Here is a 144,179-nt window from a genome sequence, read left to right as displayed (position 1 = left end):
GAAATTGTTTCTAACACAGTATCAAGCTCCTCTTCATCCCTCAGAGGATTTGTGAAGCAAGAGAATTAATGTTCAATTAGGCCGTATGAAGTAAGGGAGCACTGTCTAGATTTAAAGGGTCATTTCTCCATGCTGCCAGAGTGAGATCATTGAGCAGAATGAATAAAAAGCACAATGCTGTGCATCCTTTAAGGTTTTCAATACTGACTTAAATGCTCTCAATAAATACTTAAAGGAATTTCCACATACAATTCCTTAAAAATAGCAGTGTTAGTTAATAGCACATCCAGAGCTGACACAAACAAAAGATGAAAAGTCCATTAAAATCCCTGAATAGTGTAATAATTATTCTATAAAGCATATACACTGCTATTTGCTCTGTAAATTCAGCTGCTATAGCAACTTACATTGCCAGACAGTTTCTCCATGAAAAAAGTATGTGTAACTAGTGGTTAAAGGTAATGCAATTACCCTAAGTCTCTTCTGACTACAAGGCTTTTGAAAGACTTTTCAGGCTGAATTTCCTATAAAACTCAGGCAGTTTGATGCATGATTCACTTAAATCCTCCATGAGAACATTTGTCCAATTAAGGGTTCTAGAAACAGCGGACTCAGAAGGTCACAAAAGTTTCATGGAAACACACAGAAAATTTAATTTTATGTAAAATGCTCAGATAATTAAGCTATACATCCTGCAGCACAAACCACATCAGACAAGTTTTTCTAACACTGGAGGAATAGCTTTATGAAATTCAAGAACAAAACTTTGCCTCCTCCTGGGTAGATTATCTCTAAGATAATGGCAAGAGATAGAGAAATTCTTCCCACTCCTGTCTTTCAACAGCATTTCAACTCCAAAGCTGCAAGAACACAGTCAGCCAGAGCTCAACAGGGCATCTGTAACACACCACTAGGCAAACACAAGGGAGGATACAAGGACACAGCGGAACAGTGAAGGTGCTGTGGGGAGCTGCCAGAGCACACACATCACAGCTGAGGAAGACAAAGCCAGCCAGGGAGTCTACATCAAGTCACACAGAACAGCCTTCAGGGAATTCAAAGCACCAGGCAAGGGTGGACAAGCACAATGCGCCTTTTTATCTTTTTCCTTTGTTTCCACAGCAGCTCCCTGAAACATGGCTGGCAAAGGGCTGTAGAGGAGGGAGACATAAGTGGTGTGTGTTTGGTCAGGTGCCTTGAGCACTGCACTGAACTTTGGGCACCTGAACCCGAGGGTGTGAGCAGGATCACAGCACTCCAGTGCTGTAAACAGCACTTGCTTTGTACTGAAAACCCTCACACTAAAGTGCCCTGCTATGTAACAGCAGCCCATAGGAAAATGATTGGGATGAGACACAAACCTCACATCAGGCCATCAATGGTTATATTTCAAAATAAAAAGATAAGCAACACCTGAACGTCCAAAAAATCCCATCTATATTGGCTAAAATATTTATTTTATTTTGATGTGGAACTCAGTACCAAATATATAGGAAGTTGTTACTTCCAGTCTGGATTATTGCTAGATACAGCACAGGATGGCAATGTAATTAGTACGGCCAGAGTGAATTGCTTCAGAATGTGCCAGTTCAGCACCCATTTGCCTTGTGGGGCCCTTTGCAAAGAGAAAAGCATGGTTTTAAAATGTGTTTGCTACCAGTTTGTTTTCAAGCATGACTCAACATCAGATTCAGCTTATAAATCCCACGTACTCTTAAATCCTTACTACTGACAGACTTTTTTCCCTCAAAGCCCTATAGATAGGAGGGTACTCACAGAGAATTTGTCCCTAGTCTTGCTCTCCCTGCTGATCCATCAGATCCATGTCTGGACACATGGCAGGGCCTCTCTTGTCAGACTAAGCTGGCATCAAAATGCTGTGATTCTTTAACTGAACAGACATAGCTTGGCAGCTTTTTGCACTCATTTGCAACAGCTCTGCAAACTGATTAATCACCAAGTATGTGCTAAAGATTGTTTCCCGTAGTTTCTCTCATTAATTAAAATAAAAAGTTCCTTTGTACCTGAATGACATAATCAGTCATTTCATCACACCAACATTCTAAGATGATTTAAGGTGTGTGTGCAAAAAAAAATCTTAAATTCTTCTTGGCAGCTGTCTTACAGACACGTGAGGGCTATTAAAAAGCAGCACTTCCCTTTTAGTGTTGGATGGTGACTTGGCCTGACACTTTCCTTCCCATCTCAGCACTAACAGCAACAACAACTCTCCTCCCTTGCACTTCCAAAGCACCAATCATGCCCCATCTCTCTCACCCATCACAAGTTTGCAGTGGGAGTGAGCTCTGCTCTTCCCTTGGCTCCATTTCTCCAGGGGCTCTTGCTTGTGCAAAACAGCCTTTGCTTGGAAGGGTTCCAGGCTTGCAGCCCCATGGGGAGCTGCCACTTTTCAGCATTCCATGTGGGGAACACAAGCACCAGGCAGGCACAGGAGTGCTTTTCATGCATCCCTGGCCAAGAAACTCAGGGGTGGAACAAGTTTAGGAAGGCAAAAAAGGTGTGTTTGTCATTGAGATGTGTCACACATTTGAAAAAACCACACAATTCTTTTGCATGTGACTATTACTGATCCTTATTCTTGTTATTCAGGAAGCAGGCAGTGCTTGGCCTGAATTCATGCTACCACATTACTTGAGTATTTGCATCCAAAGTGACACATGACATTGTTGTTGTTCTATTGTCATGGTTATTGTGCTTTTTAAAAACCATAATAATTTTAAAACAGAGAAAAAAATTATAAACTGGGTGTGAGGATGTCTGGGGTTTGGGTTTTTAAAAGCCAAAATGCAAATTCAGCCAGAAAAACAATTCATTATTAAATAAAGAGTGAAAATCACATACTTAAAACTTCTGAGTTGATTTTTCCTAGAAAGAGCCTTCTTTGTGTGTCAGTCAGTTATCTACTTTCCTGTGTCTGGTAAAGCTTAATATTTTAGATAATTTTTAGGGTGTTTTTACAATATCAGTAACATATTTTCAAGACAGCTTGACATCTGAGTGTCTGGGTCTCTGATTTGAAGGAAACTGGGTTTACCTGGCACCACTTCTTTTGGCTCCAGGCAGTTCCATTGTTTGGAACAATGTAATTCTATATGGTAGGGTTCAGGAAGGATGTGTGGTCAAAACAAACACATCCTATGAAGAACTGATGTTTAGAGACCAGCACATTAATTTTCTGCAGAGCCTAGGTGAAAGACACTCACCAGGAGGATAAACAGCCCATAATTCAGAATATTCCATGAAACTCTATGGGCAAACTTGCCTGGAGAGGTGGAGATCATACAGCTGTGTTGGATACAAACTGTGCCATTAACTCCTTGCCACAAGAGACATGTGAGTGAGACAGAAATCTGTTCTCCCCACACCGGCCCATCAGCAAATGGCTCTCCACAAGATGTAGGAGATTTGCAATGTTCTGTAGCTTTCCTTTGCCAGACTTCAAGTGATGGTTTTCAAGCTAAACTGAAGATTGCATGAACCTGCTCCTGGCTACACCTGCACATTGTGATAATGCTTGTGAACATCTGTTCTGAAAGAGTCAGAAAAATAAAATCCTGTTTCCAGTATATCTCTTATGTTACATGTTTTTAAAAGTGTTTTCAAAGCTAAAAAAATCCCTGGCATTTCAGGCCAATAACAGTCTGGTTGTTATTTGACTCATCATGAGTGCAGAACAGAACAGAGTATTCAGCTGAAAGGGACAGAAAATCTTATCCAACTGCCAGACCACTTCAGGGCTGACCAAAAGATTAAGTATGGCATTAGGGACAATGCCCAAATGCCTCTTGAACAGGCTTGGGGCATCAACCCCTTCTCAAAGAAAACTCTTCCATGGTTCAATCGCACTTGGTAAAGAAACATTTCTTCCTGTCAGTCTGAACCTGCCCTGATGGATGCAGCTTTCAGCCATTCCCACATGCCCTGGTACTGGGCACTACTGAGAAGAGGTCAGCAACTTCCCTCTCCATCTCACCACCTCAGAGCGCTGCAAAGAACAGTGTGGTCACCCCTCAGCCTCCTTCTCTCCAAACCAGGTTAACCCTGGGTCTTCAGCTGCTTCTCACAGGGCATTACTTCTAGCTCTTCAACCAAGTTCAGTGTCCTCCTTTTACACACATTTAAGGACCTTCACATCCCTTTTAAATTTTGGGGCCCAGAAATGCACAAAGTACTCAAAATGAAGTTGCAGCAGTGCTAAATAGAGTGGGATGATCACTCCTTTTGACCAGCTGGTTGTGGTGCATTTGATGGTTTGCCACTGCTGACTTTGAGCCTGCTGTCTGTCAGCCAGCGTCCCCAGACCCATTTCTGTGGTGCTGCTCCCCAGCCACTCTTGAAATTTGTACTTGTGGAAGGTATGCTCTATCCCAGGTGCAGAGTCTGGTATTTGTTTTTGTTCAGTTTCATGCTACTGATGATTGTTCAGCACTCCAATCCACCCACGTCCCTCTGCAAGGCCTCTTGTCCCTTGAGAGTGTGAACAGCACCTCCCACTTGAGCACCATCAGCAAACTTGCTGACAGTGCATTTGACTCCTGCCTCCAGATCACTGATAAAAACTGTGAACAGAACAGGGAGAGAGCCCAGAGGAGCCCCACTCTCTACAACCCTTTGAGCCCTGCCCTTCAGCCAGCTCTTCCAGCAACCACCTACCTGCTCACTTCACATTCAGACTTGTCCAGAAGGATGTTGGGAGGTACAGTATCAAACACCTTAATAAAACCCGGGAAAACTATATTCACCACCTTTCCTTCATCTACTAGGCAGGTGAAATGACAGAATCTACAAGCTTACTCAAGTGTAAAAACATTTAAGAGGGAAATAAAACTTCTGAAATAGGAATCCAAATTAGTATATTTGTGATATGCCTTCTTCAAAAAATGTAAGATTTTAATGAGGCTTTTTTCTTTTCTTCATAACTACATATATTCACTCAACTGCTAGTAAAATATTTAGATAAGTAAGTTTTCTATGCTGACCTATTCAAAGTCATAGCAGCATATTTTTCCTGGAAAGAAAGCCTCCAAGGTTTGTATCTATTTAAATTAAAGGTGTGTTTTGCCTTTTTTTTTTAAACACTTAATCATTATGCCCTTAAGTTTCCAAACAGATAATTAAATTCTCAAACTTTCTAGTGAAATACAGATTTTACACTTATTTATAGTTTTAACTAGCATAATAAAGGAATCAAGCTTAGGACTGCAGTCCTTCCCTGCTCTCAAAGTCTACTAAAGACTTCAGCAATACATGGCGAGAGCTTGCCCATGATTTCAAGCTACATTTACAATTAACATCATTATTTTCATTCATACTGACAGAAGCAGATGGCACACACTGCATGTGTCAATTTTACACATATCTTAGGGATGGAACATCAGAATGCTGCTTCTCTTTTCTATCATTATTCTACCCCTATTCTTCCAGTTTATTGTCCTTGGTTTAAATTATTTTTGTTTATTATATTACTGTAGCATACATGAGCAACAGCACTATATATGATTTGTTTTTCTTTCCAAGAAGAAAACCACACAGCAAAATTTAACAGAGAAGAGATAAAAGAAGTGATTAAAAATGAAAAAAATAAAAAGGATTACTTAAAGGCTATCAGCAGCTCTGCAAAATCAAAACTGAAAGTGCCACACTGTCGCAGACATTTCTTCACAGAAATCCTTTCTTTCAGATTTCTGTGTCTTCTGGAAAGCTGGGGCCTCAGAAGAGAACATAATTATTATCAGCTGCTGGGGAATGCAACAGGGGCACCTATTTTGATTAGTGATTGGTTCATGTTCCCATGTTTATAATTAAGGGCCAATCACAAGGAACAAGCTAGGGACAGAGTCCTTGAACACAACTTTGTTATAGATTCTTTCTATCGATTCTTAGACTAGCCTAGCTGCTCTGCAAACCTCTCTCTATATTCTATTTAGTATAGTAATAATGTATTCTATATAATATCTTAATAAATCAAGCCTTCTGATTCAAGAAACAAGATTCACCATCTCTCTCTCACCAGCTGCGACCCACTCAGGCGCGGTAATACCACACGGAGGCAATTTGGAAAAGGCAATGCTAACTTACTTTAAAATATCAGAGAAGTCACCTTTGCATAAAGTAACAAGGCACACAAGGTAACATTGTGTCATAACTGCTGTTGAAACATACTGAACACCTGGAATACTTAGTAAATGTGTCCTGACAACACTACATATGGCCCAAACATTCGCACCATAAACAGCTTTTCTGTGAATGTTAAAAAAAATAATCTGAAAGTATTTCTTCTTCCCAATGAGTAAAATAGGATGACATGGCCAATATAGTGGGCAAGATGCTCAAGTACTGTGAAAACTACAGGGTAGTTTTTTACTGAAAAGCTGACACCAAAAGAGCAGCAATTTTCACTTGTAAGAAAAAAACCCAAAAAACAAAAAACCAACAAACAACCCAAAACAAAACAAAAAATCCCACCAAAAATAAACAAAAAAAGCAATTCCTTGCTAAAAACTTTCCTCCTAAGGAGGCAAATAAAACATGCCAGTTCTTGATCAAAGGACTGATATATTTTCTGATCAAAGGGCTGACATTGCTGCTTACACTACCTGCTACACAACATGGATAAAACCCAAAATTTCTCACAAGAACAGAGCTTAATACAGTAATTGGTATTGTAACACTAACATTCTAATATTTAAGTTATCCTTAAAGACAGTTTCAGACAATTTTAACATACCTAAAGGAAAATGGTCTCAAACCATTGTTTGCTCTGGCACCATCATGAAGCTCAACTTCATTCTCTATCTAGGCACAGACACAAATTGCTCTAGCCAACACCATGGACAGAATATACAATTAACGGTAAAGACTCTACATTGGAAGTCAAATAAACTGAGAGTTTCTGGTATGAAGCTGTATTAACCTGGAGGAGTATTAGCAGAAGGCTCTCAGTGTGTTTTCTGACAGTCTCAGCACACACCCTGATTAAGAGCCAAGACAGATAAAACCAATACCTATGAAGTAATGCCGACTATAAATCAGGGGAAGGAAAGAAAAAACCCCAAGAGCTGGAGACTGTCTCCAGAGCTTACCTGTCTCGGGAGGTTGCCGTTTCCTGCAGCCCCGAGACACGTGCAAAAACTCTGTTTCGGCCCGCGCGTTCGAAGAACGAGTCGGAGTTCTTCAGTTCTCGGTCTCAGAGTTGTTTGTTGTACCTCATCTATAAAAATTTTTCTCCTGTCCAGCCGAGGTCCGCTCAGCAGGACAGCCAGCGGCACTCTGACTGCCCCCAGGGCGGTGTTATCTCTTTATACTACAAACTACGTATAACATGTTTACAATTGCTTTCCAATACCTATCACCTATGTTAGACAGTCAGCTTCTACTCTAAACCAATCCCAAAGTGCCAGCATCACAGCAGAAGATGGAGGTAGAGAAGAAGAAGAAAGGCTGTACACGCCCAAGTCCCTCCATCTTGTCCCCCAGATCCCTATTCTAAAAATCCCACAATCTACTTTTTCACCTAGTGATAATTTTATTATTATACTACTTAAACTTCTGTGCTTTCAGGTCTTCATACAAAGCTGGCAATTTGCTCCACGGGTCATAATCAAACCCACAGGTGTTCTGGGCTGTGTGCCAGTGTCCCTGAGCCCCCCAGCAGCTCTGGACACCCAAAGGGATGCACTGAGTTCCAACATACCTGGACACATTTTTATGGTTTTCCATTACAAATGAATGAAACCCACTCTGCTGACATACGCTGTCCCTTTTGTTTACATAACTGCAAGAACTAATTTTCCTGAAATCCACTTGCAGCAGATACATTACTAGTGACCTCCTGATAGCTACTGCTCCTGTTCCTGAACAGCACTTAAATCCCTTCCAAGCTGCACTCATTCTGTCCCTAACTGTAACACATCATTGCCTCAGAAATATTTTAATGCTTCAATGCCTTTAAAAACACCGTTTGAAGCACTGTTCTGTCCAAAACAAATATTTCTTAGTGAACATGAAGGGATATTTAAAAAAAACAAACAAAACACCACCAACAAAAAAAACCCAAACCTGGGGCCAGACACTTGATTAAAGTCAGACTGAAAAAATCAAACTGATGCACACCCACAAAATTCCCCCAACATAAGCAGAAGATACTGTAGAGTGCTTTGGCAATACTCTAGCTTTTCAATTAGGCAACACAGCAGGAATTACAAGTTACAAATATGTAACACATTTAAAGACTGGGAAGGTTTCCCACTGGAGGAGCAGGGCAAGATTTACCAGCATACAGGAGAGAGCTCCTTACAAAGACTTTGGCTTTATCTGAGTGTTCAGAACTAGACCAGCTCTGATTTATCCTGAAATAGCAGCTCTTACCATAAGTGACTTGTCCCTGTAAAAACAAAACCAAAACAACAAACCACCAGTTTCCTTGAGAAAAATGTTTCCCCAATTTCCTATGCCCCCATGGTGACCTAGCAAAAGTAACAGGGCAATTGCACACATTTGTACTGAGCAGTATTTTTATCAGACCACTGAAAGAAGGTGAAAAAGAAAAAGAAAAAAAAAGGAAATACATTTTCAGGTTAGTAGAGCATCTGAAGAAACAGCAGTGTCACCTTTTCCATCCCAAGAGTGAAACTCCTAGATTCAGAAAGTCAAATCAAAGTGCTCCAACCTTGGACTAGTTTTCCCTGCAGCAAAAGAATCCCTGTGACTGAGCCATGTCCTGCAAAACACTATTGTCCTTTTCCAAACACTTCATTTCTTATTTTACAAGAACTGAGAAAAATGGCAGAGTAAACAACTTGTAAACTTGGCATCAGCATTATCTTTCCTCCCTTTCATCTCCATAGCCTCTTCCTCTCTGGACTCCTTCTTAAGAGCATATCCCAGAGTTTTACTTTTAAAATGAGCTCAAACCAGAATGAATGGCCCATACAGGGCTCAAACCTGCACCATGCCATTATTAGAACTGTGCTAATATGCAACTATATCCTATGTTAGGAAAATACTAAAAACTAACAAAAAGGATGCACCATAACATGTTCCAAAGGTCTGCCTCAGATCTCAGCTGCACTGAAGATGCTTCAGCATTGCAAACTACAAAACTGAATCCTGTGCATGTTATCACTGTGAGGTCCTTAGAACACAGAGAGAGAAAGTATTCTAGGTATAGAACTGGCAACATATCATCCCATCTACAGCCTATACATTCCAACTGACAGTACTCCATCGAATCAGAGAATGCTATGGATTGGAATGGACCTTGAAAATGATCCAGCTCCAACTCTTACTTAATTAATTATCAAAGCAAAACTATAGTTTTTTTAAAAATAACATAATCCTTTCTTTTGGTTTAAATCTTATGGACTAATCTTGTCAAAGACCTGAAACTACATCAGGATTTTAAAGTTTTATACAGTCAGCTGCCCACAGTTGTATCAACCCATGTATACAGTATTTTTGTATGTTGTATGTATGCATACACATTCCAGTCACAAGAAATAGCTACAGAAAAGGGAAAAGAAAAAGGAAAAGGAAAAGAAAAAGAAAAAGAAAAAGAAAAAGGAAAAGGAAAAGGAAAAGGAAAAGGAAAAGGAAAAGGAGCTAATTATTTCTTGCAAGAGCAGGGAGGGAGAGGTGGGCATAAAGGGGAACTGGTACAAAAATAAGGGAAAGACAGTTAAAAAACCTCCAATGAATCTGGTACTAACTCTCCTTCACATCTGTTATTGTGCTCTCTGGAGCTGATATTGCAGCCTACCCAACACCAGCTCACAGAAATGAAGATTTCATGGCAAACTTTCTCCATTAAACACTAAATAAGCAATTGGGCCTAAAATCCATTCAGTTTCTCAGAGTTCTTTGTGGGCCAAAGAAACCATTTAGATAGCAAAACCACATCTATTTTATCACATCTGCATTCCTCTAAGTACAAAACACAATTTTTCAGACACCAAACTCCTCACTGAGTGCCTCAATCATCAAGCACGACACTGGTTTATAACACTGACTACTCCTACTTGTTTGTTTAGTTTTTTCCCAAATCAATAACAAAAATATGCCCCAGGGCTGCTAGCCAGATACTACTTGGACAAGAAAAGCTATTCTTTTCCTAGCACAGAACTGTGGGACTCTTCCTGAAATAGCTCAGGCATTTTATGTATTAGTGAGAAACACTCAGGATTCTGTCACTCCCTCAAGAACTATTCCACAAAATGGTGCAAAAGTTTATTCCAGGCAAACAACCCCTGAAAATTCCTGAGTCTTAAAGAAAACAGCATTTCAAGAAACTGACATACATTTCAGAATGGGATAAACTTATGTAAGATTTTTTTTTTCACTCTTAATTCCTCTTTTACAGCTCTTGAAGGTGCTTCAAAACAAAAGGAGGTTTCAGGTTTTACATTTTAGCTCTACTTTTCTTCTTAAAGGACATTATAAAGAAACAATTAGCTACTCCAAGCAGCAGTTCCAAGTTCCAGCAAAGACCTACATCTGAACTGCAAGGAGAAAATACTTATTTTAGCACACCCCTGTATAATTTATCTAATTTTTCTGTCAGTGCAAGATGGAAATTAACTCCTGATGTCTGAAGTGACGCTATTTTAGGCTGATAACTGAGTAGCTGAACTTAATATGGGGAGCATAACATCATTAGAAGATATTCAGTTGTGGTTTTTTGGTTCTAAGACTACTTTTTTCAATTTTTCATTTCTAATTCTACTCTCAGCTGAATTTAAGACAGCAAGGCAGAGAGGTAATGTACAAGCTGTCTTTTAACACAGTTGCTAATGATTCCAAATTAAGAACAGATGTTTAGCACATACAGTTGAATTAGAGAATGTTTAACAAGCAACAAATCTGTGATCCTTCAAAATGACTCATCTGAGTTGCTGGATGAGAAATCACAGTCCCTGCTGTGATTTCGATCACAAGTGTGATTTACCATTATCATGTCATCAATACCTTCTGCAAAATCGCTGGCAATATTGTTCATGCTGACTTAATTCACTGAGTGAAATCCTTTAGTTGTGCTTATTAGAAACTAAATAACTGTAAAACATTTCAAGAAATATATTTTAATAACTGTATGTTTAGCTAGGATGCTCTGACAAAGTTTAAGATGGTAAAGTCTAAATACATTCCTTCTCATGAATGAAGGCCTAGAACAATTGTGCTAAACTCATTTTGAAAAAATCATGGCTTGAGAATTTATGAAAATTAGACCTCATTACATCAAGACAACCACATTTAAGCCCAAATGCACCAAAACAAATTCCTAATCCATCTGAGCTTAGTATTTCATCAATTCCAGCACTGTTAAAAGGTCACATATATCTTTCTCAACGTGCCAAGTCTATAGAAAGCAACATTCACCCTGAAAAGGTCTAACACATGAATAACAAAAAAATACTCAAAATTATGGATTTGTGCCACAACAAGAGGATCATGGGTGCGTTTTATGCAAAGTAACTGGCGCTGAACACCATCAACAAACAAACAAACAAAACCCAAATCACTCTGCATCTGGCCTACTTAAAACTGCAAAGCTGATGAAAAACATCTACTAAAAATAGTAGCGCCACTACGGACTTATAAATAGAAATGAGTCTTCTCACAATGCTGAATTCACTAACAATACCCCAAAACACTATGATTTCCAGCACAAAATGACAATTTTCACAGCAATTAATATTCAACACAATATATATAATATGCAGATATTATATAAACCAAGATGACAAATTTGCACAGTAAAAAGTATTGACAACGTCGTGCAAAAACACAGTGATGGTCCTTTAAGCGGACTAAGACAATTTAAAAACAAACAACCTCTTCAAGCAAGTTTAGTATTTGTGGCGAATATTTCCCAGGTTAAAGCCGACCACTGTGTCTGCTGCCACCTGACCACAGTGAATTGGGAGCTGCCGAGTGTCAGCGCTCCATCAATGGGTAACTTGAGCTGCTGCAGGAGCCCCAAGGCTGCGGCTTTAACCCGCTCTCTCTGCAGACGCACCAGCGTCACCCTCGACACGGATTACAAACGCTGCACTTCAGCACTGTATGACCCACTTTAAATTCGGATGCTGAACGCAGGCAGTGCCTCTCCGAACCTGCCTAAATTAACCAGAATTAACCCTCAGCACGACATTTTCCCGCGATGGAAGCCGGGGGGCTCGCAGGGCCCGGCTCGCTCACAGCGTTACCAGCAGGACAAACAGGTCGCCGTACCTCCCTGAGGATGGAATTGCTGGGCTGGAATCGCAAGGAGAGAGGGAAAGCAAATCTGCTGCGGGTCCGCCGGCAGGAGAGGCGCTGGGCATACGGGAGAGGCGGCCCTGCCCGCAGAGCATCCCCGAGCGCCGCACGCACCCCCTTCCGGACAGGGATCCCCTTGCCGGACAGGGATCCCCTTCCCAGGAACGGCCCCCCGCCCCGCTCAGCCCGCCTCCCGCACGTGATCGCCTTCCTCCTCCTTCCTCCTCTTCCTCTTCCCCTCCCTGCCCCCCCTCGCCCCAGCAGGGCAGCGGGCTGCGAACCGAGGGGAACAAACCCGCGCCCTCCCCGGAGAAAGCGGCGGCTCCGGCACCGGAGGAACTGGGGAAAAAGGAGGGAAGGGAAAGGAAGGAAGGAAGGGAGGGAGGGAGGGAGGGAGGGCCGACCCGGGCCGCACCGGCGGCCCCGCCGCCCCTCTGGCTGCAGCACGCCCCGCATCCCTCCCGGCCCGTTCCCCGCCGCGATCCCCTCTGCCCCCGCTCCGGGCGAGGGTCAGCGAGCTCACCCGGCGCGCCGCTCCGGCCCGCAGAGACGGCCCCGCCGCACCGGGCAGCGCCGCAGGCCGCGGGGACGGGCGGGGCGGGGCCCGGCGGCAGGGGCGGGCCCGGCCCGGCCTCCCGCTCCCTCACGGAGCGCAGGATGCGGCGGGACCGGCGGCAGGGGCGGGCTCGGTTCGGCCCGGCCCGGCCCGGCCCGGCCTGGCTCGGCCCGGCTCGGCCCGGCTCGGCTCGGCTCGGCTCGGCTCGACCTCCTGCTCTCTCACGGAGCGCGGGATGCGGCGGCACTGCCACCCGCCCCCCCCCTCGGGGAGCCGGCGGCAAGGGGGGCAGAGCCACGGCCGAGGCAGCGGGAGCGATCAAAGATAAGGCTCTTATCTTTGACCGTCAGCACCCCCAAGTTGTAGTGCAGCCGTCGGGACGAGCAGAGGGACAGGTTAGCTGTCGTTCGCCCGGATTCCACTTGTGTCTTTTCATAGCATAGTCCTTATCTTTGCAGGGATTCGCACCTGAAAATCAGAATTGCAGAGTTGGAAGAGACCCTCAAGGACCATCGAATCCCAACTCCCAACCCCAATTCCCTGCACAGAATACCCCAAGAGTGACACAATGTGCCCAAGAGCATTGTCCAAATGTTTCTTGAGCCCTGACAGGCTTGACGCTGTAACCACTTCCCTGGAGAGCCTGTTCCAGTGCCCAAATCCCACACTCTGGACAAAGAACCTTTTTCTTATATCCAACCTAAACCATCCCTGACAGCTTGAGGTCATTCCCTTGGGTCTTGCCACTGGTCACCACGGAGAAGGGATCTAGGCATGATTGCTGTCACTGAAAATACACCAGAAAATCAATCACCAGCTGCTGTAGGAAACTATCCATTCCTTTGGGAAGCACCGTCTCCAACCTTATTGAAGCCCAGGGCTTGTCAGATGCTTACATATATCATAAGGTTTGTCTGCAGTTCAGTGCTGCAGGCTAGATCCACCTCTTTTAACAAGAAATGGGTGTAGCAGGGAAACAGAGGAAGAAAGGTGAAAATATAGCTCCAGGAAATCTCAAGATAAAGGTCACTTGCTCTACCCTGCCTTGCCCACTCCAGCCCAGCATCCTCAGGGATATCTGTGCAGAGCAGCTGCAGCAAGGTGATGCTGGGCCGTTCAACCTGGAATTAGAACACTGCTGGAAACAAACTACTCTAAGAATTTATTATTTAAAAAGACATTATGGTAAATGATAGCTGAAGTGAATTGCTTAATCTTTGTCCCACAAACCAAGAACTCACAATAAAATGTCCTCTTCAGTATTACCTCTGATTAATGGGAAGAGGAATTTACTGGAGGTGTGAGGAACACCTTGCAAGATGCAAGATCCTTTTCTTTTGTCTAATCAATTTTTCTTAATCTAACTTTGTAAATGCAATCTTTGTAAATACTTTGTAAGTACAATCTATCTAAATAAATACTTTATGCGATTTTGTGCTTTTTACTCATGTTGGTTTATTTTGATTATCTATGTTTGGTTTCTTTTGTTGTGCTTTTTGCAGTTATTGTACCAAAGATCACCTCAGGCTTTCAGGGAGGTAACTGTTTTTACTTATTACTGTTGTTTTTCATGCAAGTAGAAAGAGAAATACGTGGTTCTCACTTGCCAGTCTATGTTTGAATTACCTGTCACCAAATAGACTTATACAATATGCTTAACACATTGCAAACCAAAGGCAGCAATCCTCTGCCACAGCGTGTTTTGAAGTAAACATAGTTTGGGATAAAACGTGGTTGAAATTTAGCTGAACAGATTAGGAGTATAATTTGTGATAACATATGAACAGCCACTGTTATTGAGGCCTCATCTGTAGTTGAAATTATATGAAAAGATAAGTGTTGTGTCTTAAAAATATAGCCAGTAAATAGAGACTAGATTTCAGAAAACTAAAGCCTGTGCAGGTTGTGTGTAACCACTAACATCACGAGGAAAGCAAAACCCTCAGTATTCCTTCATATTCCTGACTGAATGACTTGTTATAATCCAATTAAAAAATATGATATATTTGATAGCTATAACTAGCTGAGACTCAGATCTCAATAAAATGCTGCTATCAGATCTGATAGCCATACATGCTCACAGAACCAGCCAGCTTGCTGGTTAGTAGGGAAAGAGAGATCTCACTGCAAGAAAAGGCAATTAGATTGTAGCTCTTCCATTTTGGAGTTATGCTACAATAGACAGAGGATTAGAGGAGCAAAAAAATCCCCAAACCTAATTTCCTTAAACCCTAGGTGTTAAAGAAATTTTTCCCACTGGGTTCTCATCTCCATTAGATAGGTTTTATTGGCACCAATCAATTATGATACCTGATAGCTCCAGCCAAGCTCCTGATAAGAGGGACCATGGAAAAAGAAATTCCTGGGCAAATACACCCTTACAATGTAATCTCCCCATCCATCATGTGACAGTCTGGAGCAGCAGCTGTATTGGGGCTGTGGTATTGTTTTTTGTTGTTTTTTAACTGAGTGATTGCTCTGTGATCATTTTTACATCCCCTTAGGTTGGTTTCAGTGGGGGTTTCAGCCAGTTTTGTTGTCTGTGTTGTAATAATGTTGTTACAGTTCATGTGCCACAATTTAGAGGCTGTCCATTCTGGAAAAGGAACGATCAGCTTTAAGGGAAAGGCATGACAAAAAGATGGAAGGAAGGGGGGAAAGGGATCCTGGGTAAAATCTAGCAGAAATGAGAAATATCTGTCTTCAGATAAAGAACTAATATTTTAAGACATGTCAGATTAATGCCTCCTCTGCCTCCTTCTGGGTGGCCTATCTCCTCTCCTCTGCTAGCTTTGTCAAAATACTGTCTTACAGAATCTCACTGGGGAGAAAAAAGTGTTCTGCTTTTGCTGTTCTACAGGGTGTATGGAGAGGATCCTGATGGGTAAAGAACTGTTTCAGTTCCTACTGTGACAGCATCACATCTTGCTTTAATCAAGGAAATTCAAGTAGGGTTTGCTGAGGAGGCTTCATTAAGCTGTACTAAACCCAGTCAGTAATTAAAGTGCTTAGCACAGTATGCTTAGGCTATGTTTTCTAATCTACTGAGAACGTTGTGAGTCAAAATATATCATTGTATATCACACAGAGTATTATTGCTAGGTGCCCTAATTTCAGATCATACTAGTGAGCTAAACAGCAACTTAATTTTGGGAGCTGATAATCTTCTGCTTTTGGATAGGGAATGGAGAGATTTGGGGATTTACATTCAGTAACCACTCAGGACATGACTTCAGATAGATTAAATTATGTAAAAGTTGGCTTTGAAAGTCTTTCTGAAGAAATTTGCACAGGTAATCTTGTGTTTGTGATGCTGTCCAAAGAGAGGACATTTAGCAGTGCAGACTTGAAAAAAATGAGTTGAGCATGGACTAATGGACTATCCTTTTCCAGATTGTGTAGAGGTATTTTCCTAACTGTCAGTGGATCTGAACACAGGGAAGGACCGACAAGGTTAGGTCATGGAAGGAAGGACTCTGAAATTTCTTCAATATTGCTGTCATGGTTTAGGTCCAGTTGGCAACTATGTACCACACAGCTGCTTCTTCACTAGACCCTCCAAACCAGTGGGATGGAGAGGAGAACTGGAAAAATATAAAACTCATGGTCTGAGACAAGGACAGTTAAATAATAGGAAAAGGGAAAAGGATAAATAAAAAACTAGAGAAAAAACTGATGCTCAATTCAATTGCTCACCACCTGCTGACCAATGCCCAGCCCATCATCAAGCAGCAATTGGCAGCTCCCAGCCAATTCCCTGAGTTTAAATATGGAATATCCCTTTGGCTAGTTCAAGTCATCTGTCCTGGCCATGCTTCCCCCCTTAGCTTCTTGTGCACCTAAGATAATGAGAAGTCCTTGACTCAGGGTGAGCACTGCTTGGCAACAACCAAAACATCAGCCTGTTGTCAATATTATTCTCATACTGAATCCAAACCACAGCTACTAAGAAAAAAATTAACTCTATCCCAGCCAAAACCAACACAACTGTTTTCCTAACAGAGGCATATCTCTCTGTCCTGATGTTTGAATGTGAGCAACTGAGTTTCATGTCCAGGTAATGGAGTGCCTGCTCCACCTTCTAAAGGAGTGGAGCAGGTTGTGCCTAGGTTTCAGACAACATTCCACTTAAATTGTTACCTTGGACTCTGTTCACGTGTTCCTATTACAGGGCATTACGGAAAGACTGCCTGTAATCTTCTGGAGCAAGAAAAATGGAAAGAGAAGTACAGTAACAGTACTCATAATTTACATCCTAAAGCCTTTGTCATTTGGTTTTCCTCTGCTTATATTTAAGTTAGTATTTTTCAGTCTTTAGCTCTGTTGCCTCTGTAATAATGTGTGTCAATAATAGGTTCTTTGGCAGAATAAGTAGCTAGCAACCAGCACAGGTTAATATTTTGGTGTTGTTCTGAATGTTCTTATTCTCAGGTTTATATTCTTTCTTTCTGGAGAAAGACCATCAGGGTTCATTTTGAAGATGAGGCTGAAGGAAATGTAATTTCTTATTCAAAAATGCTATTGATAGATCATAAGTAAAACCTTATAAAGCCACATAATGTAAATTACTTTCTAAAGACTCCTCAGCCTCCTCCTGTGGCAGGACTAGGGGAAGAGGGTTGTCAAATGGAGTCAAATGTGCCAGAGAGCTTATTAATGCTGTTCTTTGGGAAGAGGATGTGTCAGTGTGCAATACATGTGGAGGAGAGTTTTGGAATGAGCAAGAAGGCTTTCCTATCACTTGGCTTTTCCAGCAGATGAGTTGTGACACAGAGCTTCTTAAACTGTGCTAGTGCTGAAATTTGGGTGGTTGTTTCAGTGTGATCCCTTACCCAGGCAGTGAGGAGGTCTAAGGGCAGAGTGTCTCACTCGAGGCTGGTCACAGGTCTCTGATGCTCATGCTGGCCTTAGGACACCAGCTAATTGTTCTCACAGCAGCTGCTGCTCTAAGGTGAAGTGTGGGCACTGCAACAGTTATCTCTAGCATGAGTCATTGCATCAAGTAGCTGGATGTAAGGTGAGCCACTTTCTGATGCAAGTGTCCCAAGTGTTTATTCCTGTCCTTTCATGCTGTGGTAAACAGTGGAAATGAGTATGTTGGTTCCTGCAACAGAATATAGACACACATTCCAGTAGTTACATGCAGTGCCTAAAGATAGACACTAAGATGTGCAAAGTCATTAGACCCCCAGGTCCCCTTTGAAATCAAAGGAACTGCTTAAATACATGTCAGGATGTGATGGAGGTTCATATTCCTGTGCATGAGTCGTTCTCAAACCTCAAACTGCAAAAACAAGGCCCAAAGACATCCCTGGCTAGCTGAGCTAATACCTCAGCTTCTCTGGTTCATCAGCTCTTAATGTCTGCCTCTCCTTCAAGAAGAATGAAGTAGGTTGCACTGCAGGTGATTTGATTGCTTCCCAAATAGATAATATGGATAGGATGTGATTAAGTATTTCAGCAATAGGACAGGAAGAAAAGAAATCACTTGACTAAGAAATTACAAGGCAAGTATACAATTAGGTTGTCACATAACTTGGCTGCCCCACTCCAGTGTTAAGGCTGTTGGTAATTACTTCTCCCATGACACAGTTCAGTTTAAGAAAATGAACCCCTTGTTCAGGAAATTTAAGCTCACCCTGCAGCAAGAAAATGGCAAAGTAAAACCAGCAGCCAATCTCCAAACATTTGTCAGTTATAGAAATAAAACACATTCTTTTTAAAGTTGGCTTTTTTTTTTTCCAGATAATGTAAAGTTAGTGCAAGCAGTAATTGCTGTTTAATATTCACTGCAGCAGCTGAACAGCTCTGTTCAGCATATTTCATAACAACCATAGTAACCATATTAACAGCCTGACATGCTGCTTTTGAAGGCATTATTTTTGTTCCATGAAATTAGCTAACTCCCTCCTACACATTTTTTATCAAATGATAAAATTCTCCAATTTTCTAACAGGCACATGAATCATTATTTTATGATCCTATGCTATAAAGAAAACTTCTCCTTCCCTGAAAAAGAAACAGTCCAAAAATCCTGCTGTCTCTGATGTTAATGGGAACTTTATCAGACTGTAACCCATAGCAGTTCACTACTCAGCTCAGTGACAGAAATCTTCTTCTCTGAGCTCTTGCCTGTCATCAGCACAAGACAAATTCTATCTTAAAGATAAGAGCTTATTCACTTGGGAAGAAGAAAGAAATGCTTGTACTTTACTTTTAAACAAAAGACCGTTTTGAATTGCTGTTGGCTTTTGGAAGTGCTTTGAGCACACAGAATGCTTCTGGGCTATTTATGAGCCAATTTCTTACTTTTTGGCCATTCACACTCACATTGATCTCTGCAAACTCTCTCGCTTTTCCACATTTACTGCCTTATCTTTCTAATGAATATTATTATTTTTTATTAATTTCCTCTCATCAAGTCCTCTCTGTTCCATCTACAGATGACCTGTTTGACATAAGAAGAAATGACCTTTTCAGATTGTCCTTTTTTTTTTTCGTTTCATGACAAGTTTCTCTCTCTGAGGAAAAGTGCTTTCACTCAGTTACAGATTATGAGTTTAATGAAAATAAAAAATAAGGAATTTCAAACATTCCGTGATGGTTTTTACAGTTTATTTTTGCTAGAAATTGATGATAAACCCTCTATGTGTAGCTAAAACTGTCTTTCCTGAAAAACCTCTATTTGCAATCCTTATATACATCTCTAATTGCCCCATTTTTAGCTACATTTTTGTGTATAAATGACTGTACATGCTTTATTTTCTTTCATCTGTTTTTATGTATTTCTGTGTTTAACTGTCCATGGTTTCCACCTAAACAAATTTCTTCATGAGTGGAAATATATCTACAAATGTTAACTTTAGAAATATGTTTATATGCTTGCAGGAACAAATAAACATCTGGTAGTTTCATGAAGCTTTAAAAGGGAGACATTATTTTTGCCATTCACGTGACAGGATCCATTGAAACTAAAATGTTTAAGTGAAAAATGAGAAGTAAAAAGTAGGAAAAGAAAAAAAGCCACTAGCAACCTTGACTGGAGATTTTAAGTGTGACCCTTTGTTACATTTTATTCTACTAGAAGAGGTAATATGCCCAGATTATTGTAAGACGACATTTTCACCAAACTGGGCTTTACCCAGGGAGTATTTATAATGCTCATTCTGCAAAGCCTGAGACAGCAGACTGACAAAGTATCACTGTAACCTTCAATAAACAGATTTGCAGTTATGGTATCACCAGTACAACTATTATCACCTCAGTCAATGCCTCTCAGATTTTAGATTTATGTGGTTAATGATGTAGTACTAACAAAACCCCAACTGTTCAATAGATAAATTGCCTGTGTGCAAAGTTCTCAGCCTCCAGTGATGTCCAAAAACATTTTCTGAACATAAATATACTGAAGGAAGAAAATAAGGTGTAAAGCAGTGTCAGGTATAAAAAGGTGGAAAATTCTGACATGTTGCTTCTACCAAAGGTATAAATTTGAAGGGTGTGTTGGCAAATAGACATTCAAAACCATTTAAGGTGGTGCTGAAGTATCTGCTTGAGGACATGACTTCAGACAGATTAAATTATGTAGAAGCTGTCCAGTCTTTTCATCTTCAATTGTTTTAGAATGAGTAGCCCTTGTTTCCTCTCCCCTCTTCTCCTCCTCTCTGTTTTGCTTTAAAGATGACCTAACAGGAACACCACTAGTATAAAATACATTGTTCCTGTCTGAATGATGTTTTTCTGAAAAAAACATGGATGGGGAATTCTGAGTGGATGAAAAAAATACTAAATCAAACAAATAAAAAGTGAGACTAAAAGAATTATGCAAGTGGCAAGAAAACTGAAAACTTGAAATCACTAAAAACCATGTTCTCTACTTTTAGGGTTTTTTTCATGCTTTAGTACATGGTCACATAGATTGGTATCAGATTTTAAAACATCTTCAGGATTTCTGCTAAAACAATATGCAGAAAACCATCAGAATAAATTGCAAAACACATCTTTTGATTTTCTGTAATCAAATTTTTGGAAGGTTGTATATTCTGTTCTTTAAACTCACTCCTATCTAAAAGATGTCATGTAGCTTTCCACCTCCTTTATTGTTCTTACAATGGCATTTTCTTGTGCAAATCCCATGCAGTTTAGGTCTGTTTTTTAATATAATATACATGGACTTCTGTAGCCATATTTTCTGAAAAATCCTTTCCTTAGGATTTTTCCTCCTGAGAAGCTGAGAGGCCTCAGGAACAAAATGTAAACAATGATTATCTGCTGCTGTGGAGCACAACAGGTGGAGCTGTGATTGGTCCATGCAGTTGTTTCTAATTAATGGCCAGTCCCAGTCCAGCTGTCTCGGACTCTCTGTCCGAGACACAAGCCTTTGTTATTCATTCCTTCTTTTTCTATTCTTAGCTAGCCTTCTGATGAAATAGTTTCTTCTGTTCTTTTAGTGTAGTTTTAATATAATATATATCATAAAATAATAAATCAAGTCTTCTGAAACATGGAGTCAACATTCTCGTCTCTTCCCTCATCCTCGGACCCCTGTGAACACTGTCACAGACTTCATTGATATATCAGATGCATCTGTTGCATCTTTTTATGTGACCCACTCCAAAATGAGATGCTCCTTTCAGAGCTACCATTCAGGACCTGGTACAGCACCAATTTCTTCAGATTAGTTCCTTGCAGATTAGTTCTTCAGATTAGTTCCAAGGCAAGTTTCTGCCTTGAGTGGGATATAAAGCACATGAGCTGGTTTTGGCGGGGATAGAGTTAATTTTCTCAGTGACTGGCGCAGCGCTGCGGTTTGGATTCAGCGTGAGAGCAATGCTGATAGCACGCTGATGTTTTAGGTGTTGCTGAGCTGAGCTTACGCTGAGCCCAGGACCTCTCGGCTGTGCCAGGAGCAGGTGCAGGAGGAGCTGGGAGGGAGCAGCGCCAAAGGGACATTCCACAGCGCACAGCGTCACGCCCGGGAGCCTGGTGAGGGACAGCTGAGGCTTGCAGGCGCTCCGCCTCTCCCGGGAAAGGCTCGGGAAGGCGGCGGGCCGGGCAGCCAGCCCCCTCTCCTGGGCAGCCCGGCGTGCTGCACGGCCGCTCCCGCATCCCGGGAGGCACGGCGGGATTCGGGCCAGCGGCGGAGCCTGCGCTGCCCCGGAGCATCCGAGCCGGACGCGGAGACACGCAGCACCGTCGAATGAAATGACGAAAATGAACTCTATCCCAGCCAAAACTAGGCTATGTGCTTTATAAGCACATATAATGCAAGAAAAAGGTATCCTGGAAAGGATGGAAGTCAGAAATTCATTTACGCAGAAGCTGGGTGCTGGAGGTGAGATGACGACGTGTAGGAACAGCACGGGCAGACATAAAGCAAGGATGCAAGGATGAAAGTCAGATGAAAGGATGAAAAGTCAGAAATTCATTTATGCAGAAGCTGGATACTGGAGGTGAGATGTGTAAGAACAGTATGTGCAGACAAAAGGCCTTCAGATGTGTGAAATATCTTGTCAGCATTTGTTGGGTTGTCATTCCAGATGAAACACCGCACCATTCTTGTTCTTGGAGTTCAGTCTAGCAATCCTGACACATTGAGCTATAAAGAGAAGGAAAAAGAAATCTACGAAAATTTAAAAAATATTGTCTGACCCACAGACAATGGGTCTGTGGGGAGTATTTTTTGGAGTACTCCCATTTGAGGAAGGAAATAAGGTGTAAAGCAGTGTCAGGTATAGAAAGGTTGAAAATGCTGTATTTGAGCAAAAACTTCTTGTAGAGGCTTTAAAAAGGAAAATATTATTTCCAGGTTTTTGTCCAGGAAATAACACACTGCAAGGGAGACTTCCAGTGTTATGCAGCCATCTTTTTGCTAGAGGAGGCATTTTCATAATTTGTGCCACAGTGGACTGCAATTTTCAGAAAAGAGGGCTGTATGGAATAGGTGAAATTCACATGCATTACAGATATTAAAGAATTCTTAGGTTAGTGAAAACATATTGAATTCCACAATAATTTGTACCCATGTAGATTAATTTGGATAAATAAATTAACTAAACAGTAATTGAGAGCATAATATTTCTTCACATATGTTTTAGAGAAAGATGCTTTGTATGTAATAGTAGAGACCACATTTTACTCCCTTTTATGTTAAGGTTACATTCCACTGTATTTTCTTTGTAATTGATGGTTCTGCAATTTTAAAATCATTGTGATTCTCATAGTGATGTATTTCGTATAATCTTTTGCTGGCACATATTGATAGTAATACAAGTGAGAGAACACTATTTATATAGCCACTACATAGATGGAAGAATGCAAATGAAAGAAGTAACAAAATCATCAGCTTCAAAAATCTAACCTTAGCTTTACATAATGAAGCTTTTCTATAGCTTTAGAAAATCTTGATAATAATTTTTAGCAAAGAATTCTTTAACCTGATGAATGAAATTTCTAGAAGAAATTACTTTCACTTTAAAGAGAGTAAACATAAAGTGTTGACAGCTTGAGAAGTAATATGTTAAAGCTAATTATTTCAGTTGCAAAGTCATATGCTTGGTAGAGCTACCTAAAAAGGAAGAGAGGCTGCTCTTCTATGCTGTATTGAACTCTGCTCTGTACTACAGAAATAGGGAAGGAAATGCTTATTTTTTCAGTCTGTTATGGAAACCTAAAACTGTCCTCATTACAGTGGAAAATCCCATCCATTAGGTAAAGGGCATAGAGCAGTGTAGGCAGCTGTGGGCTGCAACCTTGGTCATTGATTTTGGGAGCTGGATTTGATTTCTGAAGTGTGTTTTGACTTGTAGTTAATTCAGGAAACATAGCTGATTCCCTTTCTAGCACACAGGAGAAACTCTTGAATTGTCATCTCACAGTGTTGAGCCCACAAACTGCATCTCTTTTGTGGGGACAGGATTTGATTTTGCACTTGTACCTTATTAATGATTGGACCTCTTGCTGGGTTTGTGGCTTTATTCACAACAGCCTCTTCTGCTCAGGAACATCTCATCAAACTTCTCTGGAAACCCTCCTGTCTCGGGCAGGGTTACATCCTGCCACACACCTGTAGGCCAGGGAAGGTGTGATGGGCACAGCACTCACAGAGAAAGGGCTGGTGGAAAAGATCTCTTCATCCTGGGTTCAGTGACTTCTTTCTTCTTGTTTACATTGGGATCATGCTGCAATTATGCATTTCCCAAGTGTGTTCACATTTACTTCATTGCTGGGAATTAGTTTTGTTCTCTTTCTGTGATTGTCCTTGAGGAGAAGAAACAGGCAGGCAATTAATGGGTGGTTATTCACTCCAAGCTGGCACCTGCCACAGCACAATGGCTTTGACAACTTAAACTTTTCCCACACCAGGCAGCAGCTCTGCCAAAAGCTGGGCTCTGACCACATGTGGCAGCAGATATTGCCTGTAAGGGTGGTGGGCACCTGGTGCATTACTACCAAGGCCAAAGTGTCCTGCAGATGCAGTCATCCATCCTTGGCTCATTTCAGGTCCTGGGGAGCTTTGGAAAACATCCTCTCCTCTGTTTTTTTAATCACTGTGTTGGTAGAAAACATTACTAGGACCTTTTTCAAAGATACAAGATTTAAAAACCACTATGCTGAGCTGCTTAAGATGAAGACAAAGTTACTTGTGTTTGAGGGTGGTAGCTAGATTTTAGGAGGGCTGGAATAGGGACTCTTGAGGGTGGATTTTTCTTGGAAGAACAATTTAACAGGTGAGGCATTAGTTGAAGAGAAGAATACTTGGCAGTCTCTTGTACCACATAAAAAGAATAAATTTGAAAGCTACATATGAAGACTGAAAAGTTAATAGGCCACACTTTATGCAGCTTCTTGGACAGAGACCAAGAAGCAGGGGCAGAAAGACAGTTCGAGGTGATTAATGCAAAAAGGTGTTTAGACAAATGATTAGAAAACAGCTCCATATATGCATAGAAAATAAGTAATACTTAGATACTGTCTTTTATTCCTTTTTATTCAGAAGTTCCATTCAGCTGTACTTAATTTTTAAGAATATTAAACTATCTTACTGCATTTTATAGCAAGAATATGTAAGGGTCTATGAATGGAGAGCTGCAGAAATGTGCATACATTTCCTCTGGTAAATGCTTTGGTAAATATTCATAGACGAATTCCCATCAGGAGGAGGTAAAGAGCTCAAATCTGCAGGCAGCAGCAGTAGACCATATTCTGAGCACCACGTTTCAGCCTTCAAAGAGATTTCAGCTTCCAAAGGAGAAATTCTCAGACAAAGTTTGTTTTAAAAGTACTATCTGCCTGACTCTCTACGTAGAAGAACTGGAGCTGATTTGTTTATTTTCTTCCCAGCCCTTGGGATATAAGCCTAGATGATTTTTTTTTTTTTTTTTTTTTTTTTTTTTTTTTTTTTTTTTTTGGCATGATACAAGGAATGGGTGCAGCTCTGCTCTGGTTAAAACTACTGTTTGTCCTTAGAAAGAGATTTCAGATGAATCAAACAGTAGCAAACACTACAACGTGAATGTGTCAGGGCCAAAGTAAGCTTACTTAATGTTCCTTCAACCTCAGCCATAAATGTAACCCAAACTTTTCTTCTTATTATTTTGAAGACAAATTATGATACATTTAGGGTTAATTAAAGAAACATTTTTATTTATTGAACTAATGGTGAAGTATGAACCAATTCCCTTGTATTTTTAATTATGTTAGTTAATTCTGAAAATCAGTGAGAACAGTTCACTTGGCACGGACACGGCGGTGCTGTTGCTTTTTGTAGGGGAACCAGACTGCCTCAGGTGTGCCAATTATTCTGATATAAGAATGAAAGCATCACAGCAGTGCAGTAAATTTGTTATCTGTGCCCTAAATTCACAAGGCTAACAGATGCAGCTGAGGTACTGTTTAAGGATGGCAAGGTTGCCAGAAATACAAATAATAAAGCAACAAAAGAGTAGCGAAAAAATGATAGTATGGGTAATTGGAAATGTATCAGCAACTTTTCCATTTAGTCGGTACCTTAATAAAGAGGAGTTCAGCTCAGTGTGTTTCATCAGACTGACACCATACAGAAAGATAATCAGGAAAGAAAGTTTTGAAAGAGACGGGCAAGCCATAAAATGAGGTTCTATTGAATTATGGCAGTGTTTTTGTAGACTTTTCTGCTTGAGGAAAAAAAACTCCAAAACAGTAAGAACTTGAAAATTTCTGGTTTTATTGCTTGAAATCCTGTGTATTGGGCACTAGGAAAGAGTTACGGTAAGCCTGAACTTTTCACATCTCATTCACAAGTGATGGGACAGGATAGAAAGCTAATGTTTCAGTTGTGGCTTGGTTCTACTCTATTGTGTTTTATTATAATTACCCTGGTTTGAGAGTGAAATTACTGATGAAGTGGTGCATGATTCCCATGTCAACATAAAACCTCTACAAACAAGGATTTGGTTGCTAAAATACACACATCACAACATACCATCCTATCATTTACATCTGACAAGACATATCCAGTATTTTGCTTGGCTATCAAGTAAAAAAGAATAGCCAAGTTTCCAACAACTTCACTTTCCAAAGTTTAAATGGGACTTCAAAAGCTGTAGAAATGCAATACAGGATTAAGAAGTCCTATACATACAATATCAAATCTTTCAAAAAGGAAGAACTGTGTGTTCAATTGCTTATTATACTGACTGACTTAGTTTCTGGAAATTGCTGGGGATTTGTTATGAAGACTTTAAAAATCTTTTCCATCTGTTCTTTCTCTGGGTTATTTTAGAGTGAATTTAGAGGACTACATCTACGGTATACCATGGCCACAATACATAGTTCATATTTGGAATAGGCATTTTTACTATAAAGCTATGGTTAAAGTCACAGGAACATTGATTTCCCTAAAAAGGCATCCAAAATAATGCTAGAACTCAGAGTGACTGAAGAATCACATGGATAATCCTGGCTAAATAATAGTCTGAGGAAAGAAACATTCACTTGGTCAATAGTTAAAGAAGACTGAACGTTGTCTTCCATTTCAATGCAGATCTCAAGCCTCGGAAAGGACTGAGTTTTTCTTCACAGAGACATACTTTAGCAAAACAGGATCCCATCTACGGAAATACCCATCCTGCGAAAACTGATCATCTATCCCGCAAAAATTAGGAGGCTGCACATCCTGTGGTAAGAACAGGATAGTTATTACAGGTAGTTATTAGCTAGCCAAGACGATGACACTATGCAAAACACTCTCACTACAGTAAGTGAGATTAGTTAAGTAGGGCTGTGGATTAGTTAAGTACATGTTTTCCTCATGCTGACTTGATTACCCAAGAGATGAGGGACACCAGACCTTTCCTTAAGCTTCTTTTCAGGGTAGAAATGCAATAGAGGTAGGATGTCAAGAGACTACCTGCATTCCCTCAAGAAATGTCCAGAGTAGAAGTGACAGGTTGGCACAAATCTTCCTTAGTTCCTGGAGAATGAACTTTACTCCACCTGTCTGGAGTACTTCTAAAAGCAAAGTGACAAAAAAAAATAATGTAATGGGTGATATCTTGAAAAAAAATTTAACTAGTCTACTAGGTTTGTCTAGTCAAACTAGGTTTGTTTTTACAAGGATATGTATACAAGAAAAGTGTTGTATTCCCTGGCTCCTGCTCTTAGGCCCGGGACCATCATCTTCAAGCTATGGTGTGTAGCTGCTTAGTTCCATGACAAACTTGCTCAGCCTCAGCTTCTTCTTGTCCTCTGTCATCTCCAAATATAGTGTAGAAGCAAATTGTTATTTTTCTTTTTAGACACCAGATGCAGATCCAGGCATGCAGCCAACTTCATGTATTCTTGAACAGAAATAATAAGAGAGACTTTCTGGGAAGACTAAGTGCCGAGTCCAAAGGGCAGATGTGCTTCCAGCTCCATTTATGTTATACTCACACAAGCCTCAGCACAGACTAAAAAACTTGAAAAAAGATAAAACTGGAACATAAGATTAAGGTTGTTGGAGTATTAGCAGAGAGAAGAAAATGGTTATCAATACATTATTTTCCAAATAAATGGAACCATCATCTTTAGCTAGTCATGCTTATCGCAGCATTAAGAGCATCATCATGTAGAGTGGAGGGTAGCATCTCTTCCCCACGAGGAGCATCCAGGCCCAGCAAAAGGCCCTTGGGCTGCCGAGTTCACTCCACCCCATTGCATGGTGAATAAATAGCAGACATGGAGGGGAGGGAAAGAAGAGCTTTATTTGCTCATGTGTGGGCTGTTAGGAAAAGTAGACATCTTCCTCTGTAAGAGAAGCCCCATGGGACAGATGAGAACTAGACACTGCTGTTACAAGTCTCTCTGAAGAAATGAAGTGCTTGAAGTGTTCTTAATAAATTTCTGCTGGTTTGAACTGCTTATTGCTGAAAAGTGATAAAACTGCCCTCACTGAAGAATGTAGCAATCAAAGTAAGGCCTTTCATCTTTTTGTGCCAGCCTGGAACTTGCTAGTGGAATTTTCTAATGCATTTCCCAACCATCATTTATTTGTCCTTCTGTCACATGCATCATGGTGGTTGTTAGAATTTAGGGACATGGAGATATCTGTGGGTGTGGAGGGTTGAAACTGATGTTTCTTGCTGTGCCTGTGACTGCTAAAAAAAGAAATGTTTGGAACAGAAGGCAAGAAAACAAATTTTATCTACAAAACTCTAGCACTGACAGTTCTCAGTTTTGCCTGTTGCCAAAACTGGAGTTGTGCTCCAATCTAAGTCTGGATGAGAGGGGGGACAAACAAAGAACATGAATCTGCAGATGAATAAATTGGTGACCAGGTGGTGGTGGAGTACTGGGTAAAAATGGGATAGTGACCATGTCTGCATGGTCAGTGACAGGCTGAAAAGGCAGCGGGTATTGCAGTCATGTGAGGGTTTGGTGGGCACCACTGTTGTTCGTAGTAATTATTAGAGAGGTGCAGAGGTTAAAAAGTCCCTGTTTGTAACAGCAGAACTTGTTTTGATAATGATTTGGAAAAGATTTTTTGTTCCCTACATTGCTGACCCCTCTCACTACACCAAAAGGTTTAGTTCTGAGGTTCTCCTGGCCCACATGTTTGCCAGCACTTTACTGCCTGATTTATTCAGTTGGGCCTGAGAAGAGAAATGTGAATGGAGAACCACAAGGAAATATAATTCATGATATAATCTATGAATTCACTTAGGAGGAAGAGAAATACTGATCAGTTTACTGATGCACACAATTCAAATGACCAGAAGAGAACCCAATAACAATCTATAGACACTTGCATCCTTCAGCGTTGTTGTGTTCTATTCTAGAAGTAAATGGAGTATGACTAGTGAGGCAATTGGCATGGCCCCCATAAAAAAAAAAAAAAAGAAATTACATTTTTGAGGAAGTCAACTAGGCTGTTCAAACTTGTTGCACCTTGGTTTCTACCGTGACATGATCTCCATGGTCACAAACTTATGTCTTGAAGGATCCTGAACCAAAGATTATTACCATCATTGCAATAACTCTCAAAAAGCAAGGTGTTTGGGGTTTTTTCCATCCTGAAGACCTACTGACACATGCAGCTGAACCAACCAGACAAAAAAGCACAACCCCCTGAGCAGCGCATATTCCACATTAGATGTACTCCAAGTGATTAGAGTAACACTGAATGCAATACTTGCTTTGATTTTGTATCATGAGCACTAGGCAAGCATATTTGGCAGGGTCTGTTGCTGTATTTGAGCTTGGATACAATTGTGATGAATGATTAAATTAACTGAAGAGACACTTGTCGGACTATTTGCTATTCCTCACTTCCAAAGCTTTGGCTGATGTATTGAACTCCTGATAAATATTGTATGTACAGATCAGTGAATCTGGGGAAGGTCTAGTCAGTCTGGAGTGGTTTTATGTTCGCAAACATGGTTAAGATACTCTGGTGCTGACCATAGCAAGAGGACAGACCTCCAAGAACAATTTTGTGCTTCCCCAAGTCCTGAGGTCTCCCAGATCTGTCTGAGGTCTGGCAACTCCAGTATGAAAGGATAAAGGGGAAGAACAAGGTTTAGGACTCTAAAAGGAGATCGAGGATGTCAGCAACTATATTTCAACAGTCAGGGTCAGTAGCATCAGTTGTCCTTGAATGAGGACAATGTTGTATTATTCAGAAGGTTTCAGAGGCCCTCCAGTGACTGATCGAAGCAAGCCTATGACCAGTTTTAGGCTCAGTGAGTTTATTTTGTCCCTTAAGGTCCAATGTGAGAATGTTTGTTCCTAAGCAACTCAATCAAAGAGTGCCTATGATAAATACTGAGGAATTAAATCCTTCCAAGTATTTTTCATGTTACATCTCTGGTGCTGAAGAATCTGAATTATTTATCTCTGTCAGCCACTTCTGACTAGACTTTAGAAACACCTCTATTCAGATTTGTCAGTATTTTCATGGCATGGCTGTATTTAGGAAGTTCTCCTGGTACCTTTGATAAAAGTTGATCAAACCATGTATTTTTTTTCTCAGGGTCTCCTGTGCTTCATTCATATGCCTAAATAATTTTTGGCAGAATGCAGGTATGAGATCTGCATTCGGATGTGGAGTTTCACTTTTGTCACTAAATCCTGCCCAACTGCTGAAGGTTTTAAGCCAGTTCTACAGATGTTGGTTTCTTTGCCCTTCCAGGCCAAAGGTGCTGAAGTTGTCCACTGCCTCCACAATTCGTTTGCTTTCTTGAATGTCTTACATCTTTGTGGTTTGGGCAAGGAAACTGAGTGTTCCTCTTTGCTCAAGAAACCCTTGGGGTAAGCACTGCTGACACACCTGAAGTTTGATGGAATACATTTGAGATTTTTCCTAGCCTAAAAGGACTTAATCTGTTTTGTATATGAAACTATTTTAAATTCAAATTTGTTCTTTGTCTCTTTTTAAAAGGCATATGCTACAGAACCTCAAATCCTTTCATTCAGATAAATGTAATTCAAAAATTTATGCGAATATGTGCTAAAGTCAGGGACTATAAATATGGGAAATATTAGACTGAGAGCAACAGAGTTTCACCTCTGGGCTTTTGAATAAGGGTTTTGGCATTATGTATCTGGACAATATGCTTGTAACTTCCATGAAGTGCAATTAACCAGCCACCTCATCTGTAAACTTTAACTGTTTCTAGATTAACTGTGCTTCATCCAATTGTTTGCTATGGAGAAAATGAGAACAAAATATCACAATGTGGACATAGGGTCTTGTTACAACGATTAGGCATAAAATAAATCTATTTGTTTTCCAGTGGTCAAAGTGGGGTTGGAAACTTTGTATTGGCTGTGGCCAAAAAATATTTCTGAGAGGACTTTTGGTCACAAAGGGAGACTGTGTACTCACGTGGTTGGTATGGCCCGTGAATACAGCACAGTGGGCAATAGAAGCTCTCCCTAAGCTTATTACAAATTCTCATCCTTAAAATGCATTAATATTTTTCAGTTTCATAAAGTTTAGTAATTGAATGTAACTGAGGATTTTGAAGCCATTTTTTCTTGTTAAATGGAATATAATGAATTTATAGTACTTTTGTTCTACAAAAAATCTACACCAGCAATGAAATACAATATTATGTGATAATGTAAAAAGGTTCTTTAATATTACAAAACCAGTAAGAATTATCCTGGTATTTTGTTAAACCTTTTACAACAGAAATTTTACATAATCATATGCAGAAATAAGTAAAGTGTTAAATGGGTTCATAGATGATACCTGTGCAATTGACTCATTAAAATAAGTGCTATGTTTGACAGACAGCAGCAGCCCAGGCAGCTGCTGCCTTAATTAGACATAAATCAGTACACCAGACAATTGCTGGGGAATTTTCTGAAATGACTCACTGGGAGAGCAGAGTGTTAAAGGATGAGGTTGGAAGAGAGACAGCAGAGTCATCACTAAATTTGAAGCAAAAGGCAGATAAAATCCATGAAATTGCTGGTCTTCAAAAATAATTGTTAACCCAGACTGGAGAATAATTTGTTTTAATTAGAATAAGCAGCTCCATTTTCCCTGGAGTCAGCAACATGAATTGTCAGGCCAGGATTTTAGACCATATACTGGCATAAACTAAAGGGAGACTTGAAACTCATTCAAGTGAAAATTAAAATCCTAAAAAAGGAAAGCATTAATGTTGCTGATAAATGATAATGATTTTTAAAAAATATCTGTATTAAATATCTTCATGAGGTACATTTTGTGGACTGCCTTTTGGGCTTTGACATCCTTTATCAGTCTTTACTAAGGAAGTGAATGCTCAGAGAGATTCCATGAAATTAGATGCCAAAGTCAGTGGTCTGACAACACTGCTTTTCTAACAAAATGTTTTAAAAGGGTGTTCAGGACCTTGTTTGGATAGTCTTGTAATCAGTGGCATGATACACAGTGTTTGTTTCATGCACTGAACTTGCCGTGTTTGCTTCTGGACAACACTTTTATTCAAGTGTTCTCATAATAACAAAACACTTATAATTTGAGAAAATAAGTACTGCTACTGCAAAGAATCAGGGATAACAAGGAAGAAAGAGATTCAGATTTGAAGAATACCAGCACTGTTAGGAAAGGAACTAACAATTAAGAAGTTGAAAGAACAGACAAATTCAGATGCTTGTAGCCTGTAACTGTGAGAAGTTGAAAGACCAAACAGCACAATATATGGATGGACATGGATTTGCTTTCCTTATGATCATCACAGGAACAGCCCATATCAAGTTCTTGGTGCAGAAAATTAAGAGATGTATCAACTGAGTGTGCAAGGCTTATCCAGCCTGCACAGAGGGAGATCATGAAGGTGATGGACTGTGCCAGGCAGTGCTGCTGTGCTAGGAGTGGGAAATGAGGGGAGCAGGCACAGAGGAGAGCAGTGATTCCTTTTCCTTGGAGCTCAAATAGAGCTGGAGGAGCAGATGATGCTGAGCCAAGTCTTGCCATGAAGACACAGGACTTGTGTTAATGGCAAGCACCATAAACCATGGAAAGGAGCATGAGAAGCAGAACACAAGCCCTTCCAAAGCCACCAGAGAAATGTCAATAAATGACCCAACAATAATGCTTTGTTGCATGTGCTTACCTCCCTTGGTGACAACTAATCTACCCAGCGACTCTTCTCCAGAAAAATGCATCCTGCACCATATGTCATCCTACCCAGTGAAGACCGGTTGTGAAGGATATATGGCTGTAAAATTTTAATTTTTAACCCCTTGGGTACTGTGGTGGGAAAGAAGTTTGTCACAGGCCATAGAGACCTGCTGTTACTGAGCTTTACTGCACCAAGGTTCCCCGCTGGTTGTGCTTTTCACCATGAAAGCCCATTTCCTCTGTTGAGCATCCTTGCAGCTGTCTGGCTTGCTTGCTCTGCTTATTGCTAGTGTTTCCTCTAGTCACAGTGGTTGGGGTGGACCTTGTAGCAGTCTGTGTCAGTCAGTGATTTCCTTAAAGAGGGTGCAGCGGCATGTGGGATCCACACAGAGTCCTTGCCACATAAAAACCTAAGGTTTCCTGAAAGGAGTCTTTCCCTTTCTTAAAAAACCCTCTTTGCCCAATGTTTTGCTGATCTATGGCTTTAGCCTCTAATTAGGGTGGCCATTCACTCTGGGTATGCTGTGCACAGTGGATTTGCCTATGGTTTTCCCCACAGGGCAGTAAATACCCGAGTTTCCCCACCTTTAGGAACCCAATGATTTTCAAGTGAAGTATCCCAAAATATGGTAACTAGGGACATGAATTAGGTCTATATAGGACCATCCACTGGTCCATGTGCATCAGCTCTCCAAAGATTCCTCTGTGAGCTGTCCAGGCTCAGAGACAGTGGGCAGACACCCTGAACTCTCAGAGGGCAGCTGCCCTTGCCCCAGGCCATCAGCCAGGCCTCTGCAAGGCAAAGGACAATTGCTTAAGCTGGCAGTTCTGAGAAATATATGCTTGTGATGGATGCAAGAGTTTAAAAATATATATTTATGTCTTTATTTTTTTCAAAATTTACAACAGCCATCACCAAGCTAAATTTCAGGTGGTAGAGGTAACAGCTCATGTCACTGCACATTAATGGAACAGGAATTTCACCTTTTATAATAGTAGGGGAAATTTTCAGAGAACACTGTCCCATGTTATCTGAAGTCCAGCTGCTTTTAGTCTTCTGATACCCAACCATAGTCTTTCACAAGCTGTCTTTCTTTATTGAGTATTATCATGGCACATTCAGTGGATATTTTTACTGTATGAACTTGCACAGTGCTTTTAAATTCTCCCCAGAATCTCGGGGCTGCTTTTAAGCATACTCATAGGTTATGAAAGAAAGTTTTTCTAGTCTCCTGTTATTACATTTTGGCCCTGATGTCCACACATAGGACTCTTAGATACACATCTGCCAACACATTAACTTGTTTCTTAAGAAAATAACACATATGTCACCTTTATCTCACCCTGCTAAATATGCAGTCACACAAAATAGGCCACATAGGTCATTGTATTGGGAGTAAAGAAGAGCAAAACCATTCCTTCTGCACAGTAGAAGGAAAAGTAAACTCTTTAGCCTTAAATCTAAACCTTTGTGTTATGGTCTTTAGTCATAAATGCAGACATCCTAATGGTTACTATGATTTTTTTGGGGGGAGGTGGGGGAGGGGTGCATGTATTTACAGAATTTCAAGACTAATCTTAGAAATGCTTGTTGTCTTAGTGACCAGTGTGGCTGCTTTTTTGCTGTGTTTTTTGTTTTTGTAGAAGCTAAAAATAATTTAATTGGTTTGTGTTAGCAAGAAATGCTTGGGTTTTCTTCTGTGCTGCCATGTGGCGTAGTCTGGGATGTGGGTTTTTAATGGCCTGAGTAGTTTGTGCTTTGTCCCCACAGTATCATCAACACCACATGCTCCAATGTACCCTCATGTTTGTACAAGGAAATGAAACCTCCAGGCACTGCAGCCTTTCTGTTATTAAAATAACTGTTCCACCTGCCAGACCTGAGTCAAAGTTAGGCTATACAGCTTTCTAGTGTTGTATAGTGCTTGGGCAGAAAGCAGAGTTTAAAAATAACTAGGGCTGTTCACATGTGCATTGGGTACTTGCCATAACCTTTGTTTTTTATTAATATTCCAAGAGTCCTCACACTGAACCTCAGAGATATTACCTTCACATGTTAAAAACAAATAATTAAAAGACATTCAGGTGGGGAACAAGGCTCTCAATGTCTGTTTAAACAGGTTTATGGACAAAAGGAACTGTGTGACCATGGTGCTGAGTTAGAATTCACTGCAAATAATGATCCTGAGAAACTGAACTGTAGTTGCTTGCTTACACTGTTTTTTGGAAAACCTTTTAAACGTATTGCAGCAGTAATGGAAATTATATAATCAATGCTACAGGTCCCTAAATCAGCCAGCGTCTAGGACCTGGGAAGGAGGAAAGGCAAGGATGGGAAGGAAAGAGGAAAGATCACTCACCCAGTAGTCATAAATTACCTGGCATTTTTATTCTGTTTAGTGTGAATCATCCTGTAGTCCTACGTCAAAGTCTGGAGGATAAGGCTGCTTGTGTCTTACCCCAGAATATGGGAAGACTTTATGCTATGCTACTGGCTCATGTTTCTTTTGATCAAGCCAGACAGTGCTTCATGTTTTAGTCTGTAAAATTCTGGCTTGCAGACTTGCTCAAGGAGCAGATTTCAGTTCAGGAAGGAAAGTGGGCAGTGTGACAGAGCCAGTTGTGTTACTCAGCTCACTTAGTGTGCCAGGGCACCATAGAAATGTTATCTCTTGCAGATAATTATATATTGACAAAAACTCATCTCTTCAGCTGCATTGTCTTTATATATTATAGATGATTTGGATCCACAGTTTCTAAGCAGGAGCTGTTTATTAAGATGAGAGTAACCTTCTGCTTTCATTTGCTTGAACCTTCCTTCCCCATCTAGATCACAGTAAAAGTTCCCCTACACTAAAGGGTTTGCTGCTGTCTGGCACTCTTAAAAGCCTGTGACTCACGCAATTAAAGTTTTGTGTCAAGATTCATGCACTTACAGGCTTCCATTACACTCCAAATGAAAAGACAGCAAGGCTTTTATTCTGGTTAGTTCAACTGTGCTAAGTTTTCTCACTCTGATATCAAGTTCCTTTCATGTTTTACACCTACAACTGGCAGAGCTCAGGTCTTTTCAAGGGGCATTTTAAATCATGTTCCACTGATTTTATTGGCTCATTTAATAAGTATTACTAATTTAATTATTTAGTATTATTTAAGAAATAAAAATCAATATTTCATTTCTGTGTGGGTTGGTAAATGATTTTAAATGTTTTTTTACCATGAGATTGTCCATTGATCAAAACTTAATTATCCCCACTAAAAAAATCTCAAGTCATTACTTCTTAAATGAAAATGGTAATTATATCAAATGAATTATAGAAAAAGTAACCCAATCTCTATCTCCTTTGAACCTGTCTCCTTACTCTGTAGTAAAGCACAGATTTATGTGTAAGTGCTCAGGAGTGCAAGGAAGATTTTACTTTCCTCTTTGTGTGTCACTATCATCTATTCCCAGAGAAGAGGCACAGCTATGGAGCTCCACTACTATCTCCATGGCCAGATCATTTCTGCTAAGAAGAAAATAATAGAATCATTAAGCTTGGAAAAGACCTCCAAGATAAGTGAGCCTAACCTTTGACTGAATAACTCCAACTAAACCAAAGCACTAAGTGCCATGTCCAGTCATTTCTTGAGCACTTCCAAGGGTAGTGACTCCACCATCTCCCTGGGTAGCCTGTTCCAATGCTTGACCACCCTTTCTGTGAATTCCTTCTGATGTCCAACCTGAACTTACCCTGATGCAGCTTCAGACTGTCCCTTTGTCCTGACACTGGTTGCCTGGGAGAAGAGGCTGATCCTCATTGTGCTACAACCTCTTTTCAGGCAGTTGTAGAGTGATAAGGTCTCTCCTGAGCCTCCTCTTCTCCTGAAAAGACTTACACTCTAGACCCTTCCCAAGGCTTGTTGCCCTTCTCCGGACACATTCCAGCACCACAATGTTCTTCTTGTAGAACCCAAAAATAAACACAGGATTTGAGGGAATGCCTCACCAATCCCAAGTATGGTGGGACAGTCACTGCCCTGGTCCTGCTGGCCACACTATGTTTTGTACCGGCCAGGATGTTCCTGACCTTCTTGACCAGCTTGGGAAAAACTGGCTCATGTTCAGTCATTGACCAGCAACCCCAAGTCCTTTTCTGCTGGACCCCCTCCCAGTCAGTGAATGTGGATATTTAACAATCTCTCCACTTAACCTTCTGCGATTTCCCTGCAAAACGATTGCTTTGTTGTACTCCACCCAACACCTTAAAAGCTCATCTAATAACAGTCTTAATCAAAGCACATATATCTTCTGAATCAGTCATTCAGCAGTATTCATGCTGAGTTTTCTCTGTGCTTACCCTCAGTTTTGTTTAGGGGATTTTTTTGGGTATGTATACAGTAACTGCAAGCAGACACGGGGTTGGCAAGGTACAGAAGAGCTAAAGGAAACATTACCACGATAAGACATGAACTATGGATCTGACTCAGGGACCAAACTTATGAGTGAATGTTAGAATGTGGCTAGGAACTGGAGTACAAAAGCCACCATAACCAGCCAGTTAATGCCACTGGATGATGAAAACCATGCTAATTGCATGCTTGTATTTGCCTTTACAGCCATAGGAAATTTGTGGTAAAGAATAAACTGAAAAGCCAGCACAAAAACAACATCACTATCTCCAAATGTGTGTCAGATTTTTACAAAAGCATAAATAACTCATTTTTCAAAATCCTTTTATTTTTTTCAAATACACTTTGCTGTCCTAAAGAAGAAGAAGCTCAAAAGCTGTGGCTGACAAGTCTGTGAGCAGCCCTTAACATGCAATCCCTATTGTCCTGCCCTAAGGGGAGATGGGGCAGACTCTGCTGTCAAAGCTGCTAATAGGGACCAAATGGAGCAGCCAGGGGCACCTTCTTCAAGCCCTGCTGAGACCTGAAGAGCAACAGTATCCCACGATACTTCAGCAGTAGCAGAAGGAGAGGGCAGCTATGCATGTCCTGGAGCCAGCCCTGGAAGCAGGAGCTCACCTGCTCAGCCCATCAATGCAGAGTGCTAAGGCATGGCCTGGGATTTTGTGTTGTCCTGAAATCTTGATTAATCCTCCAAAGTTTCTAAAGCCAGACCATCTTGCAGGATTAGGCAGCAAAAAGAAGGGTTATATATTGCTTCTTGAATTCTTTATAACTTTCCAGTTATAGTCTCAGCTACATAATGGTTTCTAGGGAAGAAACAGAAGAAGAGAGTGTGTAAATTTTGCTACATATCCTGGGCTTTGTCTGCAGCTTATTTTAGAGGTACTTTTTGGCCATTTGCCTAGAGTAGAGTCCTCTTCAACAAATCAGGCAAGGCTTGGGACATATTTATAACTTTTCCTGAGATCCCCAGCTTGATGAGAGCTCTGTTGTTTCAGATGTCCCTTGGGAAAATGGTGCAGCCAGAGTGGGAGGTGGTGAAGGTTGTCCTGCACTTGCTCTACTCCCTGTCAGCCCTGTCTTTATGGATCCAAAGGAGTTGTTGTAGTGAGCAGGAAAGCTCCCTAAAATACCAGTGGTTTTTGCAGACAGACTGTTACCTTTACAGCAGGCTGGGATCCTTCCCATAACATATCAGGATGCTTTTACAGGACCGGTCTCCCTTCAGCTCTCTGGGCTGGAAGTTGTTTTGTTACTGTGAGTTTGAAGCTTGGGTGTGAAGGCTGTGACCAGTGGCCCAAGGGATTCCCTGGGCTGCAGCCACAGCAGCCACCATTTGTTTTCTTTTGACAGCTTGTGGAGGCCCTGCAGGCAGCTCAAATCCACCAGCTGACTATGAGCTGCAAACCACAACCCCTCTCCACTGTTTTAGAGCATATACCTGACAGGAATATAAGCCCTGGAGGGCCTAGCTGCGCTTTTCCAACTGTTCTCTAGCATTTCATTGGCTTTTTATTTACCTAGGACTTGCCTGAAGGAGTTTGCTTGTGTTTTAGCATCCCTAGAGCCCCAGCTGCAGACTTCCCCTTGGGGGATACTTAAAAGGTGAGGTTTTTTCAGAGGGGTGGGAAGTCTTTTGTAATTGTTTAAAGTAAATTGGTTAGCATAAGAGGTCTGCAGAAAATATGTTGTCCCTCTCTAAAACTGTCAAGAAAGTGTGCATGAACCAGGTTAGGAAATCACAGAAAGGATGTTTCATCCCTAAAGTTGTCTATGAGGGTACTGTTTTCATGTCCAAAAGCACTTCCCAAAAAGTCTGGCTGGAAGGAATTTTAGATAAAACTGAGATGGAAGAAGGAAATTTCTTCACTTTTTTCTGTGTAAAAAATAAGACCCCAATGTTTGGCTCTGTCATCCCAGTACCTTCAGGCAGTGAAAGACTGATCAGGTTGCTAACACAGAGCTCATCATCACACCACTGCCAAACCCTTATTTTTCCAAAACATGCAGGAAAATCTTGAAGCTCCTAGAAAAGGCAGATAACTACTGTGGAGATATGTCCTTGGACAGATGCTGTAAACAAAGAAATCCCTCTTCCCATTTCCCAGTTTTGAGTAGATTCAAAATTTATTGAAGACGAAGAAACAATAACCAAAACCCCCAACCATATGCGTCATATATAAAGATGGTCTGTAAAGCCCCAAACTTATTTATAGGTATGGTCAGACATCATGGATCCTGCCACATCTGATGTCTAGCCTCTTACTCTTTGAAGATTGAGGGTTTTCCATAGGCTGCCTGTTAGCAATCTCCAAATGCAGCAGTCCAAAGCCTGGCTCAGCAACTGTTTGCCTGCTCTACTTAGCCTAAACAACCAGGCTGGAAGGAGAGTTATTATTGCCCTGTGGTGTCTAGTAGGATGTGTAGGATGTCCTTTCAATCTGCCCTGTGATAAATTTACATAGAGGACCTCAGTTATGATGAACGTCAACTTTCCCTCTCAAACTCTTACAAAACTTCTGAAGAGATCTCAACAGACCTGAGTATCTTAAATAAATGGTGGCTGTCCCATGCTCAGTCTGCTGCTGTGTGCTAAAGTTAAGCCCTACCAAGGTCAGCAGAACATGCATCCTGCAGGGATGTGACCTAGGCCTCACTGAGGGGTTAAGCATGCCGATTTCAGCCGGAAAAGAGAAAAAAAGAGGGCTGCTTATTGCCTGGGGCTTTGTTATAAACAGGTACGCCTGAAAACCATTTTCTAGCAATGCACAGCTACAAACACAATATTATTTCTAGAAACCACCCATGGCCTCAGTGCTGAAAGATGCAGAGAGGCCTCAGCATTAGGAACGTCAAGTTCCCTTGTTCCAGACTGCGGTTTCCTTACACCTTTCCATTTTGGCAAAAGTTTGCAAAGCCACTCTCCATTTTTAATATTTAAAGGTTAGCTGACGCACCAAGCATATTCTTGGGGAATGGTGTAGCTGCAGTTCCAATAGGCATAGCTGAAAGCGGGAAAAGTAACGTGGCTGCGTATCTCAAACAAATGGGGAGACAAGTTGCATGAGCCAGGAAATAAATTTTTGCATTGCCTAGGGAGTAAGTCTTACTTTCTGCTTCAAACTATAAAGACGATGGCTAAAATTAGAGGATTCATGTTGATTCACTACAGGTATAAAAACAAAAAGTCTCTCTGACCAAATTCTTTAGTGGGCAGGAGAGTCTTTTTTGTTAGAAACAGAAAAAAATCCCAAAGGCAAAAAGCACAACACACATACACATTCACACACGCTTAAAAGTTACTGTTTTTTACCCTGGAAAATGTGGTTTCTGTAATTGAGGGTTGTAAAAAAGAAAAAAACCTTTTAAAGCATCCCACTCGATTAGTCATTCCAGGGTGGGTCAGCCTTATCATATCACGTGATGTCCAGTAATGGTGATGCAATAAAACAGATGCTGTCCGAATTTCGGGCCACCAGTCTACAGCAAAACTATGCAAATCAAACCACTGTCCTTTTCTAGAAATTCCAAAACATCCCATCTCTTCCAGGCCCCGTGCTTAGTAGCCTCTGCCTTCCCAAACAAACTAAATACATGATCATTTCTTCTTCAGTAGCACATGACACGAATGAGTTCCAGACTACTGGAAATACAACTCAGTGGAAATTCTTGTTGTGTGCAGAAGGATACTGTACCTTCTTGGAGAAAGAGGTGGAAAAAAATAGTATTTCCATAAATTGATTACAGTCTGGTATTCTGTATACTTTTATACTACAAATGTTTATATATTGATATTGTCTGGCAAGAAGTACTGTACATAAAATCTCATACTGAGACAGGATCAACCCACTTAAATCTTTCAAGACACTGTATCACCCCTGAAAGTTTTTACCCAACAAAAAAGGATGATGACAAAATGGTACCAATTCTGTTTCTATTTCTTATATTTCTCATTGAGCAAATATGTAGATACGGAAAAAGGAAAGATAAAGTGCTGCACTGTCAAAATTAATGGCTAATTTATTTAAACAAATTTCTCTCAAGTAGAGGATGTGGCTTTGAGTGACTAGCTATAATCAACTTCTACCCAAAAAATGAGGGAAAGCCCAATAAAAGTGCTACACACAAGATTTTATTGGCACAAAGTGAGATAGTGTTAGGAATACACAGAGAAGTACTAGGATGCAGTGAGAATGAATAGCAGCAAGTACAGCAGTGCCTATAAATCAGATTGTCTGAATAAATGATAAGGTATGATTTTTACATTGAATCTGGTTTTACTTGAAAAAATTGTGATATTTCTACTAGATCATGTAGCCTGGAAGTTATTTATGGCTGAACCTTTCTTAATTCTGTAGATGAAAACAACAAATACACAGCAACACTGTCATCCCCCTTGAAACTTTTAATTTCATTTAGGTACGTGTCCTGCCAAGTTTTGGATGAATTTTCTACCGTAAAAGTAAAGTTCTATAAAAATCTCTGAAGCTACTTTGGGTATATAAGTAAACCCTAGAGGGAATTTCCCCAGTGGGAAAATGCATTCCATTTCCAATTACACTTCTAAAATTTGTAGACACGACTTGTATAGATAAAAAAGAGGTAGCAGAGATTAATTTGATCATGTAATAAATTCCTGAAGAATGAAAAGCAGAGCTTTCAAAATATGAACCCAGCTGGAGTGAAAAGATGGGACGTGATGGCAGTGACCACGTGGCAAGCGCAATTGGGCAAAGAGCCCATTACCATTGGCTTGCTACAGATCAGAACTGACCAGTGTACCCAAAGAAGACACAACCAGGGTCAATAGCTGCCTTCCTAAATTAACCTCCAGAAAGGTATATTGCTATTGGCACCAGAAGTTTGCTCAGCCACCGTGGTATGTATATGTCAGAGAAGTCAACTGAGCTGAACCAAATTGTCCCAGGACTTACCTGTTGTGCTTGAGTAGCTCCATGTTCTCTCTGCAATGGTGGCCCTGTGAGGCTGAGGCATCAGAAGCTTGCTGTGAGACAGAGGTGTCCACTCCAGCATCCAATGAAGCCAGAATGTTTCTTGTGGGAAACAATTCAGGCATTTTGAGAGGTCTCCAAGTGCTGGCCCAGGACTGGGGCTTGGGACTTACCCTGGAAAAAACCTGGGGTAAAGTTCAGCAGTGGCTGAGGAAATAAAGTGTTTGGCCTCAGTAAGAGGAATAGGGATACCTCTGGCAGGTTTTAAATGGAGTAATGGTTGAAGAAGCCTGATTTGCAACAGAATGGCAACAAAGCAAGGACTAAGGGCTGGTGAAGGACACTGCAACAAAACCATTGCTTGTCACAGGACAACAACTCTTTTAGCCTTTACGTTTTCCCAGATGGAGCACTCAAAAAGCTTCAGCAAGGCTTGCAAAAGACCCACAATGCCACCAGTTGTATCCTGCCTTGGGTTTTCATGCTCAATCCTTTCTCCACCAGCACAACAATGATGTGTGAAGGCTGAGTCTGAGCTAGTTACAGCCTTGAGGTGTTTAGGGAGTCATGTATAGACAGGATACCCAGGAAAGGGCTGCCAATATTGGGTCTTCTTGGCCAATAACTCAACCCAAAATATTTCCTTCCATGTCTGCAATCATCCAGCCCCAGATCCCACATACAATTGACTCCCCATCCCCATGCTGTCTGATGCATGATGTCCTAGCACGGCAACTTGGAGCAACTGAGTAGAAACCACCAGTTTTCTGAGCTAGAATAGAGGGATGCAAATGGCATTTGGAAGTGGAAGAGCAGGAACTGACACCTATCAAATGATAACAGAAAGAGAATTGAAATATAAAGAAAATTTCCCTCAAAACATGAACTTTGTATTGAATATTTCAATACAGCCTATGCAACAAATTGAGATACCATTGCAGTCAGAAATGGATTTACAATCTTTCTGCATTCACAGGAATGTGAAAGGCTTAAAAGTGCTGCAGTGTTATAGTCTGTGACCTTTATTGGAGGCAGACAAGACATGCAATGGTATGATGTTTAATTTGGGAAGGGAACACATTTTCTGGTTCTTTTGTACTTGTTAACTTAGGTTTTGTTTGGGAGAAATAGTCTAGTTACATTAAACATTTGTGCCTTGTGAATTTACTCAAGTGAATTGTATGAAACCAATACAGAACAGGGGATCACCCATTCTGCTTGGAACAGGCATTAGCATGAGAGTTCTGGAACAAACTGAAGGAGTGTGGCAAATGTACTGTGCTACAGCAACATGCTTTGTCTTTTTACTAGCTGTGTATTTAAGCAAGGGCTAACTTACACAAACTCTTAGGTTTTGCTTTCTGACTGCAAGACTGAATACAATGAAGGAATAATTATGGATAAAATTATTTTATTGCCATCATATTAAAATGCTTAAAGAATTTATCAGCTTCTGAACTGACTATATAACAAGTGGAGTCAGCAATGGAAACACTGGTCTTAGTAACTCTCCTGCCTGCAGCATTGCCGGTGCAAAGAACTTTCTGGAGAAGTTGTGAAATCTAGAAACATTCAGTTGGGCAATTTGACAGAAAACAATAGTATTGCATGGAAATAAAATGCTTTTCTAGTCTTAAAAGTAGCCAACATTAAACAGGTGATACTGCACAGGTCTGTCACTTGGACAATGTAGTCATAGAATTTATTACCCAACACTTGTATTCTGATGTTTCCATTTTCTAATAATTCAAATTGCTTGCCAAACATAAGGAAACTTAAATTCCAAAGATGATCTGGTGCTGTGTCAAAGAGGAATCAATCATTTTCCTGTCGTATACATTTTTCAATAGATGATATCCAGGAAATATGCTTGCCAGAACCTCAGTGTGAGGAATGAAGTCTCTGTAACTGAAAGCAGAGGCCAAGAGATTTTACACAGCTCCTCAGCATGATTCAGTTTTCCAATACCCAGTATCTACTCTGAAGTACCCATGACTGTTTCGTCTTGAACATTAATTATTGTTTCTGAATTCCCAGTGTTGGAATATTTACCTTCCTTCATTTCCAGCTCTCAGCTGAAGAGCTTGTTAGTGGCTGACATTTGGGCATTTATATGCATGAAGGATGTTAGCCATGAGCTGATCATGGGTTAGATTACCCATCTGCACCTTCTGTGTGCACAGGCTCACAGAGTCCCCCAGGCAGGGAGGGATCCCAGGAAGTCTCTTCTCAAAGAAAGAACTCGGAGGTGAGTTCAGACCACATTGCACAAGCCTGTGTCCTTTTGGGCCTTGCCCTCTTCTTGGTATCCTCCTCCTGCACCCCAGGAGGCTACACTGAGGTCCTGCCAGGTTATTTTGGCCTGAGGAGCCTGGCTGAGCACTGCTGTACACCTGAATGCTCAGGCAGCTTTAGAACACAGACATGCATAGACTTCCTCTCCTTTTGGGTCATGCCTTCCCCATGTCTGATATCATTGTTCCTGCTTAATGCCCTGGGGAAAGGCATCTCATGGAGGGCTAGCAGAGACCTATGGAGTCTCCCTGTTGACCTAAAGAATTGTATTTAAGATTGGAATGTCTCTGGGGAGTGTGTTAGCTATGATCATAATAGTAGTACAGCACATGTGAACCCTATGTGTGAGAAGAAAAGATTTCAAGGAGCCAGAAATAAAGACAAGTTCCATTAGCCATTTGTTAGAAGTGACTCGTCCTTGTTTTCCACTCTAAGAGCTGTGGACTTGGACAGGCAACAGAGGAAACCTTTCCTTCCCAGAAATTTTAACCAAGCTGAATGAAATTCTGTGAGAGAGCTGAAGTGGCTGACAGTGATGGGAAAGATAATCAATGCTAGGGTGAGTGCTTTGCTTCACTGACTCAGACATTGCTCAGTTAATGTTACATTCAGTACTTGCAAGATTCCAGCACAACCCTTGTGGCTTTCCCCACTGGTTTTCTTCACTGAATATCCATTCCGGGTAGGGCTGAAGCAGGGGAAGAGAGGCATGCACCATCAGATGCAAGTAAGATGGACCCCCACAACTGAGCTTGTGTCCCTTGATAAAGTAACAGCAAAAGATTATAAACTAGGCATGAATAAATTCAAGCTGGAAAGTAGGAGCTGTCTAGCTGTTAGAGTAAGGGGATCTTGCAACATCCTATTCATAGGAGCAGCAGGAGGCAAAACAACATGATTATTTTTAAGATGGAGCAACCCTGCTCTTGTGAAAGGGAAGTGTAGTAATACAAAGACCCGACCTCTGTGGTCCAAGAAATCCTAGTGCTCTCTTGATTGGTAGGAAAGGTGAATTAAAGAAAGCTGATTATTCATACAGAGAATAACAAATTAATTTCCCTTCATTTTGTAGATTATTATAATGGATTCATGTAATGTGAATGAATGAGGAAACACTTGTAGCTTCAAATGTGGAGTACTCCCACAAAATAAGGAATGCAGCTACTCCATTTTTAAAATTTGACTTGTGTTTAGTGAAGCTGTGGGAATATTTTCTCTGCCCAATTAAGCATTCTTTATAACCAAATGTTTGATGAGAAGTGTCATGTTTCTAGGCTCTTTGTTTTTTACAAAAAAATCTCAGCAACAAAACCTTTCAAAAGCAGATGTGTTACACTTATCTACTATTGGGTAAATAAGTCTTGGATTTTGGGGTTTGGGATTTCGTGACCTGATACCAGTGTCTAAGACATGTCATGGGGTTTCAGTTTGGCTCATACACACATATAAAATCCACAAATGTTAAAAATGTGACTGCCAGAGCACTTACCCTTGTCTCTTATACTGCCAGCCCCGGCCCAATTTAAGAAGGGTGCCAACGACCTCCCCACATTTCTGTGTGAGTGTCCAACCAAACGTCTTTCGTGTCTGGTGGGCCTTCTCCTGAGGGGGGTCTGCAGCTGCTGGGCTGAAAACTGGTGATATGCTACTTATTGTCAGGGTGCATTTCTGGAAATTCAATTAATTTCCAATATGAAATACCAGTTAAAGGTATATATAAGAAATACCAGTGAAATACCAGGCCCTTCTTCAGAAGGTCTAACTGGCTGCTGTTAACCACAGCAATTAATTGCCTTCCTCTGAAATTTAATTTCCCATTGTTGTAGATTTTGTGGGAGAAGCAAAAGCAGTAGGTATCATACATCTTAGATATAACACTCATAAATAAGCTGGAGAAGCACGGTCAAGACAAACAGGATTCTGGGGCGGGGAAAAGCTTCTAGAAAAACACATAATCTGTGGACTCAAAGGGATGCAGTGAGCAGAGTTTCACAGGGATTTAATCTGAGTCTGATACTATGCAGTATTTCCAGTAGTGACCTAAAGATGGAATAAGGTATTGTACTAAATGTGCAAACAACACCCAGCTGGGGAGAAGTGCAAGGCTAGACCTCAAAGAAATCTTGCCATATTGGAAGGGCATAATGGAAACAAAATGAAACAAAACAATTTTCAGTGGGGACAAATGTGGGGGGTGCAGACACTGAGTGGAAACCAGGCAGCACACCAGTAGGAAATGGCCTACGAGCTGAACATGAGTCAACAGAATTGTAAAGCTACAAGGAAAACAACAAAAACTGGGCTCCATGGAGGATGGCCAATAAGACACATGGATGGAAAAGCCCAAGCATTGTGCTACAGCACAACCACAGCTGAAACTGTGTCTAGCTGGGGGGCTTGCACATTAAGAAGGACATAAGTAGTTACTTGAGTACAGAGAAGAGTAATGACAAAGAGCACGAGCCTGGAAAATAAAGTCTTGGAAGAAAGATTGGATTTAGTTGTGTTTTTCCTGAAGAAGGAATGGCTAATCACAGGTTTCCAAACCAAGAAAAGCTGCTGATAACATGATGAGAACAATAAATTTTCATACTCATAGGGTAAGAAAAATGTCTATGGGTTGAACATCAGTTAGGACACTCCTAGGAGCATGGGAAGCAAAGAATGAGGTAAATGACCAGAGGAAAAATATTTTGGAGACTGCTAGGAGCAGTTTGGTTAAATGCTGATCAGGAATGATGCAGCTAGAACTCACCCAGTCATGGGACAGCAGAGATGAGTTAAACAGCCCACTGAGGTGGAAATCACTGACCTGGTAAAACAACAGTTGGAAATATGGGTGACAGCTCAAAGCTATTTCAAAAATGAGCTCATGCCACTTCAAAGAAACTACAGCTTCACAGCTCTTTTTCATGGCTGCCTGGAAATTCTGGGCAGTTATACTCTGGGGAGATGGGGCTGTATGATGCCACTTGAGAGCAATTGACAGAAATCATGCTTTAATACTTGGCAATAAAGCATTTTATTGTCTGGTTTAGTCACTCTCTTCTCACCATTGCAACACCACCAGGACAGCATTAATCTCACAAGCCTTAGCTTGCAGTATTTCACCTTAAGATAGAGAGAAGCAGTGAAAAAGAGATACGAGTTTAATTTGGATTGGTGTGCATTGCAGAGTACATGCAAATTAAGGTACATATGCAAAAAAGGGCACTGAACTGCACAGAAATATACCTCTTTAGTATATTTCAGAGTAACTTCAGAGGCTGCCATCGAGCATTACCACCACGTTCGGTATATTCAGTATGCTGGAGTTCCTTTCAGATACCATTCCATTTTTGCATAAGAATTGCAAGACTTTGGGGGTTACAGGGAAAAAAGGTTCAGGATCAAGATCCTGTGCTCCACTGAGCCAGGTAATCAAAACTAGAGCTGCTCACAGCAACTCTTTGTGAGCTACTGGTCCCAAAGATTTTGTTAGACAGGGCTCTCTCATATTCTGAAAGGACCAAGAGGGGGGCATTTTCTTAAGTCCCTGAAACACATCTTTTGGCCCATGTTTATGTGAAAAATTGTATGTGACATGTAGTGAAACAGTGTCCCATAAAGAGCAGATGTGTGCAATGATGTAACAGGGCAAGTTCTTTCTATCAAACAGCTTTTGATAATGGCTTGGGACAAAAAAAAACAGTGTCAAAAATCTGTGAGGAGTTGCTGTGAAAAATAACACATCCATAATTTTTGGTTAAAAATACTCTGATGCTACATATACCCACTATTCTTTTATTCTATTTTGATGGTTTTACACATGAGATGCTTTTCTGAGGACTGGAATTGCTCCTTTATTGAAAATTTATTATGACTATTTACTCATCAACGTTTTACAAGGAGCAATAAAACAACAAAACAACAAAAGTTGCACAAAGTTACAGCAACATGGAAGGATTTTGGTTAATCACAGAATTACATAGCCTTGTGGTCTTCCTCATCCATCATACCAGAGCAGGCTGCTACAACAGAGATGAAAGAGATTTCCTGAGTGGTATTAGCTTCAGTGTCAGCAAAATCATCAAATTACATCCTGCAGGGGAAGGTACTGCTGAATGGTCAAGATATTAAAGATCTAACAGATTTACAGAGCTGCATAAGCAGGTTTTTACATAAGATTTCTAGACTGAGATGTGCAAATCCCTGGAATGCTTTCATTGCAACCAGATGGTACACAAGACGGGAAATATCAAGTGTGAAACCATTAAGAGAAAGAGGTCAAATATCAGCCATCGAGATGGTAACATCTGGATGTTCACTAAGCCCATGTGGGAAGAAATTCAGAAGTCTGTTTGAGGCAGTATTTAATTTTCAGTTTAAAGAAGTTCATTGATGATGGAAAAAACCCATTCACTTCTTGCACTAGCAAAATCAAGCAAGTTTTTTTGTATTCTGAACAACAGTTTCTTTAATGAATAGCACCTTCTATATTCGAGTGTTGAAATTTTCCATCTCTTTGATGATTAACAGAATGAGGCTGATAAATCTGTCTTTCAGCTCCATAATGCACTCTGTCTGCTAAACCTTAGCATGGTGGCCTCTTTTTCCCTCAGATCTTTCAGAACAGTGAAACCATAAAATAATGCTCACTGTCATGTCAGCACCAAGTTAAAACTGCTAATGGAAAGAAACCTTATTTCACAGGGTTCTGTAAGAAGAAGTTTGAGGTGATGTGAGTAATTTTGCTTGGGCATTTATGCCAGTTTACGTTGCTGCTAACAGTAATAATCCCTTGACTGCCCTCACTCAATGCTTGCAACTTGAGAACATTTTCATGTATTACACGACGATTTCTGCTGACTTTATTCTCCAAACATCAAGGCATGATGAAAATTGTTTCATCAGCTTGAAATCTGACAGTCATTAGTCTGAGTTTCAGACCAACAAAAACTGGAAAAGTGATGATCAGAAGTGCATGGTCTTCCAGGCACATCTGGCACACTTGTATTTCATGTAACTTTTTGAACTTGCGATGCAGTTCCTTTGGGGAGCTCCTTATGTATGAAAGGGTTATTTTCTCTTTCTTTTCTTTTATTTTGGAATAATAACAAAAAAATATTTGCAGGGAGTATTGTCTGGTTTACAAATGGGATGCTAAAACAGCAATCATTCATGTAATCTGCCACTGTAGATTTGGGAAGCCAAAAAAGAGACTGAGTCAGCCAGGTCTCTGAGGTCCCAAATTGCATTTATTTTCCTAAAGTCATGCTGAGCTCAAAAGGAGTTTAGCTGCCTAAATAATGTTTCTTAGTTTTATTGGTAAAATCTCCAGACTTTTTAAAACTCCTGTTCTAGATAATAAAAGAACTATAAACCCATATTTTTATATTAGTACATAAACTGATCTGCAGATAACATGCTAGTAATTGTTTGGATAGCGGCAACACTATCAAACAATAAATCCTTCGTCGCAATTTCAGTTAAAATAATCCCGTTCTCCTAACCAATGCAAATGGAATTTTAAAAATAAATAAAATTCTCTGAGGGAGAGTTTTAATGCTTTGCTAGGATATGCCACGTTTCTCAATAGGAATAGGAAAGTGAAGCCCTTCCCTGTAATGGATGGAAACAGACACAATGAACAGAACGACAGAAAGAGACAAACTTGTCTGACCAACTGGGAAGAAAAGGGTGCAGGGAGGAAATATTTTGTTGTCTTAAAGTCGGTTTGAAGCAGTTTTTGAAAACGTTTTATGCTTTAATAATATGGCTGGGGGAGTGGGGAGTTTTTGCCTAGAATAAAACTGGAAGAATGATTCACCACATGTCTGCAACTGTTCCTTGATCCCAGTTAAGTTTGACACCACTAACACCTATGAGTCAGCGGAGGCTCTTTGGGATGTGCTTTGCCTGCCCTGTTTTGAGACTGTTGCAGTAGGATCTTACCCAAGGCTGGAAACTGGCTCCCAGCATTGCCTGTGTCAGTTTTTCCTACCCACTATCAAATACCACCAGCCTCCACCAAGAGAAGGGATCTATTACTACATCCCGTGATCTCTGCACTGCAGCTGTACTGGTCTATACTTTACTGTCTATGTCCAGGACCTCAATATTGTTTATCATCTCTCTGTAGTCAAGATAACACATGTTCCCATAGGGACTTTGGGGCACAATGTTGAAGATGAACATCTGGAGCGGTCAACATAGCCTAAAAAAGGACAGCTGGCATAACCAGCAGTCATGCCATGGGAAGGTTTTGTGTGTCATGCTTGGAGGCTCCTTTATTCTCCTTGAGTATTCATATGCTCTATGCTTAAGTTCAAAAAACTGTTCTGCTTCTAAAATTATATTATGTAATTTGGGGATTTGACAAAGTAGAAAATAAGGGAGGTCTTCCATGTATGATGCCATGTTATAACCCTATCTTATATATCTTTGTCTTGTTTGGTTCCAAGATTGCTCAATCTCTGAGCTGCTTCAGCTTTCTGTCTGGACTTGGCCTACAACTCCTTAGACAACTGTTACCACATTTAAATTTTTGGCTAATGGACAGGCATCTATTTTCTAGAGCCATTTTCAAAAAAATGTCATGAACAAATGGTAATGGGAGTATTTGGAAGCACATTGGATTGTTGTGCTGGCTACATTTATGCAGAATTATAATATTTTACAGTAGTTCTCATGACTTCCTTCAGCTGTATACCTACACCTAGTTGCTTGTTGATTTTGGGCTTTTTTGGGTGGGTGAGACAAAGTTCTTACCTATCTTACCAGTCTTATCTATACTGCAGAGAATGTACTAGTGGCTGCTCTGCAAAAAACAAAAAATCAAAATAATATCTCAGAGCCATTTTTCTCCAGCCACCACCTACAATCAAAATTATTTCTTACATATGCCACATGATCTTCTTCTTGGAAGAGAGATGTTAGAGAATATTACCAAATAATTCGATATATGTAGAAGCACGATTTACCAACAGGAACAGAAAGTCAGCAACAGATCTGGAACAGAGGACATGGTTTTTATGAGAAAGCAAGTATGGATTCATCTTCCAGATTTCTCTTCAAAGTACTAATTTTAATGTGAACTGATGGACAGTGTTAATGAGTACTCCAAATAGGAAAGTTTTCAAATAAATCCTCATGTCTGTAGTGCTTGCTGGGTAGGTATTGATTGTAAGAAGTTGACACTTAAAGTAAGACCAGCTGTGGAAAATATAGAGTAAGCTGTTTAGGAGACATTTGGCAGATGCTTAAAGAACTCACCAAAACTCTTCAAAGGAAAGATTATCTCCTAAAATTTTCACTTTGCAAAATCTTGTGAGAAGTTTTTCCATGCCAGTTGGTCTGAGTAAGCAATATCTGGCAGTGATATCACCTGCAAAAGCAACGGTTGAGGGGTTAGTTAACATCCATGTCAATCACATAAAACCATTGCTGTTGGTGATCACAAGTTTCTAGTGCAGAGGAATGGTTTTGTTTCTCAGCTGTTTACTTTGGACTGATTTTCTGTGATGCATCTCCTCCACACCTGATGCTTTTCCTAAGTGGGAGACAGCACAGGATTCAGGGTACAGAAGGCAGCATCTTTCCATGGTACATCACATGCATCTGCTGGGAACCAAAACACTAATCTGCTGAAAGTTCTGTACAGTTTTGTCCCATTGGGCTTTGTTTGTGAAGCCTGCAGCAGGGCTGTAATTATTTATCTTGGTCTCTGGCTCTTCCTGTGGCTCTTCATTTTATAGTCATGGTCAGAACTGCGTTCCTGTTCACTGATAGAGGATACAGTTTTCTTGTGGAGACAGGGAAAAAATCCACTGGCGTTTGGCTTTCTGGCTTTCCTGAATGTACAGAGTAACTGTTGCATCTGACTCCAGGCTATACTGAAATGCTTTAGCTGCTGTTTCTTTGAGTCATTATTGACTGAACAAAAACCGTGTCTCGAGAACAGATTATTTATTTTTAAAAAATCAGCACAAAACCCCCATGTTTTTGAAAAGCTTATGTAAAGAATTTTTCTTTTTCTTTTTTGTTTTTAATTGACTTCAAAATTTACAATCTTGAAGGCTGACATTGAGCACATCCTGCCCTGCCTGAGTTTACATTGCCCTTGAACTTCCATCATGTCTTAAAAAATGAGGGAAAGGTACATCAGTTCCTACAGTCATGCTCTCTTTCAGTCACCAACTCAAAAAAATTTCTAAAAATGACACATGCATTGTTATTTAAAAAATAGGTATAAGAATGAATTCCATTTTGTCTGCTCACCACTTGCAGATTTAACACTCTTGACTTAAATTTTCTTTATAATCTCCTGGAATTCTTACTTTAAAAGGTTAAATCTTTACCAAAGCATGGTCTTACAAGAAAAATTGAGGTCAATAAAAAAAAAAAAAAAATTGTTCCTGTACTGCAGTCTGGGATTCTTGTACTTCTTCAAGCCCACCCTCCCATTTCTCTACTCTTCTAGAGCTTTGAGAGAAAAAGATTGGAGCACACTAAGCTAGAACTATGGGAAAAGTTATTTTAACCTTTAAGGTAGCTTTGTCAGTGTTGTAATTGCTGTTCTCTCAGGTTTTACTATGTGATAATTAAATTGCAGGAAATTTTGGATGTCTCAGTGTTAAAATATTGGTTTTGTTAAAGCAGATCTCATATGATTGCTAAATTTGCAGAACAAAAAGATTCAACAAATTGGTTTGTTTTCAAAGAGTATGTAAAAATAAAGTTTAAATATTATCAAAAGGTTATTTGAGAGGAATTTAAAAATACTCCTGCCAAAAAAAATACATTTAGAAGCTGATGGCAAGGTCAATATTTAAAGTTCTTATTCTTTAACTTTCTTAGCAGAGTCTTTTCAGTACTACAAACAAAGATACCCTATAATTAGCCATCCCCTTAGACTGTCCTGTTGGATTTTCCCTCTTGTAATTCTTAAGAATGACCATAAGCCTTCATAAAGGAAGGCAATATTTTAATATGCCAAAAATTATATAAGAATGATGAAGGTAAAACACTTATTCCATTAGAGGGTCTTATATTATAAAAATAAATGGCCTTTTAAATGACACACAAGAATTTCCTTTCAGACTGGTCTTGTGAAATGTAGTGGCTTTGTCTCTGTCGTGGTTTTGGTTGGAGGCCTTTTGGTAAATAATAAGTTTTTTTAGTTCTTGTCCAATTATTCCTTCAAATGCAGTCTAATCTAGGGCACCTTCTGGGGCAACAATAATATTGCAGTAAATGCTCTGTCTTCAGTGCAGAAGGAAATGGATTTTAGGAAAAGACATTCAGCTACACCTAACTTTTGCTGTCAGCTGACCTGCAGCTATTTTTCCATCCAAGTGGGCCATTAAAAGAACTTCTAATTCAGTATTTTATCAGTCCATAAATCTCCTTATAATCCTGCTGACAGGTGCCGTGCTTGGAGGCATCCCCAGCCATGGGGACACGCATGTCATCGCCAGCCCTTTGTGGCCAGGTTACAGACCATCAGAGGAGAAAGAAAAGCAGCCCTTCACAGGGTCATTGGAAAGTGCATATTTGTCAGGGATGCTCAGCACCTAACTTTTATTTTAAAGGTGTATTAGTGGTGGTGCTGACACTGGAGACACTTCCTGCAAGGACCTGTATCATTCTTCCCATCTGGTACAGGCTTTCTGAATCTGGGATGATAAACACCAAAAGGCTTCTTTGCAATTCTTTTTATTGCTGTCTGCAACCAATGTTAGAAATGTGTGTTAGAAAATGTGTCTGTTTTGTACACAGGGACAAGAATTAACAGACATGAGACTAAAGTTGCTCTTGGTTTCTTGCCTGCCTGAGGATGACTGATCTACCCTGGCCAGAAAAGTTAGGGCTAGAGGTTATTGCCTTGTATTGTACAGTATGGCAACTTGCACATGGAAACTTCTTAGGTTGTTGGAGGAAATGTAAATTAAATCTGAAGAGAATTCTTGATTTACCTAATTATATATCCAGGTGCTTTATTTAGTTCAGAGGTAGGTGAATGCTTTACTTCAGGTAGAGGAAAACATTTCCATTATAATTATTAGTTATGAATTCAGAATGGGAATTCACATCAGCCACTGAGGTTATGTTTGGAAAAGCCAAAACTAAGGTTTAAAACTTTAGGTTTAGGTTTAAAATTAGCCAAACCTAAACTTAAAACTTTAAGTTTAGGCTTAAAACTTTAGGTTTAAAATTAAAATTTGCCTGACTTTTCCATGCTTCTGTTCTCTATACTTCCAAGATTTATACCACTTTTTTTTCTTTTTAAAGTTATCCATCAATTTTGAGTATTTTAATAAAAAACTAATTGCAGCTTTTACAGCTTTGACTTAGCCAGCACTCTCAGGTGATTGAGGAAAATCTGTAGAGACATTGAGAAGTGAAGCAGCTCACACCTGTATACCAACCTTGGTGTTGTGTTTCTGTGTCTGTCACTTTAGAAGCAAAAGCCTAAACCACAAACTTTTCTGCCTTGCTGCATCCAGAAGTGGAGTATTTGCTGCAGAAAGTTGAAATTTCAGTTCCAGAGGATGTTGCTCAGTCCAAATGACGGTGAAAACAAGTGAAGTAAATTGAAATTATTTCCTATGTTTTCTGGAGGTGATCAACTCTGATGACTGCATTTGTGTTTTGTGATATTTTGAAAATGTCATTTGAATTTAAAAGACCTGACTTTTTACCAATGTTTCTAAAAATGTAGCTGGTGCTGTTTAAGTTGTTTCCAGGATAGAATTATTCATAAAGATCCTCCAATAAGACACCATAAATTACTCCTCATTTCACAAAGTCTGTCTACTGGTTTACCACACTATGTCTGGGGACTTCATCTATTGCAGATGCCTCTTCATTCTTTTATGTGACAAAATAAGGTTCCCTTCTGTAATAGGTCAACATTTCATTCCCAAATTCGCTTGAAAATTAGACAGCTTTGTTTCAAAGGGAAATGACAAATATTGTAAAATTCTGATGAAAACACAAAAAAGTCTTCAAACCTTCAGGTTATTTGGTAATTAATTTGCCATATTCTCCATTCTTTCTACTACTTCTTTGAACATATTTGAGGGACACTTAGAAAGGGACTAAGGTGTAGGAGTCAATAGCCCAGACTTTGTAAACATCTGCAGGTGAGACAGCAGGAGTGGCAGAGACTAACATTTTGATATCCAAATACCCTTGAAGTCAGGAGGAGGAAGGTGCTTCCCAGGATTTTGAGCTGTAGGAGCACACCAGAACCAGGAGTCTCCTTGAGTGTCTGAGACTGAGGGCAACTGGCATCACTGACCCACCAAAGTGGTGATATACTGTCTGAGCTGGCACACACACAGGCAAAGAAGCATGGTGGCTGTCCTTCACTCCCTGAAGTCTGGTTATAGATCACATTTCAGCCAGGATCTCCACAGCGCTCAGGGAAAAGTCAGAAAGCAACAGCTGAGATTTGCAGCAAGGTAGATGCTAGCTGGATGTAAGGGGGGAAAAAATCCACTGGGTGAGTGGTGCAGCCCTGAGAGAGAGAAAACTTCATCCTTGGAGATGCTTTCTTTGGAGAAGCTCAAGACACAGCTGGACATGGCCCAGGGCACCTTGCATTCCTTTTGGAGTTAGCCCTGAACTGAGCAAAGCTTGACTTGGGGGGCACCAGCAGTCACTTCTAGCCTCAGCTATCCCTGGGAAAATGGCTTTCATGTAAGACACCCAGGGAGGGTAGGTGTGCAAAGACTGAAAAAACATTCTCACACTTCAGAGAGATAAGGTGAAAGAAGAGAAATGGCTTCAGAAGAATGGTTTAGAGTAGAAATCTTGTTAAGATACTCCAGTTATAGAAAACAGTCTGTAAAGTTCTCTCAAGAATACACATTTTCCAACATACAATGAAAAACCGGTTGTCTTCTGAAAGGATTTAATTCAAATCCTTAAGTCAGCAGCTAACTAACAACATTTAGTACTGAGCAGCTGAAAACTGTTGGCTATTCTGGAAGGTTATCCTCTTCCAGTTCATTATTATTTTGTGGATTTCATTTTCATTTAAGAGAATAGTTCTTGTTAGAAAACATTCACTGTGTCTGTAACAATGATACTATAATAAGTTCAAATGAGTGCCATTTTTTTAAATCCTCAAAAATGTACTACCTTTTTTTCTCTGAAATTCTTTTTCCAAAAGTAGGTTTGTTGTTACTTTTACTTTGCATGTTGTCTCACAGAGAAAAAAAAGTCATTGCAGTTAAATAGGAAGACATAAATCTATTTTTAACTCCAGTGATTAACATTTTAAGGCTGAAAATATTTTGAAAAGACAGGCAATCCTCTACCAAACTATAGTATAAACAAGGCTGCCACAGTCTTCAAATCTAACACAAGGCTAGGCTTTATGAATATCAGTGGAAGTTTTCTAGTCCTCTACTAGATCTGGAAACATAAATTATCAGTTTTATCAGTTTTCTGAATTTAAAGTCCCTCCTAGAAAGAAAGAAAATGTTTGGTAAAATCATGGCTTAAATGCAAACTAAAAACTTGACTCTATTTAAGTGTCCATGAGTAATGATTTTTTATACTGCTTAGGTTTAAAATTCCTCAGAAACAGTGGTTAAAATGTTTTAAGTGCTAAATTACAAGTTAGCTTTCCAAACTAAATCAACTGGATGGTACAGGAGATTGCAAATCAAAGTTTGCATCTTTTCCTTGAGACACTGATCCAAAGCCTGCTGAAGTTAACTGGAATCTTTCAAGTGAATCCACTTTGGGCCTTGGAAGAGAAACATTATGTAAACACTTTTGCCTTTATAATCACCTTCTGCTCCCATGCAGGATATGCAAACAAAATGGGAAACTAAGAATTGGATAAAAGCTTCTGAGTGCTGTGTCTGAGAGGCAGTGGTAAATATTCCATTTCAAGGCTCTGGCAAGCAAAGTTCACAAAATCAGCAGACAAGCATGGCCAGCCACCTCTGCTGCTGTATGCACAGCCCACCCTTTCAGGCTGGAGATCTTACAGGGCCATTGGGTCATCCTTTGCAAGGGCAAAGCCCTTCCTTGGGTCTGCCCCAACCCTCCTGCAGCCCCCTCACTCCCACAATTAACATACCTGTAGGAGATACCTGTGATGTGGCCAGGGTTAACTTTGTCTTACTGATACCTCTAGGTATCTGTGTGCTGAGTTTCACCCCTTTGCTTGGCATATTTGCACTGCTAAGCCTGATCCAAACATTTCCAAGTCATTGAAGTATAGTCTTATATCTTACCATGGAGCATAATAGTTTTAGCTCCATCTCATTCAGCCATCTGCAATGTGCTTTGAAGTCAAAAGGCTACATGAAATTAAGAATTTTGGTGCTCACCAGTCTTGTACGTACTGGTGTCACATGACTATGAGCCAGATTTCCAATTCTTTTCTTTTTGCATCAACACAGATCAGTTTTACTTAGGCAAAATCCCAAAGCATAAAGCCAGATGCTGCTGCTGGGAGCAGGAAAGACAGGCAGGAGTGGGGTTCATTGCTCCTGGGGAATGTCCTCTCCATCCACAGCCCAGGCACTGCAACCCTCACCTCTCGGTCAGCACTTTGCCTTTCCATAGCATTTCACATCAGTGTGGAGCAGGGTTGAGTGTACTTTGGGTGGCAGGGTCAGAACTTGGTGAAGAATTTGCATCAAGTCCTGCCAAAACTTCCACATTTTCTGATCACTAGAACTTCATAGTGTTGAAAAGTGCATTAAATTGTTAAATATTTTTGCAGGACTGGAGGCTACCAGACCCCATGCCAGGCATCTGAGTCCTTTAATAGCAAAACTGAAAGTTTAAAACTGTGCTCCTGTCTGCTCCTTTAACAGTGACAGTTTCCCTATAGATTTCTGAGGATTTTGATCAAATTTAGTGGCAGCCTTTGTAATAGATGCTGTAATGAAGTTCAATGATTTTTGAAAACCTCTGCTGTGAACTGACTAGCTAAGGCACTGAAACACACTCCTGATCTGCTTCTTTCACAAGAAACACTCGTGCAGCAAGGCCTGAGCCCTCCCTGCCACCTGCTGCTGAGCTAGCTGCTTCTTGGCCCCTCTGAAAAACTTCTCCCCTCTTTCTTAATACAAAATTGATGGTTTGGCTTCTTTCATCAACTTTGTTCTGAAGTTTAAACCAAGGGTCCCTCAGAGCAAATTTTTGGTATAATACCATTTGATTGTTATGCATGATCTCTAAATATTGAATACAATTCTTAGCTCAATCTAAGGTTTATTGTTTTGTTATGGTAGTTAACATTTCACTGTAGGAAACCTGAGCTTGGTACCTCAGCTGCAATGAAAGGATGTTTATGGTAAACTTCCCTTCCCCAGTTTCCTAATTTACCCACTCCTAAAAAGCCCAGACCCCTACAGACTAATGCTTTTGTGCAGACCTGGACAAAAACTATCAGTGTAAAGCAACCTATACAATGAAAAATACGTAATTTACAGCCTGAAACAAAATTTATGTTGCTTAAAACAATTATTTTCTGTTGGAGAGGTGGAAGTGCTAAAACTAATTACTGCCTAGTTTTGCCCCTTGTAAGAGGTCAAGACATGAGACAGACGCAAGACTTATGTGGAAAAGTGGGGCTGTAACTTTACTGGAACCAAAAAGCTGGCCATAGTCAAGATGCTCCCTGGGCTATACCTCATATGAGTTTCCTATCCTTGGATAAAACACCAAATCTAGATTAAAAGCTCCCCCTTGCTTCAGGAAGACAGCCAGAGAGATTAGGCTGGGTGTCAGGACCTACGCCCAGCCGCTCACTTTACTCAAGGGAGCCACGTGGCAAAGGCTCTTCTGCTGCAGGGCAGGATTCAGACCTCTCTGTGTACAGATCAGCCCTTGGCACTGAGTCCTGGATTAAATATTAGCTTCAGTTTTAGCTACCTGCCAGTCATCCTCTTAGAAGCTGGCTTTTCAGGAAGATAAAAGCACCCAAAGCACCGAAGAAAAATCTACACTCATTGACAGTGGGCACATGGTCAGAGGAATGCTGTCTGGGCAAAATACAAAAGGCAGCAATAAATGTCCTGCTGCTGTGAAGCTTTCCCATCCAGCCTCATGGAAAGCAGCCTAAAGCCAGAGAACCTTGTCTGTGAGGGAGGTGGAAAATTTCACAAAGTGAGAAAAACTTGAACCTTTGAGAAGGATCTGGGTTCACCCTCCCAAGTTCTGCAGTAGGTGATAGCCCTGAGCATGGCATGGGACCTCGTCTCCTCCCACTGGTGTGACCATGGGGTGTCTTGAAGCACCTTCACCACCCCACTTCCCTAGGCAAGCCTAAGGAAAGGAAAGTCCCTTTGGGAAACTTGTCCTCTTGGGCATGCAGGAGTGTCTGACCATGAGTTGCAAAGAAACAACTGTACATCTACTGACAGTCTAACACACTAATTTTAGGGCTTTAACCCACTCTAATTATATTTGGGAGCATTTTTCTTGACATTTGGATGCTTGGGGCTGGCGAACCAGCCTCAGTGGATGATATTTGGTGCTTCTTGGATTTTCCAGACAAGGTAAGCCAACAAGCCTGAAGCAGCTGGGGCTGGCCAACTCCTCTTCCCTGTTGTGCAGATTCATGATGTGCCAAGGAAGCTCCACAAGCGGAGGCTCAAAGGTGAGAAGACAGTGGGGGGAGACGAAACTTTGGTTACCCATTATTTCACTTCACTTCAAATGACTCTGAACATCCAGAAGGAGAAAATACAGTGAAAATCTCTCCCTGAATGTGCAGGACAGTAAACATGAGACATTTCTGCTGAAGCCCCAACACATGGTGGTCCTTTATTTGGATGAAACTTGTCTCCCACACCCTCACCGCTGGTGATGAATACCCCCAGATTTGTCCCAGAAGTGTTGTACCTGGCCATGTGGAAAAGGACAACTGTCTGCTGTGGAAAGAGCAGCAGATTGGGTTGTGGTTACCGATCCTGTCTGCGGCTGAGGGCTCGCTGATGGAGGAGCCTACATCCAGCCCTTAGCGATGCTCCTGCCTTCCAGAGGCGGCTGGCAGAAGTTGCTGATGTCTTTGGCTGCCCTGAGTGCCCCTCATTCAAGGTCCTGCATGGAATTCCTTTCTCTGCCAAGTGGTTTAAAAAAAAAAAAAAGGGAAAAAAGAAGGAAAAAAAATAATTAGACTTACACTTAAAAAAACAGTTTGGAAAATATGTTGCTTAAAATCAACCCCCATTTAAAAAAAATTAGTTCAAGATGTTGTCACTTCCCGAGCCAGGAGACATTGGGAGCACAATGCAGGGAGCCTGTCCAGCCCCTGCACTGCTGTCCGACAGGGACAAGTTATTATAGTGTGGGTGAGATTAAAAAAGGTTCTGAGCACCCAGACAAAATTTTCCTTTGTCTCTGTGCAGTGTGCGTGTAACCCAGTCTGTGACCTGCACTGACCAGGGGATGGAAAAGAGGTTCAAGAGTTTTACCTCTATGAAGTCATTTGTTTCAGACAAATTGCAAACAGCAACACAGATCCATCTGTGGTAAAGACTATTTCTGCCATGTTGTCAGTGGGATGTTGCTAAACAGGGCTGCCACAGACTCTCTTCACCCCACAGGCCACCCTCAGGACATCAAACTGTCAGGGAGAGATGCAGTAGGATGCTGATGCCAAGCAATCACAGAATCATAGAATGATTTTAGGTAGGAGGGGACATAAAAGATCATCTCATTCCAACCCCCCTACCTTGGGTGGGGACACCTTCCATTAGACCAGGTTGCTCAAAGTCCCATCCAACCTGGCCTTCAACACTTCCAGTGTCCACAGGTTCTCTGGCAACAGGTTCCAGTGTCCCACCACCCTCACAGAAAATAATTTCTTCCAAATATCTGATCTAAGTCTATCCTTACCCTAATGCAGGAGGACGATGAGTCAGCTATGAGAGACATAGGAATAATGAAATCATTTAAGTGAGCAAGAACTGTGCTCTGTGTGTCTGTGTTTGTTAGGGTACGATACACACACCAAAGGCACTGAGGCATAAAGATGCCTGCTATCTGTTATTCTGTTATCACAATATCTGTGTTCCAGCATGACCATGCAATCACATTCACAATTTATTTTAGAATTGGGAAAGGAGAGGAAGAATAGCTTTTTTCTCTTTAGCACTTCAGGACCAGATCCAAATCTCTTGAAAATCAATGGGCACCTTTCCAATGCTTTCATTAGGTTTCAGCACATAACCTAGCTGCAGTAGAACAAGTGGGGATCATTATTTAGGCAGATAAACCTTCCATCACCTTAGACTAGCAATAAGTTTCAGTGTGACAGAGACATAACTCATATTTGGGAGTCAAAACATCGCTTGCTAGCTCTCTAACAACACTGGGAGATAACGTGGTTTTGGAACATTTCAAGGAGATACGAATTGAAATCTGCAGTGCATAAGCTGTTGCTTTCAGGAGCCCCTACATTTTCTTCTTTCTTTATTTGTTGCTCATTTCCTTAGTTTCAGCTTCCCCTTTCTTTGATTTATCCTACAGTCTTCACTTTAGTGAGGCAATACTCAGTGTACAGAACATGAACTCCAAGCTGAGTTTCTTCTTTTTAAGGCACCTCTAATTTGACCTTTCTCCATTTTTTAGCTTTGCAGCTCTTTTCAGCATCTTATAAGTTAAAATATATGGTACTGTAGTATGAAAAAAAGGACACAATAAAAATTGAAAATTGAAAATTTCATTTTCAAGGTATATTATAGTAGACAAAACCACTGATGGTGGTATGCTAATGGCTGGATGCAATAATCGAAAAGGTTTTTCCAGCCTAAAAATTTCTCTGAATCTATTAAGAAGTTTAGTAAGTGTATCCTTTAACATGATTTTTTAATTGTTTATATCTGCAATTACAACTTAGAGATTTTTTTTCTCTGTATTATCTGTATACATTTCTGAAGAATAACAAAAATGAGGGTCCAAAACATACTCTACAGTGACTTTCACATACAGAAAGCATATATATCATTGAATCTGGATCTCCCCAGATTATCTGTAGAAAGCAATTTATTTCCTTTAATTAATGTTATCAAAGTCTTGACTTTAATTTTTGAAAGTGAATGTCAGAAGTTATGTTTGAAGAGAATTTACAGGCAATTGAAATATTTACTATTTTGGATTTTTTTCCAGGTGTTGAACCAGTTGAATAAACCAGTCCTTAATAATATCTTTAAAGTGCTTAAATGTGAATTTAAGAAACTGAATTATGAAAGCTGAGTTGCTTTCATTCACCAATTTTTTAAAAAGATTGTTTCCTGTACATTGACAAGGTTCAATTTCATAAAGTGGTTTGAACAAACAGAGCCATTTTTCTCCTCTCACTTAAAGACAATACACTGCAGAGATTAGCAGAACATGTTATTTGTTTCCTCAGATTTTGGAAGAAGAGAAAATATTTGTTTTCTCATCAAAGCAATAGATGTCCCATTTTATCATCTGCTGTGGGAGTAATTGATCCATATTTAAGTAAATGAAAAGCATGGCTACAGACTTACAGGTCTGAATTTCAGATCAGTTGATAACAATAATAATACTCCAAGAAATCAGTTATGTGATAAAGGAGGATTAAAAAATCCAGGAAATTAATCACTTCATGATATTTCTATCTACAGGAAAATTCATAGCAACTTTTGTTAAAATTTGCAGTATAAGGCTATAATACTTGCAACAACAACAACAAAACTTTACAAACCTGAATCTATGACTTTGGGGTTTTTTTTTTGTTTTACAGATACTGAGCTTAAAAATTCCTGATAAACCGAAGTATTTTGTTTATTTCCATTAGAGAGATATGAAATGAGTCACTAAGTCTTTGACCTAAATGCCTGTTTGTTTGCGTATGTTATCTCCAAAAGACAGAAAAAAATGTTATTGGGCTATAGGTTATTTTTCAATCTGTGGGTTACTTTCAAAATTAAATAAAAAACATTTCTGCTTGGTTATATATGCTCATTACCTAGTGCCACTTTGCCCTCTTTCATATGTCCATTTTTCACATCAAAATAAGATTCACGCCTGTCCAAAGTTTCTTCCTAAATTCAAAATATAAGAAAAGAAGGTCAGAAAATAAGAGGTTAACCATAACTTCTAACACTATAAATCCACCCAAGCATAAACAGCAAGGTGAATTGGTTTCTTAATGTTTACTGTGACTTTAAAATGAGTAGTAAGGAATCTCCAGTGCTGGAAAATTGAAGATTATTAAGGGTAATGAGTATCAAACAGAACTTAGAAATTGGGGCATAAAGCAGGCCAAAGCTGTGCTGGCTCTGAAGAAGTAAGGGTTAGGAGCAAGACTCATTGAGCTTATGCCAGAGAAATTCTCATTTGAACAAAACATTCCACAAAATCCACTGTACCTTGTCTGTGTTCCAGCAGCTTTCACAAAGGCCAGGCATCGCAGTGGGACATTTTTCTGCTCACTCATGCAGTCTGGTGCTGAGCATTTCAGACTGAGATGTTGGATGTTGGGTGCCACAATGGCAAAAAAATGGACAGTCACTGCCTCGGAAGGTAAAGCTTGATAAGGAGTTACCTTGATGGCCTTGGGTTAACCTTTGGGCATGACTTTGAAAATGCCCATTTGCAATCATCCAGTGACAGTTTGGGTCTTGTTTTGAGTTCATTTGCCTTGAATAGATGAGGAACTTGGTGTCATAATGTCCTAGAGTTAGCACAGCATTAAAATCCAGAATTTCAAGTAGATTATTTCAGTTTTGCCCAGCTGTGTTCACATCTCCTCTTGGAATCCTTGGAAAACTCTGTGTGGCCTAAATTTGAGTCCTCTCAAGGTATTTCATCCAAATGGAACTGGCTTATCCAGATTATTAGCAGAGGATGCCACCATCTACACTGTATGGAAACCTCAAGCAACAGGGACCTTTTGGAGTTTCACACATGCCTGTACATGCATTACAGCTTGGGAGGCCAAAGCTTTTCTGTTCACCATGTCCGGATGACCTTTTGTGGCGCTCCAGGTGCACTGAGGTTTGACCCACGGGCCCTGTGCACCAAACAGGACACCCAGGCAACATCACAGAGCCCGTGAGCAATGCTGACAAACACTGAGCAGAGCAGGAGTGAAGAAAATCCAATTTGCACTGAGCACCAACACTGAGCCTTGGCCTTACGAAATGCACTTACTGGCAGAAGGCTGCTGTTTGCTTCCGCTTTCTTTTTCGCTGGGGCCAAGTCTTTAATCTCAGCCAGTGCCACCCCTGAGCAGTCTGGCCTGTGCTCTTTGGGGGCTGCTGAGATCCCAGCAGCCTCCTGCCAGGAGTTCATTAATTACAAGAGCAGGAGCGCTGCCTGTGCGCCGTGCCAGCGTGTGACTTCCAGGCCTTTGACGGTGTGTGTTTATGCAAGCGCAGACCGCGCTGGCTGGCGTCCGCTGCGCCTCGCAGGGTGACAGGGAAATGACAGTCAATTCAGGGGTGTGCTCGTGAGTCGCTGACGTGAAAATATCCTGCCTTCATCATGCCAGAGAGGAGCCAGTGTCACACTCAGAACCGTGAGGTCACTTCCCTCATATCATGTCACCTGTCTCCTGGGGGACTTGCACGGACAGAGCAGCAAAGCTGACGGATTCATATTTTGTTTCACAGGTAGTTCACCATCACTCTGCTGCTGAGGTCAGTGGAAATGGAAACAAGACTGAGCCAGGCTGAGCCATGGAGTTCTCTGATACGGCCCTTGGAGCTGCCCAGCTCCAGGAGGGTTGCTTTCCTGGATTTCACATACAGAAAGTAGCATGCAAGAGTCACTGACTTGCTTGATGCCAGCCAGAGTAGCTCCACTGGACGCTGTAGGCTGACACAGTTTTGCACTGCACAAAGATCTGGAGCAAGGTCTTTTGAGCCTCCTGATTGCAATGAGCCACCCAGATTCCAATTCAAACGTAAACCTATTCTAAGACAGTTTAAAAATATAAAATTAGTGCTTAGTTTCTTGACTGCTAGCATCAAATCTGGCCAAGACAGCTATCTGTAATTTTAGAATATGTTGAGAAGATTTATAGATCTCATGAAAGCACTCTTTTCCATCTCCCTGGAGATTTAGCCTTCCACTTGCTTTTTAACTTCAGCCCATCTTTAGATCCTGTGGAAATAACACTAAAGCTAAATGCAGAACAAAAATGAGCTCACACCATCTGGAAAAGCTTCTTTCTTGGAGAGGCCATGTTTAACTTAGGAAGGCCCCTACCAGGATAGCAGGAGTTCAAATGAAAAGCTTTTTGTAATAAATGGATTTTAACGGTTTATGCAGTGGTAAAGAGCATCACACTTTCAGATAAACTTGTCAGGGTTTGCCACAAAGGAACATCAAAATATCAATGAGTTTCATGAGTAGACATCAACCTTTTTTAATGTTAGACTGAAACAAAGGGTTTGAGGTATAGGAACAGGGGAAGAATAATAAGACTGAAAAAGCTTAATATGATGATTATAGAAGTGATGGAAAGTTCCAAAGATGGTGTTATAACCATTGCGTGTAAAATGAAGAATAAATAACCACAGCAACAGTAACCAGTGTTTTTATGACTTGGCAATTTTATATGTTATCCTTCTATTATACATAAATACATGACATAAAACTGAATATAATATGCCATTAAGAGTGAGGGCTGAAGTGTTCTCAATTTACATCTGAAAAGAGATCAAGCATCTTAGTACCAAAGAGGAAATATTTATAATATATCAGTAAGTTCAAAAAATGGAAGCATCATGATGAAGTAATTGGAAAAACAAAGTGGCGTGAGAGAGCTTGGAGCAGAGGCCAGCCATAGGGTGGATAGAGGAGGAAAGACTTTTGGCAGAAAAGTATAAGCTTAAACTTCACTGAGTGGCAGCTGAGCCCTGCAGCTACTGCAGATAACTTGAAATAAAATACTAGGAGCAATAGAGTGAACTGGCCTCTGCTCTTCCGAGAGCTGAATCAATTACAGACACTAATTTTCCTTTATCGAGTTTTCCAGTCTTTCATTAAAAAATTTCACAAGAAGGATTAAAAAAATGCAATGAACAATGAACAAATATGGAGTCCAAATCATTGTCATACCAGACTGGAACCAAAGATATTTGTTAGACTCTGTCATGATGCTCCCTCATGCCCAGCTGCAGATTACAGAGCTGTTGATATCCGTGCTACAGAACATTGCAATATCAATCTTGAACTGTGCACTGGGATGTCTGCTTTCCTGTCATACTTGCCAGAATAATGTGGCTGAAAGTCTGATCTGAAGCTGAATGCTTTATTTCTGTTATCTGACACTGTGCAAAGGGTGAGACTAATCTTTCATTGTCTGTCAGCAAACAAAGAAGTGGACTCTCTGAGTTTATCTCCCACTGATCTTGACTACATACTTGCATAAACTCACAGAAAGTTTAGGCTTTCAGCTTTCTAAAAGATTAGATGATGCAGTGTCCTTCACAGAAGGCTGTAGGTCAGTCACCAGCATTGTTCCTCAGGGCTCAATTCTAGGGACAGTTCTGTTCAATATATTTACCAGTGATCTGGAGACTGGAGTTGGAAGTTTGCTGATGGTGCTAAACTGGAATGTGCTGTTGACTCTCTTAAGGGACAAGAGGCCTTGCACAGGGATCTGGATAGATTGGAGCACTGAGCAATCATCAGTGGCAGGAAACAACAAGAACAAATGATGGCATGAAGAAATACTTTCCACAAGTATGAACTGGGAGTGTCATGGCTGGAGAGCAGCCCCACAGGAAAGGATCTTGGCCTGCAGGCTGACAGCAGGCTCAATACAAGTCAGCAGTGGCAAACCCATCTTGGGATGCACCAAATACACCACAACCAGCTGGTCAAAAGGGATGATTGCCCTGCTGTATTTAGCACTGGTGCAGAGTCATCTTGACTACTGTGAGTCCCAAAATTTAACAAGGATGTGAAGGTCATGTGTGGGAATGGCTAAAAAGCTGCTTCCAACAGAAAGGATATAAAGAATTTTAAGTTAAGTTTCTGACTCTCTTTCAGGGCAGATGTTCACAAGCATTATCACAATGTGCAGGTGTAGCCAGAAGCAGGTTAATGCAATCCTCAGTTTAGCTTGAAAAAATATCACTTGAAGTCTGGCAAAACTGAAGACAGAATTTTGTAAATCCACTACATCTTGTGGAGAGCCATTTGATGGTGTGACTGTGTGGAGAGAACAGATTTCTGTCTCACTCACTTGTCTCTCGTGGCAAGGAGTTAATGGCACAGTTTGTATCCAACACAGTTGCTATGATCTCCACCTCTCCAGGCAAATTTGCCCACAGAGTTTCTTGGAATATTCTGAATTATGGGCTGTTTATCTTCCTGGTGAGTGCCCTTCACCCAAGCTCTCTCTGGAGAGAGTGAACAAGACGGTCTATACACACCATTCCGTCACAGGACATATTTTGTTTGACCACACATCCTTCCTGAACCCTGCCATATAAAATAACCCAAACAATGGAACTGCCTGGAACCAAAAGAAGTGGTGCCAGGTGAACCCAGTTTCCTTCAAATCAGAGACCCAGACACTGGGTCAAACCACAGATAATACAAGTCTTGAAAATATGTAGCTGATATTGAAAAAAATGCTGAAAATTATCTGAAATTGCTAACCTTTACCAGAAACAGGAAAGTTGATAACTGACTGATGCACAAAGAAGACTCTTTCTAGGAAAAAAACCCAAAAAACCAGAAGTTTTAAGAATGTGATTTTCTCTGTTTGGTAATGTGTTTTTTATGTATGAATTTGTATTTTTTATTTTGGCATTTAAAAAATCCAACCTCCAAACATTCCTATTTTATTTTTATTTTTTACTCTGTTTTAAAATTATTTTGATTTTTTGCCTTTGAGGAGGAAGAACAATAACAATGTCATGTATTACTTTGGGAGTAAAAGTTGAAATAATTTGAGTTTATGAATTTAGGCCAAGCAGTTCCTGTTTCCTGAAAAGGGAGAATAAGGATTGGTGACAGTCGCACAGAAAAGTGTGGTATTGGTATTTCCCAAATGATGAAACACCTTGATAGGACACCTTGATATTTTCCAAAATGCTTGGTATTTTCCAAATTATGACACACCTTGATAAGACACAAACCACACTGTTTGCCTTTCAAAACTTTCTCTGCTGTGTTTGTTGAGTAGTGATGCATGAAAAGCACTCCTGTGCCTGCCTGGTGCTTGTGTTCCCCACATGGAATGCTGAAAAGTGGCAGCTCCCCATGGGGCTGCAAGCCTGGAACCCTTCCAAGCAAAGGCTGTTCTGCACAAGCAAGAGCCCCTGGAGAAATGGAGCCAAGGGAAGAGCAGAGCTCACTCCCACTCCAGGTTTACAGTGGGCTAAATAGAGTCCAGGGCATGTGTGGTTCCTTGGAAGCATAAGTGCAGCAGGAAAGAACAGAATTGGAAAGGCCCAGAGGAGCCCTGGCAAGGGGCTTTGCTCAATTACACACAGGACAAGAAGCAACCCCTGGGGGCCACCCTCAGAGCCTGGAAAATTTGTTTTCCCCAGATGTGGGGCATGAGGGTCACCTTCATGGGGCATGAGCAGCAGGCAGCAATGTGGCCAAGAGGAACTCTAGAAGCCCTGACCAATGGTCATGCTTGATGCTGCAGAGGAAGGCCAAAAAGGCATGGAAAAGTGTGCCAATCTGTCCCACAGGAAAATTCCTTCCTGATCTCAGCACCAGTACAGGCTGTTCTCTAGGCAGGTAGGTATGTGTCCAAGATCTGTATTGTTAACTCACAGGTTGGTCAACAACTCCCAGAAGATGTCTAAAACCTGTTATCCCTTAGCCTGGAGCTGTCTCAGGGTGTTGTGAAAGTGGCCACACTCAAATGGATGCTGAACTAGCACACCCTGACCCAATAAGCTCTGGCTGTACTATTTGCATTGCCATCCTGTGCTGTATCTAGCAATAATTCAGACTGGAAGTAACAACTTCCTATATAATTGGCACTGAGTTCCACATCAAAATACAAAAATATTTACATCTTTTGGCTGCCATAGGTGGAATTTTTTTCAGAAGTGCAAGTGAGACTTGGCTTTTTTCTTTTATTTATTTTTTAACTATGGCCATTGATGGCCTGATGTGAGGTTTAGATCTCATCCCAAACATTTCCCTATGGGCTGCTGTTACATAGCAGGGCACTTTAGTGTGAGGGTTTTCAGTACAAAGCAAGTGCTGTTTACAGCACTGGAGTGCTGTGATCCTGCTCACACCCTCGGGTTCAGGTGCCCAAAGTTCAGTGCAGTGCTCAAGGCACCTGACCAAACACACACCACTTATGTCTCCCTCCTCTACAGCCCTTTGCCAGCCATGTTTCAGGGAGCTGCTCTAGAAATAAAGGAGAAAGTTTAAATGCTGTATTGTGCTTGGCTGCCCTTGCCTGGTGCTTTTGGCTGACAGGGCCATTGAGGCAATATCCAATATTTTATTCTGCTGTTTTAAAAGATCTTCTGGAGGAACAGATTTTGTTAGTGAGCAACACATCTGACATCATGCTAGAGCTGCTCTAATATGGGCAACATTGACCCCCAGTCTTTGAAGCACAATAATGCTTTGCTTCTTGTGGCTTAGCTTTTGCCATTGCGTGTTTCACAAGTCCAGCTCAGGCAGCTCAGTGATGGGAGAGGCAGCAGGTGTATGGGAACTTGTCTTACATCACTTCATCCTGGACTTCACCCTCTGATTATTACTCCTAATGTTTCCCACGGGGACTATCAGACATTTTCATCCACATCTGTAAGAGTGAGACTGTTGGAACAAATAAGGGCAATATCATCTTGGCAGCGTGAGCTAGCACAAGGTGGAAATTAAATGGGAGTTGGGCACTTTCAATGTCCAAATTCAGCAACTCTGTTAAGAAAACTTTTCTTGGAATTGAAAGAACAGAATCATAAGCGCCGACTGTTTATTTCCACCAGCTAGAGATTATTTCATGCCTAATCTATTCACTTCAGTAGGAGGTGTAAATGTTTCATACTTCCCTGAAGCAAGTGTGAAAGGTCAAATCCATCCAAGGCCTCCTTCCTTTTGCAGGGCACCCAAAAGGCATGCCCTGGTCCCTACAGGGCCATCAGCCCCTGAGTGAGCAGCATCTGTGTGAGCAAACCCCATGAGTGCTCTGTCAGATTGGTGAGGTCTGCCAGGGATTTGTATTGCCCAAAAAGAAATGCTGATGTTTAGTAACCTTTGAATATGGATTTGGTCCCCCATAATTAATATCCTTTCTGTAAATTCATAAAACAGGCTGAGAAGGGGCAGGCAAACATGGTTCTCCATCTTCCTTTCTTCTCTCTCTCCTCCACTTTTCTTTGGAGTGTGGCTGACTGCTTTTTTTGGGCTACCACTCTCTTGGTATACTTTATTTTCATAATTTCTTTTTTTCACCTTGCTCTATTGTTGCTGTTTTTCTACCTGCTCACCTACATGAAGCATGAACTTTAGAGATTCCTGAATGAGATTCCCCATCTAGGATGTCCCAGCAGGCTGGAAATAGGGAAAAACGTCTTCAGTTTGGGTAAGCTTTCTCCCATGGTAAGAGACATTGTCTGTTGCTCATAGCCTCCTCTGTGTTCAAGCAAGTGCTTTTGACAAAAGATCCAGAACAGGTCCTGTGCTGGAGTAAAACATCATATTTCTTTGGAAATCTGCAGAGTACTGAGCCAACACACAAGAAAAGAAACCCGATTCCTTTGACAGGACTGGGTCTGCAGGAAGAGACAATGTCTTTAATTAGCTGAATTTGTATGATTGCAAAAGTAGTCAGCTTTAGGCAAGAGCTCCTCTTCAAGTCTACAACAGAAGCAGCTTCTTTCAAAGCTGAATGCCAGCTGAGAGGGTTTATTCAGAGTTTAGTTCTTCTGACAAGCTTATTTATTTATTTACTTTAAGCAAAAGTTCTAAGGCTACAAAATTTATATTAAAACTATATATTGCTTTATAGATACAGTGTTTGTTCCACGACAAATCTTTGGAGCTTTCTAAATAAAATTTCAAAAGTCAACATTTTCTGAAAATAACTTTTACATCATTTCTGTAGAATGCTAGGAGAAGACATCTTGTTTTCTGTCTCTCTATGAAGCAACTTCTCAAGAATGAATTATGGTCATGCATACAGGATTTAGTACAGCATCTCACTTTAATAAAGCAAAAGCAATGTGGGCTGCCCAGCATAGTTGCCCATCTCCTTTGGAGAGATGTGGTCTATTTCCTAGGGTTAAGTGTCTACAGACTCTGCAGAGCCCAGAGTTTTAACAGTCATCATAGCTGGTAATCATTTGGGCCACCAGTAAGGGTATCCCTGGTGTCACTTTGTCATTACTCTCAGCATTTCCACCTCCTGTGCTCTTGCCAGTGCAAACTGCTGCCAATATCAAGAATGTCCTTCTTTATACAAGTCACTGATTATGAGGTATTGCAGCAATAAACAAGAGCTGCTACATGGCACCAAGTCTGTGGTAAAAAAAACCCAAACCCAACATTCTTATGAAAAATCATCCCATCAAATTAACAAATGCAGCTCACATACAAAAAAAAGGAGAAGAAGGAGAAACCACATAAATAATTTCAAAATGGCACAGCAATAGAAAGATAGGAAGGACTTCTCCCACAACTTCAAAAGTCCTGTAGGAAAGCGGAGAAGACCTGGCCTGTGTGTGGGGACAGTGAGGTCCCTGATAGATCGGAAGATGGGACAGTGGGACAGGCTGAAGGGCACTCTCTGGCCACACCGGGGCTGTCACAGACTGCTGGACTGGGGCAGGAGGCAAACCCTGCCAGACAGGCCAGGATGGCAGTGGCAGAGGTGATGGGAGCGGGCACGCAATCTCCATGGAAAACAAAACTGAGTCACTGGCCTGGCCTGAAGGATAATTTTAGTGCAGAGGGTGAAACCCAACCCTCTCCTTCAGCATGATATGGGCCGTGATGTAGAGCTGGCAACTCAGCTGCTGCTGTTTCAGGAACGTCAAAGCTGTTTATCAGCTCTGGGCAAGCGTGGGAAAAACCTTGGCGGGGAGCAGGGTGAGCCCAGCAGGTTTTCCTTTCATTTCCTCTCCTTCCCTTTTGCTCATGAGCCCCTTAGCCTGGCGTCATGGAAGGCTGAGCTGAGCCCAATTAATGGTGACAGCTGGGTGCTGAGGGCGTGAGCAACACCCCCGTGCACGGAGTGAGCGCGCAGGGCACAAAGGTGAGCCCAGACAGGTAACACACACACGTAATTTTATTCCACGTTGTAAGGCAGGGGCTGGGAACCCTCCATGACATTGGTGCTACTGCCCCACTGCCTCCAGGCCTCTGAGGGCCCCAGTGGTGGAGGCAGTGATGTCGGCCCAGAGCTATCACAATCAGAAAGGCAAGAGCGGGTGGAAAGCAGAATTACTGTTCTCACCTTGCAGAGTGGGAAAGAAAGGAGTCTGAAGTAGATTCCTATGGATGTAGTGGTGAGAAGATTATTCTTCAGTCTTCAAAGATAGCAGGCAGCTCTCTTTTAAAGGCACACACATTCTTGTAGATAGACATGCAGGTCATCAGTCATGCATTCACACTTGCAATGGGAGCTATTTGTCTTTGTTTCAAACAAAGTATCATACTGCAGCTATGTGCATCATCATTCAGGATGCAGTTTCAGGCTCTGTGCTGAAATAGCCATACCAAACCACACGGGTCTTTACCCTGGAGCATGGTGAATCAAAGCAGTGTTTGGAAATTTCCACTACCATCTTCAGAGCAGCATCTTGTCCTACATTTCTAACAGTTTTCCAGGCCTACTAATTGGATCATAAGTTTTTTCCCTCTCTCCTTATAAAGCAGTAAGTGCTCAGGATTGTTTAAAAAGTTTTCCAAGCTTGCTCCATTTGTTCCTATGCCTAAGTGCAGATGTGATAACTAAATCTGTAAGTGTCTGAGTCCATACCATACATGCAGACTCCTGGAAAGACTGTGATCCCCAGATCTTTATAGTCAGGGACCTCTGTCTATTTGCATTGGATGCTCTTTTGAAAGCTTTATTCATTATAGTTAGGGACTAAGCTACTGATGATCCTGTGATGTGCCTTTCTGTCATGTGGGAATATCCTGCAGTTTGCCTCCAGCATCAGTTTGTGGCCAAGGATGCAGAAGATGCAGGATGTGATACAAAGACCTCTCATCTACTGGTATTTTGTGACAGCAGCAATTGCACATGAGCCAACTCTGGTCTCTCTGTTGGACACCCTGATGTAGTTCAGTGTATGCTGCTCACATATGGCTGGCACTGCTCTTGCCCCTAAGATAGAACTGCTGGCAAAATAAATAGGTCAAGTCCAGCTCAGATCCATCAGGTATGTAGATGCTCAATTCCTACTGAAATAAATGCAAGTGAAGGTTGCAAACACTGTTTGGAAGTGGACTTCACTGATGTTAGGAAGTAAAGGGTGGTGGGCAAAGAGGTATGAGTTTGCAAGGAGTAACTGTAAGTACTAAAACATAACTAACTTCAAGGTGAGAAATACATTGATTTTGTTAATGTCCCAAAATAAGAATGTCATACTGTTTAGAGATTTCTTGACTAAAATTGACTTTGACAATGGATCATTGTATTTCTTCCTATGTTCTTCATGAAAGTTGGCATTCCCTGGTAAATGGCAGCACTTCCATGGCGTGCAGCATGGCTTGAGGCAGCAAAATCTGTCCCTAATACTAGAGTTAAGCAAACTGTTAAAATAGGAACTGAACCAAATGCTCAGATCTCCTCCCCAAACTCAAACTAAACCTTTCTTTGAGGTTCAGGAATGTTTGGTTAACTTTAAATTAAACAATGTTGTTCTTCTACACATCCTGCTTTCAGAGAAGACTCCAAGCAGAAACACAAAAATATGGCAGGCACATCTATGTTTGCACTATTTCTGGCCCAGCTGAAACCAGGAAACACTGGAAATCTCACAAAATCAGCTTTGCCTCACACACTATCCAGCTACCAGGTTCTGTTGCTGTAAGCCCAGAGAATACAATAGAACTCATGTACATACCGTTTTATTATTAATTTTTCACCAAATTACTGTGATAAACAAGTTTCCCAGACTATCAGATATATGAACCCCCCATTTTTATTCAATTGTGGCAGCATACTATACAGCTACCTTATATTCCTTTTATGCTCCTTCTCATTGAGTCACTAGCATAGTTGTTTGAAGACAAGATGTCTCTTGTGGTACATGACAAGCAACCAAAGCACATCATAACAAAGATAACAAACGAGGCATACACATGTTGTGCTTCATATTTGGTTTTGTGGCTAATTCAAAATACGCAATCCTAAATTTTGCTGCTTGATATCTCTTTGACAACTCTCTGTGTTAGATTTGTAGAGCATAAATATGAAGACAACAGCATTGTTTTAGAGGAACATATTTAGCCATATAAAATTGCCCTGCAAGTCAGGGCAAAAATTTTAAAGCACTTTTGTGTACCAGACTTTTGCAAATTTGCAAATTCATATTTAAAGGAACACTTAATGCTATTGCTAGAAACTGTATCACTGTCAGCAAAACATAATACAGACACCCTGATTACCCAGCTATCTGCTCGACCGCAACAAAGCCATCCCAAACGATTCAGTACCACAGCTTCATGCTTGCTAGCCAGATTTATTATATTTTCCAGATTCTAACAGGACACATATTAAGAAATGCATGCTAATCATTGTCCTAATGAGAACAATATGCAGTTAGCATTTAGAGTGTCACACAAAAAATACAGAAGGCGAGTGCAGAATGAATGCACTCTAAATTCAAGGAAACCCAATCCTTCTCTCCACTAGCGTGTTTCAGTGAAATGGCTTGTTCCAAGAGAAAGTTTTAATGAACTAGCTAAATTTTAACCAGTATATATATGTGCTTTCATTAGGCATGGGGCAAAGTAAAATGCCATTTTGACCACAACTGTGAAAGAAAAACAACCACTGTCCCACTTGCTTACGTACAAAAAGCTATGAGTATATAAAGCACTAAAAGCCTGCCCAACATCTCTCCTCTGGAGACACCAAACTCCCCAGTGTTTACATCAGTTTACAGCCAGATGACTTCTGGAGCAAACTACCCAATATGTGTGTGTGAGAGTATCAAAGGTGCATAAGGGATTGGTTTGAATTTTCTAATGCAAAATCTGTGCACACCCTGCACTTTTTTGGTTATGTGGAAAAAATAAGATTGAGATGCTGATGAAACAGCAAATAAAACAGGCATCAATGGATCTGCTCAGATTGTAGTGTCTCGCTGCCACACCGCAAGAGGACATCTGAAATCTGTGCCTCCCATTCCTCCCTCCCATCTCTCCACACAGGTCACAGGCTCTGTCTTTCTCTCCATCCCAACTACCAGGCGCTGTGTGAATGCTAATTCAGCCTTCACTAACTATGCACAAAGAACAGCTTTTCTCTTTTCAAACCTCCCTGGAATTATGAAGGTGTTTCCACACCCTGAGTGAAGACTGTTGAAAGTAGTTACAAAACATTAAAGCTGTTTAGAGTGCAGAACCGTTTAATCCCTTTCCATAGGTTAAAACTGGTGTTGCCTTGAAAAGTGAGTGCTGAAGTAAAATTTGACTGAAAATTGTCTCACCACACCCTACTGGAAAGCCTTCTCCAAAAGGGAGATGCACAAAAAACATTGGCTTACTTCTTTTTGAAGGTATACCTCTCCCTCCTTCCCTTCCATTCACACCATTCTCCCAAGAAACAGAAAAGTATTTTTTGCATGTCAGCAAATGAATAAAGGTACTCCAGTTTCTTTTCAGAAAGAACAAAACTTAGTTCAAAAATTGACTACCAGCTTCCTGAAGAGCAGAAAAAAAACCCCAAAAAAACAACCAAAACAGAACACAAAGCAAAATAAAACCAAAAGAACAAATTTACACAATTTTGATGCGTATAATTTAAAATTATATTTTTCACTTAGGGATGAGGTTTTACACAGGTGATCTTTCCCTTCAAGTCTCTAGAAGTAACAAGAAGGATGACAGCAAAATTTAGCTTTTTCTTCTAGACAGTACCATTTCTGCTGTCTGCCTATGCTTTGTCTTCTTGAAAAAATAATGAAATCTTTGCAAAAGGAAAATCAACATTAAATACATAGTATCTAGAAATATTATCTTAATGGTAACTACATAATACTGCAAGTGCATCACTGAGAAGATTAATGTGATCGAAAGGTATCTTTTGTTTTATACATTTTACTCAGTTATATGCTTATGTTCTCTCTCAAGCGAAAACTTACAAATTCCACAGAGAGCAGTTAGGTTTGAAAAATCAGCTTAGATGTCAACAACTGACTACCAATAACCATCCTCTTGGCTAACACGTGTTTGCCCAGGGCAGCCAGTGTCCATAATCAGCATTCCTCTCTCATCCTCGTCAGCTGGGCTGTCTGGCAGGTGCTGGGTGGGGTGAACACGGAGGGGTCTGCAATGCCCGGGTGGATGTCGAAGAAGCGAGTGGAGGTTGTCACGCTGTAGTTCTTGGTGTAGGTTTCCTGTACTGGGTAACAGTCCTTGACGGTGTAAACGCCGACCCAGGATTCCACTGCAAACAACCAGAAATGTGACTGCTTTAGGTGACCAGACAAGATGAATGGGTCATGATGATGTCCGTCTCTTTTAACTCATTGCTTCTGTTTAACATTGTGTATTCAGATTCCCATTATAATTTAATTTTTTTAAAAATTCCTATTATTTTCAAACACTTCTAGCGGTTCATTATCTCGAGACTACACTCAATGCTGATCTCTTCCAGAATGTGATGCAGCAAATCTGTGTACCTTTTTAAACTTCAGTTTAATTCCACAGTGCGCTAACCTCAGAGGTGTTCCCTTGCTCTATTTCCCTTCTGTTCTCCGTCATCACCTCTACCTTTTCCACTATGCTGTTTAGGCAGTGGCAGTAATACCACTCAAGTGGTGTCCTTTGAATGCCCTTTGCTTTTATCTCTCTTTTATTATTTATCTCCCTTTTTATTATTTTATTTCTGTGATCATTCATTACCCCTTCAATCATAGTCCATCCCATTGTTTTACACATCTTAGATCTCTTGATAGCAGAAACTCACAATGTTAAAATTACCTACTGATCATAAATCAGTTCCTCTGAGGAATGTCTGTAACAAATTTTTCTAGTCCCAAGAACACTTATTTTCTCCCACATAGTAGCAATCACACACACTTATTTTCAGTGCTTTCAGTTTTGTGTCATAGGCTGTAGCACAACCACATTACCAGAAATAAATAAATGGTGACATGAAACACACTTATACTGTATTCAAAGAAAGGATGCCAAGCTAAGCAATATTTGAATATACCTCTTTTGAGGATGCTAATATACCAAAAACATTCTGACCTTAATTAATATGGTTTTGAGTACACAGAAATGGAGGCAACCTTTTACTAAACAAGCCTTCTCTCAGAATTTAGAATAAAAATCATGGTTAAATATGATGCTACCAAAGTAGCCTGTATCTCCCCTAAAACTTTTTTAATTGCAAAAGAAATATAATTTTTACAATTCAAACCAATACTAGCTGAAAGGTAGATAAGTAACTTTCAGACATTATGTTTATGAATGATCATACAGAAAAGCACAGGAGAAACAAAATAATACAGGATAAAAACCACACATTAATTCAATGTATCTGGATATAAAATTCCACAAAAATTCAAAATATCAGATATGGGGAAAAAAAAAGTTATTGGAGTGAGTGATAATTTGCCTCTTGCAGAATACCAGAGGATATATCAACCTAGTTACAGAGGTCTAATGATCTTATCCTTCATTCTCCACTTCATTTGTTCTACTTTTATTCAAGAAAGAAATATTTTCCTCCAGCTAAATGTTCAAGTTCATAACCAGCCTATATATTAGATGTCCATAACCATAAGTATTGTACTAGCTGAATACTCTCATAAATTTCATGGAGGTTTTAAAATTATTTTTATAGTTGTCTAGGTCATCAATAAACCATAGACGAAATTGAAGCCAAAGTGCTAATAAATTTCTGTGCGTTCAAAATCTAGCATACTGTACCTTGGAAAATTCAGCCTCCTTTCTTTTATGATGCAAGTGCTCAGCTGCCAAGTGCAGGACTAAGCCTTGTGAGAAGATATTTCTGACCAGTACAGAGGACAACAAAATTGAATCATATATTAAGGATTTCAATGGCTGCAGAACCAGGTGTAGGACAAACACTGACACCTGCTCTGTTTCTGTTATAGACTCTAGCTTGAGTGTGCCCCTAATTAGAGTACCAATTCTTCTCTAGGTAAATTTTGCATATGGGCTGCCAGATTCAGACACAAAATGATGCTGTTCCATGCCAAACTCTGTATGATACCAAATACAACACAATCAAGTCCTCTGAATATATTTAATCCTGCTGAAATATGAAATTTTCCTAAAAAACTATTGCTATTAAAATGATATTCTGTGCACAGGGCACTTTCATTACTTCTTCCAGAGAACTCTATGGAAATATGGAAACCTGGGATGAAGCATGAATAATTTTATTTTTCCCTGTGCAGCAGAGACATTGATTATTATTAAATAAAACAAAAGCATGCACATACATTTCCTGGCTGGTTTTCTGTCAGACCATTCCTGTACCATAACTTCATCTCCAGGTCCCCCAATGTAGTACTGATCTTCGTAAGTTGAATTGGCAGGAATATCATATGGATCCCAGGGCTCTGTCAGAGCAATCTTCGAGCAAAGCTTTGTAACTTGTTCAATCTGAAACATCACTGCATCTTTGTAGAGCAATATATACTCAAAGAACCTGAAACATTAAGAAAAAGCAATTAATAAACACATATAGTCTTTTTCTATCCCAAGCAAGGAACATTGCTGATATGTAAGCTTGCCTTTGACTTGTCAGCGTAAGAACATTTCCACTTGCATTTAACCTTGCCAAACTTTGAGAAATGCTAACCAGTTGGGCTGAAATTTCCCATGCTAAAAGTTTGTCTCAGCTGATTCTTTCCAAAATAAATAAATCAGGATGAACTGGTTCAGCCATTTCTGAGAACAACAGAACAACTTTTCTGAGAACAACTGAGAGAAAAACATGTTATTATTCCTAGTTTTGTTTTGGTTTTTTTTTTTAAATAACTGTTTCATTAAAAAGCTCCAGTGCCTCCATGTTTTGGAGAAAGGACTTAAAACTTTGGCAGTGGAAAAGTTTTTATTAACAGTTGCCCAGATTTGGCTAAGTTATAAGCCTTTTAAAAAAATCTGTTTGCATAGGTGGTATAGATTCACTTCTGCACGAATACGGTAGAGCCTTCCTGTGTACTGGTTAGATGTAGTATCTGCCATCCTCACAGATGTTTCTCCATGGCACAGACAGCTTAAGTGGGGCATGGGGGTGAAGGGGGAAGTACATGGTCCCAAGTGCAGAACTGAGAGGGTCACCCTCCATAAGGCACAGTTTCTCCCACGACGGAGTGAAAAGAAAAAGCAGAGAGCAAAACAGCAAGGCAGAGATAAGGAGAGGTGTGGAGCTCAATGAGCTTGAGAGGCGAGAAGGTGAAGTCACCAGCATGGATAGTTAATAAGGATTTAATACCAATCTTCTAATGAGTATGAAGTGACCAAGCCAAGCTCTGAGGAGAGATGATAAACATTTATATGGACACTTTTGTGATGGTGGTCACAAGGGTTTTGAGGTGAAGAGAGAGATGAGAATGTTGATTCCATGGTCAGAAGGCTTGGTTTATTATTTTATGATACATATATATATTACATTATGACTATACTAAAAGGAAATAAAAGGAAAAGTTCTCAGAAGGTTAGCTAAGCTAACAGAAAAGAATGAATAACAAAGGAGCTCTCTCCGACTCTGTCCCAGAGAGAGCTCGGTCCTTGATTGGCCACTAATTATACACATCCAACATGGGCCAATCACAGGTGCACCTGTTGCATTCCACAGCAACAGATAACCATTGTTTACATTTGTTGTTGAAACTTCTCAGCTTCAGCAGGAAAAAATCCTAACGAAAGGATTTTAATGAAAAGATGTCTGTGACACACTTTCATCTAGTTTCTTTTTACAGTGGTCTTGTCTACCACCAGTACTGTGACATTGCTTCCATACCCTCAAAAAGGAGGTGGTATGGTCCTTACCTTTTAACTGTGCACAAAGCCAGACAGAAACAGAATATCAAAATTATCAGAAGTATCAGCTGATCTTGAACACTTAGCTGGAAATAGCAGAAATTTAACTTCTCCAGGGTACTTTACACTACCAATCAGATGAGAAGTTGTTCAAAGCATATCTGAAATCATCGTCATGCGTGCTCTGCATCTTTTGCAAAGGACTTAACGGGGTCACTTTCTAAACCCTCCAAAACTCTGCATTCATTATCAGAGACTTCCCTTGAATATCTCAGCGCAAATACTTGGCTACAGGTTACTGTTATGCAGTGACTCTAGAGAAAAGGAAGGGAACAGCTTCATCTTTCCCCATCTGTATTTCCTTTTTTCATTCATGATGCTGCCTCCATTTCCTGCAAAAAAAGAAGGATTAGGTGTCTTTGGACACAGGTATCTTCTGCTTCAAAAATCTGATTCTAGTCCCTAACACTGCTCATCCTGTGCCATCAGAAAGATGGGAAGCCGGTAGAAAACACTGCATAATTAATGCAATTGAAGAGATGCACAAAAGTAAGACCAGATCCTTCTCTATTTCCCAACTCCTGCATGTTTCTCTTTGCAGTCTTCACATTCTTTGGGGAGGATGCAAAGTTTACATAAAATAGGGTCGAAACCAAAACAATTTACAATTTTAATTTTTGCAATGCACAATTGTACCAGACAGCAATAACTTCACCCACCACTGACACTGTGGCATTTAAAGGTTGCATAATAAGAAGTGTCTCAGCATGGTTAAAAGCATCTGAGCAACATTCCCACCACTTCTTGACAGCATCATTTATTCTGCATGCATGTAAACACAGTAAGGCTAAATGGCCTTAGCCAAATTGAACAGTGAAGGAGAATATAAAATGGGACAAGGAAGCTGACATGATGTAAATTGGGGCCCAGCTCTCACCCAAAACCCTGCAAAACATGGAAGGTAGCTTGTCCTGAAACTGGGAACCTCCCCCACACTGACAAGACTCGTGTAAAGAAACTGACAAACTGCAACGCTACATATGACCTTCCCCATGGTAAATCATTCTCCTGCCCATATCTTATAATATTCCTGCCTTTGCCATGACTTTCACCAACCTAAACTTGCCTGTCATTTTCTTAGTCAAAGGCAAGGTTTGCACAGTCATGATGTGCTAATGAAGAATTCAATATCTTTTTAAACTCGTTTCTTACATAAACCCAACCTGAGATCACATATCGACACACAAAACTTTTAGATCACATTTGGTCCAGAGAACATACAAGAACACTAAAATACATTTATTTATGTGTTTTCAAAGAGAGCCTACTGACCCAACTACTCTTCAGCTGGTTGCCCAGCAGCTCCCATAAAAGTGGGATGGGAGATGCCTTACAGAGGAATCTATCACCATGTTTGAGGCATCTGAGTGATAAAACAGTGATTTTGTAAAAGAACACAAAACCCCAATGTATTAGAAAAGCATTAAAAACTAATAGGAATAAAAATAAAACTGTTACATTTTTATTTTAAATCCTCACTTAAACCTTAATTCACACAGAAATTTTACTTGCATATTTAACAATCCCGCAGACAGCAAAAGGGCCATTATGAAACACCGAAGTAAACAAAAATGAGGAAAATCCAAACAAATCAAACTCAGCACTAATAATCTCTCTGACAGCCATTCTGGAGAGTAAGAGGCTCCACCACTGAGATTTTTGGTTCTGGGAGAGGTGGATTGATCATATGTGTAGGAGACACCAGTCCTACACCTTGATGTGCTGCTGGGAAGAACTCTGCCTCTGTGGGGGCAGGCACACGAGAGGAGATCGGCAGAAAACATCGTTCTGCTGACTGTGCATGACAGCCCTGGGTAAGCAGGGGCAAGATTTAACTGTCCTTGATCAACCCAGATGTGCCTCACATCCCAGCTTCATAGAGAATTGCTCTGTGTCCTGGAAATAGCCAGCACAGAAACCTAAGATTACACAGGATCTGAGTTTAACAGCACATGAAAAGTGAATGGTTAAGTTGTTGTTTTATAAAGAGAAGTACTTACCAGCCAAAATTAATAGCAAAATGTACACGAATATAAAAATGATAATAAAAAAAAATTAAAATAAGAAATATTTTCTCTTCTTGTTTTTAACCAGCCAAGTCCTGAGTGTACTGCCTCTATTTGTTTTAGGTGCCTGATATTTTATTGGCTTCTTGAGGGGAAGCACAGAGTCCTGAAAATAGGTCTTGGCAAAGAAACAGGAGAGGAAATTATTTTTAATTAGTTTGTTTTTTCAGAAAAATGTAATGTATTTGCAGCCTGCACTCACTTCTAATATTATTTTTATAATAATTGAATTAAATTGTAATTTCAAAAAAGTCCCAACCTAAAAGGAAGTGCCCCAACTAGGCCTCAAACAGGCACCTTGAAACAGATTTGAAGAAGTCACTTGGACAATTATCCTACTTGCCTGACTGAGATTGTTTCTCTTCCTTTCCTATCCTATTCCACCCTACCCTGCCCTATGCCTCACCCCATTGTACACTATGGGACTCTCTCATGATCCTTAATACTCCCTTTGTCTCTGTCTGAAAATGGATGAATTCCAGCATATAAAGACACACATGTTTTTGCTCCCATGCTTTGAAGAATTTCTTAACTCTGGACCATATCCTGCACAAATAATTCCATTGATTTTGCTGGAAGCAATCATGTCAGATAGGTGGGATACAAGCTGGGTTCAGTACTTTCTTCTCCCAAGCTAAGGAAAGCATTTTTCTGAATAAGAGACCAAGTGAGTTAAATACAAAGCCAGAAACCCACAGAATCACACAATCACAAGGTGTTAAAGATGTACTGCTGTGCATCCAAATACTGTCCCAGCTCTAAGACTCCTCATGAAATCTGGGGACATAGGCAGAGGTCCCTCTCAGGACATAACCCAGGTAACGTAAAGACACACTCCTGGACCCTCACAAAGGCCTGAACTAATAAACTTGTCTTCTGAATAGGTGATTTTTTGCATGTTAATAATGTAATTCATAACAGTGAACTATTTTTCAACATTTCTCAGAAAAAAAAGTCATTAATGTTAAGATCATGCTACCAGATCTTTTTCAGGTGCTCAGTCTGCATCCTATGCTGGGTCCTTCCCAGCCCTGAAGCCTGCTAGCCTGCCCATCACCTAACACATCTGCCTGACTCCCAAGGTTTACTTCTGCACTTCCAAGGGCTTCCCTGTGAGAGCCAAACCAAGAAGAAAGCAGCTGCTTGCTGTCCAACTGCCTTTGTAGTGACTCAGAGGAGCAGAGGTGCTGTTAGTGGCCTGGCCAGACCCATGTGATGTATTCAATAATATCAGACAAGGTCATTTGCTAGAGAGAAGCAAAATAATGGTCTGAGATTGAGACTGGGTAATAAAAACTCTTTCTGTGCTAAATCTGCCTCTGCATAATTTGGCTCTGTGGCTTTGGACAATCAACCTACAGTACCAGAGCCTTAAAATGCTGTTTATTATTCTCCTTTGACTGCTGTAGTATTGGAGAGACACAAATCTGTGATCACAAACCAGTTGTGTGAGGCATTGTGTTAACAAAGAACCAAACCACTAATCCTGCCCCAAAAAAACGCTGAAAAAATGGTAAAACAAACCTTACTGAAAAGGTGTACTGGGGTTTCATGAACCTAGGGCTTTAACCTGTTGATTCAGATTTCCCAGCTGTAGCTATTGTAACCTTAAAACTCTCATTCATGTAATCCAGGACTTATATTACCTAGTAGTATAAAGCTACTGAAAAATGGAAGCAAAATTTTATGCATTATTTGTATCTGAGATTCTGTATTACTCAGCAAGAAACAGTATTTGCTATTTGATATGTCAAACAGAGGTCACTACAATTATTTGCAAGTTAACTTTACTTTGGTGATTAAATGAACACTTGAAGCATGTGTCTGCCTTTGTGGTACTACTTAATTCTTTGCCAGTTCTCTTTGTAAAAAGACACTGTTAAACATTTCAAAAGGAGCTAACCCCACATCTGACTAGAAGAAATTGCCCTACAGATATCCCAAACTGTCTGGTCTAGTGTGCACAGATAGGTACATCCATATATTTAATTCTTGAGGCATCTTGTATCCTCTTGATAAAGTACCTCACAATGTTACCACTCTTTATTACAATTTTTTTTCTGAAAATAGAGTGGGAGAATGGGAACCTTTACTAGAAGTGTGACTACATAACCCCATCTTCTCAGGTCCTCAGATCAAGAATCGTTCAAGGGAACAACGCTGCCAAGCAGACATGCAGACAGTTGATAAACACCCATCAGGTCAAGAACACTCATCTGCTTTTGGAAGGATCTGGCAAGCTCATTTCAAAAGGGACAAGCATTCGTTTTTTAGTATATTTCTGGGAACTCCTTTCCTCTTTCCCATTAAGTTTTCGGTAATTTCAGACTTGTGTTTTTCTTCTGGTATATCAGACCTCAAGAACAACAGTCATTTACCATATTTGATCTCACATGTTTGGCAGTGGTGCAGGACTATGGTATATTGTACAAATACAGGACTGTGCCAATACATGTGACAGTAAATGTAATGTGATATTGTGTAAAAGCAGCATCTTTTAGTCTGACTTAAATCACTCACAGATTGTAAAGGCTCATTTTCAAAAAAACTTTCAAGGAGATCAAGCTCCCTGTACCAGGTATCTAATTAACAAGGTATATGAGGAACTTTGACCACACTACTAGTTTCTGAAGCACAGAGAATTAGCCAATTTAAGTCCTGTTAATAATGCAGTTTGTGTAGAAAGAGAACCTTAAATACAGGAATCAAGAGCTGCAAAGTCAAAGCTACACCAGCTAAAGAATGAGATACTTTTGTGACTTTAATTATGAAACTCAATAAAAAATTATGCAATTTCTTATTATTTTGTTTTCCCATAAATTAGATTAGTTATTTTGGCAAACACTAAGGGAAAATCAGCTCTTCAGCAAGAAGCCTGTTTTCTTTGCTGTCCCTTTTTGGCTATTTGACACTTCTAAATAATCCACAAAGTCAAAGCCCTGAGAACAATGCACTACAATTGAAGTTGAAATTCAGAAAAACAATAAAGCAAGAGGCTACAAGATGCATTGCCCTTAATAGACAGCATCTGTCTGTTTCCATAAGTAACAGTATATTCGTAACTGGAGCCCTCAGTAGGCAACAATGCAGCTCAAAAGGAAAGGAATGGAAGATGTGGCCAGCATACCATAATGCTTTCCAGTGAATCAATGGAATCTCCTCCTAGGGAATATGGTATATAATAGCAGAACCACACAATATCAAAATATACTTGAGGTCAGAGATTATTTTCCTGTTATGGGTTTGTAAAAAAGTCTAGTACAATGACTCTTCCATGAGTAAGTTAATAAAAGTTACTGGAAAATCACAGCAGGGCTTAGAAGAGACCAAAAAGACTGAGGAAGGCCAGGACTCACCTCTCAGTATATACAAACAACCTTAGGAAAGATGAAATAATAAAGAGGGAAATGACAGAGGTACATTAGAATTTATTTATTACATTTCTCACCCTCTTTGTGCTATATGAAGAAGGGAAGTAAATAATTGGAAGAGCTGATGCTCAAAACGGAGACTTGGAAACGCTCTTTTGAGAGTGCAATTATTTTAAGGCTCTCTGTGAGGTTGTAAAGACGTGAGAAATAGGAAACAGAAATTTAGCATGTAAAGAGCCAGAAAAAGCATGGTTACAATGACTGAGAGTATCTCAAAAAAGGAAAAAAACATACTCAAACATAAAAGACGTACCTGTCTTCCTGTTTTTAATTTTACATTTGTAGGCCAGCCAGGAGCCCGCAGCTTATGCCACAAGGGCTGGCGGAACATGGGCAAGGCCAGGAGCAATGGCGGCCAAGCGCCCCTAGCATGTATAAATGCCCCACAGGGAGCAGTAGAGGCCAGGGCAGGCCAACAGGGTGTACTGGATGGGATCCACCCAAGAGTATTGAGGGAGTGCACACAATTGCTCACCGAGACACTTTCCATCATTTCCCAGCAGTCCTGGCTCACTCAGGAGGTCACAGTTGACTGGAAGTTAGCAAATGTGATTTCATCTGCAAGAAGGGCAAGGAGGAGGATAGAGGGAACTACAGGCCTGTCAGCCTGATGTCAGTGCCATGAAAGGTCATGGAGCCGATCACCTTGAGGTGCATTATGCAATATGAGCAAAATTGGGTCCAGCCCTCAGGGGTTTATGAAAGGCAGATCTTCCTCGGCCAACCCAACCTCCTAGGATAAGGTGATCCGTTCAGGGGATGAGGGAAAGGATATTGATGCATTCCTGGGTTTTAGTAAAGTGTTTGACACCATTATCCACAGCATTACCCTGAAGGAACTGGTTACCTGTAGTTTGTATGGGTGCACTGTTCGCTGGGTTCAACACTGTCTGAAAAGCGTGGATCTAAGGGTGGTGGTGAACGGAGTTAAATCCAGCTGGTGACCAGTGATGAGTGGTGTTCCCAAGGGCTCATAACTGAGGCTAGTCCTGTTTAGTATCTTTATCCATGAACTAGATCAAGTGCACCCTCAATAAATCTGTAAATGACATCAAGCTGGGCAGGAGTGCTGTTGATCTGTTGGAGGGTACAATTGCTCTACAGAGGGATCTGGACAGGCTGCATCAATGGGCTGAAGCTAATGGTATAAGGGCAACAAGGGCAAGAGCTGGCTCCTGCACTTGGGTCACAACAACCATAGGGAGCACTTCAGGCTGGGGGAGGAGCGGCTGGAAATCGGCCAAGGGTGTGCTGGCTGTCAGCAAACTGAACATGAGCCAGGAGTGTGCCCAAGAAGGCCAGTGGCATCCTGGTTTGGATCAGCAAGGGTGATCAAGGCAGGGACAGCCCCGCTGCACCCAGCCCGGGTGAGGCTGCACTTAAAACAGTGTTCAGTTCTGGGTCCCTCGCTACAAGGACATTGAGGGGCTGGAGGGTGTCCAGAGAAGGGAAATGGAGCTGCTGAAAGGTCTAGAGCACAAAGCTTATGGGGGGGCAGCTTAGGCATCTGGAGAAAAGGAGGCTCAGGAGGGACCTTATTGCTCTTTACAACTTCCAGAAACGGGGTTGCAGCCAGGTAGGTGCCAGTGTCTTCTCGCAAGGAACAAGTGAGAAGACAAGATAAATTGGCTTGAAGTTGTGCCAGAGGAGGTTTAGATTGGGTATTTGGAAAAATTTCTTCCAGCATCATAACAAACTCAGCAGGGTGGCTGAGTCACCATCCCAGGGGGTATTTAAAAGACCTGAGGATGTAGTGCTTGATTTAGTGGTGGCTTTGTTGTTAATTTAACTCTTGGACTCAATGATCCTAAAAGTAATTTACAACATAAATAACTTAATGATTCTACTTGTCAGATTTATTTGGTTTTCACATCTTTCTCTTAACCAGGGTGTGAGACAGAATATTAAACTGGATGTTAACTCTGCCCCCTATGAAAGTATCTATTTTACACATCAGAAAGGCATAGAAGAATGAAGTTCCTTAACTAAATTAAAATACTCTCCCTTTTTCACATACATATTTAAGAATAAAATAATAATAAAAGAGAAAAAATATTTTTTCAACTAGAACTGGGTACTGCAGCTTCTTACATGTCAACTTCTGTTTAAAAACAGAGAAGGATCTTCATATACCATGAACAGGGATTACATGCATTTCAGGAGCCCTATAATGATCTTCATCGAGATTGTAAATCCCATCAGGCATACACTTGGCCAGTTAGTTGCTTTTCAGTATGCATTCCTGCAGTAAAAGTAATCATGAAGCAGTCTGAGGAACAGATTGCCCTTTGGAACAGATGGGGATGAGGTCCTTATTCTGATAGATCAAACTTTTATTTCATAATGGAATATTCTCTGGAAAATTTGTGAGGATATGTACTTGTACCAGATTGCTATCCCAAGACGTAATGATTTCCACCTTCCATCTGCAATGCTTTCCTTAAGAGGGATGATTCAGGTCTTTCTGATATCTATCCAATATAAAAATATAAAAAGACTGTGACTGTTTTCAAGGGAGTCTGGAAGTCAGGCCAGATAATCAGATGCAACAGTTTGAAAGCTAAGTACTTTTCAACTTTCCAACCTCCATCCAAAGATCTGAGTATGGCTTATTGTTAAATAAACTTTGTGAAAGATGGAGATTCATTTCACTGGAAATACACGCAACATGAAATCATAGCACGGAACTACACTCATCCTCCCCACCTCCAAGGTAAAAATAACTTCATTTCAACCAGAAGTCTTTGCGCAGATCTTTTTCTTCTTCCTTCAGCAGCTATCAATCAAAAGTCATACTGTTAGGTGAGTGCACAAATTAATGACTGGATTCAAGTACAGTGTGTCAGTGTGTTAAAATTCCAGGTGGAACTGACTGAAAGTGTGCAAAATAGAAGAAAAAGAAGGGAATGCCTGTGTGAAAGAAAACATATAGTTAGGGAAGATGTTAATTGCTATATCGTTGTAAAGGAAATGGCATATTGCCATCCTTCCATAGATACCCACTGCGAAGTGTGCAGTGATGATTTAGAAAGGGAAGTTTACAGTTCTGGGTCCATTAGGAGGTCATTTATTCTGCTCTGCTTAGTCCTCACGAGACCAGAATTCTGATGTTGCTCCTGGTTTTGGATGCCTCACTTAAAGGAAGAGATAAACAGATAGGACATAGTTCAGAGAACAGCAAGGGCAGTGGGATGTTTAAGAAACAGGACCTATGAAGAAATTGAGCATGTCTGGTCTGCAACAGCAAGACTGAGGTATGATGATAAGATGGTCAGTATATCAAAGGTAAAAATTAATACCAACTTTTTTCCATGTCACCTGAAGCAAGGAGGGCTTACTTAGGAAATACTCTGAAAATGTCTGTCTTCTTATACTCCAGCTTTTATAAGAGCTGGTAAAAATATCAGGGATCAGGGACAACCGATGTAAAGCTTTTCTCCAGGATGGAGGAACAGGTCATATGGTAACTTGGGGACCTTCCCAGCCTTACATGTAAGTGATTGGAGAATACTGATGGCTGCTGGTCTTTTTTTTTGTAACAGACCAGCTCAATCAATAAATCCTGATATTATAAGACCTGAATTCTTGACACTGTTACCTTCATAAAGATGGTGAACAACCTTTGGGGAAGACTTCCTGAGACCTCTCAAATGCAATAGTGGCACTCTCTGAGGAGTCTCAGCAGAGGGCTCCATCTTATTTCACACAGGGATTTCAGAGATGGTGCCACTCCTGCACATTGGTGACCTTCAGCTCTGTCTTCCTGCACAATTATCTCTAATTACACCATCACACTGTTTTCAGTGCCTGAATGAATTAAAGACAAATAGTGCCTAAAATCAGGACTGGTGAGATAGGTGTCAAATGAAACACATCCAGCATTCACGGGAATAATTAGAAGATTGAACTATCTGTTAAACTTGCTCTTCACAGAACTGTTTTTCTTTGGTCCTCTATTGAGTTATTGTGCTTTTTGTTATGGCAACAACTTTTCCACCTTCGGGGGGGGGTGGGGAGTGGCTTTCAGCAGTCACCACAAGCCTACTGCTCGTAGGAAACCTCCGTAAGCAATAGCCATGATGCAGCACAAGAAACTGGCATGTCCTTAAAAATCAGCTGAGCTGAAAATACCTAAGTAATTAGAAGATGAAAATTCATTTCAAAACCTTTCTCTTCAAGTTATTAGGACCACATCAGTGTGTTTGATACAGAACTATTTCCCAGGTTATCTGTTAGTCCATCACAGAAACAACAGTTGCTGAAGACACTGCAATCAGCTAAAGGAATCATGGTTAAGCACACATTTCTATTTTTAAGAATGTTTATAGCTATTTCAATTTTATTAAACCCCTGACACATTTATTTTTCATTCAAGGACAGTTCTAAGAAGCAGCAGCAAGGAGGGCAAGACCTGTAAATAATATTGGTATAAATATACTACATTGGCACAGCTGAAAGTTTTCCATTACTCGGGAAAAGGTCACTAGACCTATTGAACATGTTTAGACTACCCATGCTGCTTAAAACATGACAAAAATAGCTTTACCATTTAGAATCTGACACAAATACAAACTGAAGTCTTTAGCAGGCTGGTATGTTTACCTAATTTTGGGGTGTTTTCCTGACATGGAGCCCAGTGTCCTACATGCACACAACACAGGGAGCCACAGTTTTCTTTGATCTTTGCCTAATCATATGAATTTAGAACTTTTGTGCATGCTAAAAGTCTTTTCCTTTACCATTCCTATAATCATAACAGACATTAACATAACTCGTTTTAAAAAGAGAAAATGACTTTAAAATTATTTCAAAATTACACACTATCATATTTGCATATTAGAGTTTTTTGCTGTTCTAATTGCATTATTTTATATACTTAATGGGCAGAATTTTCAAAACTGACCAAAGCTTCCTATTTTGGGCATTCAACATGAAGATACTTAAAAAGGGAAAATTTTCAGAGGGATAGCATTTATTATTTTCTAAAATTCAGTCTGTCAGAGTAAACATTGCAAAATGGAGGTGACCAATATTACTAGACACTTTTTTTTGTATTCAAAGACTGCATAAGAAACTCCTGAATTCTCTCTCCAGAGAAGCATATGAGCAGAAATCACTTTCTGCCCATCAGATTTTCTCCCTCATCCCTCATGTTTCCAACTGTCAAGAGACAATTGCTCTTTCCACATCATAGGAGCAGATCCTCATGTAACTGCTGCTGTTTGAAATTTCCATCCATCAGCTATGTAATTAGAGAAAAATATGGCTCAATAACTCCTTCTCCAAAATTATACATGAACCTGACCCAAAGTCTTGTGAAATCAGCCAGAAAAGTTTCACTGATTTTTACAGATGCTACACCAGGTGTTCCATTTACAAGAAAAAATAAGTTGAAAAAAGTTTAAAACCCAGCATGGCTATCAACTTATCTCAAATGGGCAACAAAAGGAGATGCTGAAAAGTAAACATAACATTTTATGCAATCTCACCTACACAAAAATATATTTCCACAAGTTTTACACAACTTTTTCATATTCTGTGCTTTGTGATATTTATTTTTCTTCTCCCTTATAGTGTTCTGGGCCTTGTTTTTAGGCAAAGTAATGAATATCTTTATATCCTTAATTGGAAATACCTAAATTATATGAAACATCTTTTTGTCATAAAAACTCTCCTTTGGGAAGGCTTTTTATGTACTCTCTTGCTACAGCTAAGTGGACAAAAATTCTACAACTCTGAGAGTATGGAGACTCAGAAAAATTAATTTGCTTCTGAGAAAACTTGGGAGCATTTTCATTTATCCCTTTGTTTTCTGGTCTGCTGTATTGTGTGGAGTACTTGATCTCCCACATTTCCTGCATTGCATTAACCATGTAGTTGGACTCATCCAGGGAATAGGAAAGTGGTTTCTGAGGGAGGGAGGTGCTACTGAAGCAACCAGGGGGAGAGAGAATGGAAAAATCTTCTGCACCAGCCAAGCTCATGTTGTTACTGCCTGCCCCAGTGCTCTGCACTGCAGGTGTATCTCAATGGCATTGTACCTGGAGGCTGCTATGATTAAAACTTGATTTCTACATGTGCTACTTCACTACAGACAGCTTGGGCTAATGATTTGAGCTGACTTCATTCCTTATGCTTAATGCTTGTTCATACACTGTACTAAGATCCTGGTAAATATCATATACATATTGTAATGATGAGATGTTCTTTTGCTTTTCATATTTTAAGGGACATTAAAAAAAAAAACTCAAAAACTATCTACAAAAATAATCTATGGAGTTTTGCAGCCTGGAAGTGCATTCACATATTTGGGGGCATGAATCAAGCTTGTAAGGCTGATTTTTTTCCATTCTTTCAGAGGAAGGAAATCCAAAGAACCAAACTGTGTTTCAGACGTGTTAAGACTTCCAAAACACAAGACAGGGGTCCCACTTGACCCACCATGGATCCCTCTACCTGGCTCCAGCTAAGCAGCTGTGGTACCTACATTTTTGAGGCAGTGCCTGGAATATCATCTGACTGTATGTCACTTTGACTTGGCTTGACTATGCTAGCACAACTTAAGTGACAGACTGGGTACTCTGAACATCTCTAGTGACCAATTGTTTTCTTCTTCAGAGGACTAGATGACTTACTTTAGGAATTTAGGAACTTACAATAACCTGGCTATGAGGTATATACCTTGTGAAGTGACCTACTCTTAACACTCAGTGAAACTAACAAAAAATGTGTATGTCAATAAACAAAGAATACACATAAATGTATTGAGACTCAATATCTTCATGCTTACATTTGGTTTAGGGATAGGCAGAGCAGAAGTTAAAAAAATTAGGAACTTTTTATCTTCTGCTGTGTTGAAGCAATTAGGCGGTCTGTCACATTTTCCCTCTTCAATAGCAAAGGGATAAACTTAATGCAATAGGGTGTCTCTGATCTCATACCCTTATCTCCTCTCACTCTCCCTAATTATTTTTTTTCATCTATAAAAAAGCACAGGAAATACCTCACACTTTATCAAAATGTTATCTGAGTTTGTGCATTCCTCTATTCTCTGGAAGAAACAGGATAACAAACCAGTCTGGCTTTGTAAATCCTGTGTGGTTTTGGGCACAGGTACTTAAAATGATACAAGGAAGTGTCCAGATAATCACAGAATCACAGAATGCCTTGGGGTGGAGGAGACCTTAAAGATCATCTAGTTCCAGCCCCCTGCCATGGGCAAGGACATCTTCCACTAGACCAGATTACTCAAAGTCCCCAGGTACTCTCACAGATAAGAAGAAGAAATTAATTTCTTGTACAGAAGATGTAAGTTAACAAATATGGATCTAATAAAATAGTGATACATTAATTTGGAAACTAATTCTACTAAGAATTCCTCAATCTGTACAGAATTCTGCTCTGCAAGTTAGCATCCTCTGAGAATTACCATAACTGCACAGCATGAGTAAACTTTCCAGTGCTGGCTGCCTAAAAGTATGGCAGAATCCTAAGTTTCCTGGCAAGAAAAGTATCTAAATATGATAAAACCACAGTTGCAAATAGTATTAGGAGATACTGAAAGAATGAAAAATGAAATCTTTCTTCATTGTGTTCACTGGGTGGACTCTGGTCTCTATGAATGTTTAAAAACCTTTAGCACTGCCATGCACAAAACTGCCCTTGGAAAATTCTGGGGAAAATCTGGCCATTCCCCCTGAGAAACATTAATTTCTGAAAAGACAGGTATCCATACAAACAGTAGGTCTCCATGCAGACAGACTACTTAAGAAATTTCCAGCTGTTTAGCACCTATACAGGTCTCATACCAGCTTTCCTGTGTACGGTTTCACCAAAATAAATGGCAAGCAAGACACATTTTCAGAAGCCCCAGTATCTACTGAGCCGTCTCATTTTCAGATGAAGTAGCAGCCGTGAATTCCCACAAAGAACTGGCAGAAGGACAGCAAATTAAGGCTTGCTAAGTATGAAAGCACCAGAACTGACAGAGTAAGGGACGGGTAACATCAGAGACCAAAACCTCAGTGCAAAGTCTTATTAGTGGTTTATCTTCCTTGCTATCTTTTTTTAAAATTTTTTATTGCAGTTGGTCCCAACCTCCAAATAAGAACAGAGCAGAATGAAGACAGAAGTTTTTGTTCACTTTCTTGCTGGTAAGGATTACATTATTTGGAGGTATTTCACAGAATCACAGAATCACAGAATTTTCAAGACTGGAAGAGACCTATAAGATCATCTAGTCCAGCCGATGTTCTAACTGTTCAGCTAGATCATGGCAGCAAGTGCCACATCCAGTCTTTTTTTAAATTCTTCAAGGGATGATGCCTCTACCACCTCACTGGGTAAATGATTCCAGTTTCTGACCACTCTTTCTGTGAAGTATTTCCTTCTTACTTCTAACTTACATCTAGCTTGACGCAACTTGAGACTGTGTCCTCTTGTTCTATCCGTTGTCGCCCGGAGAAAGAGGCCGACCCCCAGCTCACCACAGCCACCCTTCAGGAAGTTGTAGAGAGTGATGAGGTCACCCCTTAGTCTCCTTTTCTCCAGGCTGAACAACCCCAGCTCCCTCAGTCGCTCTTCATATGGCTTGTGTTCCAAGCCCCTTATTAGTTTCGTTGCTCTCCTCTGGACACGCTCAAGTAACTCAACGTCCCTCTTAAAGTGAGGGGCCCAGAACTGGATACAGTACTCCAAGTGAGGCCTCACCAGTGCCGAGTACAGGGGAAGAATGACCTCTCTGTTCCTGCTGGCCATACCATTTCTGATACTGGCCAGGATGGCATTGGCCCTCTTGGCTACCTGGGCACATTGCTGGCTCATATTCAATCGACTGTCAACCAGCACCCCCAGGTCCCTTTCCACCTGGGCACTATCCAGCCACTCCATCCCCAGCTTGTATCGGTACAGGGGATTATTATGGCCGAAGTGCAATACTCGGCACTTGGACTTATTGAAGTTCATCCCACTTGATTCTGTCCATTTGTCCAGCCGTTCCAAGTCTCTCTGGAGAGCCCTACACCCCTCTAGTTGATCTACACTCATACCCAATTTGGTATCATCAGCGAAACTACTAATAAAAGACTCTAAGCCCTCATCCATATCGTCAATAAAAATATTGAACAAAACTGGTCCCAACACAGAACCCTGAGGGACACCACTGGTGACCGGTCGCCAGCTAGATGTGACACCATTCACCAGCACTCTTTGGGCCCGGCCATCCAGTCAGTTTTGAACCCAGCAAAGGGTATTCCTATCCAGACCACGGCCAGCTAGCTTGTGTAGGAGTATGCTATGGGAAACAGTGTCGAAGGCCTTTCTGAAATCCAGAAAAACAACATCTACAGCCTTCCCTGCATCCACTAGCCGGGTTACCTGATCATAAAAAGTGATCAGGTTAGTTAGACATGATCTACCCCTCCTAAATCCGTGCTGGCTAGGTCTGATACCCTGGCCATCCTGCAAGTATTGCATGATGGCACGTAATATGAACTGTTCCATTATTTTGCCAGGTATAGATGTCAGACTGACTGGTCTATAATTGCCAGGGTCATCCTTTGCGCCCTTTTTGTGAATAGGTATCACATTGGCCAGCTTCCAGTCATCCGGAATCTCACCAGTAATCCACGACTGTTGGTAAATGATAGAGAGTGGCTTTGCAATCTCACTCGCCAACTCTCTCATCACTTCATGTTACTCCATTAAAGCTTTAAGAAAATGTACATTAGAAAATGGTTTGTTCCAAACAGACAACTTGAAAAATTAGTTACAGACATCACAAAACTTTTCCTGCTAAGACAGCTGACCGTGTGTTTTGAACATACACTCTGAAGTATGAAATAATATTTGGCAACAGCTATAAAGGAACAGATTCTGAAGAGCACATTACTGCAACTAGAAGTCAATCATTAAGGGTCAGTGAAGCCGTTTTTGGAATGATTTACTTGTGAAATATTCAACTGACCTAAAGGTAAATATGCAGGGTATTATTACAATGTTATATTTTAAATTAAGTGAAGAAGTAAGCAACCTTAAGAAGAGATGTTGCAATACATGTGGTAATACTGGTCTTCTGCCTTGTTTGCTATCTATCATATCATCACATTCCGTTATGAACCATCCTCAGGAAAAATAATACATATAGAAAATAAGATAACTAGTATGTAGACAATATCTCCTTCCATTTGAGAAGGGCAAATGAGTTTAATGAACTTGAGGACAAGCCACTTCTTAGATGTTTCATATTAAAAAATAATTTGAGCAGCAATGAAGAGATTGCTTTTGTTTATGATTTTGGGAGAAGCTAGAGCAAAGAAAGTTTCAGTCTTCTGGTATCTAAAAGAAGGCAGCAATCGAGATTTTTACTACTCTTTTAGAACTCCATAAATGTGATGTGCTGTTATCACTCTTAGATCACTTTTTGGGGACAGTTGGGTTGAATCAGACAGTTATACAGTCCTACATGTATTTCTATTAAGCTTTGAAACATATTCATTTTTTAGTTACAAAATAAAACAGAAATTTAAAAAAATGCAGACAGAGCTCCAGAATCAACATGATTTGGTATCTCTCAATGATATTTGATAATCTACATCTTCTTCACTGCTGGAATCTTACAGGTTATTTTTTTTTTCAGACAAGAAATGAATAATCCCAAGATTGCTGATCCTTGTATGCCAAAGAAATAAGCTATACACAGGCAGTGTGGCATCTGCACACGTTACCATGAATTTTTCAATCACTCCTTCAGTATGGCAGTGCACTGACCCACAGCCACAGGGTTGATTGAGGTGATTTCCAACCTATGCATCCAGTCTCTTCTGTTCCAGAAGGGCAGCAATTCAGAGGGATCCAAATTTCAGACAATCATTAAACCAACAAGGAGCTATTCAGTGGGGGAAGGCAGAAGGCTGGATGGAAGTTCCCTCTGGGCTGGATTTAGCCCACAAAACGTAGTCTGGATGATGCCAGAATGGAAGGGTAAATTTCATAAGGAATGAAAGGGATAAAATAAGCTTTCATGGAATGAATAGCAAAGTAGCTCCCCAGACATATGAACTCTTAGTAGCCAAAGACTGAAAAATTGTAGTAACTACAGTGTGAGCACTGTACAAGAAGAAAATGCCTGCCAAATTCACGTTCTGATGCCAGAAATTTTTAAAATCATGAAAACACATAAACACAAATCTGTAAAAGCATAAATATGGTCATTGCTAAGTTATGGGAACAACCCTATTGACTGTAGGAACGTTGCTAGTAAAATTCTCACAGCAAAAACAAGAACTGCAGAAGTTACTGCACCTTTCTGACTTTTTGTAATACATGGGAAGCATCTTTTAATAATTGAGTGGGACACAAATCCAAATGTCTGCACATAATACTCAAAACAATGGCTGAACTGATTCTCAAATAAATGTTAGCCAGGGATCTTTATTAATGAAAGATTAAAAAAAAAAGTGTGAGTTCACATGAAAACAAATCATTCCTTCTTTCTTACTACCACCTGTAGTAAGAAAACCATAAATTGATTTTGGACAAGGACATTTAGGCTGCTGTTGGAAACCCCCAATTTACTCCTGAGTATGAATGTATAAGAGGTACCAGCTCCAGAAATTAATACACTACTTAAAACAAAGAGTGTCTCTCATGTTGAACCTTCAACCCTTTCACAAATGGGAACAAATTCTTGGCAGAAAATCCTGTCCCTGGCCCATGACAGTCAGGTATGAGAGAGTGACCATGATACAGGCAAGGAAGCATCCTCTGGAGCCTCAGGACAACACAAAATTTCCCTGTGGAATCTCAGATCTCAAGTCAACATACATATATCTCCCCTGGGGCCATGAAAGCGAGGCAGTGAACAAAAACAACTGAAAGAAGCAGGGCTGCTTGGCAGTGGTGAGGAGAAGTTTCACTGGCCACTGGTACCTTCACGTTATGCAATGCCACGCCGGGCATAATGCTCCTTATTCTAGAAGAGCCAAAATATTGCACAAAGTGGCCCTGTTTTACCCAGACATCATCCCCTCCCCAGCACATCAGACACTGTACCATGCCTTGAAAACACTCTGGAGGAGAAAAAAATTTCCCCTTTGAGTAAAGAAGAGCAACAGGTAAAAATACCTCATGAGAGAGAACTCCTCAAGTTGCTAAGCATGTGATTCCTTGCAAATCTACAGGTAAGGTCAAAATGAAAGTCATCTGAAGACAGGGATGAAGCTGATAAAGACGATGTTCAGGAGTTGGATTGTTGCTGCTGCAGCTACACAGATTCACAGCTGGATGACCTCAAGTCTGAATAGCTCAGTATTACTTATTATGCCATGCCAAGGTTAGCCACCAGTCAGTTTAAAGCAAAATAGAGAGGACAGAAGGATACCTGAACCATACCTTTCAATTTTGAATCAACCAATGACTTGGCATACCAAAAAAGGCTTAATAAGGTACCATTTCACTGACTTCACTTGTCTGGGAAAATGTCATCCAGTTGAAAACCTGTCCCATGAAGATAATAAATGGATAAGCCTGTTGATATGCAATACAAATCAGATCTGTATCTGGAAAAGAAAATTATTTTTTACCTCACAGAAGCCCTATATTAGAAAATTCTAGTTTAACCTTCAGAGGAGATACTTCTTCAGATGAATGGCCTTTGGTCCTGTGAGAATAGGTGTGATGTTGTCAGTTGTGACATCTGAATTGCGTCAGACCTCAAGCTGAATGGAGTCCAAATTAGGGTCATGAATATAAAGATGTCTTTCATTGTGTCTGTTTAGCTGTACAGTCATGTCACCATCAGCTGTCTGTGACCACAGAACACTGAATCTCTTTCTTTTCATGTCCACTTTAAATCTCTACCAAAAAAGAAAAAAACCCAAAACCAACCAAACAAAAAACAAACAAAAAACAAACAAACAAAAAAATAAATCAAATTTACAGTAATTTATCTTCTGAAAACATTGGTACAAGTTATAGATATATGGGCATATTGTATTTTCTGTGCAGTCCTGGTCTTGCCTTAAGTTTTCGCCATAATGTCCAACAGTACAAAATGAGCCATAAGTTTCAGTGCAAAAACACATTACTTCAAAAAGTTCAAACAGACAAGCAAGAGATGATAAGAGGGAAGAAAGAAGTAATTCCCTAAATGTAAAGGGTACAGATGGATAAAATGCTTAAGCCAATCCACTAGTACCAAGTACAACATGGTGTTAGTGACTACCATTTAACATCTTTCAGAAAAACAAAACTTTTTAATGAGAACCTCTGTTTTTTAACAACATCCAGGAAACGATATCTAGAACTCATGTGGTAGTAATGACCCCAGTGAGTGTCTGGCTGGTTTTTAAGTACACCAACCAGTGCTCTAGCAAATTATCAATTTGAGGTTACTGGACATTTCATCTACATTTTTTCTCTAGCTTTAAAAGGTTTGTGGATCTGCTATTTTGAATTTAAAAGCCAGTTTATTCTGTTCAGTTTGGATATATGCTGTGTTTTGGTATTGTATGAAATGGCTCCAGAGCACTTAGCATAAACAATGGTTTCAAGAACACTACACTAAACAGAACAGCCATCTCAACGCAATGGATTTGCTTTATTCATACTCAGGTGGTTTTATGTTTTTGTTTTTTTTTTAACTAACAAAGATGTTGTTGTCCAAGGAAGCATAGCACACAAGACAGAAAAAGCTTTGCTAAGCTAACAGTTCCCAACTTCCTCTAACAGAGTCCACTTGTTTGTTACTGATGCAGTTCAACAGCTGAAGAATTTCAACTGCCTCCCCGGAGCAGTGTTTTCAGCTCCCCAACCAACCCACCTGTAACAACAACAGCAATTCACTCCAGTGCCTTCCTGAGCTGTATAGCCTGGCTGACTTCCAACAAGACCAAGAACTTGGAAAAGGGAATGATTGCTGCTGCCTGGGGGCAGAAACAAACAGAATGAGCAGCTGGAGTGAGACGAGACGTTCGCCCATGCAGCCATCACAGATCACAGTTCCCTCCTTGTACAGTGCTCCTCTCCAAGGAACCAGCTGCCTTGGCAGGGAGCATCACTGAGGGACTCAGTAAACTGACTTGTTTATTGCGCTTTGATGGAAAAGCAAGAGTTAAAGTTTTTACAGCCAGCCCTCCATACCTCACCACAAAATTCTCATTAGAACAACTGAGGCTTGCTTCAGGGTATTGCCTGGCATGTGACAGTCAGTGTGCATCCAGCACAGCAGCTTTCCAAAGCCACCTTTCCAAACTCACAATCACTAGCAGCAGGAGACACTTGAAAGAACATTTGACACCTACAGGAGGAAATAAATGCAGGAGGTCTAAGTACCTTCCTTCAGTTCTTGTTCTCAGAAGTGAGTTATATATACAGCAGATTATGAAGAATTTTAGGTCCCAAGAACTCAGATTACTTTTAGAGAAACTGCTGAAAATTCATTTCTGTTTCACTGCAATTAAGGGTCTCACAAGTCTGCACATTCTACATAATCTTTAAAAAATGGAATTTGGGTTCCTGGGCAACTTGGCCAATTCTGAAAATTTTACCCGTGACAGTCTTTTATTCCCCAAAACATTAAACTGCAGAAACCACTCCCAAAACCAAGTCTGGGAAACAAATTTGCAGTTGCTCAGCGTAGCTCAATACTTAGCCTATTGAGTCACCACAATGACCACAGAACGGATGGATTATACGATTTTAATAGGTCAGACACCGCTGTTTTTTCCTTTACAATCACACATCCTAAAACAACTAAAAAGTAGTTGAGATAAGTCAGACACGTGTGCCCACACTCTGTTTATTTTGAAAAGTCATCACCTCTTCTCCAGATGAATGTTGTTATATTTGCACCTGACCTTATGCTGCCTTTCCTCAGTCAAGGACAGGGATTGACACACACAGGCAAAGAGCCTGCCAGAATAAGAGACTTATTTCTCTAAACATAGCTTTGTCACTCCTCTGTCACCCCAGCAGTTTGTGTGGCCAGGTGAGGAGTTTATCCAGTTAACTGTGTCTATATTTTGCAAATATAATGGAACTAAAGAAATTAACAACATGCAGTTCGGTTTTTAAATTAACACTGAATCACAGGACATCTCCTGATTGTTTTTTTGCTGTGCAGCTACAGTTTTTGAGACACTAACCCTGACAGTTGCAAATATACAGGCATCTCAATGTCCTTAGTACTGTACAACAGGCCAAGGAGGTTAATGTTAAAATACATGCATAGAAGAAAAAACAAAAAGCATTTTCTTCCTCCTACTCACTTTCTTGACCACATGGAAATTTTTTTCTTCCCACCATCATATTTCTCATAAGACAGTATGTTATTGGGCCTTCCCTGAAAATCACTCTGTGGAAAACAGTATGGATGATAAGTGTGAAACTCTGTGAAGACAGCATATGGCAAGTAACACTCCAGCTCTCAAACACCACCTGTACTATTTCTGCTCTGCTCCTCACTTCATGCTTTTCTTTCTTCATAACTGAGCACTAACACCTGTTGAGTGGCTTCAGTAGTGCTGAAGAGCACAACCCTTGCTCTATTTCTCCAAGAAAATGAAAGGTGATGGACGACACGAAGTTCTGGCCACAGTGCAGTCAGTAGGATTTTTTTGTCTGGACTTCTTTGTGCCAGGATTTCGCACCAGATTGCAGAGATGACACACTCAAACCTACAGCATTTGAAGTTACCTCAAAAAGAAGGTCCTGCTCCATCTGAAAACCATGCTGGTGACTGCTACCTATTTTGTAAGTGTCCTGGGATAAAAGCCAACAGAGGGTTGAACAAGAGTGAGGAAGGTTTAACATCCAGAGAGCACAAGAGGAAGTAACTTCATATAGTAGGCCATAAAGGACTAAAAAACATGTTCTGTTTTTAACAGCAGGAACTCAGCTTTGCCTCAAGAGGTCTAAGGAGCTGCTTCAAGTGCTCCCCTTTCACATTATACCAGGAATGACCTAGTCCAAACAGGAAACAGCACAACATACTCAATGTTTGTTTTCTTTTCTCTTCTGTTATCAGTATCAGCTGAGCACCATACAAAACTTTAAGATTGTCTCTGCCCACCCTGTCTATCCCCAAAAATTTGATCCTGAAGGGTCAATAAGCAGCAGGGCAAGGCATGCTGGAGAAAACAAAAGAAGCAGAGTGTAGCTAAGGCTGGGTCTGTAAAAGTGAAAAAGAAAGCCCAGAAATGAATCCAACTGGAATAGGTTCTCCTTGAAAAATCTCAGCCTAGGATCACTGCTGGTGGTTTTTACACTCTGAGCCAGAGTGCAGGAGCCAATTATGTGACCTAGAGAAACACCCACCCAACAAGCTGGTTTTCTGAAACCACAGCTATGACTTCCCTAATGAACTGGCTCTGTTGGTTGTCTGGCAAGCGAGGTGTGTGCCCAGGTGGCAGGTGACACAGTGCAGCTGGACAATGGGGAATGGGCAGTCTTTACCAATGTGGTCACTCCATCTCAGGTGATCTCAAAACAACTGATGGACAAAGAAGTGATGTTAATGAAGCAGCAACTGGGTGTTTACCTTATGGCTACTGGTCTGGAGTTGAGGTAGGTATGTTTTACTGGGCTGATGTAGGTATGAAAATGCCACATGGCAGAACACATGAATTTGAAACATAGATCTACAATAAAACCTGAAAGTTTCATGTTTTCCTGCGGTTATGAGCCTGCAAGCCATTCCACACAGGCAAATCTTTGTGTCCTTGATTAACCTCAGCCAATAACTCAAACAGGGCTGTGTCTGATTAAGGTCCACATTTGCAAGCTTCAGAAAATGCTCTGTAGGAAAATGTGGTTGTTGGCCAACCCTGATCGCTGCACATAAGTTACATCTGATAGGAGCAAAATGTGAGAATTTAGACTGAAATTTCCTCACAGACCAGGGCAGCACTATTTTTCTTGTTGATTTTCTTGTTGATTTTGTACTCACTGCCTCAGCATAATTACCCCTTTCTTGTCAATGTCAAAACAGGGTGGAGGAGAGGTTATTTTTCAAAAGACAGGATAAATCCCTTTGCCTCTAACTTTTGAAAACTTTGGTTTACAAGTCACTGTGTTCACACTGAAATGAAGTTGTGATCACAATTCTAGACCTGATCCAACGCATACTGAAACCAAAGGGAGACCTTCTGTAGACTTAAATGGAAGCTTGGGTCATGCCCTGAGCAGACACTACTGCCCATATAACAAAATCAATCCCTCTCCAACTTTGGATGGGAGGAAAATTAAAGACCTCAGAGGTCAGAAATTTGTCTACAACAAAAATCTAATATAGGAGAAATCAACAAGCACACCTATGTGCACTCTGCCTCTTTCTAGTGCTACCAACCCAGACAAAACTGCAGCCACAGCAGGTATTTATCAAAAATGTAAAAAGATAAGATCTTGGAAAAAGACAAAATCTGGCCCACAGTCTAAAATGTAGAGTAATTATTCAATCTTAAAGTTTTCAAATAAAGTAAAACATAAGCTTGAAAAAATGAGCGTAGTACAACTTAGAAGCCAGAAAAAGACTTGTGTCAGGCTTTGCAGCAGAGTTTTATGCTTGTCAAACATTAAAGTTAACCTAGGACTTGCAGAATAAGGCAACATGAGCACCCCATGGCGAGTGTCAGACTCCATGCTGTATGTCAGCAGACCACCAGCAAACACCTCTGTGTTGCTTTAAACATTCTTCACATGGCTCCTATGCAAAAACAGTAATGAAAAAAGCTGACAATGAGGGACAGTTAAGCCTGAAAATGAAACACACAAAACAGTTCTACAAGTGTCAGGGGATTTGGAGAGAAAAGAATCACAGAAGGGCACATGCTTTGGAAAGATTAAAACAATTACTGTGCGATGTTGGTATGAAATTGACTGTCAGGGAAAAAAAAACAGCAGGAAAAAGGAATATTGATCTTTTAACAGGAGAGACCATTAGTTTGGATGACACAGCATTTGTAGGCTGGTCATTACCTTGTCTCACACATCCCCAGGACGGATGCACTATTATTTGAACAATTCATAGGTGGGAGAGCAGAGGTATGCACAGACCTGCTACTCTCACACTGGCAGGAATGTTTTGTCATGTTGTCTGAAAGTGACTGACACTCAGTAGCCAGAAATGTCTCACTCAGGAAGGCCTCTCTAGGCCCATCAGTTCTTCCACCCAAACTGAGCTTGGCAGGCTGAGGAAGGAAAAAGAGGCTCTTCTTCAGTCAGTTTTTTTCTCTGTTTGTTTTTCAGCAAATCAAGAAACAGACAATGACACGGGGATTTTTTTGGGATTAGTTATGGGCTTAACAGATACATCCTGTATAAATGAAGAACAGGAAGGTCTTGCAGGGCTGTGCAATGGGAATGAGTACACTGTACCACAGGTAATGGATTCATCCTGACACCCTGGCACTGACTTAGGACCAAGCACTGAGAAGGACCAAGAAGGCCCAGAGAACTTGTAAGTCAAACTTGTTAGCAAATTACTGAGCTAAAGCCTCCTTCCTTATTCCATAAAGTTACTCACATGTTTGAGTGTAACCTCTTCATTATATCTCATGATACCCATTATACCACAAATTTTTGGATTCATTTCAAATTCCATTTGAGTAACGAAACAGCTGGGAGGAGGAGAGTACTTCTGAAGGTAAAAAGATGACACCGTTGATCATAAATCTCTCCATATATATACACATACATCTACATGGAGATATATATATACAAATACATACACATATATCTACAAGGATCCAAGCCATGCTGGTGACAGGTTTCCTAGCGCCAGCTGTTCCAGCACGCCGGTGCCTCGCCCCCGCCGGCCCCGACTCACGCAGGGGAGGAGCCGTCGGCACGGCGGGCCCGAGGGAGACCCCCCTTCCCGGCTTGGCATCACCGCACACCCCCCGGGAGGCGCCTCCGGGCTCCGTGCCGACCCTCACCGCCCCGCCCGGCCCGGCCCCGCCGCAGGTCTCGCCGCCACCTACTTCTTGCAGGGGATGAGCGCCTTCCTCTCCTCCAGGATGCGGAGGCGCTGGTTGGGGCCGTCGTAGGAGACGGCGGCCCGCGTGTTGCGGCCCGAGCCGTGCTCGTAGAACACGGTGCGCCCTTCCCACTGCCGCGGCGCCTGGCACGGCTCGGCCCCCGCCGCCGCCGCCGCTCCGCCGCGCAGCAGGAGGACGCCCAGCAGCAGGAGCAGCCGCAGCGGCGGCCCCGGCCCCGGGCGCAGCTGCTGCCCGGCCGCCGGCCGCGCCATGCTCCGCTCCGCGCCGCGCTGCCTCGGCGCACGGCCGTCCCGCACGGCGCGCAGGCGGGCGGGCGGGCAGGCTGTGCCGGGGGGCGGGGGCGGCCCGCCTCCAAACCCGCATCACCTCAGAGGCGAGAGGCGCCCGCCGCCGCAGCGCCCGGACGCCGGCGGGGCACGAGGCAGCGCGGTGACAGGCGACGGGGACCCTCGCCCTCCCAGGCCTCCCTCCCCTGAGCCGACAGGGTCTGGGCGCCCTGGCCGTGCCCACTGCTCCGGCAGGGCTGCCCAGAGGGGCAGCTGCGAGCTCCAAGCGCTGGGCACTGCGTGAGCCTGGGAAGGGAGGGGATACGCGAACAGGAGTGACCTGCTGGGACAAACGGCTCTAATGTTGCCCTCGAGGGGGGCATTTCAGTGCCTCCCCACGGACAGATGGTGTCGCCAAGCATTCTTTCACCACATGCATTCCTTCATCTCCCACTGCCCTCTTAGGTGTATCAGCTGTTGTTTCCTGGATGTGCTTTCCTCACCCACTAAAGGAAGGGGAGGCCCGTGCCCCACAGGTGCTGCGTCCCTGCAGCTCTGCTGCATCTGCCAGGGGGAACACCGGTGGCACCACGGTACCCGGCCGGGGCAGGTACCTCAGAGCCACGCTGCGGCTCTCTCAGGTCACTGGGATAACCTGACATTGGGTAATCTTTTTATCTCAGCGGGTCCCTCAAAGACTGGGGAGCGGCATTTCCCACAGGGAAGAACGGGTCCGGAGGTCTTTCCGTGCAAGGGGGAACACAGGTGGGCTGTGAGCGGTGGAGGGAGCCCTTTGGCCCCGCCACTCCTCTGAACCAGGGGCGCGTGGCCGTTGAATACCAAGGAAAGGAAAATAAAAAAACAGGTTGGGAAAACTCTGAAAACCCTTATTCCGCTCGTGTGCAGATGCGATTGGTGTGGGACAGCGGCTGGGGGAGCGGGGCGGCGGAGTGACTGCCCGCACAGCAGCCCCACAGCGGCCCCGCCGCCCGCTCCCGTCTCGGCCCGGCCGCCGCCGCTTCCTCTGTCCCGAGCAAACCGGGCCACAGCCACCACCCCCTCTGTCCGCCCGTGCGCTTCACGCCTTTCCCCGTCCGTGCCGAGCTCATGGAGGGAATTCTGCAATCCCCTGGAGGCGTCGGGAACAGCCGCCGGAACTCCCTCAAGCCCGCAAAAAGTTTCTTCTCCCTTGAGAAAACGCGGCGTGTAAAGCTCAGCCGCACGGGAAGAAGCCGCGGTTCCTACCGTGGCTTTCCCTCTCCCCGCGCCGGAGCGCAGAGCCCCGCGGCAGAACCGTGTGGTTTGGGTTTCCTTCCCTCCCCCTCGCCCCCCTTCCACCTGAAGGAATTTATGACACAGATGAAAACTGAAACGGAGCTGGAGCGGCGGCCGAGAGACGCAGTGATGTCGCCGGGGGATTAAACGGGGTGGAGGTGATGTCACCGTGCCTGCACAGCAAAACGCACACATACACGCACACCCCCCACCCCCCGGAGGAGCGGGGCTGCCAAGGGAGCGCGATCGGCCCCACGTCACTCGTGCCACTGGTATAAATGCGGTCCCGCGATGTCCATGGCTGTCGGCGCGGCGGCTCCCGCGACTTCACTGCAGCCGGGCTCCGGGAGGCAGCGCCGCTCCGCGCCCTTCGGCCGCCGGGACCCGCGGGGCGGCGGCGGGCGGCGGCGGACAAGGAGGAGAAGGAGGAGGAAGAGGATGCTGCGCGCCTTGGTCGCGGTGTCCCTGTGGCTGCGGGTGAGCCCGCGGGCGCAGGGCGCGCCGTGCGAGGCGGTGCGCATCCCCATGTGCCGCTCCATGCCCTGGAATATCACCCGCATGCCCAACCACCTCCACCACAGCACCCAGGAAAACGCCGTCCTCGCTATCGAACAGTACGAGGAGCTGGTGGCCACCGGCTGCAGCCCGGTCCTGTCCTTCTTCCTCTGCGCCATGTACGCCCCCATCTGCACCCTGGAGTTTCTCTACGACCCCATCAAGCCGTGCCGCTCCGTCTGCCAGCGCGCCCGCGACGGCTGCGAGCCCATCATGCGCCGCTACAACCACAGCTGGCCCGAGAGCCTGGCTTGCGACGACCTCCCCGTCTACGACCGCGGCGTCTGCATCTCCCCCGAGGCCATCGTCACCGACGTGCCGGAGGGTGAGAACCCTGGGGGCAGGCAGCGAGAGGTGGGAGGGAGGACTCCCTCCACCCCCGCGGGACGCCCCGGGCTGGGACGGGGGGGCTGCGGGACCCCCACGCTCCAGACCTGGAGCCTCGACCGACAGTGTTCGCTCCCTGACGCGCCTCTGTTTGCAGATGTGAAGTGGACGGACTTCACACAGGGCTTTATGGTGCCGGACAGACCCCTGGAGCCTGACTGCAGGAGCCGTGGCCAGGGTGAGCCTAGGACGATCCCCCGCCTCCACCTCCCTGGAGACAGGGTCCCTCTGACACCTCTCAACCTTTCTCCCTTCTCTTCCCTTGAAGAGCGGTGCAGGTGCAAAAAGACAAAGCCTACGCTGTCAACCTACTTGGCCAAGAACTACAGCTACAGTAAGTGCATGGGGAGATGCTTCACTTTGCCTGCCCCACATCCTCCTTGTGTCCCTGCAAGTTAGGCAGCTCTGTGTGGGTGCTGAACCCACACGAGGCACCATCCAGCAAGTGTGGCATGGGAAGACTGCTCCAACACAGCCTTTCCAAGTGGGTGTTTGCCAGGGAATACCTAGCTGTCCTCTTCCAAAATCCAGCTGTAGCACGCACCATGTGCAGGCAGTAGTAGTAATGGCACAGATGATGGTGTGTTTCTGACAAATGCAGTGAAATGTCAGTAATGTGCGCCCTTCTGCTCCACAGAAGGGGTGGTTCCTGCTGCAAAGGTCACTCTAGTAAATAGTAAAAGCAGTTATGCCTGATGTGAGTGTGATGACTTGGCCAGCTCCTGTTCTCATCCAGCAGGTAGAATAAACAGGGGTTTTCTACCCAAATAAAACTCGTAAATGTGAACCAGCTGCAGCAAAGTAAAAGGTTTTTAGAAATTTGTATATGCTTTAACTTATTAGCCTGAGTTCTGGCTGGTGCAGAATTGTCAGAGATTAACTGAATTCAGTGACAATTTGCACCGTCCAGCCACGGAGATAGCTGATAGTTTTATTATATGTTGGGTTACATATTGGCAACAAAAATAAGTATTCAGCCCTCTTTCCCCTTGGCTTCCCCCTGCCTCAGCTTTCTGATGGTGTGAGTCAGGAAGAACTTTAATTAAGATTACATAAATGCCAAATTAAACCTAGTGTCAATACAAAGCCCCTATTAACTATGAATTTTTTATGCAGTATTGCTTCATTTTGCACTTTGTGGGTATTTTCTCAATGGCAGGTTTTTTCCCAGTCATTTATCTAGTTCTTCTGCAGGAGGGTTATAATATAGTTCAGTTCCTATTTGTTTGATATCAAATTAAAGCAAGTTTGCAGCTATTTGCTTCTTTGTTAGCATGTTTGGTGGGAATAATCAAGCTGAACCTCTAGTTTAGGTAATTGTACAATTTTTGTTCATTATAGCATTTTGGTGCTTTTACATTACTTATTCTTTTTATATAATTCTTTGATCTGTCAGTACAACATAGAAATACGTTTCGGTGGAACAATGATTTTCTGTAGTTGCCTGAAACATATGAAAAGTAATGATATCAAATGTCTGTTCCAAAATGAAATACGGTTATTAGCTGTGTAAATTCTGATTCCAGTGGTTTCAGTAGGAGTATTCCTTGAGTAGAACCTGTATGTCAGGGTCCAAAATTTAATTCCATTGAATTTGTGAAATCAAGATTTTGTTTTTGAGATGTAAGTTTTTATTCAGCACCCTGTGAGATAAATAGACCTATTTATATGGAAAATGAATTGAGGGACAAGATTTAATGAGTTGAAAATCAATCTTTTTTTTTCTGAAAACCTTTAAAATAAGACATACAGCCAAATTGTACTTTCAATTGTACCAAACAGACTTGAAAATGGATTGTGAGTCTCCAAAACTGAAATTCCTCACTTTTTCTGTCTGTTATACGTGTCGTGATAAAGGTAGCACATAAACCCCAGACTGCATTAACAGTGCTGGTCTCCTGTTTTCATTGTGTGAAGTTTATTCTGAATGTTACGAGGTTCATGTGGAGGCTTTTGACCCCGTGGCTGGCAGGGGCAGACTGATCACCCTGTGGTCTATACACATCTCATCCTTCTTTCACTGAGGAATTTTTGGACAGTAGAACCCTTTCTATTTTGACGTTTCCTAGAGACAAAATCCTTTATGTAAAAATCAACTTAATTTATTAAATCTGGTATTTCTCACAAGAGAGAAGAGATGAAGTGCTGGAGTGGTAGGTGATGCCAGAGTTTTGTAGGTACAAAGCTAGCCCAGGGATCATTTCAGAGCAATCTACAGTGCTTCACCTTCTTGCATCTGTGCAGACATGCAGTTTTCCTCAATGAAAGGTAAAAATACAAATGATTGTGCATTCACAGTCAGAACAGCCTTTTTCAGTGTCTCGTTTATATAAGGATCTCACTATTGGTAGAGGATCCAAAGGCAAAAGATGAAAAAAGGTATTGCTCAAGTAAATAATGGAAATCCTAAGCCTCTTAGTTTTTTGACTATTGTTTCTAGCCTTCCCTTGTTTCTTATATTCAAGAAAAGACTATATTTCGTGGTTACAATCTACGGGAAGTGATTTTATTATTGAAAAGACTGAATTCATGGCAACTGTCTGTGAGGTAAATTATTCATTACTTAATCGGAAATAGCCAGATGTGTCTGGAGAAAGACTTAGATTTATGCAAAGGGTTCTTCAAGTCTGAGTTGAAGGAGCTGTTTGTGTGTGTGATTCCAGGCAAGATCGGTTGGCCTGATCTGGCAAAGATTTAAGCACATGTTTAATTTTACAGTTGTCAACAATCCTACTGAAAACCAAATTGAGATCAGGCCTCTGTTATTCTAAGCCACTGTTCATGCCCACACAGGCAGAAGTAGTTCTAGTTTCACAACAAAAACAACAGCTTCCAATGCAATATATTTTATTTAATTTTGAGATGCTTAAATTTCCAAGACTGTTTATTGTTCTCACTCCTCTGTTTTTCTATTTGCAGTCATTCACGCTAAAGTAAAAAGCGTAGAAAGAGGGAACTGCAACGAGATAACCACTGTGGTTGAAGTCAAAGACATACTCAAGTCTTCAACACCAATTCCTCTGTCCCAAGTGCCTCTTCTTACAAATTCCTCCTGCCAGTGCCCACCTCTTCAACCAAAGCAGGATGTTCTCATCATGTGCTATGAGTGGCGCTCAAGGTGAGTCATGATGTGTTGCAGAAAAGTGTTAGAGCTGGCTGTGATGGATGGGAAGGAGTACCAGTAAATCTCTCTTCCTCATCACGGGCTTGTTTTAGGATAACTCATACATACATGTACATTTTTCCATTACCTTCACAGCTGACTTCCTCCATTTCATCAGCCTCAGCTCTGTGCCATGATGTGTTTACAAAATTTGACTCACACAAAGAACATAAAATCTGGTGGCATTAGGTGCTGACAGCATATTGATAAAGCATCATGCAGCAGTTCAGTCACCTCCAGCTTGGGAGTGTTTTTTCAGGACCACTTTCCATAGGCATGAGTTGCTTTGGGTGCAACAAGCCCAGTGGTGGCTGTAGATGATGGTCTGTGTTGGCAGGACCACATGGAAGGCATTGTTCTTCCTCACCAGCGGAGTGGGCAGATGATGATACACATCCTCTGTCAGCAGAACTGCTGGAGTCAGAGCCAGGCCTTCTCCACTGGCCTGTCCATACTTTGGACCAGTGCCATCAACGAGATGTTTCTGATCCCTCAGCCGTACCGGGACCAGCCAAAGCTGCAGCCATTGGAGCTCCAGCTCCCGGATGGCAGATGAAAAGTAAATACTCTCAGAGCAGCTTGCCAGTCCTGCTGTATGATTAAAATTAAAAACAAAACAAAACTAACTTTACCAGACCTTTCATCTGGCAGTCAGCCTAGCCCCAGGCATGGAAGGAAATCCAGCATGCTGGCTTGGATGGAAAGGAGTGATGAATCACAGCTCCCTTTTCTCCCTGGTTCCTTGAGGCAGAAGGGGACATCCCATCCACATTAGCACCCCAAGCGCACCAGTAGATGCCAGCAGAGCAGGTTGTGGTGTTATTGGTTTTGTGTAGGCCTGTGTGTTGTAGTTGGGAAGCAAGGCTGTCTGTAAAATGTGCAGGCTGGTTTTGCATACTGTGATGTTACTGTTAATTGGCCACACGCACTTGTAAGGACCACAGAACATCCACATGTGGGACGTGGTGGGCCATGCCCATAATTTTAATGAGCTTTATGTTGATATTTTGGGAGCATTTTATAGGTGTTTCTAAAATTTGCCATCTGGTATCTTACTGCTTTGTCTTGTTTTTGTCTTGTGAGCAGACAGAGTATTATATTACTACTCATCTCTTTGCCCCTCTAGGTCTGGAAGTATTTCACAAATATTAATGTGGAGCCTTGTCTTTGTGTTAGTGATTTTAGGGATACAAGCTCTGACTCATGTAGAAGGACTATGACCAGAATGGCGGTGGAGGAGTTCTGGGTTGCAGAGGATCCTCTGGAGGCTGTTAGGAAAGGGAGATTTCATAAGTCAAAGATCACAATCAGCATCTCCATTATTATGGAAAAAACACGTGATTCACTAAATGTCTTGTGATGGTTTTTAAAGGTCATTGAGGTTTTTAATTTCATATAGTGTACTAAAGTGGATTTGAAAAAGAAACATAAACTATTATATGTGCTTCCTGTTGAACTCAGTGGCAGGAAAACAGAAGGTTTTGAGTTACAGCAGTTTTTTAAAATGACAGAGGCAGAATGAGTGGAAGCTGTACCTCCTCTGCAGTCAATGGCAAAATACCTATTGCCCGTTGTTTGGGTTAGAGCTTCACTGGATAATTTGACCTGAACAAAGCTGTGCCAGATGTACCCCATGTTGTGGTTTCATCCATGGCAGCATGGCCTTGGCATCAATCCTATTATGTTAGTTGTCTAATTTCTCTTTGGAAAGAAATTTACAGCATATTGGTCCTGATTCTCCAAGGTTTGCACTCGCATTAGACCTTTTATGTTTGGTCAAACTGGATGCACAGAGGCTAATGACTACAGGAGGCAGCATTTTGTACTGTGTTTGAGCTGCTAAGAGCACTGATGCTGTTCATAGCAATTGGAGGTCAGGTCCTGCTACACTATTTAACCATCACCAGCCACAGCAGTGCTGTGTGATGTTGTGTGCATTTATAACTATGTCTTGATGTTTCCAGCCAGCACTGGTGTCTAAGTACAACCAGAATTTTAGTGGAATTTATATTAGGGCATGTTAAGGCCTGGTATCTCAACCAACCAACCAACCAACCAACCAACCAACTAACCAACCAACCAACCAACTAAAAAACCCCAAAAGTTGTCACTGGGCTGGAATGTGGAAGGTGTGACATAAGACTGCTTTAGAATAAGCTGCTTTAGGAGCTGTTTAAGGCATATATATTTAATAGTCACATTTTTGTTTTGTTTATTTCATAACAGCTAGACTCAGTGTTTTCATGCAGGAGCTAGCCGGATTTCACTGGTAGGCAAGTATGGCAAGTATCACTAATCATACATCTTCCAAATTCACCTTAAAGCACTCATTAAGGAGTTAGATATAGGAAACACATACTGCCATCCTCATGTATTTATAGGTAGAAAGGGGTACAATTGTAAGTGATCATTTAATTATATTCCTGTTTTTCAGCTATGCTGTATTAGCTGGTGCGTGTGAAACAGCTTCTTTTTTAAAGTCAGAAGTAAAATGCATCAGTTGAATCTACTCTTCACACAAATACACAGAGAAACATATGGTATCCCATCATCCCATCCATAAAACCTGTCAGTACCAGTACCTGTGGGTGCACTTCAACCCCAATCTGTATTAAATCATCTGGAATGGCATCTCAGGAATTAAAATTAGAAATACCTATAATTTGTGTGTTTTTCTTAATTTCAGGTTGATGCTTCTTGATGGGTGTCTTGTTGAAAAATGGAAGGACCAACTAAACAGAAGATTTAAGGTAAATACAAAAAGAAAAGAATGCTGAGGTTCTTGATAAAAATTAAACACCTTTGTTTCACTTCAGTATTGATTAACTTTGATGACTTTCAGATATCTGTAACTCCACTGGGTGTCATTATTTTCACTTGAACATTTTCAGCCCTCATAGTTACCCAAGTATAAGTGAAAATTTGAATATTTAATCTTGTGGTTTAGGGTCTCTAAAATTTTTTTTCTCTTTAATTTTACCCTGTGGGAGGATCTTTGTATGAACTCTGGTTTCTTACAGTAATGTCTCTAGGAATTTCTTTCATTTCCCTGCTACCACAAGGAGCGAAGATATGGAAGTGAAGGTGATATGCAGATGAGTACATAGCCCACATTAGTTGAGAAAGGAAGTTAAAATCCTCTGCACTGGATTAATGTTTTTTTGCTGCTTTAAAGATTACAGGCTGGAGACACACACTTTTCACCAAGTACTCCCTACTAAGACCCACCCAAGGGATTGGGCATTGTCTCTCTGGATTCAGGAAACACTGGGAGGAAAAGTCTTTAGTATAGAGACATGGGTGGCAGGCACAGCAGATGCCCCTGCTTCTTGTGGCTTCAGGATAACACTTGATATCATTCTCTGCTTGTAAACTCCTCTTTTTAATGTAAAGGAAGGATGCATTGAGAGAAGGTCTGATTCTTCCTCCCAGTTTTAAACATGGAAGAAAATTATTTTTGGAATTCAGAAAGGTTTTCAGAGCATTAAGGACATACATGTATATTTAAGGACATACATGTGTGTTTTAATTGTGAGTTGATTGGCAGTTGATAGGAGGAAAAGAGATGTAGGAATCCATAAGAAAAAGCTTTTAGATTACAGACCAGCTTCTTTCAGGAAATTGCATTCAATGCTTCTCTTCTACCCTCTTCCCTTACTCATCTGAAACCTGTGTGGAAAAGAAAACATGCTTTAAATCTTTAAAAAATAAATACATGGCAGTTGCAGAGGATGCCATGTGGGATTTAGAAGAACATTGACATATGACTTGGATTCCTGAAATCCTTTAGCTGTCAACTTAATGGCCTGTTGCTGGCGCACATTGTGTTTTAATCACCTCCTTACACTGTTTTGTCATTTCTAATTGTGTCTTGAATCATGTTTGGGAATTAGTTTTCAGGTTGTCAAATAGATGCACGACTGCCAAAAAAAATGTCCTTCAAAGCACATGTAATTTCCTCTCATATTAGTAGTTTCAGAAACTAAATCCTCATTTAAACATACTTGAGTGGGATACAACTAAATGTCTGCTGATAGTTTTGGTTTTATAAACATGAATAAAATAACTCTGACCACACAGAGCCGGTATGAAGCTAGGTATCACAGTGGCTTCATTTTAATGCCCATCATTCATCTCTGAAGACTTGCGTCCAAATTTTGTGTAGAGTTACCACTTACAATGGATGTTTTGAGCTGTCTGTCAACCACAGAAGACAGTTGTTAACATAACCACAACATTGCTGGTCTTTTTCTGTAGCCAGGACAAGAGTCTGAACTGCAACAAAGTAAGTGCAGAGATATTGAATAGGCAAGCTGGAGAACATTTCTCTTGCTCTGATCACTGGGTAAATCTGCTGCCTTTAGCAATTGCAGAAGGGAAAGATAATAGAGGAGAGAGGTGAGATCCTTTCTGGGTTCTACTGCCTACCTTGCTTTCCTTAAAGTAGGTATTTCTGTTCCTAGAGGTAAAAGTCTGCAGCCTCTGTTGCTGTTTTATGGATCCCTCCATGTTTTGGAGAGTTGACCAGTCAAACTTAACTGTAAAAACCTATTTTGTAACTACTGCATTATTGGATATGAAAATCTGACAGCTGTTATCAGTGCTTTTCAAAATTTCTGGGGGATGCTGCTGAACAAAGCTGCAGGTGCATTATTCAAACCATGCTATTGCAACTCTCAACACTGTGGTTTCACTGTGATCATTGCTATTGCCTGTCCATAGCATAAGCTTGTTCCTGCCCAGTCCTTTCCACCCCAGGGAAAAGCAGAAGCAGAAAGTACATCCTAGCTCCCCTTGTGTGCTTAAATGTATATTGTGAATGGATGATTTGATTCCTGTAGACTTTTCTGAGGAAAAGTCAAGTAGCACATCCAGCAAGACAGCAAGGAAGAGCCTTACGAAGAAACACCAATGTGCTGGTCCTGACTTTTTGATGGCATGATGCCAGCTCCCCTCTATTTCTGAGAGAGCACTCACATGCAGCATGCACATGAGATGGGCAATTGTCATTTCCATCAACTGGTGTCCCTCTAACCTAGAACACACTCCCTGCAAATAGCCATTACATGCTGACATCAATGGCCTTGCAATATAGAGCATGAGGCTGTTAAAGGTAGCACTAGCATCAGTGGTTCTGGGTAGCTTTGATTAGGATGTAATTATTTGTGATTATGTCCTTCCCTAACTCATCCTCTTTGTCTTCTGTGTTTCTACAGCGGTGGGAACAGAGACTGCAAGAACAGAAGCGGCGAACTGCGCGCAGTAAGAGCCAGAATTCGGGACGCAGTGGTCAGAGTGGAGCCCTGAAACCGCAAACCAAGAACACCAACCCACTGATCAGTGGCCCCAAAAAGGCCATTAAAACAAGAAATGGCCAGAAAGAAATCAACCCCAAAAAAGTATGAGTGCGAAATTCCTGAAAGGAAGGACTTTCCCTGCACGACAAGGGTCACAATCTGGCTTGGTCAGCATGTTTTATTAATCTGGAACTCATCGACTTAAAGAATTATGTCATTTTCTACATAGACCTCTTTGCTGCACTTTACTGTTACAAGGTTTGCTTATCCTTTTAAGTCACTGCAAGCCATAGAGCATAGGTTTGCACTAATATGAGGTAGGCATATTCCAGCTGTCTGAGCTTTATCTTTGGGCTCTGATTTCCCATCTAGACAGAACTAGCCTTGGCTGCCAGAGGTTTTTACTCCTTGTACCAGTGGCCCGGTCTGTTTCCCTGCCAGATGTTGGAGAGCTGCATGGAGTTTCTCTCTCTCCTCAGCTGGTTTAGTAGCTGGTGAGTTAGTCTGTGAGTTAGTCTGTGAGTCAGCTGAGAGCTCATTAGACCAGGCAGCTGAGGAGCAGCAGAAGGATGGTAACCTCTGGCAGATATCTCAGGCAGCAATGACTGCAGCTGCTGGAGCTGAACGTATCTGCTATTTGGAATCACAGCCCTTGTTCAGAGTGTTCAAAAGCATAGTTTACCATTAAGCATCTGGGTATGCATTATGTGATTATTTTTATGAGTGTGCCGAAAATATGCTTACAGTGATATTATTTGATCTTGTGGGTTTGTGTAGTAAAAAAATGCATTCAAAGCAGACATTTAATTTTTTAAATTGTACTTCAGGCTGGCTTCTGTTGTTCTAATTTCAAATATATTTAAACATCTAATTGAGAAATCTGTATTTTTTTGAAAGGACCGATTAAATGAACAGATCTGTAGAATTCTTAAAAGTAACACATTTGCTGTAATATTGCTTTGCTATGAAAACTGGAATAGAAGCTTTATTCTAAAGATAACTGACAGCTACTGTACAGTATTAAGGAGAAGATAGGGCTTCAAGTGGCTCAGTAATCATTTGGATAACTTTTTATCATTTGATACAATATTTCTAACCTTTCTCTAAGATCAAATAAATAAATAAATAAATAAATAAACCAGCTTTGTCCCTATTAATGAGCTTCTTAAAGCAACTGGCTATCTGCAGTTTTTCGTATCAGAAAATAACACTTACTCTGAAAAGAGTGGCAGGAAAGCAGATTATTTTATTTATGTGTTAAGTTTACTGATTTAACATTTTTGGTATGATGTATTAGAACAACAATGGTGATACAAATCTAATAAATATAACTCCAAGGTGGCATTTGTGCTATTCCTTCTGAGGTGTACTTCAATGAGGCAGCATAGATCATACATTCTGATTTCAATTTCATGTAACACGCAAGATCACCAACATTAAGATGAGAAGAGCTCATGATAGATGCCTGAAAGACCTTCCAGATTTCCTGCAGGAAGACTAAGAACTTGTCAATTCTGGTAAAATGAGGATTTTTATAATAGAGCAGTTCTACATCAGAAAAAAAAAAAAAAAGGAGTTCTGTGTAGATTATCATAAGGAATAACAATTGGTCATACCAGTATGTTGATCTTTGCCATGACAAAAATTCCAATGCAATTTGCATGTGTGAAATTCACAGCAAAACATGCTGGAGTGATTCTGGTAGCAGAATCATACTTGGTAATTTGCTAACGCGAATTTGGGACATAGATGCCAAGTTACGATGTTTTAGACAGACAGACACAGGTGTTACAAGAAATAGAATAATAGCATATAGAATAATTTGAGGGGGGAAACCGACAGAAATGGTCATTGTTGAGCTTTGAGTGTAGCACTACTGGTAATTCTGCGCAGGTGCAGTACTTTGTTGACATGGAACAACTGCAGAATTAGATCTAAAATTTATCCCAGGTGCCAGGAATGCTGAGCATATATAGGGTATGGTGACTTTAGTAGGAATTATATGTTTGACATGTCTATAAAAACAAACTACAAATGTAGGTGCTTAGATACAGCCTATAGGTGGAACCTTAATCATGTTCAGTGAAATGGAAAAACTGAAATGGAAATCAAAGGAGACAGAATTTCACTTGCAGGTGACTAACTCAGGTTTGAAAATACTAAGTTAAGTAAGCATGATCTAAAAGGCTGGAAAACTTCTAAAATAGTTTTATGTACTGTGTAGCAGGAGTTCTTAAGTTTTGATTACCTATTGATCCTAATTTCAAGTACCCCAATAAATGTATATATGGTTAGCCATTAAAGAATGAGCAACAGTCACATCAATGTGATGTTGAAATAACAAATACTGAAGTCATGATATATCACTTCAAGAAATTTTATTGTGAACATAGTCAAATGTGGTGTTTGTTAAATTAAATTTTTGGAACAGCTACCTAGACTCCATAGCAACATCACATATTATTTTACAACTGTTAGAATCAAACTTATTTTTTCGTTTTGTCAAGAGGAAAAAATGTACAAATTATTTTCTCCAGAGAATTGTCACCATTCCTTCTCCAAGTTGCTGTCATTAGATTGACCATTCCACTATGCTGGAATAGACATGGATGCACCAAGCCAGGTGTTTCCAAACTCCTTAACATTTTTGTGTATACTTTATGCTGACTAACTTTCAATCTAATATGGTAAAAATAGGGAAGAATGAAAGGCAACACAACAAAAAGCATGGGATATCATAATACAAAGAACAGACATACAAGGGATAAGGTAGTGTGTTTTTCCAAAATCATTTTAAGAAGCTATGGGTCAACTCAATTTAGCATTAATGCAAAACATTCAATTTTGAAAATCCCCTGGTTATTAACTCCCTGTGAAGTTATCAATTGCCAGCTGAATCCAGACCCAGAACATCTGCACCCTCTTGCTTCCCTTCCCTTCCCTTCCCTTCCCTTCCCTTCCCTTCCCTTCCCTTCCCTTCCCTTCCCTTCCCTTCCCTTCCCTTCCCTTCCCTTCCCTTCCCTTCCCTTCCCTTCCCTTCCCTTCCCTTCCCTTCCCTTCCCTTCCCTTCCCTTCCCTTCCCTTCCCTTCCCTTCCCTTCCCTTCCCTTCCCTTCCCTTCCCTTCCCTTCCCTATAGGTGTAGGAGCAGTGAGGGCTGTTTGAACAGGCAAATTCCTCCCCAGAGGGTGCAGTCCCCCCCCCTGCTCCCTCTGGCGTGTGGCTAAAGGTCAGACTCACCTCGTCTCCTGCACATCCATGGCCATGTGGAGCCATTGCTGTGCTGGTGCACTCCAGCACTGGAGTCGTGAAACCTCCATTCAGCCAAGGGAGGCAAATAGTTTGCTGATGGATGAATGTAATTCTAACTATTTAAAGATGAAAAAAATTAAGAGGCCAAATTCTTGAAGTGTTAAATGGATTTTTTTTCTCAGTGTTGCTGCTAAGCCTTCTTACTGAGAGGCTTGGCATTTTTTAAATATAAAATAAAAATTGCCTGGAACACCAAACATATGCTTCTAGTGAGTTTCTTACTACCTCCCACACACATGTGCCCAGTTTAGTTAGAAGTGCCATTCAGTATTTTCACTGAATGTTCTAACCTCAGTTCCAAAAGAATGAAACCTGAAAAAATATTTACTCTAATTGTGAATGATTGGCACCATTTTAGAAGCTCACTGTAAATGCAAATCAAGACTCTTTTATGAAACACATTTTTAAAAAACCTATAAACCTCCCTCCAACAAGACCTGACTGACCCGGTCACTTCAATTCAGTGTTGCAACTTTCGTCCAGTCAGTGCATATGACTGAGAAATACTTCCTAAGCAAATAAAAAGAAGATTTTCCTGTCCAAAATACTCAAACAGCTCTTAAATTCTTTTATCCAGAATTGTAACCTAGATTCCAAATGAATGAAACCTGAAAAAATATTTACTCCAATTATGCACAACCGACACAGGCTTTTTGGTTGTGCTTAGCAGTTGAATGTAAATGCACATATGAAAACTTTTCCTCAACCAGATTTTTATGGTAAGCTACATCAGCGGCAATTAATTTTGTAAATAAATATAATCCATCAATTAGGGTCAACAAACATTCAAAATTATGTTTTCATTTATAAATACCCCCACTCCCCAATGATTTGCAAGTAATTAATTTCTATAGGAGTGCATTACTTCTGATTAGAGCTAGCCAAGGCTTTCTGGAAAAATTGCAGTGAATTTCAACTTCTAACACTATATTTCATGTAACATCTCTGAAATGAAACAACAGCCTTACTGGAATGTAAACAGCATTTCAAACTTGCTTTTGGATGTGCAGTCAATTTGAGGGCTTCCATGTAATCTATTAATATTAGATTGGTTCCTGCTGCTGTCAAAAGGCTGGTGGATAAACCACTATGGAAATGAGCATAAAACAAGGGAGGGCAACACTCCTTTTCTCTAGATGGGGATATTAAGATCAAGCCCCAAAACTACACCCAGATAGAAGGTTAATGGTTGTATCAGAGCAACCAAGAAATGCCCCAAACAGAACACCCGAAGTATTTTGATTACTTGTGGTTACAGTGTGATGAAAACTTTATAATTTGTACATACTCTGAAAACTTCAGAATGTATTCTCTGAGCAAGGTAACCAGAGAGCTGATAATTTGCTCACAAAGAGCTGTGGATAAACTGAACAGATATTTGAAATGTCTGACTTGCCAGTGTAGTTCATTCAGCAGTCAGAGCAAAGGGAAAAAAGTGGTACAGAGCCACAAGTTGATTGACTCCATCTTCTTGGCAGGGAAAAAAAGCTTTTTCTCCACTTGTCTTATTTTTTTATGTAGTAATTCAGTACAAAATCTCAGTACAATCAGACATACTTCTTCTTCTAAAACAGTATTTTAAGATTTATAACCCTTTTGTTTATCATTCTAAACTGAAAAAGATCTTTAATATAGTCTTTAGTATCAGGTTATGATTTCATTAAAGTTCCTAAACAAGGAAATATGTGGTTTGTGGTACAAATAAACATGCCCTGTGGTTCCATTTCTCTCCTGCTGGGACACAAATCAGAAGAATAATTATGTTATCTTTTGTTAGTCTTGGAAGAATTATAATCAGATCTTTGCACCACCTAATTCTATGATGAATGACAAGATGTTTTCTAAATAAACAGTTGTAAAGGCCACATTCTCTTTTAAACTGGCATTTAGATATGAGCTAAATGGACACAGTCAGACTTTCTGTAAGTTTTATATGCAGCAGTTTTGTGTAAATTTAATTGCAGGAAGATTTTAATCTGTGAGACTTCATGGAGTTTATGTTGGAACAGAGTCCTCCTGACTATATAAATCAAATAATTGCTGATCCCACCAGAAATGTTCAAATTCTTGAAAATTGCATCCATATCTATATCACAGTAATATAATTTTCAAAGTAGAGCGATGGCAGTTTAAATAATGTAGGCAATACCTACAAGGTGAGTTAAATTTTTAAAGGGACAAAGCAATCTCTTAAAATACTGACAGTATTTTGATTGCCATTCTTTTGAATGCATATTTTGATAATTGCATAAAATCTACAATCTTCTGTTCTCGAAGATATAAAAGCTTTGCAAATCTGAATCTCTTAATCATCCGGATGGAATGAAACAGTTATATTTGATATTTTAAGATGCATCTGTTAAATTTCTCCTTTCCAAATCTGCTAGAAGACTTTAAGATCAAGAACATATTTAGGAGAAGACGATGAGCATTAATAAATGAAATGTTCCCACATTACAGTTCGGGTCTGGATACTTGGGCAACATGAAAAAACTGTCACAGATCTATGCATAACATTTCAATGGAATCTACTGGATCACTTTAATCAAGCACAAAACAGGGATTGTAATTGACACACATGAATTTGGAACCCCAAATAGACAAAATCCTTCAACATTCAATAGTTAAACCAAACTGACAAAAATGTTACATTGTTTAAGAGTGATGTGATGCAATATAGAGGATAATGGTTAAGCAAGAGCAATAACTTGGTATACAAATTGCCGCCATACTTAAACAGGCAGAAGCAGAGCTACGGTACCCCCACAGCAAACTGAAATTTCTCATACCAGAGCAATAAGTGATTTACAGTATTCACCACACCTGTGTGATATTTATCAAGCTCTTTGATTGTGAACTGCCACCAGACATGTAAGGGACTCTTATTAAGATATTAAAGCACTTTGCTGTTTTCATCATTTCTGCTCCTGTCAAAAGATAAACCCACATTAACTTTCAGCTTTGTATTTGTCCCACTGGTTGAGAAGCCATTAACTCCAGCAAAGATCTGAGGAAATTAGCTGAATTGATGTATGTGAAATTGCACTACTCAAGCAATCTGCTCTTTTCTGAGGCTGCTTCTTGGTTTAAAGTACAGCATGCCAGGGCCCAAAAGACCCAGAGTGCTTAAATAATGCCAGGAAGAACAGTTTTAATTAGTTTTTGAAGTAAAAAAGAAGCCAAAGATCATACAGCAATCCTGAAGTATGTTTCTCAGAATTCACCTCTGTGAGGCGACATATAAATTCTGCACTAATTACAAGCTCCTACAGGCTAGAGAGCCTCAAGCTGAGTTTGTGGCAGTAAAGCAGCTGTAGGTGAAAATGGGCCACCAGGAGAGTGCTCAGTCCAACTTCTGCTGGAGGAATGTCTATAATAACAAATGCCTCATTGCAACAGAAATATTTGTCAGGAAGGTCTTTATAGCAGCTAGTTGTATTAAATACAATAGGAACAATAAAGAAAGTATGAGAAGGAGTTAATTTTTTCTAGACTTCACACTTAAAATCAATGATGCAAGTAAATTGCTTTAAGTGAATGCCATTCTTTAGAACCTCCACCTTCAACAGACTTAGACAACAAATGTGAGAATACATCAGCTGCAGAATAATATTTGTGTTCTTCATGAAGGCCAGCCAAGTTGGACTGGACAGGATATGAACTCGCTAGTTTGGCAAGGAGGTACGAGTCAAGAATAGCTGTTATGTAAGAGCTGGCTTTATATTTTAGTTCCTCTGATATATTTGAATTAAGTAAATGGACTGGAAAGAACCTTTTAGTTTATTATCCTACCTGTGACAGTAATCCTTAGAAGATATTTAGGAAAAGGATGAATAAACAAATAATGCAAATGTTTTTCAGGGTCCTGAGGGAATCAATAGACCTTAACAGCCCAGAGCAGTCTCACCAGGGATGCACACACACACAGTTGGCCAGTGGGTCCAGGAGCCCTGTTTGGCTCACATTTGGAACTGCAGAACTCAATCCACATCACCACTGGAGTGCCATTAATGGTGTTTTAGCCACCTTCCTTGAGCCTTGCCCTTGTTCTTTTTAAGATAGCTGTACACAAAACACTTTAGAATCCTGGAACTATTGGAAACACATAAATCTGTTAAAATGATAAAAGAAAAAACATCTACTAAGCCTACATAAAGAAACTATTACTAGTGCCAAACTCCTAGCAGGTGTTACTTGTTACCTTGCTATGTTTTGCAGTATGGAAGAGCTGATAACAAAACTTTCTCAACTAAAATTGGATGGACTCTGAAGAAAAATAAGTGTGTTTATGTAGTCTTAAATGTAGTGGTTGGGTGGATAAATCCATTTAATTGCATGCATATCAATTTTCAGAGACTGTCTCTTAATTGTTTAGTCTGCATCCAGCTCTCCAAATACAAACTGAATGCTTTTTTCTGCCTGTTCTATATCAGATGAACCGTAAACAGAATTAGCCAAAATTTCGTTTGCAAACTGAGCCCTAATTGATTCAGGACAGGTCTTCTTTGCCTCTTCTGGATCAGTTGGACCCATGAGTTTTTTCCATTCTTCCACAGCATTTTCCTTTGTTAAGACCATTATCACTGATGGACCCCTGTAAAATCAATATAAAAAAAATCTCTTAAACTATTCTGAGGTTTCTGAGATGCAGACTTAGCTTTAATGTCAGAGGTACCATGAAGGGTTACAATAAACATTGAACTATCTTAATTTTATTAAACTGTTTAAATATTAAAAATTTTTCCTGCATGTTTTGTTTAAGGAAAAATCCCATAGTTGAAAGCCAAAGAGATTGTGATGATCTGATATTTGGATTTGGACTTCTTGTCCAAAAGGCATTCTCATCCAATAATTTCTGAAGCAAGACAATACATACTGTTTTTATCAGCTATAATTATGAGGAAAATATTTGCCCTGCATGAGGAGAAAAAGGATCCCATTGGAAAGGAGTTCCCTTTCAGGGAAAATAAAATCCAAAATAAAACTATCCATAAGTTTGAAAAGAATTTTAAATCTCCCTTTTAAAGGAAGAGTATTATTTGCTAGAAGCCACTAAACTTGCCAGAAAGAGTGACAGGTTGTAAAATCCTTGCACCAGTTATGGTGTAGCATGTTTTGTTGGCACTGTAGCAAGAGTGATGTCTACTTACATACCTCAGTACTGTAAACCAAAACACTTACTGTGTCATAAAATTCACCAGGTCATCAAAAAAGGGTTTTCCTTCGTGGTCCTTGTAAAAGTGTAAAGCCATTTCCCGAGTTAAAGCTTGTTCTTTTATCTTCGCAATGTTAAATCCAGCCTCTTTAACTTTTTTCAGAATTTCATCTAGGAGAGTGACAAACAAGTCATTTTTGATTTGAAATGGTTTAGATGCAAAAAACGCAAACCCCAAACACCAACACTTTAAAAGTTTCAGAAAATACTGGATGCCTTATTCTAAAAAAAGTCACCAATAGCTATTAGAATTCTTACAATATCAAACCAAATATGGAAAACATAAGAAACACTTCAACAGTCCTCTAAAATAGGCAGAAACCATTGTCACTGCATTATCCATCTTGATGCATGTATCAAACACAGATTTTAATAAACTATGACAATAGCATTCACTGTTACTTCTCACATTGAAGAGTGTGGACTGTAGTTGTAAAGCTGTATCAAACATCAGCTGGCTGGCCTAAATCAATCTGAATTTTCACAAGAGGGGAAGATAGACTCACAAAAGCCAATAATGAATTACCATTAGAAAGACTACCAAAATTTGTTAGGACAGAATAGAATAATGCTAAGGAGGGGGTTTAGGTAGAGGATTTTTAAAGAGTGGCAGCAAATATCCTTAGGGCAAGATTCTGAATTGTGCATAGTGCTCTTTTAATTTTGATGTTTTCTCCTTATTCCCTTAGACTAACAGTAAGTTAAATCACGGATGGGAAGTTAAATCAAGGATGGGAATGCATCTAACTGAGCAATGACCCTTTTGAGTCAGTAGAGATACCTGCCTGAAATAAGTAATACAGGTTTGGCAAGAGTCCCTCTCTTTGTCTAATAAAGATGCTGGGAAGGTAGTTTTCAGAAGTAAGTAAGCCTGGCCCTTAAACAGTTTAACTTAGCTAGGAACTCTTTTTCTTCAATTCATCACTATTCTAGCAAAGAAAGACCCGTAGGCAGCTTAAGCAAAAGAAATGTCACATTTGAGATCTGTATCTGAATTATGCAAGCCATGTAAAAGGATTTCTCTGCACAGAAAATGTACTTCAGAGAATCAAAGAATGCATTTGATGTGATTTACTGTAGTGTGCATTGCTAATCCTTTGCAGAAATGATTGCATCACTAGATACAGCCTATACTATCTAAATGCCTTACCTTTAGGAGTAGCTGCATCAGGTTTGATTACTGCAAAGGTGTGTTCCTCAGGGAAGAAGAACTGTAGCTCCTTCTGAGCATCACTGGGTGTAGAGCTGCCGTGCAGCTGGTTGATAGGTAGATGCTCAAACGCAAACTCTGCACGCAGACTAAGAGTCATTGTAGGAGGGAAGTTACTTAATAGTAATTTTGAGCTCTGAACTATAATTAGCTTCAACCCAGGGAATATAAATTACTGTTGATTTGGAAATTGGAAATATAAGCATCCCTCCCTCCCAATACCGGTGTTGTTGTATTTCCAAGAAATACCACTTATTTCTTAATGAGATGGCACTTCTGTCAGCAGCAGGTAAGGTGATACCATTGCAGTTTTCTAAAGCAGTGATAAGCAGGCAGAACTAAGGTGTCTGTTTATAAACTGTGTAGGAGAAACTTAGTTACAAACAAAATATTCTACTGATGCAAAGTTTTCAATAAGCTACAAGAAAATCTTAGTGGTATTTCAAGAAAAAATAATGGTGGTATTTTAAGACCTCCTCCCCCCCATTAAGAATGTGTATTACCAGCATTTTTTCTCTGGCTCAAGAGTTCCCCTTTCAGTTCATTGCGCTTTTTGAAACTCAGATTTTAATTCTGTTTAGCAGCCATTATATCTCAAAAAATGCTGAGGTTCCTATGTGTAATACACTGCTACCTTCAAGAGCTTGAAAAACTGCAGAAATGCATGTCTGTTTCCAGATGGTGGCACTACAGTTACACTAGTTGGAATGTGGAGTGAGATGAGAAATGTGAGGGGAAGTTGAAAGCTGTGAATGATGCTTTACTTCTGTGACTATTACCTCTCTGGGTTTTCCTTAGCCTCTTCAAGGATCTTTGGGCCTAGTAAACTTCTCCAGTGTGCTACAGCATTTTCTCGTGTTAGAGCCAATATAAGAGTTGGACCACTGTACAAGGGGAAAAGTAGAATTAAAACAAAGCAAAACAAAACAACAAAAAACAAGCAAACAAACAAAAACCCCAACAATAACAAAAAAATCCAAACAAAACTCCAAACTCTTGGAACTTTTAAAAAGTAATTTGATTATATATAGCCCAGACTAGGAAAAGGAGCCCCAGTATTGGGGGACTTTAAAACTGATCTGATCGTTTAAATAGGTACAGGCTGATAAAAGCTTATGGGGCTTAAATATGAATTTAAATTGCAAAGTTACTGTGTTTTGTCACACAATGGCAAGACAGAGAAAGACTGATCATGCCCCAGCCATGAAGGGAATATCCAAACATGATTTCTTTCTCTTCCCCAAGTTATCCAGCACCTGGCCTGGTTGAAGATTTCAGAGCTGTCTTACAGACAACCTTAGTGCAGCCTTTTCAGAGCAGACCTAAGCTGTTTTCACTCAAATCAGGTGGACTTGGCCACTGAGACATCATACATACAGCAATATGGGGTAGCTAGTAACTTTTAAAGGCTTGATTTTTTAATTTGTTGTACTTGGAAATTATTCCATTATCTGCAGTTATCTGTTCCTGTTTTGTGTTTTACTGAACTTTTAGACACGTGTATCTTGGACCCATGTATTATCCAAGAAGTGTTCAATGCCAGGTTGGATGGGAGTCTGAGCAACTTATTCAGGTGAAAGGTGTCCCTGCCTGTGGCAGGGGGTTGGAACTAGATGGGCAATGATTATCCCTTCCAGCCCAAACCATTCTGTGAGTCTCTGATTCAACAATTATTTAATGTGAAAATTTCAATCTTACCTGGTCATATGCTCTAGAAAGACTGGGAAGTAGTCTTGATCTACATGCTCTTGGTAAAATGTACGTACTTGCTCCTCAGTTAGAATTACTTCTTTCTGCATTGCTATTTGGAAACCATCGTCCTGTATCCTTTGAATGATGGAATCTGTTAAATATGTTTAAATAATGCTAATTGCCATCCATTCATTCATTTGAACACTTATAGAAAAATGACACGGACTTTTCACTGATAATGTTAAACTTTTTATGGGTGAATTTGTTTCCTAACTCAAGAACAGGAAACTAATTTAAAGCAACTGCTAGGAGGCATCACTAGTTGCCTGGACACTCAGAAAACTGATCCTCTTCATACTTAGGCTTTCTCATGCTTAAAAAAATATCAGTAGGAAATCCTGACTGAGAAATATGATACATGTTACTACCAGCAAAAGAAGGTCTAAGGAATTTGAATAGGTGAAATGTTTATTTAACTAAGTCTTGCAAGACCACATGGGTAAGTTAGCAGTATTTGGCACATGCCAAAATTACCTACAAAATTAATTTGTAATTAGTTGAAACATGAACTGCAGAACTGCTGCTCTAAGCGACATGCTAGACAACCATAAGTAACATAAATTCACAAGGAAAGATCAAGATTGTAGTCTTTCAGCTCTCTGCACATAATATTGCTCAACTACAGGGATTCTCAAGTTAGAAATAAAAATACTGTCTGAAATCTAGGAAGAAATGTAAATATATGACTGAGGAGAAAAGTAAACTTGTTTGGATGAGGCTTCATGTAATGGGGTAGATTTTCTAACTTAATCTGTAGAAATGCTGTCTGTTTAGAACTGCCTTGGAGCAGCATTGCCTCGTGCAGCATAGAACCTCTTTGGTTGGATATTTTTCCCCTTGCCATTCCTCTATCCTGAGTCTGCTATTCAAGAATATCAGCCACTTTGTTATGGTGAGAAATCTAGTTCCTTATACCACATTTGAAAATACAAGCTTCTCAGACAGGTCTTCCAGAAATATTTCATCGGCAGAATTTCTTGAAAAATCAATCAAAGGAATGAAATATCATTGACATTTGCATTCTCAAGATATGAAAAACATTAACTGTAGGAGTGTGCCCCCTGTTGAGGGAGTGACAAAACTATCCTTTGTCCCCTCAAAAAGGAAAGGGGCCCAGAAATTTCTCTCCTCGATTACGTGGAAAAGCCACCTCATAGGCCTGGGGGACTTCACCTCAAACTTAAGGATAGCCAATTGGACAGGAGCCAAAAAGTCCCGCCTGGGCAATTTAGTAGAAAAAGAAGTGAACAAAGAAACTAATCACTTTTGGGAGGTGCTTTACTAGGAGCAAGAACCTCTGGCACCTGGCTTGGTTTTTCTCTGTTATTTTGCCTTTTATTAAACCTTTTTGTTTCCAACACTGCAACAGAAGCCATCCTGCTGATTTTTATGCCTCCAAGGGTAGCTGAGCTATCTTGGGTGTGTTATAGACCCCCAAGAGCTTATGAGACCTGGTTCGAGGGGGCTTCTAAAACAATTAACCTCATAACTTCATTCCAAAGATTACTCTTGGCCTAATGCTGGAGAGACAGTATAACAACAAAAAAAATTCATTAATTGAGTTAGAATTTATAATTCAAAATTCAAAATATGTGTTTTATATACCCTTGATAGAAAATACAGTTATTAACACTTACCTCGCCTTTCCTTCAAGAGCTTAGGTCTAATTATGGCCAAAGTCCTTTCAGCGTGTCCTCCCTCCTCAATATGAAAATTCGGGAAAAAGAAGGCAAGCTGTCTGCTGGCATCTTCAATACTGTCTTGCACATCGCATAAATTTACCAGACTGTCGGTTTCCTTGAGTGGTGTCAACCTGATGAAACATGAAGTAATACAGTGTTTAAATCACTGCTTAGTGTTAACAAGCTGAATTTTCGAAGACACACTTTCTTAAAATTTAGTGAAACGTAAGAACAGCATGTGAAATTAAGTTTTTATTAAATTCAGATTAATGAGTAAAGTAACATTTCTGAGAAGAAAATTATTAATCTTCTCAAAAAGTGCATGATCATGTGCTCTGAAGGAGAAACCTCAGCCAGGTCGCTTTAAAAATTCCCCTCTGGCTTATCCAAAAGAGTTTCTCTGTTTCATGAGATAGAATTACTGTTGACAAGTGTACAGTGTATAACAAATGATCAATAGAAGTCTTGTGCTTAATTTATGTACAGCATGATCATAAAAATGATAGTACTACAGAGTTGTTGATAACAGAGACACCTCTCATTTTTTCTTGCCTGTTTGTTTAGCTGTGTAAATAAAGTCCCTCTTGGCCACTTGTAGAAAATGCAGTATTCCCCAGCTGTAATTAGTTAATGCAGAAAGGGATGCAGCAGGCATTGACAAAAATGTCAATTGCAAATAACAAATTAATTTTTGGACAAAGTATTTAAGCTCATGTTGCATTAAGTAAACGTCTTGTCTAAATATAAAACTTGATCTGATATTTGAATTTTTGCGAATACTCTGTTTTCTGAGGCTGTGTATACAACTATCATCCTTTAAATTCTCCTCAAGCCCTTGGCATGGAAGAAAAACACACTTTTCAAGATACCATGGTTGTGAACAGCTAATCCTTACAATTTTTTTTGTATCTTGGACCAGGGTGGGGACACCAACCCAGTATGCTTCCCTTTCTCTGCTGACTTTTACAGTGCTCCCAGGGAGAAGAGCATGTCTCAGGTCTGCCCTGGCCATATCTACAGCTTCCCAAGGAACGTAGGGGCAAACATGGGAAAGAGTGCAACCTTCAGTGCAGGCAGTGCAGGCAGTCCCGTGGCATGGGTGAACTAGAATTGCAAGGACTACATCAGCTTTGAAGGGTTCCCATTGCGCTGAGTGTCATTGTTCCCATTGTTCTGAGAACCCACTGAGGGTGAGTTCAAAGAGATCAATGACCTTGCCTCGTCATCCTTAACTAGGAAGCAAGGAATTTCTGAATTCCCATTCAGAAAAGGGAATTCAGCCCTGAGAACTGGGGCTGCATCTCTGGTGGTGGTCCTGTGAAGGACTAGGCAAAGAACTCTGCCTGCTCCCTGGACCTGCACACGTGGCCACATCTGTAGGAACGTGCCTTGGTTTATGGTGTGCTCTGAGCCCTGACTGAATCATGGATACACATTTTCACTGGTACTTACTTGATTGGCTCCTCAAGCTCAACAGCCTCACTTTTTTTGCGTAGTTCTATCCAATGAGGAATAGCACCAGTTGCTTCTTTTTTAGTGATTATCAAAACATGGCATGGTCTACTCGTCATGAATTGAACGAATGCGTTAAAGTCAGGCTAAAAAACAAAATTTTCCCCCCTATGAACTCTGAGTTTGTCATTGGAAATGAGACAATTATGCTTTAAAAGTAACTCATACATTCTTGTTCCTGAAACTGGCATTCACATACATTCCTCAGAACTCTGATATATTGTTTGGGAAGATATTTTTTATCAATCACTTGAGACAACATTATCAAATGTCCAAAAAGAAAGTAAATTGAGATAAAGAAAGTCATATAACTGCTTTAAACAAGTACTAGATGTTCTTCCAGGTTAAAATGCAAATGACAAGAATGAAGAAAATTATCTAGAAATTCAATGTGATCACTTGTTATGCTTGTAATACAGCATGTTGTGTGACATAAGAAACTGCAATACAGTTCCATGAATAATTTTTGAAACTAAAAGTCATGTAGCTGGCTATAAATATAGAACACTGAACTGTTTGCAAGACATTTGTAGGCTCTCCATTTCCTTTGCTATGTGCTTTTCACTTCTTCAGATTCAACTTATAATCTTATAAAAGTAGATATCCATCAGAAAAATAAGTTTTGAAACTTATGGTGTGAATTGTTAATTTTATTTCATTTTTGTATGTCACCTTTTTATTGGGGATATCTATTCTCATTTTAAATATTTGACTAAATCCTTATCAGCCAGCATCATGTCATTGCATATGGTAGCTTTTTCCTTTAGTAATACAAGGATGAAGTATTCATATCTATGCTTTCAATTCTTTGCTTTTCTCTTTCAATTATCTTCACATCTGTGCATATTCTTAACCCATTTCCCAAGATGAACAAACTAGTCTCAAATTTGGCTGCTATTCCCATGAAGATGAATTTTATGTCTGTTTCAAAATTGCCTCTGTCTAACCTACAATCCCAGCTTTGCTAAAACCAAACTCTTCATGGTTTCTTAAAAGATCTCCCTGTTACTTCCTTTTGAAACCATAGTGCAGCCATCTGTGATTACTGTCAGTTTTCTTTTTTCTCTCTGACTTTAGCAGGAGCCATCTCATCTCGCTATTATTCATTTGGAATGCCACAGGAACACCTTCCCACCTTCTCCTTCAGATTGGGTGAACCTTTCCATTGCTCCCTCTAATAAAATCAAACAAACTCTTTGTTTGAATAGAATTCCATCCTATGTCTCTCTTACACATATAGCAGAAGGTAAAAATATTTGCTAAGGAACTTCATTTCTGGTCTGAGATCCTTCTGAACAGTTAATTTTAGTTATCACACTGCTGGAAAATATGACCATATCCAGGTGCCAGTTTGCTAGACCACTGCAATTTAATGGTGGACAGCCTAATTTAATTATTTTCTTGAACTTTATATCTGTCTTTAGCTATTTTTTGTCCCCTAATATAGGACAAGACACAAAAAAATAATAGATTTTGGCTGAGATGCTTTCCCTCTCTGCCTGTGCACATATTTATTCCCAGAACAACCCCATGATAAAATCTAGAAAGAAAAAAAGTATAATATGTAATATAATTTATTTTCTGGCTGGAATAATATATGTCAAATAGATATACACTCTCATATAGATGACATTGGATTTTGGGTTTGTGCCATATTTCAGCACCTAATAGCCAAGGTCGAGTAGTTGCAGAAATAATCTATACAGCACTCTAATTTTCTTTCCTACAAAGGTCACTATGCCTGTCATAACACATTTTAAAATCAGTATAATTTTATTTTGATAAATAGTGTTATAAATTTAGCCCCATGTCTAAGGATCATGCACATTTAGATAACAAAAAGAAGAAATAAATCTTTTAGTATTTAATTGGAGGTCATTTTAATTTGGTTGGAATATTAGATTGCTACATAGTGATATTTATATGAGTCAGTGAAAAAAGGGAGAAGGAATTTTTTTTTTTTATGTACTAAATCTACATTAATTCTGTTCTTCAATATACCTAAAATTTACCATACAGAGATTTGCAAGCACATCTAGTAACAATTATATGTTTTACCTGAGCCTTTCATTTATGTTTTTAGTTTGGTTTTACCTCATCTTTTTTCCGGGAGTAAAATACTTTGATTTGATCTTCAGTAAGCATTCTCTCCTCATCTGCTTCAATGCCAAATCCTGCTTCTATAATCTGCAATTATTCACTTATTACTTAGGGGCATTTGAAAATAGATACATACAAAATCATATGTTATTGTAAATCTAAAAATAAATTGGTTTTGGAAGCTAACTTAAATTTTAAATTCTCTGAAATATTCAGAATGAAATATTCTCTATCTTTGTCTAAACTGAACTTCCAGCCTTTCAAAGCACTTCACTTCAGGATTACAATACCCCTAAGTTAATGTCTGAGAAGAAATATAGTGCAGTTCAATGTATGAAGTACATTCATCCAAAAGTTAATAATCCCTTTTATTTCACATTGATTAAACTCCTTTGGATCACTCTGAGTGGTCAACATGCAACTTACGTTGCAAGAAATTATAAACTGTATTCTAACCATGGTAGTCACACAAATGTGTACTTGTTAACAGTTGTTGTATTAGGCTAAACTACTTGGCTTTAGAAACAGCAAATGAGGAAAAAATTGAATCTACTTTATGATTTTCTGTTTTAAGCTGGGTTACTGCACTAAATGCAAGCATTTGTGAGAGAGGCACACGACTTGCATCAAAGTTCCCAACCCATTGGTGCGAGGTTTGTACCATATACTGGTATTTTTACAGCCAAGGCAGTATCCAGCGCCAGTACTGATGATACAACAAAATTCAAAATTAACCTGTGCACCAGCACTCTGCTCTGTAAAAGCCCCTGTGGTGCTGCTGAGTGGTTTCAGCCTGCCCTGACAAGGCTGGCTGTGCATCCTGTGTCGGAGAACACACCTCATGAGCCAAGTAGCAGCTGCTCCAGCTAAACTCTTTTCAAGCACTGCTTTTTTTTTTTTTTTTCATTTTTTTCTTTTTTTTTTTTTTCCCTTTACTGAGCTTCCTTTCTTTTCAGCTAAGGTAAAGTAATTAAGTAATTGCAGAAACAACCCATATAGCACTCTGATTCCCTTTCCTGCAAAGGTCACTGTCCCTGTCATAATACTTATTAAAATTCTTTTAATTTGGTCTTGATATATATTGTCATAAGGCTTTATATTTTTTCATAACAGAAGCAATATGAACCAATGTCTAACCTCTGCTGGCATAGAATATTAAAGCAACAGTATAGATTTGAATGTCATATTATTTCAGGTAAAAATTATTGTGCTATTATCATCCTTAGCAGAGAAGCTTTATCAGATTCTGTTCCAAAGTCTGGGCATAAATTAGGATCTACTTAACCTTACATTTTGCCATTATGTCTCTTAAATAAATAGAATAAATGAATATTTTAAAATTTTCTCTACCTTTCTTTTAATTTCTTCTACACGTCCTGCTAAGACATTATCAGGTTTTATAATTCCAACAGAATAAGTGACTATTTCTGAAAAAGGGAAAAAATTATGTGCTAAGTAATATATTCATCAAAATAAAGGGAATCATCTTTACTGGACCAGAAGGTTACAGTTAAGCATCTGACTGTAACTCAATCAGATCCCAAAAACTGTGGAATAATTTAAGATAGCGATAAGGGGAACATCAGACTACTACTTGTTACCAATAGTACAAACACTTAAGCAACTGCATGTGTTGAGGAAAATATTCCTGCCAAAAGTTAGTGTATTACAGTGTCTGAGAGATCCCCCTAACCTGAAGCTGAACATGAACTAAAGCTCAGTTTTCTGATTTTCTTTCATGTTTAGATTTTGGGGATTAGTATGAAGTCTGTAGATAATTGCTAAATGATAATACTGTACTTCTAGATCTCACAGGGTTTATGAGAAAAAATATAGGCTAAAGCTGAGGTCAGGAATTTGTCAGGTGAACCATACAATTAAATAAAAAACCAAATCAAAACATGAAGAGGAAGGAAAAGGGATGCCATGACTGTGATCTAATGCCTCTCACGGGGAAAAGAAAAAACAAGATCAAGAAGAGGGAGAGGATGGAGGAGTTTGTTCCATCTCAGGGTTGTAGAATGGCATTCTTTGCAGAGATGAAGAGTAGGAACATTCAGTAACCACAGATAACAATAAAAATAGAAAAGATGGAGGTCTCAGGTAATGAAAAACCTGAGAGAAATCACAGACAGGACTTTTAAACAGGATGGTGCTTATTTTTCAGTAGTTTTGGAAGCTTATCCTCCTACAATGGATTTATGTACTTTAAAAAATCTGTTATTAAATCTAATCTGGTGAAAGAGTAATCTGAGAGAAGGCATGCCATTGTTTCACAGATTAACTCTTACAATCCTCTCAGGTTGGCCCCATCTTGGTATTCCACCTCAACAGAAGTACACAGCTAACACAAGGACTGTGTAGAAGTGACTTTAGGGCCTTAACTTTACACAGGAAAATTCCCTGGCACACATTATTTTTGTCTAAAGTCTGAAGGTTCTCAGTGTGGGGCTGAAAATGTTGATGCTGACAGCCCAGTACATTAATTCTTTACAGAAGAAAGCTCAATGACAGCATTTTGTTAACACACCCAAAGAAGGTCTATTAGTGCTAGACATAGACAATTATTAATCAAAAGATATTTGTTCTCTTTCTTCCCTTTAACACTTCTGAAATACATCAAATATATTTACCCTCCTCCACAACCTCCTCACCAGACCCGTCTGATGAACCTTCATCATGAAAAACGAGTTCTTCTACCTAAGGTAATTGCAAATGGAGTAAAAGTACATCACCAGTGAAAAAGCAAGGTCAGCAAACACAGCTGTCACATCTTTACAACACATTTATCTCAATTTTGCTACCCTGGAAAGCAAGCAATTCTTAGAAGGCCCTTTGGTCAGTCTGATTTTGCTTAACTGAGTTTCCGTTTGTTAAAAAGCTATTTTTACTCTAAGTGGAGTCCTTTATCTCCATTTAAACAAAACAGGCAATGAGACATGATTATTTCGATTATTTCCCATGTCTTTGTTTCATATGATGCAGTTCCTAAGTTAGATATAAAAAATAGTCAAGAAAGAAAAAAGATTACTAAAACATTTATGGGCTAGTGGCATTTCATCCATCTCTCAATTTCTTGCATTGCTAGGCTAACCTGTAAAATTGTCAAGTTTATATAAAGTACCATAATGGAAATTTGGGAGTTCTGAGGAGAACAAGCAACAAGGGAGGATTGATGCTGCTACTGTGAATTCCAACAGTGGGATCTTTCACAGTGCAGGCTATTGAGCTCAGACTGAGCTGTCCTTGTGTCCTCATGTTACCTGGAAGTCAGGAGTCAAAGGTGATAGAATACACTTGGCCTTTGTTTTTTGTAGCAAACTGGATTCATCAGGTACAGAGCAATCCCCCATGGCTTTGAGCAAACTGATCTAGTGAAAAGTGCCACTGCCTGTGGCAAGAGGGGTTGGGCTAGGTGATCTTGAAAAGTGTCTTAGGACCCAGATAATTTTACTTAATTTCTTAAAGGCACATCCTATATGTAATTTTATTGTTAGGACCAAAATGCAAAAAATTAGACATTATCTTGACACCATCATAGACATTTAGAGAAACAGTGTAAGTGCAATAAAAATATACATTTATGCATAAGTATCTGGTTTGTGAGTACCTCAGCACGTTCCTTCTCTCCAGCTGCAATCTGCCTCTCTTCTTCCACTAAATCTGTTACTATCTTAGTTATGAGAGGAGCATTTACACCTTTCACCATTGCAATAATTTTACCATGCTGTTGAAGAGAAAATAACACTCTGAGTTTTCATCACTTGATTTACACATTTAGTTGAAATTTTGAAGCATGCAATATCTTGCTAATTTTTTCCAGCTACAGAATAATTTCTTATGACCACTGAAGTGAACACCAAAACTACTGCTGCCTCTATTATTTCAGAATGAAACTTTTGTGCATTTAATTCCTTGTTTCCTTCTTTACCAAATTTTCCATGTTTATTTCTAGGCTCAATACTAATAATACAGTTGGAAACAAATGCAAATACGGATTTTATTTGTTCTTAATTTCTGTAACATGGAGTTTTCCATCTTTTTTTTGTTGTGTGTGTGTGACTTTTCACTGCATTCTCTACCACATTCAGGTGCACAGCAGTGAAGCTAAAGGTGACCAAAAATACTGCTAACATTTCTAGGCTGCATTCAGATTCAAACCTGAAAGAGTCCTGAAAGTGTCATTATCTTTGGTCCTTGCTTATGGAAATTCAAATCCTGTCACCCTCAAGTTAAAACAACCCCCATCTCTTCTTAAGTGAGCAGTCCTAGGAGAACCAGCTTTCTGTGCCCATCACTGAGAGATAATAAATATATGATTAATTGCTACAGTTCCTCAAGTGTGAAAACACAATTTTATCTGTTATCTTAAAAATCTTATAATGCCAGGAAATGTAAACTCTCTTTCTATGATGAAAACAGTGCATAAAATAATTTCAGTGTAACCACAAGCAGGCACTTTATGTAAGGCAAACCTGGAAAACTTACCTGGAGTTCCCACTAACCACCAAAACAGTGACTACCACAATTCTTCTGTGGCCTTACGTGCAACAGCTACAACAAAAATGTGCTTGAGAACCACCAGATTCAGGCATGGAAAATGGCTCAAGCAAACAACACCAGACAGTACCATCCTACATAATATAAAATGTAAAGATAGGATTTGTACAGCTTCACATCTATTTTAAAATCTATTGTAAAGTTAAGGCAGAAGTAGGCAGCACATTAAAAGAAGCTGATGTGATGTACTTACAACACTAAAAAGAAACAGAGGTTCACAGCTCCTCCTAAATGGTTTCAGTATTTCAAGGTTGTCAGCTTCTGCCTGAAGTCAGACAAAAAACATTATTTGCGTACATAAGTAAGCATGCATATATAAAGAAAACCTTTTTACTCACAGGAAGACCCCACTCTTGAATACTTAGGTGTTGCAAACGCAAACTGCAGTCCTAAATACAACTGACAGTCCTTGTAGTGATAAAGAAAGAACTGTTTTGGTAATATGGGATTGTCCTCCCTTTGTAGTACAGCAATTAATCATGGAAAAATATCTTCTCTTGATACTATTTTCTCATGTAGGCTATAATAGCATATATAAATGAAGGAGTAGCCCATGTAGTCTTGATGGAAGAGCTTATCCAGTGTGTTAATTTTTTTGTGAAATGCAGTCAACTGTAGGAAAGCACGTGAGATAGACTTCAAACATAAATCCCTGCCTTTTTCATGTATAAAAAATTCATGGTTTTTTCTGAAAAGTTCTTTCGTCATGGAATTTTAAGTTTTCACTAACATGAAAAAGGATGAACTTGGTCAACATCTTGGATAAACTGAGTCTTTGAAATAAATTTATCTACTTTAAATAGGAGGTATGAAACACACACACACACACATATATATATATATATACATATACACACTGCTAGTGTAAACAAATATTTTTACTACTACAGTTTTGTGATTTTTAAAAATTTCTCCCCTTTTCATTTTCTTAAAAATGAAATTAAAGTTAACATTTGCAAAAAAAATTATGCAAGTTTTTCAGGGATGTAAGAATTTTAAATGCAATGGTTCCTATGCAGAGACCTGAAAGTAAAAGTCATATAGTCTGGCTTTTAAATATTTCTTCAGTCTCATCAAGGAAAACAAAAGTTGTGGGATATCAGCTCTTTTTTATCATAGCTTCTTACATATTTATTGCCATTTCTAATCTACTTCTAAACAAAGTTTTATGAGGACATATGCAGGGAAAGCAACCAGGCCAAAATTACAGCAACTCAGTATAAGGACAATAAGATGAAAGCTCTGCATATGCAGAAGATATATTTAAATCTAAATGTGAATATGGTCGCACACAGGATTTGTGTCCTTACCGCAGCAAAATGTAGCATATTGTCTTCACTAAAGTCGATCCTTAGTTTTCTCAATAAATTCTGCACAGCTTTGCAAGGACCACACCAAGCTTGATACACTTCTATCACTAAAAGGTGATAGTTTGGAATTACAAAGAAGTTATAAAATGAGACATTTATGTTTGCACTGAAGCAGCGCTGGGAAGGCATTTGTGTGGATCTCTCAGTCCTCTTCTAGACAATGAGTCATGAATTCATCAATGGATTCAGTGGATACATTACTGGATACGTACTCTTTAATTTCAATTACTTTTGACATTGGAAACCTACTTCAGAATACTCTTTGAGATGATTAATCCAAATAGCAACCTTTCTCTCATATTCCTTTTGCTTTTATTTTCTCTTCTTCTTTCCCACTGTTGGTTTTCATTTTTATCCTGCCTATTACTATCTCTCTGCAGATATGATCCTGTTACAGATTTTTTCCATTTACTGAAAAACAGTTCCTAGGAGAGCTAGGAGACAGTTATTGGACTAAATGAACTGAAAACTAGGAATAATGCATGTCATGGAACATGCCCTCTCTAGAATGCTGCAATAATTATTTAGTCTGTGAAAGATTTTACACACAGAAGCATCCAACTCCCTACCAAATACCATATTGAAAGGTATTTTCTAAACACTGGTGTACAGCAGTATATAAAAATAAGACTTAAATAAATATTTTGATGAGAATTTATCATATAAGTTACTGTATATTTATAATTGCAATATATGATCTTAAAAGTCTTTTCCAAATGGAAGAATTGTATGGTTCAATGACTCTATGATATACTTTTATAAATATATATTAATATAGCCTTTCTTTAAAAGATATGGTGCTAGGCTTCTAGAGTATCTATTAAAGCTAATATATAAATATGAAAACATGCACATATGTCCATGAAAGGTTAAAAAGAAAATATCAGCTGTTAGTACCTACTATACCCTTTATCTGCAGCATTTCATCCCACTGCTCTTCATTGGTTATTAAGGTCTGAAACAAAATTAATTAACATTTTAACATTCTAAACAAGCAGAAAAAGAATCTATTTCCCTCTAAAGTTGTTCAAGTAATTAGGATTTATACCTGGAGCTGAACTTCTTTCTTCTTGCCAGCCATTTCCCTGTGATTATATGAAAAATATTGAAATCCAAAGCATATTAAAGTTTTTTAAAAGACCATGTGACATACAGAACTGATTTTTATGGTTCTCAAATTATCACTGCCCTCTGATTCTCTTTGCAATTAACTCAACTGAAGCCCCTACAATAATGGTAGCTAATACTCCACTCTGGAATTCTGTGGAGAAATATGCAACTGTTTGCAAAACCCACATGGCACAAGAAACAGAAGAAAATTTAGTATCTTAATCTGTTAGGGTGTGCAAAACTTTTGACCTCAACAATCTTTCAAGCTTATAATCACTCTGCTCAGAATAGCACAGGCACTTTGATGGGATGACAGCTGCTGTAACACTGGACCATTTCAGAAAAATATTGATTAAAGAGCTTCAACTCTAATAACATCAAATCAGTCTTCCTGTTTGCTGGGGTACATAAAAAGCAATGACATACTTGTGCCCCATAACTAAATCCAGATACATTCATCATTCTGTCATTTATTAATAATGTCCTTAATATATTTATGATAGACAATTAACTGTGAACTGGACAGAACAACAGTTCTGATACATATGTAGGTGGAGTTTGACTTCAGCATGGGCAGCTTGAGTTTCGAGAGTTCTTGGATAAAATGGTGGTCTTGACCTGAGGGAAAATTAGTGAGCCTCCATGAATGTGACCTCCTCTGGCATTGTTACTTGAGAAGTTAACCAGCGAGTATGTCCAGGATTTGAACTATCCTGATATACTCACCAAAGCTGTTCCCTTCACAGCACAGAAGACAATATGAGAGCTCTTGTGCTGGTTTCACATTTCATATAAGAGTGTCAGTAAGAATTAAATTTTTAAATGGAAGCTTTCTTCAAATCCTTTAAATGATACAAAGCATGGCATTAATTCCTATCCTTTAAAGACTCTAAGGAGATGATGCTGCCTATTGACACTAGAGGGAACTGGCAGATGGAAATATGTCATATTAGTAGGAAATCTTCATCAAAATAATCTATCTTTCATTGTTACTTTCTTCACTGAGCAATGACAATCAATTCTTTGCAAGATCAGTTCTGCAAAACATTAACCAGTATACATTAAAATGGTCTATACATCGCAATCATTCTACACGTGCTCTCCAACTAAAAATATGCAGTCATATGCACTCAGATGGCAAAGCAAAGCACTGCAGCACAGACATATGCTGCTGTATGAGAATATGCAAATGTGCACATTAGTCTGGCATAGTAGCTGTATGTGACAGGCATGTGAAGACTACATGTGACATCTATACTTTTCATTAAAATTTTCACATGACATTCACATAACATTCCCTCAGTAATGCCGTCAGTACTATACTGATTAAACCTGGACAGACAAGCATGTTTTCTCCTTTGTCCATGATACTTCCTTCAACTAGTCAGACATAAAAATAGACCTGGGTGCACACTCCAATACACTCTCAAATTAATACTCAAATATGCAGAGTCTTTGCAGATAGCCATTCAACATCCTAGCACAAACCCTCATCACACATATATACATGAAGATACCCAACCAAGAGTTTGCAAGATTTTGGCACGCTGCTGTGTTTATGTGCTTACAGACGCATAACACCCTGAGCATAAGCTCTTGTGTGTGACAGTGGATCCTTGGGAGTTCCTGGGTGGCACTCTGGTGGATCATCTGCCCACACACACAAACACACACAAAGAGAGAAACACGTGTAAGTGAACAAATGCACGCACACAGGCCAGTTCAGGGCCAACACCTGTGCTCTGCACCAGTAAGAGCTCCCAGACACTCGTGTACCCCGTGGTTTGACACACACCCTCCACAGTAAGCCCGCCACAGCACAATGGCTTGGGTACCACTCAGCCCTGAGCTGGGAGCCCACTCAGGAGCACACAGACCCCTCCAGCCCCCTTGCACCTATCCTGGAGCAGCCCTTCGCACGGGGACACTCTGTGGCCACCCAACTGCCGCCCCTCAACGGCCCCAACGGCCTCACCCATCCTTTATCTGCCCAGCCCCATCTCTGCTCCTTCTCCAAGGGTCATTTCCCCCCCATAACCCTATTTTATCAGTCTGGGGTTGACATGGCACAGGCAGCTGAGATACAGGCATGCTGAGAGGGAAATGGAGTGAAAGGTTGGGAGGAAGCGCCACCATTTTCTCTGTTTTCTTTGTCCTAAGGAAAGTCAAGCTTATCCTTTTAACATGTGAGAAAATTAGTCCTGGCACCTAATTAATGATCTGCCTTCACTCTGTCTTGCTTGCAAATTGTGAGACAATGGAGACTAAAAGAGGAAGATTTTAGTGGTGGTTTGGGTGACCAAAAGAGGGTCTCAAAAGTCAAATGGTGTCTGCTCATGCTCATACACTATCAGTGCAGGTCTGTCATCATGCTGGTGCAAAACAAAGTTATCATTTTAAAGATGCACATTTGCACCTCAGCAGCCCCCAAAAAGTCACAGAAGAGAAAGGCAAAACTCATTTATACACGTGGAAAGCACAATTGTTCCAGTGTACAGTGTGGCTATTTTAATGTATTAACTCTTACAGGCATTGTAACTGGGAATTGGTGGGAATTTCTTTGTGAAGGTAAGCACTTGAGAATGTTCACAAATCAAATGTTTGGGTCTCTAAACTGCACACATTTCACATATGCATGTTGTTACAGAACTATAAATTGTACTTGTATCCAATTTATTTTTGAAACCCTGCCCAGGCCTACTATGCTGTCATGTCAGGTGTGTCTACCACATCTTAAGAAAATCAAGTTTCAGTGACTTTGTTGTAGCTTTTCTTGAGCATTCTGATGCTGCTCACCAAAGCGTGACTTGCAAAGCTCCAAAGAAACTTTTATTTCATGAGAATAATATGAAGAAAAAAGTAGGGAAAACAAGAGGTACTTAGAGGTACTAGAATATATGTTCTTCCTCACAGTTAAATCTTCCCAGATTGAACATGATGGATGTTCATTCTGCAGTAGTGGGAATGAGGCAGTGTTTCCACAGAGTGGCAGCAGTTTTCAATGCTGAGATTATGCCTAAAATCTTGGATTAGATCAGCTAGGTGGCAAGAGAGATTTTATATTCAGATTGGAAATAATGTGTTTATATGGCCAACATAAATCACTTCCTACATTTTTTACTGGAAAACCCAACTTTGGAACTAGTACAAGCTCTGCATTGGCCTGCTTGGGAGTGGTGGAGTGCCATTGAATAATCTTTATTTTCCTGCATGAAGTAGGAAAACTGCTTTTAAAACCATCATAGACATACAAAATTGTATGAACTACAGAAGATGAGCTATTTAACCCAACCACCATGTGGAAGTTAAAGACTCAAGACTAGGCTATGTTTTTGGAATTTCCTTCACAAACTGCTAACTTTTTTACCCAGACCACTTTCTTAATGAACAGCCAGTGTTTTATACATTACAAAACCCCTCCCTGCAAAAAAGTCTTGAAGAAAAACACTAGAATGAGGTAATGCTTATGTACCAAATGTAAAAAGGCTGACACAGCCTGTTCTTTAACTGCTCTGTTGGAATGAATTATATGTATGCTTTGGATATCACAAAATAGTTAATGTAAAGGGATTTGGTATTTCAAAATGCTGAAAAAATAAAAAAAGATCATCCTTCTTTAGTTTAGAGTGTGTGATTCTATAAAATTTTAATGAATTTAATGATGACATAGTTTATGTAGACCAACAGTATTCATGGTCATTATAAAGGGCATCCAGAGAGAAGGGGTTAGGAGTTTATGAGGTTTTTCCCTGAATCAAAATGATTCAAGTTTTGTATAATGTATATGAAAAATATAAGGAAAATATGCAATGGATAAACCACAATGGTTTCATGATGAATGATTGCATAATTTTTCTGAGTAACTTTTAAACTATTTTACTCCATTTTGTGCATACCACTTGATTTCAGGTCTGCTCTTTGTCATGAGCTGTTAATGTCCAGAGTGACCTAGTTCCAAATTATTAAAATTCTTTTACAGATTAATGGAAAGCAGTTGTACACCATGCTGAGACTTGTAACCCTTGAGACAAAACTAGAAATGCATTTTTCCTGTTAGTAAGTCTTTCAGTGTGCCCTACTATATGCTCAGAAGCCATTGCATATGCAGCTCTGATGACTACCTGCTTGTAAATACAGCAGAGGCCTTGGTCACCTTAATTTATAAACTTTTGTGGTGTCT

At 40.4% G+C, this 144,179-nt stretch overlaps 4 protein-coding genes across 8 annotated transcripts in view; 1 reads left to right on the top strand and 3 right to left on the bottom strand.

The window, feature by feature from the left end:
* Positions 1-12,876, bottom strand: part of STARD3NL (STARD3 N-terminal like) — a 23,626-nt gene extending 10,750 nt beyond the window's left edge. The window contains exon 1 of one of the 5 annotated variants that reach the window (XM_058806223.1): positions 12,800-12,876. The gene's annotated coding sequence lies outside the window, so the exon portion shown is untranslated. Of the gene's footprint in view, positions 1-7,103; positions 7,384-12,249; positions 12,413-12,799 lie in introns of those variants that run through there. The other 4 variants (XM_058806233.1, XM_058806251.1, XM_058806242.1 and 1 more) reach the window with 4 other exon arrangements.
* A 61,685-nt stretch (positions 12,877-74,561) lies between these two features.
* Positions 74,562-105,486, bottom strand: EPDR1 (ependymin related 1). The gene is made up of 3 exons (XM_058807386.1): positions 105,218-105,486; positions 79,138-79,346; positions 74,562-77,105 (listed from the first exon to the last, which is right to left on the bottom strand). The coding sequence occupies exons 1-3, from the start codon at positions 105,484-105,486 to the stop codon at positions 76,915-76,917; spliced, it is 669 nt and encodes a 222-aa protein (XP_058663369.1). The 3' UTR covers positions 74,562-76,914.
* A 1,698-nt stretch (positions 105,487-107,184) lies between these two features.
* SFRP4 (secreted frizzled related protein 4) lies at positions 107,185-117,462 on the top strand. Its single transcript, XM_058812796.1, has 6 exons — positions 107,185-107,656; positions 107,816-107,896; positions 107,987-108,052; positions 110,638-110,836; positions 113,568-113,631; positions 116,098-117,462. Exons 1-6 carry the CDS (start codon positions 107,215-107,217, stop codon positions 116,284-116,286), a joined length of 1,041 nt encoding a protein of 346 aa, XP_058668779.1. The 5' UTR covers positions 107,185-107,214; the 3' UTR covers positions 116,287-117,462.
* A 6,397-nt stretch (positions 117,463-123,859) lies between these two features.
* Positions 123,860-139,970, bottom strand: NME8 (NME/NM23 family member 8). The gene is made up of 15 exons (XM_058817321.1): positions 139,938-139,970; positions 139,787-139,844; positions 138,830-138,936; positions 137,713-137,784; positions 136,570-136,686; positions 135,593-135,659; positions 134,310-134,386; positions 132,954-133,046; positions 130,800-130,945; positions 129,303-129,478; positions 127,612-127,756; positions 126,693-126,797; positions 125,854-126,002; positions 124,670-124,814; positions 123,860-124,082 (listed from the first exon to the last, which is right to left on the bottom strand). Exons 1-15 carry the CDS (start codon positions 139,968-139,970, stop codon positions 123,860-123,862), a joined length of 1,713 nt encoding a protein of 570 aa, XP_058673304.1.
* Positions 139,971-144,179: the final 4,209 nt, after the last annotated feature.

Source organism: Ammospiza caudacuta, chromosome 1, assembly GCF_027887145.1.
Source record: "Ammospiza caudacuta isolate bAmmCau1 chromosome 1, bAmmCau1.pri, whole genome shotgun sequence".
NCBI classification, from domain to species: domain Eukaryota; kingdom Metazoa; phylum Chordata; class Aves; order Passeriformes; family Passerellidae; genus Ammospiza; species Ammospiza caudacuta.
The sequence above is the reverse complement of the archived record's forward strand: the minus strand, read 5'-3'. Positions and strand labels throughout refer to the sequence as shown.

Excerpts from the sequence above, each read along its gene's own strand:
- SFRP4 (XM_058812796.1), top strand. The coding sequence starts at position 107,215 with ATGCTGCGCGCCTTGGTCGCGGTGTCCCTGTGGCTGCGGGTGAGCCCG. Across the intron at positions 107,657-107,815 it reads CGTCACCGACGTGCCGGAGG|ATGTGAAGTGGACGGACTTC; the intron begins GTGAGAACCCTG and ends CTCTGTTTGCAG. Across the intron at positions 107,897-107,986 it reads CTGCAGGAGCCGTGGCCAGG|AGCGGTGCAGGTGCAAAAAG; the intron begins GTGAGCCTAGGA and ends CTTCCCTTGAAG.
- NME8 (XM_058817321.1), bottom strand. The coding sequence starts at position 139,970 with ATGGCTGGCAAGAAGAAAGAAGTTCAGCTCCAG. Across the intron at positions 130,946-132,953 it reads ACTCCCGGAAAAAAGATGAG|CCTGACTTTAACGCATTCGT; the intron begins GTAAAACCAAAC and ends TTTGTTTTTTAG. Across the intron at positions 129,479-130,799 it reads GAGCTTGAGGAGCCAATCAA|GTTGACACCACTCAAGGAAA; the intron begins GTAAGTACCAGT and ends ATGTTTCATCAG.
- EPDR1 (XM_058807386.1), bottom strand. The coding sequence starts at position 105,486 with ATGGCGCGGCCGGCGGCCGGGCAGCAGCTGCGCCCGGGGCCGGGGCCG. Across the intron at positions 79,347-105,217 it reads GCGCTCATCCCCTGCAAGAA|GTTCTTTGAGTATATATTGC; the intron begins GTAGGTGGCGGC and ends TTAATGTTTCAG. Across the intron at positions 77,106-79,137 it reads CAGAAAACCAGCCAGGAAAT|TGGAATCCTGGGTCGGCGTT; the intron begins GTATGTGCATGC and ends GGTTGTTTGCAG.